General features: G+C 43.3%; 2 protein-coding genes and 2 pseudogenes across 4 annotated transcripts in view; 2 read left to right on the top strand and 2 right to left on the bottom strand.

The window, feature by feature from the left end:
• The window catches only part of LOC311122003 (slit homolog 1 protein-like), a gene marked incomplete at both ends in the record, with an annotated part of 76767 nt that extends 74599 nt beyond the window's left edge, over positions 1 to 2168 (bottom strand). Inside the window, one exon of the mRNA XM_084196434.1 lies at positions 1933 to 2168. Coding sequence (XP_084052560.1) covers positions 1933 to 2168 — 236 coding nt within the window. The remainder of the gene's footprint in view (positions 1 to 1932) is intronic.
• Positions 2169 to 4751: 2583 nt separating this feature from the next.
• Positions 4752 to 18916, bottom strand: LOC311122002 (rho GTPase-activating protein 19-like; the record flags this gene model as incomplete). The annotated part of the gene is made up of 12 exons (XM_084196433.1): positions 4752 to 7817; positions 8097 to 8195; positions 8320 to 8433; positions 8784 to 8903; positions 9062 to 9280; positions 9851 to 9916; positions 10386 to 10472; positions 14276 to 14502; positions 14728 to 14937; positions 17070 to 17150; positions 17403 to 17689; positions 18873 to 18916. The coding sequence occupies 12 exons, from the start codon at positions 18914 to 18916 to the stop codon at positions 7761 to 7763; spliced, it is 1611 nt and encodes a 536-aa protein (XP_084052559.1). The 3' UTR covers positions 4752 to 7760.
• Positions 18917 to 44005: 25089 nt separating this feature from the next.
• On the top strand, positions 44006 to 107901 carry LOC311122009 (sialoadhesin-like; annotated as a pseudogene). Its single transcript has 25 exons — positions 44006 to 44060; positions 44653 to 44997; positions 45126 to 45341; positions 45502 to 45822; positions 50856 to 51086; positions 76837 to 77118; positions 78791 to 79054; positions 79209 to 79472; positions 79664 to 79754; positions 79852 to 79915; positions 80002 to 80227; positions 80513 to 80591; positions 90222 to 90420; positions 90653 to 90916; positions 91050 to 91238; positions 91726 to 91789; positions 91886 to 92038; positions 103892 to 104133; positions 104246 to 104379; positions 104824 to 104983; positions 105078 to 105332; positions 105502 to 105727; positions 106173 to 106227; positions 106312 to 106547; positions 107645 to 107901. The product of its transcript is annotated as a sialoadhesin-like (transcript).
• A 7492-nt stretch (positions 107902 to 115393) lies between these two features.
• On the top strand, positions 115394 to 139813 carry LOC311122008 (sialoadhesin-like; annotated as a pseudogene). Its single transcript has 15 exons — positions 115394 to 115448; positions 115731 to 116075; positions 128410 to 128631; positions 128767 to 129090; positions 130064 to 130323; positions 130376 to 130598; positions 130831 to 131094; positions 131228 to 131491; positions 131858 to 131948; positions 132059 to 132113; positions 132197 to 132423; positions 133480 to 133596; positions 137927 to 138115; positions 139414 to 139477; positions 139574 to 139813. The product of its transcript is annotated as a sialoadhesin-like (transcript).
• Positions 139814 to 144179: the final 4366 nt, after the last annotated feature.

The following is a 144179-nucleotide window of genomic DNA, read 5'->3' as shown; positions in this document are numbered from 1 at the left end:
ACCCGCCGTGATTGGGAGTCCTATAGGGCGGCGCATAATTGGCCCAGCGTCGTCCGGGTTTGGCCGTCATTGTAAATAAGAATGTGTTCTTAACTGACTTGCCTTGTTAAATAAAGGTTTTTAAAAAATAGTCCAACCTCCTCTGACTGTAGTGTAGTGAGTCAGGTCTTCATGCATGGCTTGACGAGGACAGGCGGAAGTGGTTTTGAAAACAGTTGTATCGGACACAGGTCTAGCTACTGTATCACTGAAAAACACATCAGTGTTTCTTGATCCTAGCACTACACATCTGATTCCACTAATCAACTCATCATCAAACCTTTGATTAGTGGAATCAGGTGTGTAGTGCTGCTAGGGGGAACACTAAAACGTGACCCCCACGATTAAGAAACTCTGGAATACATAGTCATCATACTATGACATCATCATTGTTGTGATTCCTCTACAGAGAGAGGAACATGGCACTGTGTCTAGAATACCCAGTCAGAGGCTTCACTGACACACTGATACACACGCTGCCCCCTGGGTCCATTAATAATTCACACACATGCACTCTAGACCTGAGACAGACAGTACATGATGTTAACCCTCCCCGAGACCCCAATCCTCACACACACAGAGGAGTTTTTTTTTATTTAGTTTAGTTTATTAATTCGACCATTTAAAAAAACAAGCACACATAAAATTTGAAAAAGCCATACATGCACATGAGTAAAATCATAGAGGATAACACACAATAAAGTATGGGACTTATTTCCATTGTGAGTGAGTGAGTGAGTGAGTGAGTGAGTGAGTGAGTGAGTGAGTGAGTGAGTGAGTGAGTGAGTGGGTGAGTGAGTGAGTGAGTGAGTGAGAGAGAGAGAGAGAATGACAGAGAGAGAGAGAGAGAATGACAGAGAGAGAGAGAATGAGAGAGAGAGAGAGAATGACAGAGAGAGAGAGAGAATGAGAGAGAGAGAATGAGAGAGAGAATGAGAGAGAGACAGAGAGAGAGAGAGAGAGAATGAGAGAGAGAGAATGAGAGAGAGAGAGAGAGAGAGAGAGAGAGAGAGAGAGAGAGAGAGAGAGAGAGAGAGAGAGAGAGAGAGAGAGAGAGAGAGAGAGAGAGAGAGAGAATGACAGAGAGAGAGACGTCTGGGGGTCCGTGAGGAGAGGTTTGAGAACCCCTGCACTAGGGGTTGACTGACTGCACTGTACACAGGGTGTCTCTAGCTGGATATTACTGGTGTTGTAGACTATAGTAGAGAGAGTCTCTAGCTGGATATTACTGGTGTTGTAGACTATAGTAGAGAGAGTCTCTAGCTGGATATTACTGGTGTTGTAGACTATAGTAGAGAGAGTCTCTAGCTGGATATTACTGGTGTTGTAGACTATAGTAGAGAGAGTCTCTAGCTGGATATTACTGGTGTTGTAGACTATAGTAGAGAGAGTCTCTAGCTGGATATTACTGGTGTTGTAGACTATAGTAGAGAGAGTCTCTAGCTGGATATTACTGGTGTTGTAGACTATAGTAGAGAGAGTCTCTAGCTGGATATTACTGGTGTTGTAGACTATAGTAGAGAGAGTCTCTAGCTAGCTAAATAACACATTTGCATCCCAAATGGCACCCTAACCCTATCATAGTGCATCATTTCTGATCAGAACCCTATTGGCCCTGGTTAAAAGTAGTGCACTAAATAGGGAATAGGGTGTCATTTAGGATGCAAACTATATCAGGGACAAGGGGCACTGGTATTGTTACAACCCTGGGCTGAGTGTGTGTGTTTTTGAAGGTAACCAGACTGGCATACACCATGGTGAGATGGTATCCCACACAGGAACACAGACACACACACATACACACAGGCAATAAGTCACGCTCACAGTTCATTACACACACCACGGCACTCTCATGAACAGAGGAACACACACACACATCCTGTCAGTACTCACAGTCTCTCTGTGCTCCTGGGGATATTCTTGGGGATGTTCCGGACCCCCAAGCCGTGGCAGTCCACCGTGGCCCCCACACAGGTACACAGTGATGGGCACGCCTCCACCCTGCCAGCCCCCAGCATGGCCCCCCACAGCAGCAGCCACAGCCCAGCCCGGGCCACCCCAACGTGGTCTAGCACAGCTCCACAGCCCCCTGACCCGGCTCCAGCCATGGTTCTCCTTGGCATGTCCATCCTCTCCTCCAGCCCCAAAGCTCCAGCAACCAGAGACAAGGCTCCTCTTCCTCTTCCTCAACCCCACTCAGGGCTCCAGAGACCTGGGTTACTGCGGCTAGCACGATCCTCTGACCACAGAAACCAAGTGGAGGGGAGAAAATGGTCCAAATGTCCCTAATAAAAAGGGAAGATCAGAAAAGCAGCTTGTAGAAAGAGAGGTGTAGTAGTGCAGTCAGTCCTCAGATAAACTGTCACTGATACTTGATCCCAGCCTGGCTTTAAAACCAGACGTCCTCTTCCTTATCTGGTTTTAGTCCTCTGTCCAAAAGGCTTTCTTTCTCTCTCCCTCTTCTTGGTTCTGCTCTCTCTCTCTCTCTCTTCTCTGCTGTACAGTACTCCTCTTCCCCTCAGCTTTCATTGACTCATCGTGCTGTCTGCCTGTAGAAGAGGGAACAGTGAACGACTAAAAAAAAGAAAAAAAGGACTCTCTCTCTCAGCAATCATCCATCAAAAGGTTCTACAAATAATAGCTGAGACTCCTCCCACACAACACCCCCCCCCCCCCCCCCCAAGCCACACAAACACACACACACCTCCCAGAACCCTGTGTGAACTCACATCCATTCTCTCTCTCCTGGCAGCAGCAGTAGTAGTGAGAGGCACTTCCAGTGACAGTAGCCCCTCTCCCTCCCTGTGCTGCCCGCATTTGGTCTCATCCCCTGGGGGGGACCACAGCCTGAGGCTGCATGGGCCTGGATGCAGAGGGGGGGAATACCCTGCTCTCTCTCTCTCCATTTCCTCTCTGTCTTTTTCTCTACCATGGAATTGTGGCGTAGATAAACGATTCATGTAGTTAACTGTATTCATATTTGTATTACTGTATTTAGTTCATGTATTGCAGGATTGGAAATTGGTAGGCTTCTTTTGACTGGCACCAATGGATGCTGCATGCTGGACAAAGAGCCTACTTTGAATTCATAATATTGATCATGAGTCTTTGAAAATCAAATGAGGGGACAGGTTTTTAATCTAGTGTCTGTATAATTACCAGATACCAAACCCTCCATGATTCAATATTAAATCTATGCCTTGGGTTCTATTCTGTTAGTTTTCCCCCCCTCCATTTCCTACCAGGGTCTGTAGTCAGTTTGATTCCACAAGGGTATTCTCCTCTCACAAGCATAAACAAACACATACAACTTTATCGAATACAAACTGGGAACAGGGAGAACGCGCCACAGCGGCTCTATTGTGCATGATGAATAGAATGAGTCACTGCACATAAGCCGACAACAAAGAGAGAACCTCGATGTTGACATGCGCGGGAAGGACCCCCGGTTGAGCTCCTAATACAAATAGGTTTCTGAGCGCGCGGGGACGCCGGTGGGTCGCTTTTCATATCATCAGAGGCGCGTCTGAATTGATCGCGCGCTGGAAGGGGAGCAGATGCGACGCTAAGGGGCGCAAGGTAGAGCGCGCAGAGATAGAACCTAGCGCACATCAAGGCTATCTTACTGCGTTTCCGCTTAGCTCGGCAGAGTTAACGCTGAATCGAAGAGACAGGTTGGAATTAAAAACAAACCGCTCAGTGTCTACAATGAACAATTACAAAAACGCCAATATCAATGTCACCGCGCGGTAGTCAAATACGTGTTGGGGCGTCTGCGGAGAAATGTAATTATTAAATTATTAATCAGGAATATGAATATCACATCCAATGTTTCCATTATAAACCTTAATGAGATAATTACATAAAGGGATGTGGTTCCCTGGAATATCTATTGCTTCTCTGATATTAACATAACCCAATCAAGAATAGGATAGGCCTATACTACAAATGACTATCTAGTTTAAGTACAAGATGTACATACTATAGGCTACAGCCGCTATACATTAATATTTCAATTTTATGTGGACTCTTGACATCTTTAACAGCTGGGCAGGTCAAATCATAATTCACGTTTATACAATAACGCCCTATTTAAGAGTAAAGAGTAGCCAAATGTGCCTGTACCTCTGCTGAGTCAGATGTAGGTTAAACTATTCGATTTAAAGTGCATACATAATACACTCAATATGTATGCAGTGATCTATAGCAGGGTTTCCCAAACTCGGTCCTGCCCCCCGGTGCACGTTTTGGTCAATGCCCTAGCACTACACAGCGGATTCAAATAATCAAAGCTTGATGAGCTGGTTATTTGAAAATCAGCTGTGTAGCGCTAGGGCAAAAACCAAAACATGCACGGGGGCTCCTGATCTATATCAGGGGACAACTTAGTTGAGGGGAGTGTGTGAGTCAATGACTAAGGACGCCACCTAGTGGATGTTTAAGAAAAGTGAAGCAGTGTATGCAACCTCATTTTATGTTCTGCAGCCAGACTTTCCACATGTACACACATTGTTTTAATCCATAGCACCAGTAGTAAATCAATGCATATATTTCATAGAATTACAAGAACATATCGTTTTACACATCAACACAAACCAAACCGGTATAGGTAGGTAGGTCACTATTACCTTGCATTACAGCCACTGGTAACAGACTTGTATGAACAGAGGAAGATGCATGGAAGTAAACGTAGGCAGAAATGTTCTATGAAAGTATACTATATGTTTATTTTAGTAGACATTAATGCAACTCCATGTCCGTCTCAAATTGCACCCAATATAGAGCACTACTTCTGGCCATAGCACAGAGCTCTGCTCAACAGTAGTACACTAACAGGGTGCCATTTGGAACACAAGCCCATGCTTATTCACAGATAGATAAACAGGACAGAATGAAACTGAACAAAAATAAACTGAACAACGAGTAGTACTGTACAGGTGATGTGTAAATGTTAAAGACCATGGCCAACACTGGCTGACAGAACCAAAGATTCAACGTAGCAGATACACACGTAACACAAAAAGAATAAGCTCACATAAAAATAAAACTAGTAGTACTGTACAGGTGGTGTGTAAACATTTAAAGACCATGCCCAACATTGGCTGACAGCACACACGTAACACAAAAATGTGACATTTTTTAAAGATAATGCCCACATGTTGTATCGCATAATATATAACTGACACACATCCTAAAAGGTGATTGCACATTAGCAAAACTGTTTCCAGCAAGACTCCGTGTGTATCAACCACTAATGGCCAGATGACCCTTCAGCAATTCATAACGACACTTTAAAAAATATATGTGTTGGGCATTGATTGGCTGAAAACCTTCAGGTAACAGAGAGAAAAGACCGGAAACGTAGCCAAAAGTCAACAAAAAAGCTGTGGAATAAAATGTAAAATAGGTACATGACCAGAATAGATCAAATAAAAAAACAGAGATCTTGATAACCTCAGCAGCAAGCTTCTTGTGCAAGCCTTTCATTTAATGTATAAAAAACCCCCACACCCATCTCTTTAAAACTTACCACAAACATTTCCCATTAACACTTCCTCTAAAACAACCCCATCACAACCAACGTCATGTCATGTCCATTAGGGTACACAACAAATCAACTTTTCAAAACGTTTTGCAACAGAAATCGAAAAATAAGGGTTTCTTATTGGACAAAGTCCAGATAGTCCCTCCCAGTTTCAATCCATCTTGTTCTGTTTGGTGCCTAATGAACATGACCCACATCAAATGTCCCAATTCACGCTCAATGAAGATGACTTGTTTGAGACCGGGAAACACTGAAGATACTGTAAGAGAATCCTCTACGGACACTGTCACTACAAATTTCCCTCTCCAACCAAGCAAAAACCATCTCCAACTTCCAGAAAACCTTTCAACAACATTACCGTCCCAAACAATATCCACCCAAAACCCATGACTTCCAGTTAAAAAAAGTAATAAATGATAATCACATCATTGTACTGTCAAACCTCGAAGGCCAAACCAGGCAGGTGAAATATCACATTGTACACATTGAGGAGTTCAATCAGTTAATTCACAAATCTCAGACAATAGAAATAAATAGTCGTCCCAAAATGAAGTCCTACTTACCTCTCTCCCAAACACTGATACCATTACAGAAGGTTGTTTTGTTCCTCAGCTCATCAACATCATCCAATATGTATTGACCTGAATTTGTATGATATAGATTCAAGAAAACCCAGAGCCAGTGTTTCGCTCTCTAATGCACTACTATAAAGTGTAGTGCACTACTTTTGGCCAACAGTGCACTATATAGGGAACGGGGGTGTCATTTGAGCTCACAGCCAGTATCGCTAAACCCACTGGCCTTTAGAGCTGTGGGGTATTCCAGAAGGCAGGGTTAATATACATCAGCCAGCTAACTTTCATTAACAGCCTTTGCCTCATATCGCTTGATTTTCTGGATGATTAAATAAGCTACATTTGTATAATGGTTGTTGTTGTTGAGTCATTTAAAACTATTTCAAGCAATTTGTGCCAGTTCGCTGGCTAACTCATTGATCCAGATTTTTTGGAACAGGCCCCAGATGAATGTGACTGGTGCTAATCTGCATTTTGTAGGGGGATATAATCATCCCATCAGTGTGCTGTGTGTGTAGGGCAACCATTGGGACTTTTAATATTAGTAAAATTAGATGCCACATTTTCAGATCGGTAGTACAAACATCAGATTCAGAATAAAAAAAAAAAAACACAAACACAAGATACATATAAACATATAGTACAATGTAGGCTCAGCTAGCTAGCGGTCAACGGTAAAAGTATCCATGTAGGCTCAGCTAGCTAGCTAGTGGTAAACTGTAAAAGTATCTATGTAGGCTCAGGTAGTGGTCAACGGTAAAAGTATCTATGTAGGCTCAGCTAGCTAGCGGTCAATGGTAAAAGTATCTATGTAGGCTCCGTAGCTAGCGGTCAACAGTAAAAGTATCCATGTAGGCTCAGCTAGCTAGCTAACGGTAAACTGTAAAAGTATCCATGTAGGCTCAGCTAGCTGTAAACTGTAAAAGTATCCATGTAGGCTCAGCTAGCTGTAAACTGTAAAAGTATCTATGTAGGCTCAGCTAGCTAGTGGTCAATGGTAAAAGTATCTATGTAGGCTCAGCTAGCTAGTGGTCAATGGTAAAAGTATCTATGTAGGCTCAGCTAGCTAGCGGTCAATGGTAGAAGTATCTATGTAGGCTCAGCTAGCTAGCGGTCAATGGTAGAAGTATCTATGTAGGCTCAGCTAGCTAGCGGTCAATGGTAAAAGTATCTAACAAAACTGTTTCAAGTTATGAGTGGCACTCAGACCCCAACCAGACCAAAGAAAGCTCCCTTCTGTCCCTGCCTCCACACTGAACACTGAGTTGTACTTTCCTGGGTTGCGTCCCAATAATCCCTCCTTTATCTCTCCTCCTGAAGTGTGCATTCGTTCACTACTCCCCACAAATGTAAAAGTCTTGGATTGTGTAGGCATGGGCTAGAAGGAGTTTCCATATAGATATACCAGTCATTTCCTTTCAAACCCATTGAGGGAAGTGAACAAGTGCACACTTCAGGAGAAAGGAGAGATTATTGGGATGCAACCCATGTCTTGCTGGAGACCAATGTTGTTGTATTTGTCACAGCTTTAGAAAGTTAAAATATAGTTTAGTTTAAAAAACAACAAAAAAAACAAGTCCAGTGTTGCTAGTACCAATCCTTTACATCGAGGTTTCTAGGGAGGGAGAGAAACACATTCTGGAGATGGATGGAGAGTCCTGGAGGGAGGGAGGGAGTGGGAGAGAAAGCAAGAGAGAAAGAAAAAAAGAGAGAGAGAAAGAAGATGAATGAGACACAGGACAAAACATTAGACACACAATATATCATAGTGTAAAGTTAACAAAGCTCACAAGATGTGGAAATGTGGCTGTACTGTAATGTTGAATGATTACATTGAAGTGTATCAGAAAAGATATAAAACATATACAAAAACATGTGTATGTAAATGTATATATAGAAGTCGGAATTGCCATGTTATTAATCCAAAAGCAACATACCTTTGATACTTTGAGTACCCTCTCTCTATTGAGGGCCATGCTATCAGAGGCCTTGACCCCCACTGGAGTATTATTATTCACTGTCACCGGACTGTTCACCTGGAGACACACACACACACACACACACACTTCATGAACATCCAGAAGAAACAAGGAAGCTGTGGACAAACAGGAAGTGTGTTTATTTGTGTGTGAGGTCTCCTTGTGTGTCAATGTCGCTCACCGACTGCAGGACGACGTTCTCCTTTCCCTGACGTCCCGTCGCCGCAGCAACCATCTCCGGGGAGATGTGTCTGCCCCTCCTCTCCAACGCCAGTTGGTCCCCCTTATGTCTCCTCTGTTTTCATTGGTTCATTTGATCAGGAGGGTAGGACAGTTGACAGAACAGTTAGTTAACCTTCACTTTACCAGGAAATGTTTTTTTGATAACGTTATAGAGTAGAACCTTTTAACTAGAAAACTTAGAAATGCCCCGTTTTCACTTGTATGGTGCTGGGCATAATGAATACGAGGTTGAAAAGTGGAGGAATTGCCCTTACAAGGTCGTCATATACAATACACAGAACAGTTATGATGTAGCAGATAGTGACCACCACATACTAAGTTCACATTGGATACAAAGTACTACATTTACAATTGTAATTCAAATACACATAAACACAATGACGCACGCACACACACACACACCTTGATGAATCCACCGAAGGAGCGGGAGCGGGGGTGTTTCTTGCTCTGGGCCGGGGGGGTCTGATAGTTGTTGATGGGTGTCCCTGGGGGGGCCGGGCCGGGGGTGGTCTGTTTGGCAAGCTGCAGGAGGAGGAGGATGAAAAGGAGGAGGAGGAGGAGACAGGATATTGGGCTTTAGCCAGTCCTTCGAATCTACATCAAATTAGAAATCTGCCTTGTATAGAAAAGGAGACGAGGAACAGAAAGAGAGTATTAAGAAGCAGTCTGGCTGTCAGTACCTGTAGTAGGAGTTTCTTCTTCTTGGCAGAGTTGGGCATGTTGTCATAGACGTGTCTGAACAGCTCCTTCAGGGACTCCTCTGTGTGGTGCTGCTGGCCCTGGGACGAGGAGGGGTATTGGGAGGGGGACAGGTACTGAGACGGGTCAGCCCAACACCTCTTCAGGGGCAGGGGAACAGGGGCAGGGGAACCAGTCACAGGTAACAGGTCTATATCATCCTAACGGAGGTGGGTGGGAGGGAGAGGAGTGGGAAAGGGGTTATTGGTTTCCATCACAACATGAGTATATGGATACATCCCAAACGGCACCCTATTCCCCATAGTGCACTAGTTTTGATGAGAGCCCTATGGGCCCTGGTCTAAAGTAGTGCACTATAAAGGGAATAGGGTGCCATTTAGGACAGATCCTATTTCCGTTTAGAGGGAGATTAGGTTGATCTACACCTAGACCCAAAACTACAGCTAGACACTTCTAATAGGCACTGGTAGATCTGAAAGGACTGGGGAACTGTAAGCAGTTTGGGCCATAGCTCCACCTAACATCCTGGTAAACTGGGTTGCTTACACCTATACGGGGCCTGTATTCACAAAGCGTCTCAGAGGAGTGCTGATCTAGGATCAGTTTGGCCTTGTAGATTATAACGAATGGAAAAGGGGGGACCTGATCCTAGATCAGCACTCCTGCTCTGAGACACTATGAATACAGGCCCCGGTTTGATCTAATATGGTCCTTTGTTTGTGCAACATCTTTTAATGGTATAGTTGATGTAAACAAGTCCTACTACTAACCTTGGTCTGCAGGCTCTTAGATCCTGTGAAGAGCATTCTGGCATGCTCTCTCATGTACACAGGAGCCTGAGCAGACACACACACACACACAGGATATCATATTATTACATTATTGTAGCCCATGTTCCCCAGATCTTATTCAATAACACTGACAACTGGGCCGGTTTCACAGACACAGTTGAAGCCAGTAGTATGAGGTATTCTCAATGGAGTGTTTTAGTCCAGTGTGGTATACTACAAAGCAGGACCAATGAGTTAGCCAGCTAACTTTGATAAGCAACCAGAAATAACTATAGATTTCCTGCTTCATAAAAAAGAAAATGCTACACTTAGATCGGTCTTTGTTTGTTGAATCAATTAGACCATGCACATTTCAAGATTATCTTTCTAAAAAACAAAAAGTTATCAGAATATTTAGGCAAGTTAGTTGGCTAACTTTGTAGAATGCTTTGTAGAATACCCCTCTGGACTAGGCTTATTCTGGGTTGGGGAAACTGGCCAAAAGAGTATTATGTGTGAAGTTAGTCTCTCTGACCCTGAATAGTTTCTGGGAGTGTTTGATGAGGAAGGCCATGCCGTAGTTTAGCTTCTTCAGATTTTCCTGGAGGTCACTGGCCACCATCTGTATCAAAAAGAAAATTAATTAATTAATATATACAGTGGGGGGAAAAAAGTATTTAGTCAGCCACATATTGTGCAAGTTCTCCCACTTAAAAAGATGAGAGATGCCTGTAATTTTCATCATAGGTACACGTCAACTATGACAGACAAATTGAGGGAAAAAAATCCAGAAAATCACATTGTAGGATTTTTAATGAATTTATTTGCAAATGATGGTGGAAAATAAGTATTTGGTCACCTACAAACAAGCAAGATTTCTGGCTCTCACAGACCTGTAACTTCTTCTTTAAGAGGCTCCTCTGTCCTCCACTCGTTACCTGTATTAATGGCACCTGTTTGAACTTGTTATCAGTATAAAAGACACCTGTCCACAACCTCAAACAGTCACACTCCAAACTCCACTATGGCCAAGACCAAAGAGCTGTCAAAGGACACCAGAAACAAAATTGTAGACCTGCACCAGGCTGGGAAGACTGAATCTGCAATAGGTAAGCAGCTTGGTTTGAATAAATCAACTGTGGGAGCAATTATTAGGAAATGGAAGACATACAAAACCACTGATAATCTCCCTCGATATGGGACTCCACGCAAGATCTCACCCCGTGGGGTCAAAATGATCACAAGAACGGTGAGCAAGAATCCCAGAACCACACGGGGGGACCTAGTGAATGACCTGCAGAGAGCTGGGACCAAAGTAACAAAGCCTACCATCAGTAACACACTACGCCGCCAGGGACTCAAATCATGCAGTGCAAGATGTGTCCCCCTGCTTAAGCCAGTACATGTCCAGGCCCGTCTGAAGTTTGCTAGAGTGCATTTGGATGATCCAGAAGAGGATTGGGAGAATGTCATATGGTCAGATGAAACCAAAATATAACTTTTTGGTAAAAACTCAACTCGTCGTGTTTGGAGGACAAAGAATGCTGAGTTGCATCCAAAGAACACCATACCTACTGTGAAGCATGGGGGTGGAAACATCATGCTTTGGGGCTGTTTTTCTGCAAAGGGACCAGGACGACTGATCCGTGTAAAGGAAAGAATGAATGTGGCCATGCATCATGAGATTTTGAGTGAAAACCTCCTTCCATCAGCAAGGGCATTGAAGATGAAACGTGGCTGGGTCTTTCAGCATGACAATGATCCCAAACACACCGCCCGGGCAACGAAGGAGTGGCTTCGTAAGAAGCATTTCAAGGTCCTAGCCAGTCTCCAGATCTCAACCCCATAGAAAATCTTTGGAGGGAGTTGAAAGTCCGTGTTGCCCAGCGACAGCCCCAAAACATCACTGCTCTAGAGGAGATCTGCATGGAGGAATGGGCCAAAATACCAGCAACAGTGTGTGAAAACCTTGTGAAGACTTACAGAAAACGTTTGACCTGTGTCATTGCCAACAAAGGGTATATAATAAAGTATTGAGAAACGTTTGTTATTGACCAAATACTTATTTTCCACCATGATTTGCAAATAAATTCATAAAAAATCCTACAATGTGATTTTCTGGAATTTTTTTCTCATTTTGTCTGTCATAGTTGACATGTACCTATGATGAAAATTACAGGCCTCTCATCTTTTTAAGTGGGAGAACTTGCACAATTGGTGGCTGACTAAATACTTTTTTCCCCCACTGTATATATATATATTTTTTTAGGTACTGATTAGGTGACATGAACCAAATCTTATTTAATGAGGAAAAGTATAAAAACCACTGCTGTGGTCATCACTATCCTCTTGCAATAGGACCAGCTGGATGGAAAAACAGTGCTAATAGTACCTCAAAAGTAATATTAATCAAAAAATAACTATTGACCATGCCAAAAGAGTTGAAAAGGAAAGTTTTGAGTGAGGAAAAGAAGGGTTCAATTCTGTCTTTACTGGCAGAGGGATACAGTGAGCGTCAGGTTGCTTCCATCCTTAAAATTTCAAAGACGCCGGTTCATAAGAACAAGGTCAAGCAGCAGACATTGGAGACAACAAAGCTACAGACCGGCAGAGGGCGAAAACTACTCTCTACTGACCAGGATGACCGCCAACTCATTTGAATGTCACTCAACAACCGTAGGATGACATCAAGTGACCTACAAAAAGAATGGCAAACGGCAGCTGGGGTGAAGTGCACGGCGAGGACGGTTCGAAACAGGCTCCTAGGGGCAGGGCTGAAGTCGTGCAAAGCTAGAAAAAAGCCCTTCATCAATGAGAAGCAAAGAAGAGTCAGGCTGAGGTTTGCAAAAGACCATAAGGATTGGACCGTAGAGGACTGGAGTAAGGTCATCTTCTCTGATGAGTCCAATTTTCAGCTTTGCCCAACACCTGGTCGTCTAATGGTTAGACGGAGACCTGGAGAGGCCTACAAGCCACAGTGTCTCGCACGCATTGTGATATTATTTGGTGGAGGATCGGTGATGATCTGGGGGTGCTTCAGCAAGGCTGGAATCGGGCAGATTTGTCTTTGTGAAGGACGCATGAATCAAGCCACGTACAAGGTTGTCCTGGAAGAAAACGTGCTTCCTTTTGCTCTGACATTGTTCCCCAACTCTGAGGATTGGTTTTTCCAGCAGGACAATGCGCCATGCCACACAGCCAGGTCAATCAAGGTGTGGATGGAGGACCACCAGATCAAGACCCTGTCATGGCCAGACCAATCTCCAGACCTGAACCCCATTGAAAACTTCTGGAATGTGATCAAGAGGAAGATGGATGGTCACAAGCCATCAAACAAAGCCGAGCTGCTTGAATTTTTGCGCCAGGAGTGGCATAAAGTCACCCAACATCAATGTGAAAGACTGGTGGAGAGCATGCCAAGACGCATGAAAGCTGTGATTGAAAATCAGGGTTATTCCACCAAATATTGATTTCTGAACTCTTCCTAAGTTAAAACATTATTATTGCTTTGTTTAAATAACTTATTTTCTTTGCATTATTCGAGGTATGACAACACTACATCTTTTTTTGTTATTTTGACCAGTTGTCATTTCCTGCAAATAAATGCTCTAAATGACAATATTTTTATTTGGAATTTGGGAGAAATGTTGTCAGTAGTTTATAGAATAAAACTAAAATGTTATTTTTACCCAGACATAGCTATAAATAGTCAAAAGTTTGGACACACCTACTCGTTACTACATGATTCCATATGTGTTATTTCATAGATTTGATGTCTTCACTATTATTCTATAATGTTGAAAACAGTAAAAATAAAGAAAAACCCTTGTATGAGTAGGATTTTGACTGGTACTGTATATATTCACATCAATTACCGTAGCTGAATGACCTCAATCAATCAGAGGCAGCAGGTGGCCTAGTGGTTAGAGCGTTGGGCCAGTCACAGAAAGGTCGCTAGTTCAAATCCCTGAACCGACAAGGTGAAAAATCTGTTGATGTGTCTTGATAAAGGCACTTAACCCTAATTGCTACAGGGTCGCTGTTGATAACGGCAGACCGTGACCCCACTCTCTCAGGGGGAGTTGGGATATGCCCCAAAAAATATCTAATTCATACATGCGTATAATAACACTACATGTGTCAAATATAAGCACCCACCTAATTATTATGGTTTATATTCACATCTAAATTGAATGCAGAGATAATAAGTTGCAGGAACGAGTTTGGGAAACCCTGATCTACATGATAAATAATCACAGCACAGTCCAGTTTCAGGTGTTTTTCCTAGTCACTATGCTTCTACCTCTGCACTGCTTTCTCTTTGAGGTTTTACGCTGGCTATCTGTAAAGCACTTTGCGTCAACTTCTGATTTAAAATGGGCTTCATAAAATACATCTGATTTGAATTTGAGTTACAGTACATACATTTCTGGGCCATACGACGTGGGGGGCGAACATGAGAGCGAGGTTGAAGGCGGACATTTTGTTCTTGTCCTGCTGCTTGGCGGTGTGGTAGAGCAGGTCCAGGATCAGTTTGAGGAGGCTGCGGTTGGCCTGGGGCAGCAGCAGGAAGAGGAGCTGGAAGGCTTCAATCTGACGCTCCTTATCAGGTACTGACGTCTTGTTGCCCTTCTCATCAAACAGAGTCATGTCTGGGGGAATGGAGGGGGGAGAGGAGAGAAGGGGGAGAGAAGAAGAGAGGGAGAACACACACAACACACTTCAATATGGGTCTCATGGGGTACAGGTATATTAAAAACTGTGAACATCAATGACACTGATTATTGAGCGCCAGGGTGAGATGTTTTTGAGGTGAGGTTTGTGAACAAAAAAAGTGCTACAGGAGAGAGAGTGGGGAGGTGCTCAGACAGGGGGACCTGCTATTTTGAGGTGAACGTTGAAGTGTTGGTGCGTGAGGAGGGGTTCAGGTAGCTCTCCCAGGAAGGTCTTGAGGACGGTGGCCACGTCGTTGGGGTGGAAACCCCCTGCCTCCAGGTCGATGTCTGCCCCACTGTTCAGCTGTTCCTTCAGGGCCTGCTGCCGTACACTGTTACCCGGCACCCTGAACAGACCCTCCACCTGCAGGTCTGATCATCAATCAATCAATTCATTAATAATCAATCAACCACCTAGCACCCTGAACAGGCCCTTACCGTGCAGGTCTAATAATCAATCAGTCAATAAAACAAATATGTAGTGAATCAATCAGCAGTGTTTCCCCTACACTCATTTAGCAGCGGCGGGTCACCACTGATAAATCATTCCCGGCACTAAAACATTTTCAGTGTAAACTTAAACCACTAAAACCAGTTATAAATGATGTATACAAAATATAATTCATAATATAAAAAAAAAAATGTATATATATAAATATAGGAAATCAGTCACTTGAAATAAATAAATTAGGCCCTAATCTATGGATTTCACATAACTGAGAATACAGATATGCATCTGTTGGTCACAGGCAGGTAGCTTAGTGGTTAAGAGCGTTGTGCCAGTAACCGAAAGGTCACTGGTTCTAATCCCGAGCTGACTAGGTGAAAAATCTGTCTATGTGCCCATGAGCAAGGCACTTAACCCTAATTGCTCTGGATAAGAGCGTCTGCTAAATGACTAAAATGTAAATGTAGATACCTTAAAAAAAGGTAGGGGTGTGAATCAGAAATCCAGTCAGTATCTGGTGTGACCACCATTTCCCTCATGCAGCGTGACACATCTCCTTCGCATAGAGTTGATCAGGCTGTTGATTGTGGCCTGTGGAACGTTGTCCCACTCCTCTTCAATGGCTGTGCGAAGTTGCTGGATATTGGTGGGAACTGGAACACGCCGTCAATCCAGAGCATGCCAAACATGCTCAATGGGTGACATGTCTGGTGAGTATGCAGGCCATGGAAGAACTGGGACATTTTCAGTTTCCAGGAATTGTGTACAAATCCTTGCGACATCGGGCACATCATTATCATGCTGAAACTTGACGTTGGATGCAGTTTATGGTAGAGCTGGCAACAGCTCTGGTGGACATTACTGAAGTCAGCATGCCAATTGCATGCTCCCTCAAAACTTGAGGCATTGTGTTTTGTGACAAAACTGCACATTTTAGAGTGGACTTTTACTGTCCCCAACACAAGGTGCACCTGTGTAATGATCTTGCTGTTTAATTAGCTTCTTGATATGCCACCCCTGTCAGGTGGATGGATTATCTTGGCAAAGGATAAATGCTCACTAACAGGGATGTGAACAAATTTATGCACAACATTTGAGAGAAATAAGCTTTTTGTGCGTATGGAACATTTCTGGGATCTTTTATTTTAGCTCATGAAACATGGGACCAACAGTTTACATGTTGCGTTTATATTTTTGTTCAGTGTAGAAAAGATAATGGAGCTATATTTTTTTTTAAATAAAATCATCTTTGAGAACTAACAATCAAAATAAAAACTAGACAGTCAGTGAGAATCTAAAACTCAAAAAAATGTCATGGCACCAACGATTTTGTTCTAATGTTTGGGTCACTCAGATAGCATAATAACACGGCATAAGCCATGGCAAAATGTGTAGAATTGCAGGAAACTAGCTTTAAAGGTAGCCTTAGCGAAATGACATTGCCACGAGCAGCACCGCAGATATTGAGACGAGCGAGATGCAAGACTTCACTCTCGCATGGTCACACAGTATAAGCGCATGTACACCCTGCGCATGTTTAGCCTGGGCACAAAAACAGTGGACAAGTTGAGCCTCTTGCTTCAACGCTCTTAGTTGTTGCGGATATTGACCCACTATGTTGTTTACTTTCTGCATCTACATCATATCGCAGAGTCTAGCTTTAAACTAACATTTTCTTTCCGCCCCATGGGAAAATGTGTAGAATTGCAGGAAATTAGCTTCAAACGAGCAACATTTTGTCTCTGTGGCCGAGATGGCCTTTAAAATTTTGGGTCGGAGATTGGCCACGCCCACTACCCACCCCACCCCCCCACACACACTAACTTTGCCACCGCTGCTGAAAGAAATCCTAGGGGAAACACTACACCTCAGGTCCATATGGAGTTGTGGGATTATTTAAGATACTCTTCAAAGAGATAGGGTTTCAGATGTTTTCAGATGCTTCAAGGGGAAGCTGGTTCTACTATTGGGGTGCCAGGACAAAGAAGAGAGAATTTGAGAATTACATCCAGGGATCATGATTCAGATGGGAACTGTAACAACATGATCAACTCACTCTTGCTGAGGTATTCGATGAGCTGGTAAATCTGGGCGATGCCTCCCTCTGTCAGAGGAGTCCCGAACACCACTTCCTTATCTGTGACGATGACAACGGCCAAAGGACGAGAATCTGAGTGCTGTACATTTATATTATTATTCAACATTATAGCAACCCAGGGCCACGTTCAGTAGCCAAACATTGTCAAATGTTGCAGATAAAAATTCCATGAGTAAAGCCACCGTGATTCCTTCTTCTACATGTCAGACAGGCATGTTTGTTCTACATAGTGTATCAACATTGCATCCTGCTGAACACACCCTTGGTTGATCCTCATGACCGTTCTCTCACCTTTACGTTTGAGGAAGTTGAAGGAGCGGAAGAATCCCCCTCCGGCCCCCATGGGGGTCTTGGGCCCTCCCTCGTCCCCCAACAGCAGAGAGAACTCAGCACCGGGAAGGTCGATGAGGCGGGTGATGTTGCTAAGCACTAGTTCTTGAAACACCTCAGGTCTCTCGTGACGTAGCTTCTCCACAAAGAAGTCTGGGTTGAAGATGATTGGCGGGCGGCCCCCAACCCCACCGCCGCCCCATGCGCCCCCCGCATTCTGGCTGATCACCACGTTACACACCGTACCCCTGGTGGAACACACACAGATGCTGAAGATCTAGGAAAATCTTTAAACAACCGCTATATCTTTACACTGACTTTCTTGCACGTACACACACACCAAATCTCTCTCTCCCTCTTACACACGTATGATGATGGTGTAGTGGGTGGCTAGCCCAATAATGGACTAAAGAAGCTAACATTACTATAGTCCAAGGACCTTACATGTTTTGTTTAGAGGCGAATTGGCTCTGGCCAAAACAGCCAAATACTCCATCTAAACGTGAATCGGTTCTCAATTGCGGTACGGTTCTAGAAACATAAAGCCCTCCACTTTCATATCATATCACCATAATTTCACAAATGCAAAAAAATACACTTACTGTACACTGTTTTAACAGTTGCAGCCAAGCAGTCTTCTGTTTACGCAAGTGTTCGGAGACACAGATAGCACATATGGCCGTGTGGTAACTGTAACCCTATTAAGGTGTGTAGTAATCTAACCTTTTTTAAATTTATTTTTTTATTATTTTAAAATGAAAGCTAAGTTCTTTATGTTTCCAAAACGTTAAGTGTTGATGAAAGGGTTAGTGGTTGGACAGACAGGAGAAAACCAACTTGTAGGCATGCTAGGGTTTTACTTTGGGTCCATTGCTCTGAAGATCAGTGAGTTGAAGACACCTCTTTCACACAAGTACACACTCACTGGCAATTCAGAACTACTTGACTTGGCATAATGGTGGAGAGTTCGTTTTGCATGGCCTGGTGCCCCAGGTGAGTGGTGATTTCACTTCAGGACCAATGGAATAGTCTAAAATCAGCGCACCCCACTCATCCGGGGCACCGGGCAATTCAAAACGAAAACCAATGACAGCTAACAGTCTATTGTTGCTACTACTTGTTAACTAGCTAGCTATGGAGTCTTGCTCCAATTCAGCGACAGCGCAGGAATAAATGCTCTGCACCCACTCCGTTCAGAGTAGCTGTGTGATGCAGTCAGAAATGGTATTTTGTCACAACACTTGATTGTCAGAGCTAGCTAACTAGCTAGCTAGCTAAATTAGCTTTCACTGTCGCTGAAAAACAACATGCATGTCAGACAAGCTATCAAGCCAAATTCAAATGCCAGTACCATGACAACTCCACAGTATCTTTACGTGCGTGTATGGTTTATTCTGTATACATATTGTACATGTTTAAATGTTATTTTACCTTCTGTTTTGTGTATTTTCATTTGTCTCTTTATCCGCTGCCATCTTCCGTTTGAATCCTCCGCTGGTATCCCTGACTCCGCCCACTCCATCTCTGATTGGTCGGTTATAAAACACGGGCGGGGTGAGCAGTAAATATTTGCATGTTTCGTTCTCTGATTGGATTGTTTGAATTCACTTTAGTAGTGTCAATCAAGGAAAAACAATAACATTGAGAACGGTTACACGCACACACAATAATGCGATTATTGTGGATAATCTGATTTATATAATAGTTTGATTAAAAACGTTTACATGCTTTGCACGAAGAACGATTTCCCTAATAATCCTGTTTACATGGACACATCTGAAATCAGGCTACTATAGCACTCTGATAAATGCAGAAAATCGATACTCAAAATAAACGTTCTACCACAGCGACCATGTTATTTTTGGTAAACAGATTTGATTCTGAGTTCGGACATGTAAAATGTGTATGTTAAAACTATTTCTAAGATGCATACATTCAGTTGTACCGAACTCTCTTCACTCGAGCTAAATAGGGAGGAGGCTCGCTCGGCTGGTGCTAGCACATGCACAGATCAAATACACAGCTGGAACGCCGATTAAGGTGTTTACATGTCCTAATAATTCGAAAGGTTGCTCAGAAAACCAGGTGTTTTTAATTTAACCAGGTATGCTTACTTCGATTTTGACCTTACACCGATTAAGATAAGCAGAGTAAGGTGTTTACATGACTATTGCAACTGCCATAATTAGTTTAATATTGAATTATTACTGTGCATGTAAACGTAATCATTGATTAAACACTTGTAGTATACGTCAATCGTAGGTGTTACCATTAATTAAAGAGTCTGCTCATACTGAACGTCGATCATAAGGTTTATTCAGATCACAAGCTTCAGCATGAGTAACAGGTGACATGACACCCGGAGAGACGCCTCAGAATGGCTGCTTGCTCTAACCTCTCCGTCATCTTCCCCCCTATTTATAAACAATGATGCCCCCTCTTCTGGCCAATCACCAGTCTCCCCTGTCTACATCCCACCTCCTGTCTGTGATATGTGGTATTACACCTAAAACATTGCCTTCTGATACTAACCTAAACAACATTCCTTGTTCCTCCAAAATAGTCATAATCTCAATACACGACATATTCCCCCCTTCGAGACGAACTAAACGTCTCGAAACCAAACAGAATAGGATTATGACTAGTAACCATTTATCTCATTGAGTATCTTTAACATTAAACCAAACCCATTCTCCTCTTGAGTGTAAATACCTTTCTATGAAATACCTGTTTATGAAGTGTGAATACATTACTATGACATATGAAGAATTGTTTATACAATATGAACACATTACTATGAATTATGAAGAATTGTTTATACAATATGAACACATTACTATGAATTATGAATAAATCTCTATGGAGTGTGAGAGCGAAAAACTGTCCAGCAGCCATCCATCCATATCAATCAAGACAGTAAAATTCTCTCACCGTCCCTCTGCCCCAGGCAACCACCGTCGGTACTCCAGATAACCTCATAACTCATGTAAATGCATTTGAAACTATGATGTAATTAAATACCCATGTAAACAAAATCCTATCCATAAATATCCACTCTCAGGCTGGTCAACCCATAGGACCTGAAAGGGAATCTCTCCCTGCTTAAACCTTCTGTCCCTAACCCCATCGAAATAAACAAAAGCATCTACGATCCTCATCTGCATTCAATAACATCAAACATAATTCTACTAAAATCAATACCTAAGAATATGACACAATTATGTATTACACATGTCTATATTTCATTGCAGACACTGGAATGTAGTCCACTACACTTCATCTCCCTGTAATGTCCTCTTCCAATGGACTTGTTGATGATGGAATCAGCCACACCCTCCTTGTTTCATCTCCTCCAGTCATATTGTCTTTGTTTGAGTATTCCAATCTCCACATGTTCTCCCACATGCTTCTGGAATGACAAGAAAATAAACGACCAAACAGTATCCTTTGCAAAACAACCACTTTCAAATTAAACCTCCATTTCACCTAAGAATTTAAAAAATGATACATAAATGATGCATGAATCACATTATCCATTCCCCCCTTTGATTCATAAATCATACTAAAAATTATACTAATATTGAAAAAACAATTTGAAAAATCATCAAATAATCCAAAATGATATTTATCCCTCAGTTCCACTTGTCCATCTTCATCCAGATCAGGAACAGTCCACACCGGCATCTAAGTGTTGTCTCCAGGCACCACTTCTCCAACCTATCTCAATCTCATAACTTTCTCAAAAGTCAGTACAAACATCACACAGTGTTATCAAAGCTTAAACTAGAATCTGACCCATCACTGCCCCTACTGGCCTAATTGATCTTGCAACCAAATCCTTTCAAATGCATCCCTTATAATGCATCTATAACCCCAGTGATATTATCTGAACTATCTGGACTCCCAGTAATACACTAATATTTATCAATATTATCTTCCCAAATGTTACACCATACCATGAATGAAGTCCCCCCTTCTCCCTTAGACTTATTCTTCAATGATAGACTTGAAGTCTATGACATGTCGCCATGTGTCTGCTAAATGACTAAAATGTAAATGTAATGTCACCCTTTTAACCCTAGATTTAGCTGTGTCCAATGCTATCCCTCTTATAATGGTAAAACCTCATATGGAAGCTTCAACGTTGACCTGTAACAACATCCTATCCCCCCTAGGGTAAGAATATACTCTATCATAATTTCCCCTTATCCTCTAAAATTCCCATAGTCACATTGTCAGTCAAAAGCTAATCTTTTAACCATCAAAGTCCTGCTCTTCTTACTACCTGATATATAAAAAGTAACCTATTATTTGTCATTACTACCCTTAAGGTCATGCTTATCCAAAGTTATCATCTAACATCCCAATCTGATCTTTCCATAAACATACCCCTTACCTCATATGTTTTATTAGAACAAACACAACTTTTAGCCCTCAATATTTCACCTGAATACTTCAGGTTTCCACTGTTACCTGACTTTACTTTCCATCTAACAATTCCCAATAGGATAATTCATTTACCCAAGAACACTTAAACCCTACTGTTCTGACAACGACATTATTTTATCTGTCAATGACTGTTGCCAACTCCACAGTCATGACAAAGCTCAAAACTGACCCACACCTGACAGAGGCTGCGCAACCGTCTAACAGGTTCGGGATGGAATTCTCAACAGACATGGACCCTCAAGATTCCTCACTGATTCTTACAGAATGAGTTAATCTATCTCTAATTTCCACAACAGAGGAACGAGCAGCACTGATCAGATGCCCCCCCCCTCCGTCATCAAAATCAAAAGACCCCATACTGCAGCTTCCATGATGAATCTCTATTCTCCATTTCAGATTAATCTATATTGTTTCTATCTGCTCTATTTTAATCCTATTCGTAATAACCTAAACCCCTGAGTCTCTCTTGCTGCCTCCTTTAATTTCAGAAAAGTTGTTGTCATCCTTCCTACATTTGCTATTACCATCGTATCATTAATCCCTTCCAAAGTTACCATTAACGTTGTTGATTTAGTTGATGAATTAAAACCCTTAATTCCCTCTAGTGGGAAACTACCAACATCCTATTCGATTATTCCCTGTTGGAGTGACTACTGTAATAAACTTATCCTTAACTCCCTCTGTGACTGTGGAAACTTCTACAGACTTCAAATCTTCCATTATAAGCGTTACTTTATGAATTACATAGCCCTTTAACCCATAATTCCTAACCGGAACAAATTCTAATGCTTCCCCTAAATAAGTACACATATATTCTCCCTGACCTTTCTCTGTAAAATTACGCAACATCAGTGAACAGTCACTCCTAACCCTCTTCTAAACTATACCTCCTTTTACTCCTGGTCCTGATAACAATACTTATTCTCCATAATTATCTCTCCACATGAGAGAAACATCCCCAGCCTAAACCCTAATAAGGGTTTTCCCCTCAAATTGGTGCTGTATTGGTTCCCTTATAATCAAATGCGATATATTTATGACTTTAATACCTATCAATGTTGAAAGAGTTAAATTGCTTCTCCCTGTTGTTCTAATAAACTGAAGTGTTAATGTCCTTATTTACTCCTAGTTTTCCCATAAGACTTTGAACTCCTTCCTTGTACTTCCATCCATCCCCACTAGTGTCACTTTTTCCCCCTTTCAGTTCTACCTCTAAACTTTAAACCTCCTGATTATAACAAAATACACCTATAATGACCTTGATCTCCCTACTGGAAACTGTAAATATAGATACTCAATCACCCTCAAATCATTCAGCAACACATACTTTCTCAATGCATCTGCTCCTAACCGATTTAAACTCCTACCATATCTTCCCACTAAACTTTAAAATGTCCTTCCTCACTGTTCTCTCTCTGTCTTACTACTAACTTTGAAACTTAGCCTACTGTCTCAGAGTCCCTTCAACCTAGCCTACCCCTAACTTATTTTAATCTAATCTTTTCTCTCATAACCTTTAAAACCTTTTCCCCTGATCTATTGACAAAATCTCTTACCACCAAATTTTAGAATATGTGATTGGGAAAGTTCCCCACCTGCTTCTGACTCATTACACACAGACTTGGCAAAACCGACTAAACACCTTTTAGCCCAACCTCAAATCTCTTAGTGTAAGAATGTAACCCAAAATAACAGTCACCCCTATTAAGTTTTTTCCCAGACAGATTGTCTAACAGGCAATCTAATACATTATCATCCTTCCTATGATATTTATCTTTTAAGCAAATGATTCCCCAAAAACCCTACTTCTTAAAATAGTCTACCAGACAGTCAGTCGTCTATTGTGCCTCTGATTGAATACTTCAATTTACACCATGCATCTCTTCCCACAATGTCATTGTTATATTGTCTCTTTTAATTCCTATTTGACTTCTATAGCAGAGCTCAATTGATTCCCTAAGAGTATTTAAACTGTTTTACTACCTCAAATCCCTATCCTAACCTAATTAGTTTATTTTACAGAGTGATATGTTTAACCTCTTTAGACTGAACCCAGATAAGTTTTCCCCTATTCACTATCACTTCTAATGGTCGGTTGTTTTTACTTCAATTGTTGGATATCTTTGTTCTTCTCTAATCGATGCTCTCAGCAATGCACCCCTTCCGGATATTCTCGGCACTCTAGAATATTTAGTGTTCACCTGAAGCACAGGTGATCTTCACTTGCTCGTTGATCTTCCTCTGTTTCTTCTTCTCCAATTCTGTGTCTGTCCAGAAACTGACAGTCGATATGGAACATCTGGTCCCCCCTTGGCGGGTACAATTGCCTTTGATATTGTTCAGTTAAAGCTGTAACAGTGATTGTTGATTTGATTCACTCTGATTCTTCATAACCAACACTTCTTTTCGTCTTCTCCACCACCAGTTATAAGTTGTATTTGATAGAGTTTTCTTCGTCCGGTTCTTCTCGTTGTGGACCTATCAGTATTCTTCAAAAGGTTATCTTCTAAGTTCTGTTCTTGAAATATCATCTTCCATCATCTTCTTACTTTTCTTCATCAGAACTCGAATATCTTGTCTCCTTCTGCGTTCAACTTTCATCAGAGATCAAGTCTCCAGTATCCTTCTTTCCTCTCTTGCCACTTCCTTCTGATCACAGAGTCATCTCCCATGCATGACCTCTCATCATCATCATTCCGTCTTCTGGATTCATCTTCATCGTTGTTTCTGCTCGTATTCGTCTTCATCTCTGATGCCATAATCACCCTGCTGGATGATGTCTTTCTGCTGAATCCATATGTGAGAAAGGTGTACTAACTTCTGCCATTAGTCTCTCCTAACACTACTCTAACCCTACTTTGATTACTTTGATTAAAAAATGACTATTTTAATCAATTTTCCCCTATACCAAGCCCTTTATATTCCTTTATTGTGAACTATCCTATTTTAGACTATTTAAGTTATATAGGCTTCCCCCTGTAATTCTTAATATAACCTAACAACTCCAAATAAATCCAAATAAGTCAATTAAAAATCCTGAATAATTAAAACCAATTTTTATTCCTATATCCTATGTCACCACCTTATCCATTAGTGTTGAGTATATTACCACAGCCCATCAACTGCCAGTAAATGCAAGTTAGTCATCTTCAGACTAAAATACCCCTAAACAAAGCCTTTAACCCCTTGCTCTATAACCCCTAATTATCATAAATTTAAAGAATAATGTCAGTACCTGATTTCCAATCGAACTGCAATCCAGCCCAGTGATGCACATAGCCTCCAAAATGTAACTTTTATTGAAATAGAATTTGCCAAGCCCCTTGTAAAATCGTCATAACATCACATATCCTGTTAGGGAAAGATTTTGTAACCATAATCAGTACCAAAACCTTTTTGACTTGATCCTCTACCACGTGACGTGATCACTTCCTGTATCTCCTCGCTCCTCTCGCTTAGCGTTCCTCTCATATGACAGAAGAACAAAGACACAACATAACATTTTAGTCGTTAATGCAGTCACTGAGTATTTCCAACCATTCAATATTCGTTTGTTCTACATGATTCACTGTAAGACTTTAACTCAGGACTAATTATAGATCGCCCAAAAACCTTTTGCTTTCAATCCGTCATTTAATTATTTAATTCAATCTATTATAATCCGTTATCCTATATTTAATTTATAAATTCAATAGGCTACAAAACAAGTTTCATCTTTAACCAATCTTCGTGTTAAACTCTCCCTGTGCCTATTTGTTCCGTCGTCTGTGTTCCTCTCCCTGCAGTTTAACCAATGTGTTGTTTTGCAGAATCCCACGCATGCGCAAATATCATTTTAACATTAAACGCATCCCCATACATTTACTAACGCCACCATTTTGTTTCGTCGACCGCATGTCGTAGATTTAGTGCCGTAAACCAAAACGTGTCCTAATCTCGTGTCATAAACTCCCCTTTCTATAGTGTAGTGTCGCAAAATTAAACGCATGCGCATACCCATTCCTCAATACAATTTCACCGTGGAAGGAAGATTCTCTACTCTCTCTCCCCAAACATAATAACAGTCCAGCTGTAATTCCCCATTTCCCCCTTATAATCAAACAACATTTAACAGCGCTCACAAAACATACAACCTGACTTACAGACAGTGACAAATTTAAGAGACTTTAATCCATCGCAATGGAATCTCTAAGGATATCCGTTAGCATGTAGCACGCAACACAATTAGCCTGTAGCCTTAGCCTTTAGCTTAGCCTAAGGTACACCATAGCATGATTCACACTTTAGCCTTACAAAGATTAGCCTGAGCAACGATGTACCACGTGGCCTGAAACAATCCAGCCTTAGCTTCAGCCTCTAGCCAACTGCGGCCCACTAGCCATACCAATGAACACCCCGCACCGCGGCCCAATCATTTTCCATGATTATCAATAATATCTCCTTCTAACTTTTTGTTGCCTTGAAAGATGAATCTCATATCAAGCGGTTATCCCCAAACCAATTTCCCGTCGGCCAGAGGCGGAGTATAACATAAATACACCAATTCACTTCATAATTCCCGCTTAAGAAATCAACCTGACCCAATACTAACTAGGTCTGGATTTGTAGCCCATTCATAAAGAATCGCCTCCTCGAGGTCTTTTCCAGATTCACGGTGCTCTAATTATGCATACGTATTCCAACATTATTCTCTACCAATCCATTTGTACAATCCATTGTTGTAAACAGCGTTTACACATCAACCAAATTTAGAATATTTTCGTTCAGACTCCCAGTTAACAGCAACACCATACCTCAATAACGACCCAAGTACTTTTAACTGTGCACCGTCAAAGCCCTCTCCCCAATCAACGAAATGACTAGTGTCCAAAGTTTGTGAATAATCTCACCTTTAGCCGGCTTGAACAGTAGTCAACTCGCGAATCCAGGAAAGGGACCAATAACGATGCAATCAATATCTCAGCGGAGCCTCCATTTGTAGTATACGTCAATCGTAGGTGTTACCATTAATTAAAGAGTCTGCTCATACTGAACGTCGATCATAAGGTTTATTCAGATCACAAGCTTCAGCATGAGTAACAGGTGACATGACACCCGGAGAGACGCCTCAGAATGGCTGCTTGCTCTAACCTCTCCGTCATCTTCCCCCCTATTTATAAACAATGATGCCCCCTCTTCTGGCCAATCACCAGTCTCCCCTGTCTACATCCCACCTCCTGTCTGTGATATGTGGTATTACACCTAAAACATTGCCTTCTGATACTAACCTAAACAACATTCCTTGTTCCTCCAAAATAGTCATAATCTCAATACACGACACACTTTTGGAGGAAATGTGAATCCCCCGCCTGGTTCCCTGGTCAAAATGTTGGCTTCGCCGCTTCCTCTCTGCGCCTGGCTTTTTCTTCTTCGTGTGGTTTTCCAGCAGACTAGACACATTGTTGCGTATTGCTGTCTTTCACAGTTCGGAAAGTGCATTGCACATTTATTCACAAAAAAAGGGAAATGGGGACAAAAGGAAATTGCACCACCATCTAACCCTATATATACCACTATCCCCAACACATCCCACCACTACTTTGGACCTAACAGATCATACACATTCTGGGATTTCCTATCCATCTTTGTGGTACAATTAATGACCACAGCAATAAACGCCAAGAAGCCAACCTTACTAAAGCGCAAACTGTTCGGGTCGCTCTGTACTGGCCTACTACTCACAGGGATCCTCTCAGGCTCCCTCACCCTTTGCCCACCATCCTCTACTTTCCTCACAGCCTCAGTATATGACACTTTCTGCACTGCTCTCACCCTGGAAACTTCCATCTGTCTCACTCACAATGGACATTTATGATCCCCACCATGGCCACCCCTACAATTGAAACTCTTTTCCACCAAAACTACAGTCCTTTGTCCCATGCCCTCCTGCACACTTATCACAAGTTAAAATCTCTGTCCTACATACTGCTGCAACATGATCATAAACTTGGCACCTGAAACACCGAAGTGGGTTTGGAACAAAAGATCTCACGGGATAACTTATATACCCTAGCATGACTTTATCCGGCAAACACTCTGCATCAAAACTCAGAGGTAGAATTCCATTCATTCCTATGGAAAACTGTTTCTTCTTGGTAGTACCAATATGGCCGACTGATGACTTCAAATCCTCTCATTACCCAATACATAGAATTAGCAATCCAGGGTTTATATACATCATTGGTTTATAGACATCATTGGCCCTATGCCTTTTTGACTGTCTCAATTCTCCACCCTTCCCGAAGTATCTACTTGCACACTTTCTCATATGGATTTAACAAAGATGGAATCTGCAGCCAATGTTCACACCGATTCCATTCGTTTAAATCTACGACGGGAAGTGTGCGCACTTGGAAAAGGGTGGAGAATCGGTACAAAGATGGAATCTGCAGCCAATGTTCACACCGATTCCATACTTTTAAATCCATGACAAGAAGTGTGCACTTGGGAAAGGGAGGAGAATGGGGATATCCCAGGCACCTTACTGACAGTTTGTTATGTTGTTATTGATCTGTTATGTATTGAGTAACTTTTTGCCCAGCTACAAGCGGTTAATGGGGGGCATTGGTTTTGTGGGTAATAGTGGAGACTGTTCTGAAGTGATCGTACCGACATGTAAATGTAATGTTGATCTGAAGCTCTTAGTATAAACCCATAAACGTTCATCGGTCTTTAGCTGTCCTTCCTACTAATTGAGAGATGTTATACTAATTAGTATGAAGGACAGCTGAAGACTGGTTTTTACTAAAAACTTCAGATGATCCAAATGGATGAAGACATGATTGGGACATAATGAGAGGGACTGGAGGCTGCAGTAATGTTGAGATGCCAATAGGGGGAGCTCTAGTCTAGAACACTGGAACCTTCAGTGGCACTTTGACGCAGCTGATGAGTAGTGATGGGAATGGGTCACATTTAGCTTCTTGTAAAACATGTAGGCCCACTCTTCAAATAAAGAAACGCAACTGTGCTGACTTTTGCCCATTTTCAATTTAGAGACAGTAACATCCTTTTTGTGACATGCTGTTCACACATGCTAACACCCTGACTAGGCTAGGCTACTTTTAAAATGTGTCACCTACAGAACTCACACTTAGGCTACGCCTACTTCTACTAACACTTACAGTAGACTACTTCTTGTTTCCACGCACTGTACAAGACCTCTCCCCTTCACTTCACTATAATATAATAATATATGCCATTAATTGACTTACAGTCATGCGTGCATATATTTTACATATGGGTGGCCCCAGCAGGAAATGAACCCATGCGCCATGCTCTACCAACTGAGTCACACACTATTCAAACTTAGAGTAGGAGTGCTGATCTAGGGTCAGTTTAGCCTTTTAAACTATGATGAATAAGAGGGGGGACCTTGTAAATATTTTTTTAAAGTTACATTTTTAAAGTAATTTCTAAAATATTCTTTAAGTTACAGCAACTCAGAATCTAATTACAAAACTTTGCTTTGCATATTTGAAGTAGGCAGCCTCGAGGTCCAGTTATATTTTATATAACTATATTTTGTTATATGTTATCTTTCTGAAACAATCATCAGACTTGAGACAATATATAAAAGGTAACAACAATGAAGTTATTTTATTCTATAACTTATAACGGTACAGTAAGATTATATATGTATATGTTTGCTAGATTTCTTTATATACATATATTGGTTTTACGGTACAATTTTGCCTCAATGTCCTGATGTAAGTAATTGATTCAAAGTTTCTTATTGTCACGACTTCCGCCGAGGCTGCCCCCCCTCCTGGTTCGGGCAGGCTTCGGCGTTCGTCGTCACCGGAGTACTAGCTACTACTGATCCCATTCTCATCACTCCACTTGTAATGTCTTGTCAATCACACACACATGGTGCTCATTCCCCTAATTAGTATGTGTATAAGTGTTCCCTCTGTTCACCTTGTCTTTGTGAGTGATTGTTTTGTTGTGAGAGCGTGTAGCTCGGTTGAGCTACATTTCACTGTGTTATTGCCAAGGTGGAGGTTTTCCCTTGTACAGTTTCGTTTGACGCTTGGGGCGTTGGATTTATGCAAACGGATTCAACTCTGGACTTCGGTATTTTACCTCCTGCGCCTGACTCCTTCTTTCACACCTCTCCACAGAATCACTCACCTGATCTGATATGGAGTCAGCAGGAGAAGACCGCATGCCTGGAGTTGTGGCAAGGGTCCAGGAGCATTCCTCGATGTTGGCCAGCTTGGGTGAAGCGATGGTTCGGGTTCTTCAGGTGGTGGAACGCCTGGAGAGGAGAGGATCCGATCTATCGAGACCAGCTGGTCAACCGGATCCAGCCACCTACACCCCAGCCCCTGGAGGGTTCCAGATATCCCGGCCACCGGCGTTTGACGGGACTGCAGCGCGATGTAAGGGATTCCTACTCCAACTGGAGTTGTATTTCTCCAGCATCAGGCTGGAGCCCCGGGAGCAGGAGAAGGGATCCGTCCTCGTTTCCTGCCTTTGTGGGAGAGCCCTGGAGTGGGCCAACGCGGTATGGAACGAGGGAGGTACCACGTTGGAGAACTACGGGGAGTTTGCTCGCCTCTTTCGGGCCGTTTTTGATCACCCGCCTGAGGGTCGAGAGGCGGGTGAATTACTGGTTCATCTAAGGCAGGGGACGAGGACCGCTCAGGACTACGCGCTGGAGTTCCGGACGCTGGCAGCGGGGCCCGGGTGGAACGAGCGGGCCCTGATAGACCATTTCCGGTGCCACCTAAGGGAGGACATCCGACGGGAGCTAGCCTGCCGGGATGCCATGCTATCGTTCTCCCAACTGGTGGACATGGCCATCCGGCTGGACAATCTGCTAGCAGCCAGAGGACGTCCTGGTAGGGGTCTGCCAGTTCCCACTCCGGACGACTCTGACCCGAGCAGATGGAGATGGGGGGAGTCGCCGGTCGAGAGAGCGCAGGAGGATAGCGACAGTGCCACTCTGGTGGCACGAAGGGACAATCCACCTCACGTCGCAGTCAACGTTCTTTTGGGTCTGGAGGCGGTAGGCAGGGTACTCACGCATCACCCCAGGTAACGAACACCCAAACGTGTTCAGAGCCCTTTGCGGCACACTGTACTTTATCTATCTCCTTTCCAGATCACTTGGTAGGTTCCCAGTGTAAGGCGCTAGTCGATTCAGGCGCAGCTGTGAATTTTATGGACAGGGCATTTGCACACCGTCAAGGCATTTCATTGGTTCCCCTAACCATTCCACTCCCCATCAGAGCACTAGATAGTCGACCATTAGGGTCCGGGTTGGTTAAGGAAGTTACTGTACCAGTCACCATGATTACGCAGGAGACACATGTTGAGCAGATCACCTTTATGATTATTGAGTCTCCTGCTTACCCTGTAGTCTTGGGTATCCCGTGGTTAGCCCTTCACAACCCCAATTTCTCATGTCCGCAGAGGGTTCTTATGGGGTGGTCGCGTGAGTGTCCGGGTAGGTGTCTAGGTGTTTCCGTTGGTGCAACCACGGTGGAAAGTCCAGACGGTACCCGCACCGTGCACATTCCCCCCGAATACCATGATCTGGCGCTCGCGTTTCCAAGATGCAAGTGACTAAATAACCACCTCATTGGGAGGGGGATTGCGCGATAAACCTTCGGGTAGACGCTGTACCTCCCAGGAGTTGTTTCGGCCGAGGCTGCTCCTCCTCCTTGCTCGGGCAGGCTTCGGCGTTCGTCGTCCCCGGAGTACTAGCTGCCACCGTTGAATGTTATCGATGTTTGTTTGGTTTTGTCTTCCTTGTACACCTGTTTCCTTTTTGTGTTAATTATGTTCCCTATAAGTGTCTCGTTTTGTTTGTAGTGAGTTGTGTGTAAATGTTCCGCCTGTCCGTAGGTGCTGGTATTTCGCTCTTTAGTGTTTAGAGTTCTGACGCACTTTTGCGTATTTTGTGCATTTTGGAGTATTTTGCGCACTGTTGCGTAATCGCTCGCCTCCTTGTTTTGTTGAGGCCCTTTTCTTTGTATTGTCGTGTCTTCCAGTAAAGTCTGTTGGAAGTAGCTTCTGTGTCCTGCGCCTGACTCCTACACCACATCCACATCAGCCATTGACTGATTTACACACCACTTATGGAGTTAGCAGGAGCAGCAGCAGCACCCGAGTCGCTGGAGGATCGCGTCCGTGGTCAAGACGACAGGATCCTTCAACTCGGATCCGCCCTGCAGGACGTGATCAACACTCTGCACCGATGGGAGACCAGAGGAGTGCCCACACCTCCTCCTACCTTACCACCACCATCGGTCAGTCCTCCCATCCCAGCTCCGGAATCCAGTGGGATTCGGCTCTCGCTCCCGAGGGCGTATGACGGTGCCACAGCCTGGTGTCAGGGGTTCCTTCTGCAGGTGGAACTATACCTGGCCACCATACACCCTCGGGATACGAGCGTTTCCGCCCTCATCTCCTGTCTCTCCGGCAAGGCGTTGGAGTGGGCCAACGCCGAATGGAGGGGAATAGACGCCGCCACCATCACCTATGCGGAGTTCTCCCGCCGCTTCAGGGCAGTGTTCGACCATCCACCTGAGGGGAAAGCGGCGGGGGAGCGTCTATTCCACCTCCGACAGGGGAAGAGGAGCGCACAGGAGTTCGCCCTGGAATTCCGGACTCTAGCGGCGGATGCGGGGTGGAATGAGGGCCCTCATCGACCACTATCGATGTAGTCTACAAGAGGACGTTCGTCGAGAGCTGGCCTGCAGGGATACCAACCTATCGTTCGACCAGTTGGTGGACATGTCCATCCGTCTCGACACCCTGCTGGCCACCCGCGGACGTCCCGAGTGGGGGCCGTCCATTCCATCCTCCAGCACCTCCGAGCCGAGCCCTATGGAGCTCGGGGGTGCTGGCGCTAGAGAGAGGAGGAGAGGGAGCCCGAGGGGGGCCGTCCCCTGCACCAACTGTGGCCGTGGAGGGCACACTGTGGCTAGGTGCTGGGGAGGGTCTCCAGGGGGAAGGGATAACAGGCCACGCACTGGGGAGTCCTTCCAGGTGAGTAGGCGCCCCACTTACCCAGAGCTCTCTGTTGTGCACTTATGTATACCTGTAAGATTTCCTCAGGTAGCACCTCATTCCCAGCATAAGGCGCTAGTAGATTCAGGCGCAGCTGGGAATTTTGTTGATCGGAATTTTTGTGTAAGGTTAGGGATCCCCCTCCTTCCTGTTGATGCTCCCTTCCCTGTCCATGCACTAGATAGCCGCCCGTTGGGATCTGGGTTGATTAGAGAGGTCACAGCGCCACTTAGGATGAGTACGCAGGGGGGTCATGAGGAAACGATTCAGTTATATCTGATCGACTCTCCTGCGTATCCTGTGGTGCTGGGGCTTCCCTGGTTGATTACCCATAATCCCTCTATTTCGTGGCAACAGAGGGCTCTCAAGGAGTGGTCTGCCCAGTGTGTAGGGCGATGTCTAGGTGTTTCCGTGGGGGCGACCTCGGTGGAGAGTCCGAACCAGGTGCCCGCAATGCACATTCCCCCTGAGTATGAGGATGTAGCACTCGTGTTTAGCAAGACGAGGGAGACGCGGTTGCCTCCTCATAGACAGGGGGATTGTGCGATAGACCTCCAGGCAGGAGCAGCGCTTCCGCGGAGCCATGTGTATCCTTTGTCTCAAGAGGAGAAGGTGGTTATGGAGACTTACATAGCCGAGTCTCTGAGACAGGGATACATCCGGCCCTCCACTTCCCCTGCGTCCTCGAGTTTCTTTTTTGTGGAGAAGAAGGATGGAGGGTTGCGCCCGTGTATTGATTACCGTAGTCTCAATCAGATTACTGTGAAATACAGTTATCCACTCCCTCTGATTGCGACTATGACGGAATCATTGCACGGAGCGCGTTTCTTCACAAAACGGGATCTCAGGAGCGCCTACAACTTGGTGCGCATTAGGGAGGGAGATGAATGGAAGACAGCATTTAGTACCACCTCGGGTCATTACGAGTATCTAGTCATGCCATACGGGTTAATGAATGCTCCTTCAGTCTTCCAATCCTTTGTGGACGAGATCTTCCGGGACATGCATGGGCAAGGTGTGGTCGTGTACATTGACGACATTCTAGTGTACTCTTCTACCCAAGCCGAGCATGTAGCCCAGGTGCGCCGAGTGTTGGGGAGGCTGTTGGAGCACGACTTGTATGTCAAGGCAGAGAAATGTCTGTTTTTCCAGGAGTCTGTCTCCTTTTTGGGTTATCGGTTGTCCGCGTCAGGTGTGAGGATGGAGGTTGACCGTGTGTCAGCCGTGCGTAATTGGCAAACCCCAACCACGGTTAAAGAGGTGCAGCAGTTCTTGGGTTTTGCCAATTACTACCGGAGGTTTATCCAGGGTTTTGGACAGGTGGCAGCTCCCATAACGTCCCTGCTGAAGGGTGGTCCGGTGCGTTTGCAGTGGTCAGCTGAGGCGGACAGGGCATTTGGGAGACTGAAGGACCTGTTTACTTCGGCTCCGGTGCTGGCGCATCCGGACCCCTCTTTACCATTCCAGGTAGAGGTGGACGCGTCAGAGGCCGGTGTAGGGGCCGTATTGTCGCGACGGTCCGGCACGCCACCTAAACTCCGCCCCTGTGCTTTTTATTCCAAGAAGCTCAGCCCAGCGGAGCGAAATTATGACGTAGGGGACAGGGAGCTGTTAGCCGTGGTACAGGCCCTAAAGGTGTGGATGCATTGGCTTGAGGGGGCTCAACACCCTTTTCTCATTTTGACTGACCACCGTAACCTGGAGTACATCCGGGCAGCTAGGAGATTGAACCCTCGTCAGGCTCGGTGGAACATGTTTCTAACCCGGTTCGTATTTAAAATAACGTACATCCCTGGGTCCCAGAATGGTAAGGCAGACGCCCTGTCCCGGCGGTATGACACAGAGGAGAGGTCCATTGAGCCCACTCCCATACTGCCGGAGTCTTGTCTGGTGGCACCGGTAGTGTGGGAGGTCGATGCGGAGATCGCGCGGGCGTTGCGTACCGACCCTAGTCCCCCAGAGTGTCCTGTGGGTCGGGCGTACTTTCCGCTCGAGGTTCGGGATCGGCTGATTTATTGGGCTCATACGTCCCCCTCCTCTGGACATCCAGGTATTGGCCGGACGGTGCACTGCCTTAGCACTAAGTACTGGTGGCCAACGTTAGCCAGGGATGTGAGGGTTTATGTCTCCTCCTGCTCGGTGTGCGCCCAGTGTAAGGCGCCTAGACACCTGCCCAGGGGGAAGTTACAACCCCTGCCCGTTCCACAACGACCCTGGTCTCACCTCTCGGTGGATTTCGTTACAGACCTTCCCCCCTCTCAGGGGAATACCACTATACTGGTCGTTGTGGATCGGTTCTCTAAGGCCTGTCGTCTCCTTCCAATGCCGGGTCTCCCTACTGCCCTACAGACCGCTGAGGCACTGTTCACCCACGTCTTTCGACACTACGGGGTGCCCGAGGATATCGTGTCTGATCGAGGTCCCCAGTTCACCTCCAGAGTCTGGAGGGCGTTCATGGAGCGCTTGGGGGTCTCGGTGAGCCTTACCTCGGGGTACCACCCAGAGAGCAATGGGCAGGTAGAAAGAGTGAACCAGGATGTGGGTAGGTTTCTGAGATCTTATTGCCAGGGCCGGCCGGAGGAGTGGGCGAGGTATATCCCTTGGGCAGAGATGGCACAGAACTCTCTCCGCCACTCCTCCACCAACCTAACCCCTTTCCAATGTGTGTTAGGGTATCAGCCGGTTCTGGCACCTTGGCATCAGAGCCAGATCGAGGCTCCTGCGGTGGATGAGTGGGTGCGGCGCTCGGAAGAGACGTGGAACGCTGCACACGTCCATCTGCAGCGGGCCATCCGTCGACAAAAGGCGAGCGCCGATCTCCACCGCAGTGAGGGTCCGGTGTACGCACCTGGAGATCGAGTCTGGCTCTCGACTCGAAACCTGCCCCTCCGCCTGCCCTGCCGGAAGCTGGGTCGGCGGTTTGTGGGGCCATTTAAAGTCTTGAGGAGATTGAACGAGGTGTGTTACAGGTTACAACTGCCTATTGATTATCACATTAACCCCTCGTTCCATGTGTCTCTTCTCAGGCCGGTGGTAGCTGGTCCACTCCAGGACTGTGAGATAAGAGAGACTCCTCCGCCCCCATTGGACATCGAGGGGGCTCCGGCGTACACAGTTCGGTCAATCTTGGAATCGAGACGCCGGATGGGGGGTCTCCAATATCTCGTGGAGTGGGAGGGGTACGGCCCGGAGGAACGGTGCTGGGTGCCGAGGAGGGACATCTTAGACCCGTCTCTCCTGACTGAGTTCCACCGTGGTCATCCCACGCGCCCTGCTCTGCGTCGTCCTGGTCGTCCCCGAGGCCGGGGTCGGCGCACGGCTGGAGCCGCGCGTCAAGGGGGGGGTACTGTCACGGTTTCGGCCGAGGCTGCTCCTCCTCCTTGCTCGGGCAGGCTTCGGCGTTCGTCGTCCCCGGAGTACTAGCTGCCACCGTTGAATGTTATCGATGTTTGTTTGGTTTTGTCTTCCTTGTACACCTGTTTCCTTTTTGTGTTAATTATGTTCCCTATAAGTGTCTCGTTTTGTTTGTAGTGAGTTGTGTGTAAATGTTCCGCCTGTCCGTAGGTGCTGGTATTTCGCTCTATAGTGTTTAGAGTTCTGACGCACTTTTGCGTATTTTGTGCATTTTGGAGTATTTTGCGCACTGTTGCGTAATCGCTCGCCTCCTTGTTTTGTTGAGGCCCTTTTCTTTGTATTGTCGTGTCTTCCAGTAAAGTCTACACCACATCCACATCAGCCATTGACAGGAGTCATGTGTATCCCTGTCGCAGGCTGAAACGGAGGCTATAGAAATATACGTCACCGAGTCCCTGCGCTAGGGGTATATACGTCCCTCCATTTCACCTGCCTCCTCGAGTTTCTTCTTTATGAAGAAGAAAGATGGCGGTTTACGCCCGTGCATTGATTATCGACCACTGAATAATGTGATGGTACGATTTAGTTATCCTCTTCCCCTCATTCCTTCAGTGATTGAGTCAATGTATGGGGCCCGTTTTTTCACCAAATTAGACCTCAGGAGTGCCTACAACCTGGTGCGTATTCGGGAAGGGGATGAGTGGAAAACACCACGATCCTGGTCATTGTGGACCGCTTTTCAAAGTCCTGCCGCCTCCTTCCTCTGCCCGGTCTCCCCACGGCCCTACAAACTGCGGAGGCTCTGTTTACTCACGTCTTCCGGCACTACGGGGTACCAGAGAATATAGTGTCCGACCGAGGTCCCCAGTTCATGTCTAGAGTCTGGAAGGCGTTCATGGAACGTCTGGGGGTCTCGGTCAGCCTGACCTCTGGTTTTCACCCCGAGAGCAATGGGCAGGTGGAAAGGGTGAATCAAGATGTGGGTAGGTTCCTGCGGACCTCCTGTCAGGATCGGCCGGGGGAGTGGTCGGTTTTCCTGCCAGGACCGGCTGGGGGAGTGGTCGGTTTTCCTGCCATGGGCTGAATATGCTCAGAACTCTCTCCGCCACTCCTCCACTAACCTAACACCCTTCCAATGTGGTTTGGGGTACCAACCAGTCCTGGCACTGTGGCACCAGAGCCAGACCGAGGCTCCCGCAGTGGATGACGGGTTTCGGCACGCTGAGGAGATTTGGGACGCTGCCCACGTTCGCCTCCAGCGCGCCGTGCGTCGTCAGAAGGCCAACGCTGACCGCCACCGCAGGGAGGCCCCGGTGTTCGTACCGGGGGATCGGGTCTGGCTCTCGACCCGGAATCTGCCCCGCCGCCTGCCCTGCCTGAAGCTGAGCCCGTGGTTTGTGGGGCTGTTTAAAGTCCTGAGGAGAATAAACGAGGTGACATATAGGTTGTTACTCCCCCCTGAATACCGTATTAACCCCTCGTTTCATGTGTCTCTCCTCAGGCTGGTGGTAGCTGGTCCGCTCCAGGAGTCTGAGGTACGGGAGGTTCCTCCACCTCCTCTGGACATTGAGGGGGCCCCGGCGTGGGGGGCCTTCAGTATCTCGTGGAGTGGGAGGGGTACGGTCCGGAGGAACGGTGCTGAGTCCCAAGGCGGGACATCCTCGATCCCTCCCTCTTGAGGGATTTCCACCGTCGCCATCCGACTCGCCCTGCTCCGCGCCCTCCTGGCCGTCCCCGTAATTGTCTGCATCACTTCCAATCCCCCATGTTTATATATATATATATATATATATATATATATATATATATATATACTCCCCTTTATTACTTTTCAACCCCGCCATCCTTTCCCTACTTGGAGTAAACTAGTGAACAACAATGCCCAGGCCTCTACTTCCAGCCTATACTTACTATCTACACCTTATGAACACAGTCAATTTTACAATAATTCTATTTTATTTGTTTTTGCTCCTGAACTACTACTCTCAACCTCTCCGATCATTTTCATGATGTCCATCCGGTTTGCTTCTATATGCCATATCTTTATAACTGTGCTCTTTCCCAAAAGCTCCCAACATACAACCTATATACTTATTGTGGACACAGTATGCTTACATTATTAGTTATCTTGTTATTAGTCCCATCCTTCAACTCCATTCAATACCTCCCATCTATCTCTTAACACCATCCATATAGGATTTCTATTTGCCATATATATTTCAACCGTACTGTGATGTTTTACAAAAGTTCTGAACCTTTCTATTCTCATTTGCTTCTACAGATTGTGAATTAAAAATAAACATTTTTGCTAAAAGTATTATTATATTATTGATCGATTGACTATGACTTTTCAGATCACCCAGTAATTCTATCTGCAAGGTTAGCTCCAGGTAAATATTGCAATCCTTTAGCCATTCCTGGACCTGTGTCCAAAAACAAGCTACAAATGGACAGAACCAAAACAAATGATCTAATGATTCTGTCTCTTCACAGCAAAATCTGCAGAGCTGGGAAGATTGTATCCCCCATATAAATAACATTCTATTGGTAGCAATAATTTTATATAATAATTTAAATTGAAAGATTCTAATTTTTGAATCCAGTGTTTTGCGTGTCAGTTCATAAACACTATGCCATGGGATCGGTACGTCAATCTCTTCCCAACTATTTTGCAATCTATATGGGACGGCTGTCAATCCTTTGGTTCTTAAATGAAACTGATATACTTTTTTATTTATCACAGTTTTCCTTAACCAATTATGTTCTTTAATGAAAGGCCGACAGAGAAGTTCCTTACTTTCTCCCCCTTCCACTTTCCTCTTCCACTTTTGCGGTAAGGCTGCAATTATTTGGTTGTAATTTTGGGTAGAGCAGACATTTCCATATGTTTTTGTTAGCTGCATATGCGACAACTCCACCAGTCCTACCGATGATATCATTTACGAAGATTATACCTTTTTTAAACATTCTGTCAAAAAATAACGTTTTTTTGTCAATTAGTATATTTGAATTTAACCACATTATTTGTTCTGTCGTTTCTGGAAGATTAAATTGAAATTGCAACCAACTTTCTGTGGCTTGTTTTAGAAATAGTGATATTTGGGAGATGATTTCCTTTCAAATAACTGAAAATGAGTGGTCTTACAACTGATCGTACTTATCTACAAACACCTAGTGCAGGGCAGGTACTGTATAAACAACATTAGTTATCACACCAAATATCCCCCAGAGAATATGCACAAACTTACATGCCAATTGACCCACACAACACTTAGGTTGGGAAACAGCATGTGAACAGTCCACCAGCACAACACTTTCTTCTCCTTGCAATTGCATCATAGAGATAGATAGAGGACTCATCTTTGTATCTGTGCCATTATAGAGTCTGTGACAGCATGGGCAGCATCATTGAGGCAATCTCCATTTTGAAGTAGTCCATTTTATTTTTCACGATTGGCAGATCAATCAATCAATCAAATGTTATTTATAAAGCTCTTTTTAAATCAGCAGATGTCACAAAGTGCTATACAGAAACCCAGCCTAAAACCCCAAACAGCAAGCAATGCAGATGTAGAAGCACGGTGGCTAGGAAAAACTCCCTAGAAAGGCAGAAACCTAGGATGAAACCTAGAGAGGAATCAGGCTCTGAGGGGAGGCCAGTCCCCTTCTGGCTGTGCTGGGTGGAGATTATAACACTACATGGCCATTAAGGTCAGATTTTTCTCCAAGATGTTCAAACGTTCATAGATGACCAGCAGCGTCAAATGATAATCACAGAGGTTGTAGAGGTTGCAACCGGTCAGTACATCAGGAGTAAATGTCACTTTGCTTTTCATAGCCGGGCATTTAGAAGTTGAAATAGCATGTGCGGTAGAGAGAGAAGTTGAAAACAGCAGGTCTGGAACAAGGTAGCACGTAAGGTGAACAGGTCAGGGTTCCATAGCCGTGGGCAGAAGAGTGGAAACTGGAGCAGCAGCACGACCAGGTGGACTGGAGACAGCAAGGAGTTATCAGGCCAGGTAGTCCTGAGGCATGGTCCTAGGGCTCAGGTCCTCCGGGATGGGAGGGAGAGAGAGAGAATTAGAGGGAGCATACTTAAATTCACACAGGACACTGGATAAGACAGGAGAATAACACCAGATATAACAGACTGACTCTTCACCCCCGGCACATAGACTATTGCAGCATAGAAACAGTGCCTTGCAAAAGTATTCATCCCCCTTGGCGTTTTTCCTATTTTGTTGCATTACAACCTATAATTTAAATTGATTTTTATTTGGATTTCATGTAATGGACAAATTGTTGAAGTGAAATGAAAAAAATAACTTGTTTAAAAAAAATTCTAGAAAATATATAACGGAAAAGTGGTGCGTATATATGTATTCACCCCCTTTGCTATGAAGCTCCTAAATAAGATCTGGTGCAACCAATTACCTTCAGAAGTCACATAAGTAGTTAAATAAAGTCCACCTGTGTGCAATCTAAGTGTCACATGATCTGTCACATGATCTCAGTATATATACACCTGTTCTGAAAGGCCCCAGAGTCTGCAACACCACTAAGCAAGGGGCACCACCAAGCAAGCGGCACCATGAAGACCAAGGAGCTCTCCAAACAGGTCAGGGACAAAGTTGTGGAGAAGTACAGATCAGGGTTGGGTTATAAAAAAATATCTGAAAGTTTGAACATCCCACGGAGCACCATTAAATCCATTATAAAAAAATTGAAAGAATATGGCACCACAACAAACCTGCCAAGAGAGGGCCACCCACCAAAACCCACGGACCAGGCAAGGAGGGCATTAATCAGAGAGGCAACAAAGAGACCAAAGATAACCCTCAAGGAGCTGCAAAGCTCCATAGTGGAGATTGGAGTATCTGTCCATAGGACCACTTTAAGCCGTACACTCCACAGAGCTGGGCTTTACGGAAGAGTGGCCAGAAAAAAGCCATCGCTTAAAGAAAAAAATAAGCAAACACGTTTGGTGTTTGCCAAAAGGCATGTGGGAGACTCACCAAACATATGGAAGAAGGTACTCTGGTCAGATGAGACTAAAATTGAGCTTTTTGGCCATCAAGGAAAACGCTATGTCTGGCGCAAACCCAACACCTCTCATCACCCCGAGAACACCATCCCCACAGTGAAGCATGGTGGTGGCAGCATCATGCTGGCCCCGTGTAGCTCAGTTGGTAGAGCATGGCGATTGCAATGCCAGGGTTGTGGGTTCGTTTCCCACGGGGGGCCAGTATGAAAATGTATGCACTCACTAACTGTAAGTCGCTCTGGATAAGAGCGTCTGCTAAATGACTAAAATGTGAATGTTTTTCATCGGCAGGGACTGGGAAACTGGTCAGAATTGAAGGAATGATGGATGGCGCTAAATACAGGGAAATTCTTGAGGGAAACCTTTTTCAGTCTTCCAGAGATTTGAGACTGGGACGGAGGTTCACCTTCCAGCAGGACAATAACCCTAAGCATACTGCTAAAGCTACACTCGAGTGGTAAAAGGGGAAACATTTAAATGTCTTGGAATGGCCTAGTCAAAGCCCAGACCTCAATCCAATTGAGAATCTGTGGTATGACTTAAAGATTGCTGTACACCAGCGGAACCCATCCAACTTGAAGGAGCTGGAGCAGTTTTGCCTTGAAGAATGGGAAAAAATCCCAGTGGGTAGATGTGCCAAGTACCCCAAGAGACTTGCAGCTGTAATTGCTGCAAAAGGTGGCTCTACAAAGTATTGACTTTGGGGGAGTAAATAGTTATGCACGCTCAAGTTTTCTGTTTTTTTTGTCTTATTTCTTGTTTGTTTCACAATAACAAATATTTTGCATCTTCAAAGTGGTAGGCATGTTGTGTAAATCAAATTATACAAACCCCCCAAAAATCAATTTTAATTCAGGTTGTAAGGCAACAAAATAGGGAAAATGCCAAGGGGGGTGAATACTTTCGCAAGCCACTGTACTGGAGGCTGAGACAGGGGGTGGGGGGGGGGGGTCGGGAGACACTGTGACCCCATCCGACGATACCCCCGGACAGGGCCAACCAAGCAGGCTATAACCCCACCCACTTTGCCAAAGCACAGCCCTCACACCACCAGAGGGATATCAACAGACCACCAACCTACTACCCTGAGACAAGGCTGAGTATAGCGCACGAAGATCTCCTCCACTGTACGAGCCCAAGGGGGCGACAAACCCCCTCTCCCTCCCTTCTGATTACCCGGTTGGTCATGACTCCAACTGGCTCACCAGGAGGGATCAGCCAATAAGGTTGGAAGTCCCACCCTGTTGAATACATTCAAATGGTGCTGCCCATGCTAATACAGAATTTTGGTCTAAGGCACTGCATCTCAGTGCTTGAGGCGTCACTACAGACCCCTTGGTTCGATTCCAGGCTGTATCACAACCGGACGTGATTGCCAGTCCCATAGGGCGGCGCACAATTGGCCCAGCGTCGTCTGGGTTTGGCCGCTGTAGGCCGTCATTGTAAATACGAATTTGTTCTTAACTGACTTGCCTAGTTAAATAAAGGTAAAATAAAAATGTAAACATGCACTAACTTGAGGTGTCGGGGGCAGAGCCCTGGAGTGAGTCCAAGAGCCCTGATTGGTTGGCATGGGCGGGTGATTGACAGGTCTGAATGCCAATCAGATTGAAAGGGCCAGCCTTTTTTTACACATGATACAGGGTATAAAGGCAACTAAAATCGAGTACATGGGGAGATATATCTCTGCAGATGATCTGTCTATCTGGTCAAAATCCCTGATACAGGTCCACACCTCTGGTGGTATGGATAACTTATTATGTCTCCAGAGAAACTTAAATTATAATAAAGGTCCTATCTATGAAATTACTATAGGTGGAATTAGGTGTTTTTGCCTGGTGTCAACCTGACCCCAAAGGACTTGAATTTTTAAAGTCCATATTGATACACAAACACTAAACAATGATTTAGATTTATTAAGAACAAGTTTATTGACAAAGACATGACAAATTGAATAAACCACATTTGGGCTATGATCAAAAATATGCCTCTGGGGTCATAAGGACCCCAGTCGGTAGTATGAGGGTTAAGAAATCATGTACATCCCAGTCAACACGTTATTTTGGATCTGTATTTAAAGATAAGACTACATTGAAAATGGGCTGCATTTTGCCTCTTACATTTTTGGGGGGCACAAATTAAGAAATGCAACTAGCTATGTGGTCATATTTTATATTTAGATACACTACATCCTTTTTCTGACATGCTGTTGATTCATGTTGTTGTCTTAAATCCCTGACTAGGTTACTTTCAAAATGTGCCAATCAACCACAGAACTCACACTTCTTGTTTCTATGCACTGCTACACCAGTAAGTTGACTCACTGTACAAGACCTCTCCCCTTCACTCTGTAAGTACGCTATATTATATAGTTTTTACGTTATTATTATTATTGGTATTATTACATCAGGGCCAGTATTCATTAAGTGTCTCAGTGTAGGAGTGCTGATGTAGGATCAGGTCTCCCTGGTCCATAGTGGATCAGGTCTCCCTGGTCCATAGTAATGATCTAAAAGCTAAACTGATCCTAGATCAGCACTCCTAGTCTACGCTGAGACACTTTGTGCTTTTTTTAATGTATCAGGTGTAGTTATTCACCAGCTATAGAGTGAGTTGTTGTTTATGTTTCTAAGACTGCAGGGTGGGAGATGCAACAATGGCCTTGAGAACAGCAGGAAGTGTATTGGTGGTCTTTCTCTGGTCTGTAACAGGTATGGCCTCATTCATTACTGTTTTAGTAATGTTATCTTAATGTTATTCTGGTGTGTTCAATGGCATCATCTGTTTGGCGCTTCAGCTTTTCTGAAACAATTATCTTTCACACCTCACTGAGTGATGCTTATGTATCGTTTCCATTCACACTCAACTCAGCAACCACAGTACGGCAACAAAGTGTGGACAAACCCTCCTGTCAGTGTAAGCCGATAGACCTTTGCTTCATGTAATATCATCCCGAGTGGCGCAGTTGTCTAAGGCACTGCATCGCAGTGCTAGCTGTGCCACTAGAGATCCTGGTTCGTATCCAGGCTCTGTCGTAGCCGGCCGTGACCGGGAGACCCATGGGGCGGCGCACAATTGGCCCAGCGTCGTCCAGGGTAGGGGAGGGAATGGCCGGCAGGGATGTAGCTCAGTTGGTAGAGCATGGCGTTTGCAATGCCAGGGTTGTGGGTTCGTTTCCCACGGGGGGCCAGAATGAAAAAAAAAAATAATAATAATAATATCATGTATGCACTCACTAACTGTAAGTCGCTCTGGATAAGAGCGTCTGCTAAATGACTTAAAATATGTGACTGTGTGTTTCAGTTGTACTGGGTCAGGATGGCTGGAGTGTGACTTACACCCCTCAGAGTATCTGTGCCTTGAAGGGGTCAACAGTGGAACTGTCCTGCTCTTACACATATCCCAGTGGTACAGTCACAACAACCTTCTGGTTCACTAAAAATGATGCTGAGGGGAATCCTGTTAGTCTGAGTGATGACCCAGAATACAAAGATCGTGTGACGTACCATAGAGATAACAAGAATGACTGCACTCTGAGAATCACAGACCTGAGAGAGAGTGACGCAGCTACGTACAAGTTCAGATTTATAACAGATCAGACCGGAGGGAGATATACTGGCAGTCCTGGAGTCACTCTGTCTGTCACAGGTACAGTGATATTATTCTGTCAATTTAGTTCTGGAAATTGTAGTATTTTGTCTTTAAAAAATGAATGTAATGTGACTAGAAAATATGTCAGATGACTAATGGTTGTAATGTGCTGTGATCTACTCCAGATCTGCAGGTGAAGGTGACTCCTTATTCATTTGTATCAGCATGGAAGACACTGACTTGCACCACCTGTATTCTGACTGGTAACCCCACCTACATCTGGTACAAGAACGGACAGATAGTAACTGACAACACTTCCCCCTATTCAGTCTACCCTGATGCTGCAGACAGCTACTCCTGTGCTGTAAAAGGCCATGAGGATCTCCACTCTCCTGCAGTGTGTGAGTGTGGACTTACCTCAGTATTTAGTATAACTTTTCAAGTATAACTATTCTGTCTGCTAAACAGCCCTCACAGTTATCTAACATAACTGTAACACAGGATTACTGCAGCTCATAATTGTATTGTGTACATCATGCCCTCATTGTCATTATGTTTCAGGTGTTCAGGATCAGAGCTGTAACAGAGTGACTTACACCGACAAGAGAATCTGTGCCTTGAAGGGGTCATCAGTGGACATATCCTGTACTTATTTCAGTTATCATCCGATCAAAACAACATTCTGGTTTAGAAGTGATAAGTCGGCCCCTGAGGACCTAGCCAGAGACCCAGAGTATGCAGGCCGGGCCCTGGAGAGCCTTCCCTCCACCCTGAGAATCACAGATCTGAGAGAGAGCGACTCAGCTGAGTATAAATTCAGATTCAACACACAGATCTCAGGATGGGGGTACAGCTTCCCTGGAACAAGTCTGTCTGTCACAGGTAATACTACACTTACAGAACATTATAATATACAAGTAATACTACACTTACAGAACATTATGATATACTGGTAATACTACACTTACAGAACATTATGATATACTGGTAGTGCTACACTTACAGAACATTATGATATACTGGTAATACTACACTTACAGAACATTATGATATACTGGTAATACTACACTTACAGAACATTGTGATATACTGGTAATAATACACTTACAGAACACTATGATAAGCTGGTAATACTACACTTACATAAAATTATGATATACTGGTAATACTACACTTACAGAACATCATGATATACTGGTAATACTACACTTACAGAACATTATGATATACTGGTAATACTACACTTACAGAACACTATGATAAACTGGTAATACTACACTTACAGAACATTATGATATACTGGTAATACTACACTTACAGAACACTATGATAAACTGGTAATACTACACTTACAGAACATTATGATATACTGGTAATACTACACTTATAGAACATTATTATATACAGGTAATACTACAGTTACAGAACAGTATGTTATACTGGTAATACTACACTTACAGAACATTATGATATACAGGTAATACTACACTTACAGAACATTATTATATACAGGTAATACTACACTTACATAACATTATGATATACTGGTAATACTACACTTACAGAACACTATGATAAACTGGTAATACTACACTTACATAACATTATGATATACTGGTAACACTACACTTACAGAACATTATGATATACTGGTAATACTACACTTACAGAACACTATGATAAACTGGTAATACTACACTTACAGAACATTATGATATTCTGGTAATACTACACTTACAGAACACTATGATATACTGGTAATACTACACTTACAGAACATTATTATATACAGGTAATTTACATTTACATTTACGTCATTTAGCAGACGCTCTTATCCAGAGCTACTTACAAATTGGTGCATTCGCATTATGATAGCCAGTGGGACAACCAATTTACACATTTTTTAGAAATATATTTTTCTAATTTGTTAATTTTTAGAGCATATTTTTAATTTTCATTTGTTGTATACAGTGGGGAGAACAATAATTTGATACACTGCCGATTTTGCAGGTTTTCCTACTTACAAAGCATGTAGAGGTCTGTAATTTTTATCAAAGGTACACTTCGACTGTGAGAGACGGAATCTAAAACAAAAATCCAGAAAATCACATTGCATGATTTTTAAGTAATAATTAGCATTTTATTGCATGACATAAGTATTTGATACATCAGAAAAGCAGAACTTAATATTTGGTACAGAAACCTTTGTTTGCAATTACAGAGATCATACGTTTCCTGTAGGTCTTGACCAGGTTTGCACACACTGCAGCAGGGATTTTGGCCCACTCCTCCATACAGACCTTCTCCAGATCCTTCAGGTTTTGGGGCTGTCGCTGGGCAATACAGACTTTCAGCTCCATCCAAAGATTTTCTATTGGGTTCAGGTCTGGAGACTGGCTAGGCCACTCCAGGACCTTGAGATGCTTCTTACAGAGCCACTCCTTTGTTGCCCTGGCTGTGTGTTTTGGGTCGTTGTCATGCTGGAAGACCCAGCCACGACCCATCTTCAATGCTCTTACTGAGGGAAGGAGGTTGTTGGCCAAGATCTCGTGATACATGGCCCCATCCATCCTCCCCTCAATACGGTGCAGTCGTCCTGTCCCCTTTGCAGAAAAGCATCCCCAAAGAATGATGTTTCCACCTCCATGCTTCACAGTTGGGATGGTGTTCTTGGGGTTGTACTCATCCTTCTTCTTCCTCCAAACACCGCGAGTGGAGTTTAGACCAAAAAGCTCTATTTTTGTCTCATCAGACCACATGACCTTCTCCCATTCCTCCTCTGGATCATCCAGATGGTCATTGGCAAACTTCAGACAGGCCTGGACATGCGCTGGCTTGAGCAGGGGGACCTTGCGTGCGCTGCAGGATTTTAATCCATGACGGCATAGTGTGTTACTAATGGTTTTCTTTGAGACTGTGGTCCCAGCTCTCTTCAGGTCATTGACCAGGTCCTGCCGTGTAGTTCTGGGCTGATCCCTCACCTTCCTCATGATCATTGATGCTCCACGTGGTGAGATCTTGCATGGATCCCCAGACCGAGGGTGATTGACCGTCATCTTGAACTTCTTCCATTTTCTAATAATTGCGCCAACAGTTGTTGCCTTCTCACCAAGCTGCTTGCCTATTGTCCTGTAGCCCATCCCAGCCTTGTGCAGGTCTACAATTTTATCCCTGATGTCCTTACACAGCTCTCTGGTCTTGGCCATTGTGGAGAGGTTGGAGTCTGTTTGATTGAGTGTGTGGACATGTGTCTTTTATACAGGTAACGAGTTCAAACAGGTGCAGTTAATACAGGTAATGAGTGGAGAACAGGAGGGCTAATTAAAGAAAAACTAACAGGTCTTTGAGAGCCGGAATTCTTACTGGTTGGTAGGTGATCAAATACGTATGTCATGCAATAAAATGCAAATTAATTGCTTAAAAATCATACAATGTGTTTTTCTGGATTTTTGTTTTAGATTCCGTCTCTCACAGTTGAAGTGTACCTATGATAAAAATCACAGACCTCTACATGCTTTGTAAGTAGGAAAACCTGCAAAATCGGCAGTGTATCAAATACTTGTTCTCCCCACTATATATATATATATATATATATATATATATATATATATATATATATATATATAACATTTTTTTGTTGTTGTTTATTTTTATTTATTTTTTGTCGGGGTGGGGTAGGGGGGTGGGGTAGAAGGATTACTTTTATACTATCACAGGTATTCCTTAAAGAGGTAGGGTTTCAAGTGTCTCCGGAAGGAGGTCAGTGACTCCGCTGTCCTGGCATAGCGAGGGAGCTTGTTCCACCATTGGGGTGCCAGAGCAGCGAACAGTTTTGACTTGGCTGAGCGGAAACTGTGCTTCCGCAGAGGTAGGGGGACCAGCAGGCCAGAGGTGGAAGAACGCAATGCCCTCGTTTGGGTGTAGGGACTGATCAGAGCCTGAAGGTAAGGAGGTGCCGTTCCCCTCACAGCTCCGTAGGGAAGCACCATGGTCTTGTAGCAGATGCGAGCTTCAACTGGAAGCCAGTGGAGTGTGCGGAGGAGAGGGGTGATGTGAGAGAACTTGGGAAGGTTGAACACCAGACCTGCTGCAGCGTTCTGGATGAGTTGTAGGGTTTTAATGGCACAGGCAGGGAGCCCAGCCAACAGCGAGTTGCAGTAATCCAGACGGGAGATGACAGGTGCCTGGATTAGGACCTGTGCCGCTTCCTGTGTAAGGTAGGGTCGTACTCTCCGAATGTTGTAGAGCATGAACCTACAAGATCGGGTCACCGCTTTGATGTTAGCGGAGAATGACAGGGTGTTGTCCAGGGTCACGCCAAGGTTCTTTGCACTCTGGGAGGAGGACACAACGGAGTTGTCAACCGTGATGGCGAGATCATGGAGCGGGCAGTCCTTCCCCGGGAGGAAGAGCAGCTCCGTCTTGTCGAGGTTCAGCTTGAGGTGGTGATCCGACATCCACACTGATATGTCTGCCAGACATGCAGAGATGCAATTCGCCACCTGGTTATCAGAAGGGGGAAAGGAGAAGATTAATTGTGTGTCGTCTGCGTAGCAATGATAGGAGAGACCATGTGAGGATATGACAGAGCCAAGTGACTTGGTGTATAGAGAGAATAGGAGAGAGCCTAGAACTGAGCCCTGGGGGACACCAGTGGTGAGAGCACGTGGTGCGGAGACAGATTCTCGCCACGCCACCTGATAGGAGCGACCTGTCAGGTAGGACGCAATCCAAGAGTGAGCCGCGCCGGAGATGCCCAACTCGGAGAGGGTGGAGAGGAGGATCTGATGGTTCACAGTATCAAAGGCAGCAGATAGGTCTAGAAGGATGAGAGCAGAGGAGAGAGAGTTAGCTTTAGCAGTGCGGAGAGCCTCCGTGACACAGAGAAGAGCAGTCTCAGTTGAATGACCAGTCTTGAAACCTGACTGGTTTTGATCAAGAAGGTCATTCTGAGAGAGATAGCAGGAGAGTTGGCTATAGACGGCACGCTCAAGAGTTTTGGAGAGAAAAGAAAGAAGAGATACTGGTCTGTAGTTGTTGACACCGGAGGGATCGAGTGTAGGTTTTTTGAGGAGGGGTGCAACTCTCGCTTTCTTGAAGATGGAAGGGACATAGCCAGCGGACAAGGATGAGTTGATGAGCGAGGTGAGGTCTCCGGAAATGGTCTGGAGAAGAGAGGAGGGGATAGGGTCAAGCGGGCAGGTTGTTGGGCGGCCGGCCGTCACAAGTCGCAAGATTTAATCTGGAGAGAGAGGGGAGAAAGAAGTCAAAGCATAGGGTAGGGCAGTGTGAGCAGGACCAGCGGTGTAATCCTACACTTACAGAACATTATGATATACTGGTAATACTACACTTACAGAACATTATACTATACCTGTAATACTACTCCTGAGTGGCGCAGTGGTCTAAGGCACTGCATTGCAGTGCTAACTGTGCTACTAGAGATCCTGGTTCGAATCCAGGCTCTGTCGCAGCCGGCCGCGACCGGGAGACTCATGGGCGGCGCACAATTGGCCCAGCGTCGTCCAGGGTAGGGGAGGGAATGGCCGGCAGGGATGTAGCTCAGTTGATAGAGCATGGCGTTTGCAACGCCAGGGTTGTGGGTTCGATTCCCACGGGGGACCAGTATAAAAAAATATGTATTCACTAACTGTAAGTCGCTCTGGATAAGAGCGTCTGCTAAATGACTAAAATGTAAATGTACTACACTTACAGAACATTATACAATACTGGTAATACTACACTTACAGAACATTATGATATACAGGTAATACTACACTTATAGAACATTATGATATACTGGTAATACTACACTTACAGAACATTATGATATACTGGTAATCCTTTATCTCTAGTAGTAGTAGGTGGAAATGATGAGGGTTGTACTTTTACGTTTTTATTCTCTCTTCATTCAGACCTGCAGGTGAAGGTGACTCCTGACACAGTATCAGAAGGACATAGTGTGACACTGACCTGTAGCACCACCTGTACTCTGACTGACAACCCCAACCCCACCTACATCTGGTACAAGAACGGACAACTTCTACATGAGCCCACATCTCGGCAATACTCTGTCAATAATTCTTATTCAGACAGTTACTCCTGTGCTGTAAAAGACCATGAGGATCTCTACTCTCCTGCAGTGTGTGAGTATGAATGCAATTAGTTCACTACTTAACAAGTATCAGTCATTTAAGGTCAATGAGAAGGGACAAATGACATAGAAATGACAATGTCATACACTCTTAGAAATTAAGGATACAGTATTTTTCCCTGGGGTACAAAAATATCAAAATGCCTATAATGTACCTTCAGAGGTACACATAATGATCTCACATGGTACTGTTCGGTACCTTTTAGGGTACATGTGCGGATAAAGAGTTTAATGATACATATTTGTACCCAATATTTAAAATATAAAGGTACAATTATCGGTAACACTTTCCTTTATATAAAAAAAATATTGACCATGTTAAATTATCATTGTAATTGCACACACATTGATGTCAGACATGCACCTACCTCAATACTCTTTTGCTGATGACTGGGATGAATGCAGGAGCAGATTTCAGGAGCAGGACAAGACACCCTCTTTTTAACAGATGACTGATATAAGGGCCTGTATGTGATAGGCCTATCTGGCTTATATGATTATGATGGTCATAATGCTTCATGACAGTGTTGCAAAGTGTATTTTCTTGGTCCAAGTAAAGTGACACAGGATGATCATAATGCTTCCTGACAGTGTCATAAAGTGTATTTATTTAAAATATGATGAACAAAACATGACTGTAAATAATTAATTACAACAACAAAGGATTTAAGAAACAAATGAAAAGAAATATCTTGGCAGGGAAAAAAATACTTGAATAAATGTCACTGTAGGTGTCATAACCAGCCATAAAGTAACACAATATATGTCACAAAAGGTGTCAATATATGGGTTATGACAAGTTATGTCAGCTGTTATGACATATTATGACATGGTTATGACTGTGTCATAACGTGTGATGACACTGGGTGTCAAGTAAAGTGTTACCCAATCATCACACTCTCACTCTCAAATAAAGGTCTACATTGTGAAGGTACATTTCTGTTTCCCAGGGTAAAAACATATTTTTTGTACCCTCAATCAATACCGTTAAAAACCACCATAAAGTACAATTATGAATCTTTGCCACCTAAAAGGAGCTAAAGGTTTGTTACTGGGGTGGTACTCCAGAAATCCCGGTTGGAAGATTCCTGAAACGGCAGAGAATAAGCAGGGAATCCTACAAACAGTATTTATTGAAAATCTGGAAATTTGGGGAAAGTTACTAAATATTTTCAAGCCTACTTGCAGGCCTGATGTGGCCTGTAAACCACACACTTCAGGCCATTGTATTAGGGTAAAATTAGGCCTCAAAATAAGGCCTTATGAGATATGTAATCTATTGTCATAAAGAGTTTGATTTTAATGAATAAACACGCCTAAGAACTCAGGACTGAAAATGTATGAATTCAACAACCATGTCTCTGTCATTAACAAATACAGTCATGGGTGGTAACTCTACAATTCATTCAAAAACTGGATAATTATATTGGAGGCGTGGCTTAGCGGGGGCGTGGTGTTCAAATAGTTATTTTTTGCCACCCGTGAGTGGAAGTGTTGTACTAGTTTAAGTGGTAGAGGTACATTTTTGCCACATACAAGGAACAAATGGCTTTGTAAGGCTTATGTACCTGTGGAGAAAAGTACAGTTCTGAACCTATAACTAGTGATTGTGAAACAAAGCTTCCTGAAGCATTGAGGTTTTCCAGCCCATTGTGTCAAAAATAGGTTCAGTACTTGAGGCTTTGATGAACACAGGGCACACTAGTGGCACCTGCTGGTCCAAAGTAATAAGAGCAGCTAAATTATTATTGTTGATGTCCCACATCCTGTAGAGCAGGATTCTTCAATTCCGGTCCTGGAGGGCCGAAACACTTCTGTTTTTTATTTCTACCTGGTTAATTGCACTCACCTGGTGTCCCAGGTCTGAATTAGCCCCTGATTAGAAGGAGAGGATGAAAAACAGAGGTGTTTCGGCCCTCCAGGACCGGAATTGAAGAACCCTGCTGTAGAGTGTGTGCAGTGTAGCCTTTATGTCTTCTAACAAACCAATACCAAACTAACCAGCTGGTTGTTCAATGAAACGAAGCTTCGGACGTCATTGATCACGTGCTTCTGATAAAGTGATACATGCTATTATTACGCATGCCTCTGAACTATGGTATCAAACATAACATCACTACCTATAACTAAAAGTACAAAGGAGGACCTTACAGGGAACCACCCCAGTGACAAGCGGTTGTACCCTTTTAGGAACAAATCTAAACCTTTATTTCTGAGTGTGTAGATATATGTCTATATTTTGTATTTATTTTATATGAACCTTTCCAATACATCTAAAACACTTAGTCCCATTATCGTTTCAGGAATTAATCAGCTACATTTTGATTCAGGTGTTCGGGGTGAGAGCTGTATGAATGTGACTTACACCCATCAAAGTATCTGTGCTTTGAAAGGGTCAACAGTGGACATATCATGCTTTTACACATATCCCAGTTGGCATAACATCACAGAAGTATCCTGGTTCAGCAAATGGGAGACTGGAGTAACTAAGGATCTGAGCCAGGACCCAGAGTATGCAGATCGTGTGACGTACCATCGGCAAACAGACAAGGACTCCACTCTAAAAATCACAGACCTGAGAGAGAGCGACTCAACTGAGTACAAGTTCAGATTTAAAACAGTTAATGCAGAATGGGGATATACCTTCTCTGGAACAACTCTTTCTGTCACAGGTAATACTGCACTTTGTGTGTACTGTATTTTCTATACTCTTAGGAAAAAAGGTCCTATCTAGAACCTAAAAACATTATTTGACTGTCCCCATAGGAGAACCCTTTGAAGAACCGTTTCTGTTTCCAGGTAGAACCCTTTTGGTTCCAGGTAGAACTGTTTTGGGATCCATGTAGAACCCTTTCCACATAGGGTTCTACATGGAACTCAAAAGGGTTCTACCTGAAACCGAAAAGGGTTCTACCTGGAACCAAAATAGGGTTATCCTATGGGGACAGTCAAATAATCATTGTATGTATACATTAACTGATTTAGGTTGTATTTACCTGGCCTGATAACAGGAGAAAATAAGACATTTATTCTTTATTCACAATCTTTCAGGTCTGCAGGTGAAGGTGACTCCTGCCACAGTGACAGAGGGACAGAGGGTGACACTGACCTGTAGCACCACCTGTACTCTGACTGATAACCCCAACCCCACCTACATCTGGTACAAGAACGGACATGTAACCAACCAATCTAACAGTCTGTTCCTAAACCCAGTCAGCAGTGAGGATGCAGGCAGATACTCCTGTGCTGTAGAAGGCCATGAGGATCTCCCCTCTCCTGAAGAGACTCTCACTGTCACATGTGAGGATTTTTATTGTATTCTTTACTAAATTACATCATCACTTAGGTCCTTACTGCATGTGCTTATGTTACGCCCCTGAAAAAGGGGAGAAATAATCACGAAAGTGACGCAGTTGTTTCCTCACTGAAAACTTTAGTATAATGAGCTTTTACAAAAATACCACATTTTACAGAACAACAGATCTACAGGAACCAGAGTTTTGTAGGGTACAAAGCTTATTCAAGTCACAACAGCATAAACTGTAATTCACTAAAACATATACAAATGTTTCAATATAACTGTCAAACACAAAGTAGCTTTAGCTCAGTAACCCATAACTACATTTATCAACCATGTCAACAAAGTATTCGAAACACATTATACAAATAACCCCAAATATATTATTAACAGCGCACATGTTCATTCACAATTAGCATAAAATGGCAGCTACTCTCAATACGAAGCTATTTTCGCTGCAACCAAGCAGATTTCACTCACACACGCACCTAATAACTCTCTTCAACTTAACTCTAACTTACTCAAGATGTTACTAACACATACCTTAAACTCTCTTGACATGTTAGCAAGTTATTACATTCAAATTAACTCATTTTATATCAATAACGTACCTGAAAAAGGGGAGAAATAATCACGAGAGTGACGCAGTTGTTTCCTCACTGAAAACTTTAGTATAATGAGGAAAAAAGACTGCGATTTCCCCAGAAAGTTGGGTGGAGACCAGAGCAATCGATCTCAGACTCATAGATTAAGAGCATTTAGTAGATCACAGATTAACACTTTTACCCTTAAATTAGGCACCACAAAATAAAGTAGTCAATATAACGTTTACACATTCCTCTTACAATATTTACCCTTTTACACATGACGGATTTTAACACATTTATGAATTTTATCAATCTCTATGAACTAGTACTGGATGCATGATCTTTTTAACCTTAGATATTTTAAGATCCTTACATACCATGAACTTACTAATACTTTAGTGTATAACAGGCTACGAATATGTCCTTTAACCTGTCACACTCTCCCCGACAAAATAAATGTTGTCCCAACATTACCAACAGTGTCTTCTTAAACAGTCTATAAGCACTGGACGTAGAAATCCTCTTCTGTAAGATAGTCCTTGAGCAGAGGTCAAAGTTCACAGTTCAAATAGAACCAAGAAGTTATATTCACAGTCCATATCTGTTGACCAGCTGTATAAACAGTCCATAAGCAGTCTTTTCTCATGCTATTGTCAACAGTCCATCAGTTTTAATGATCTATATGCATAGTCTGCTAATTGTCTCGTGAAAGTCTGTGAAATCAGTCAGTAGTCCATGGTCAAACATGTCAACTCTGTCTGTGGCCTCAAGTTTGCTGAAGTCCATACATGTAGGGTGGCTGAAGGTAATATCGCTGTAGTGATGGCAGCCATGGAACCAGTCCTGGTGCAGGGTAGACAGGGAACAACTGTGGCTGTGGCTGGATACTGTAGCAGGAAGGGATACCAAGCTGACCATAGGTGGTACGTCTTGGAGGGTGTCTCTCTCTTTGTGGCAGCTGGTAAGCTGGTTCCTCAGGTTCAGCAGCAGCAGTTAATGAAGGAAAGGCACTTAGTGGACGATCATCAGGCACATTTTCAGCAGGCAAGTTCATCTCCTCAGCAGGCAGTTCTTTAACTGTTGTTTTCTCCTCCAGCTGATTTTCAACAAGAGGCTGTGCTGGTAGCGTATCAGGAACTGGCACCGCAACTGTCTGTTTCACTGGTGGGGGCCTGTTTTCCGACTCTCTCGCTGGTTCAGCATACCTCTCAGGTACTGTAGGAGATGTGGGGACCTGTAGCGGCTCATGATGAAGGTCATATTCATCCCCGCTGTCTTCATCAGAATCTAGAGGCTGTGATCCAGGCTGATGTCTCTTTTTCTTACTTTTGTCATCTTTAGTCATTTCTGGTTGTCTCTCAAAAGGTAAGTGGTCACAGGACATTAGCAGATTTCTGTGCAGGACCCGGGAGCGTCCCCTACCCTTTTCTGGTCTCAACTCATAAATCGGCAGGTCTGAACCCATTTGTCTCACTACTGTGTGAATTTGATCTTCCCAATAGTTACGGAGTTTGCCTGGTCCTCCTCTTGGTGTCAGGTTTTTAATCAGAACTCGCTCGCCAGGCTGTAGCACTGAACTCCTAACTTTAGTGTCATAGTACTTCTTACTTCTTTCAGCAGCTTTCTGAGCATTTTCATTTGCAATGGCGTATGCTTCTTCCATTCCTCGTTTCCAGTTCTCCACGTAGTCTCGCTGGTTACTGGAACCTGCCTCTGTGCACAATCCAAAGAACATATCAACTGGAAGCCTGGGTGATCTCCCAAACAGAAGATAAAATGGTGAATAGCCAGTCACTTCGCAACGGGTGCAGTTATAGGCATAAACCAGTTTGTTTAGAGACTCCTTCCAGTTTGACTTTTGTGTCTCAGTTAGTGTCTTTAGCATTTGCAACAATGTTCTGTTCATTCGTTCCACTTGACCGTTCCCCATCGGGTGGTAGGGTGTTGTTCTGGACCCCGCCATGCCACTGAGTTTCTTTAACTGATGGAACAACTGATTTTCGAATTCTCCCCCTTGGTCATGGTGGATGCGGGAGGGGAACCCAAACTTCAGGGCAAAGTCATTGAAGATGAGATTTGCAGCAGTTTTTCCTGACTTTGGTGTGGTGGCGTAGGCTTGAGTGAAACGTGTAAAATGATCAACAATCACAAGGATGTACTCATATCCCCCTTTGCATCTGTCGAGATGGAGGAAATCTATACATACCAGTTCAAATGGCTGTGTTGTCACAATGTTTGTCAGAGGAGCTCTTGTTTCATGGCCTGGCTTTTTCTGCTTGACACAGCTACAAGTTTTAGTCACATAGTGCTCGATGTCAGATTGCATATAAGGCCAGAAGATGCAGGTCACGTACTAGTGATACAGTGCGGTCAATACCTTGGTGTCCCATGTTATTGTGCAACTCTTCCATCACTTTACCTTTGTACTGCTCTGGTAGAACTAACTGCTTGCGGGCTGTAGTGATTCTGTAAAGAATACCATCACTGTCGATTGTCAATTTGTCCCATTCTCTGAATAGGCATTTTGTCTTTGGACTGAATTCCTTTTGCTCTTTAACTGGCGGTTTGGAACCAGACAGCTTGAAATCGAGCACAGGACGGATGACCGGATCAGACTCTTGTGCCTCTCTTATCCCCTCTTTTGGGATCGAGCTGATTGTTGCTGTAGTTGTCTCACCTTCAGCTGATACTGACATAGATGCAGTTGAAATTGACCAAGGCACAAAAGGCTCTTTCTGTACCTCTACTGCTTGTATCGTGGCGGCAATGGTGTCTGGTGGAAGCTCCTCAGAACATTCTCTCATCAGTGACTCTACATCCAGTGGCATCCTCAACAAAGCATCTGCATCACTGTTCTCTCTGCCTGGCCTGTACTTTATTGTAAAGTGGAAATCAGCCAATTCTGCAACCCACCTGGAAGTGGTTGCGTTCAGTTTTGCAGTAGACAGAATGTAGCTGAGCGGGTTGTTATCACTGTATACAGTGAAGGTCGGAGCATAGTACAAATAATCATGGAACTTACAGCCTGTCAACTATGCCTCTGCCTATCCCTGTTCTCTCCTCTCTGCACAGGCTACACAAACGCCCCACACCGCGTGGCTGCTGCCTCTCTAACCTGGTGGTGCCTGCACGCACCCCACACCTGGAGTTCCAGGTCTCAGGCAGCCTCTGGAACTGCCGTTCTGCTGCCAACAAAGCTGACTTCATCCCAGCCTATGCTAATCTCCAGTCCCTCGACTTCCTGGCGCAGACGGAAACATGGATTACCACTGAAAACACTGCTACTCCTACTGCTCTCTCCTCGTCTGACCATGTGTTCTCGCATACCCCGAGAGCATCTGGTCAGAGGGGTGGTGGCACAGGAATCCTCATCTCTCCCAAGTGGACATTCTAAATTTTTCCCCTAACCCATCTGTCTATCTCCTCATTTGAATTCCATGCTGTCACAGTCACTAGCCCATTTAAGCTTAATATCCTTGTCATCTATCGCCCTCCAGGTTCCCTTGGAGAGTTCATCAATGAGCTTGACGCCTTGATAAGTTCCTTTCCTGAGGATGGCTCACCCCTCACAGTTTTGGGGGATTTCAACCTCCCTATGTCCACATTTGACTCATTTCTCTCTGCCTCCTTCTTTCCACTTCTCTCCTCTTTTGACCTCACCCTCTCACCGTCCCCCCCTACTCACAAGGCAGGCAATACGCTTGACCTCATCTTTACTAGATGCTGCTCTTCTACTAATCTCACTGCAACTCCCCTCCATGTCTCCGACCACTACTTTGTTTCCTTTTCTCTCTCGCTCTCCTCCCACACTACTCACTCTGCCCCTACACAGATGGTGATGCGCCGCCGCAACCTTCGCTCTCTCTCTCCCACTACTCTCTCCTCTTCCATCCTATCATCTCTTCCCTCTGCTCAATCCTTCTCCCTCCAATCTCCTGATTCTGCCTCCTCAACCCTCCTCTCCTCCCTTTCTGCATCCTTTGACTCTCTGTGTCCCCTATCCTCCCGGCCGGCTCGGTCCTCCCCTCCAGCTCCGTGGCTTGACGACTCATTGCGAGCTCACAGAACAGAGCTCCGGGCAGCGGAGCGGAAATGGAAGAAAACTAAACTCCCTGCCGACCTGGCATCTTTTCACTCCCTCCTCTCTACATTTTCTTCATCTGTTTCTGCTGCTAAGGCCACTTTCTACCACTCTAAATTCCAAGCATCTGCCGCTAACCCTAGGAAGCTCTTTGCCACATTTTCCTCCCTCCTGAATCCTCCCCCCCCCGCCCCCCCCTCCTCTCTCTCTGTGGATGACTTCGTCAACCACTTTGAAAAGAAGGTTGACGACATTCGATCCTCGTTTGTTAAGTCTAATGACACTGCTGGTCCTACTCACACTGCCCTACCCTATGCTTTGACTTCTTTCTCCCCTCTCTCTCCAGATAAAATCCTGCGACTTGTGACTGCAGGCCGCCCAACAACCTGCCCGCTTGACCCCATCCCCTCCTCTCTTCTCCAGACCATCTCCGGTGACCTTCTCCCCTACCTCACCTCGCTGATCAACTCATCCTTGACCGCTGGCAATGTCCCTTCCGTCTTCAAGAGAGCGAGAGTTGCTCCCCTTCTCAAGAAACCAACACTCGATCCCACTGATGTCAACAACTACAGACCAGTATCCCTTCTTTCTTTTCTTTCCAAAACTATTGAGCGTGCCGTCTTTAGCCAACTCTCTTGCTATCTCTCTCAGAATGACCTTCTTGATCCAAACCAGTCAGGTTTCAGGACTGGTCATTCAACTGAGACTGCTCTTCTCTGTGTCACGGAGGCTCTCCGCACTGCTAAAGCTAACTCTCTCTCCTCTGCTCTTGTCCTTCTAGACCTGTCTGCTGCCTTTGATACTGTGAACCATCAGATCCTCCTCTCCACCCTCTCCGAGCTGGGCATCTCCGGCGCGGCTCACTCCTGGATTGCGTCCTACCTGACCGGTCGCTCCTACCAAGTGGCGTGGCGAGAAGCTGTCTCCGCACCACGTGCTCTCAACACTGGTGTCCCCCAGGGCTCAGTTCTAGGCCCTCTCCTTTTCTCCCTATACACCAAGTCACTTGGCTCTGTCATATCCTCACATGGCCTCTCCTATCATTGCTACGCTGACGATACACAACTAATCTTCTCCTTTCCCCCTTCTGATAACCAGGTGGCGAATCGCATCTCTGCATGTCTGGCAGACATATCAGTATGGATGACGGATCACCACCTCAAGCTGAACCCTGGCAAGACGGAGCTGCTCTTCCTCCCGGGGAAGGACTGCCCGTTCCATGATCTCGCCATCACGGTTGACAACTCCGCTGTGTCCTCCTCCCAGAGTGCGAAGAGCCTAGGCGTGACCCTGGACAACACCCTGTCGTTCTCCGCCAACATCAAGGCGGTGACCCGCTCCTGCAGGTTCATGCTCTACAACATTCGGAGAGTACGACCCTGCCTTACACAGGAAGCGGCACAGGTCCTAATCCAGGCACTTGTCATCTCCCGTCTGGACTACTGCAACTCGCTGTTGGCTGGCCTCCCTGCCTGTGCCATTAAACCCCTACAACTCATCCAGAATGCTGCAGCCCGTCTGGTGTTCAACCTTCCCAAGTTCTCTCACGTCACCCCCCTCCTCCGCACACTCCACTGGCTTCCAGTTGAAGCTCGCATCCGCTACAAGACCATGGTGCTTGCCTATGGAGCAGTGAGGGGAACGGCACCTCTGTACCTTCGGGCTCTGATCAGTCCCTACACCCAAACGAGGGCATTGCGTTCATCCACCTCTGGCCTGCTGGCTCCCCTTCCTTTGCGGAAGCATAGTTCCCGCTCAGCCCAGTCAAAACTGTTCGCTGCTCTGGCACCCCAATGGTGGAACAAACTCCCTCACGACGCCAGGACAGCGGAGTCACTCACCACCTTCCGGAGACATTTGAAACTCCACCTCTTTAAGGAATACCTGGGATAGGATAAAGTAATCCTTCTACCCCCCCCCCCCCAAAAAAAAATTGTAAAGTGGTTATCCCACTGGCTATAGGGTGAACGCACCAATTGGTGAGTCGCTCTGGATAAGAGCGTCTGCTAAATGACGTAAATGTGCCCTTGAGCAAGGCACTTAACCCTAATTGCTCCTGTAAGTCGCTCTGGATAAGAGCGTCTGCTAAATGACTAAAATGTAAAATGTAATGTAAATCAGTGATTGCCCATTTTAGAGCTAGAAATTCTAGCTTGCCAGAGTGGTAGTGATAGTTCTTCTCAGCTGCTGTTAAGGTTCGAGAGCCATAAGCAATGACCCTAAGCTTCCCATCTTGCTCTTGATAAAGAACTGCTCCCAAGCCTTGGTGTGACGCATCAGTGTGTACAACAAATGGCTGAGTGAAGTCAGGGAAACCTAAGACTGGTGGGTGAAGCAGACACTCAATCAGCTGTTCAAGTGCCTGTTGATGCTGGTCAGTCCACAGGATTGGCTTGTTTGAGGGCACCACATGACTTACTTTCTTTGTTTTTGCTTTCCGTGGGTGGTCAGGTAATTTCTCTGAATCTGCTTTCAGGAGGTCATACAGACAGCTGGCCCTCCTAGAAAAGTATTTGATGTACTGTCTGTAGTAAGTGAGTAAACCAAGCATTTTTCTGAGCTGGCCCACAGTCTGTGGTCTGATCTCTTTCAATGCTCTTACTGCTTCAAAATCGGCTGGGTCAACTTTGCTGCCGTCTGCAGACACTATTCTGCCCAAATAACGGACCTGGGGTTTAAAGAGATCACACTTACTTGGCTTGAGTTTGATGCCATACTCTCTGAGACGCTGCAAAACCTTTTGCACATCATTCACATGGCTGTCGAAAGTTTTACTGAAAACTAGCGTGTCGTCCAGATAAGGAATGCAGATGTTGTCCCGGAGCCCTTCCAAACATTCCTCCATACAACGCTGAAAAGCTGCAGGAGCGTTCATGAGGCCGAATGGCATACGTATCCACTCATAGAGTCCCCATGGGGTCACAAATGCTGTCAGTGATCTGCTTTCTTCAGAGATGAACCCTTGGTGATATGCTTTTCCCTGATCTAAAAGGGAGAACCATGAATTACCACCTAAACTGTCCATGATGTCCTGGACCCGAGGGATGGGCTGGCGGTCGGGATGTGTTTTTCTGTTCAGGTCTCTGTAATCTATACACAACCGGAGGGTCCCGTCCTTCTTCCTAACGCAAACGACAGGTGAAGAATATGAAGAGTTTGACTTCCTAACCCAACCCTGGGCTATGAGGTCATGAAGGTAACCCTTCATCTCCTGATACAGTGGCCTGGGCACTGACATGTATGTGCGCTTGACTGGTTCAGAGTCCTTTAGAGAAATAGTCATTTTCAATCGTTCAATGCAGCCAATGTCATTGTCTGATCTGGAGAAGGAGTGACACTCTTCTCTAAGCATTTTCCTAACAACCTCTCTCTGTTCTTCGGTTAGGTGACTTAAACCTACTGGTGGATCCCACTGTTCAGTAGCAGTACATGGGGTTTGAACACTGGTGTGATTCACTGTGGCTGGGGTGACAGCTTTTTCAAAGACTTGGGCAGGTAACACAGTCATAATGGTTTGTACTGTACCGATTATGGTGCGTCCTAGCAGGGCAATGTCGTGGTCAGTGGGGTTAGAGACATCAAGCATGATAACTGGAAAAACACCTTTCCTAACTCTGACTAGTGTGTCAAAGAACTCAAGTTCATCTGGCCACTGCGGGTTCAGGTCTGGCTGGAAAAGCATTGTCATGTCATCTTTGAAAGGCTGGGAAGCTACCCGGCACTCAATCTGAATGCTACTGTGTTTTGGTACAGCAACCTTCTCTTTCTTGGTTTTCACTGCGTATTCATCTGTCTGTTCTGCGCTAACAGCCTGTATAAAAGCCCTCACCTTATTTCTTTTGAGGCTTGGGAAAGCTTTTTTCACTGTACTGTACCGTTTAGTCTTTTCGGTCATTGTCAGGATGTGCTCAATAACATTGAAACCGATGATGGGATGAGATAGGTGACAGCCTTTCATTACCAGCACTGGGATGATCAGTTCCTTCGTTTAGTAAGTTTCAGAGGCTAGCCGAAAAGTTGTTTCACTCCATCCCAGGTACGGCATTTCAGTCCCATTTGCTGCCGTCAATCTTAGATCATCAGGTGAGTCCAGAATTTCTGAAACATCCCTCAGCCTTGCGTTTGGGAGAGATTCCGCTTTCCATCGTTCATCAATGACCGATACCTGAGAGCCTGTGTCCCATAGGGCTTGGAGGTGGTGGCGATTCAGGTGACACTCAACAAGGCACTGTCTACCGACTAGCGAGGTGACCTTATGGGGGTGGCAACCTTGAGCTAGGGATGGTAAAGAGTGGGCATTTTCTTCTGTACAGGAAAGCTTTTCACAGGTAGAGTCAATTTTCAGGTGAGTGCATTTTTCCTTATGTTTAGTCCAATGTTGGTTTTGACATCCTTTGGAACAGCACAGTGTCTCTTTACATGATGAACATTGTTTCAGGTTCTCAAATGAATCTTCTCTGGCACAATTTGCACATTTCTGGGACTTTTTGGTAGCTACGGTTAACACTTGTCCCTCAGCGGTAACCCTTCCCCGTTTAAAGGGGCCTCTTTGGATGGTCTGACTCCCCGGATTTTACATCCAGCTTGAAAAATGTTCTCCACTCCCACATCGGAAGCAGTGTGTGCAGCGTGCATCTGTTCTGGCCTGCTGGCAGACAAAACACCTCCTTGGAGCTTGAGCAGAGCGGTTGGTATACAGGTTAGGTGCATATTGATACTGCGCAGGGTCAGGTGCTTGGGGCTGACTGTAGTTGCTGTAATACTGCTGCTGGGAAACAGGTGGCTGGGGGTCCCTATCTGGCCTCCTAACTGGAAGTGGGGCATGGGCATAAGGCGATGACTGAAACATAGGCTGCTGTAATGTCTCCTTAATCTGAGCAATCTCTGCACTGAGACCTTTTAGGGAAGCTACACCTGTCTTAAGTTCAGCTAACTCTGTTAACAGTTCTGCAGGTATCTTAGCTTTGGCTTCCTTCACAGTACACTTTGCAGATGGCGTATCTTCTAACTGGACTACACTTACGGTTGTAGAAGGCTGTGGGGCATTAAAACGCTTTTCGTTTCGTCTTTCTATCTCATTAGCACAAGCAATGTTAAGCTTCTCTAGCAAAACCTCATCTGATGTTTCGCTATCAAGCAGGAGAGGCTGCATGTCTATCCTGATACTGTCACTCTGGAGACCTGTAAGGACTGTGTGTAAACACATGCGCTGGACTAGAGCAGGGTCATACTTAAACCCTGATTCTGACTCCTGGGAAGCAAATAGTACTTTCTGCCTCAAATCTAAGACGCGCATCAGGAAGCTTTGAGGGGTCTCCTTGCTATGCTGTGCTTCTGAAGCTAGCTGTTTGTAAAGCTCTGTTGCACTCTTCTCTTGGAAGTGGGAATGCAGGATGCATCTAAGTGTGGGAAGAGTTAGCTGGGGTTTACCTTCCAAGTAGCTGCGTAGCTGTGAGCCTGGAGAAATAGCCCTGATTACTGCGTCTACTATTTCTACCTCAGGATAGCCTCTGTTAAGTCCATTCTCAATCTGATGGGCAAGGCTGGAAAAAGTCAGTTTATCTTTCTGGCCAGGTTCACCTATCTGACCAGAAATGTTTAACTCTTTGCGCCAGTATGAGCCAGGCTGTGCACTGGGTGAGAGCTGCATGCTCCTCTGAAGATGGGCAGGGGAATCACTGGCTTTGTCTGCAGTACTCTGCTCATTTCCCACCCCTTGTTGTGGGGTTACAGTTCTCAGTCCCTCTATTATGTGATGTGTTCTGGCTGTTTCAATATCATGGTCAGTTTGCCCTGTCTTGCTATCTATGCCACTGATCATCTCTGTCATTTTGTCTTTAAGTAGCAATAATTCCGACATGCCGCCATCTTCTAACTCTGCAACTTCCTCTCTTTCAAGGAACATCATAATGTGAGTCATCAATGATATGCGGGATTTGTCTTGAATAACTCTTCTCTGTTCGCCTGATATGTCAAGGAAATCACATACGTCTAGTAACTTGTCTTTAGTCAGGGTGTGCAATTCTCCTACTACCTCTTCCTGTAGTTCTTCCAAGGCGGTTGTCATGTTGACAGGACAGGAGGAACCTTTACTGTGCAGGAGTTGACTCTGAATTAGATGGTCCTTACTGTCTCTGATGGTCTCTCAACGGCCTCAGGTGACACGTACTTAACCCCCAACTTCCAGCTCCCCTCGAACAGCAACATTTTCCTCACTGCAGCCTGCCTGGGTTGTTATGTAGGGATTTAGCTGGCTCAGAATTCAGCGACCAGGATGTGGAAGCCGGACATCTGAGCAGCAATCTCAGCGGTGCCTCCAAAATGTTACGCCCCTGAAAAAGGAGAGAAATATTCACGAAAGTGACGCAGTTGTTTCCTCACTGAAAACTTTAGTATAATGAGCTTTTACAAAAATACCACATTTTACAGAACAACAGATCTACAGGAACCAGAGTTTTGTAGGGTACAAAGCTTATTCAAGTCACAACAGCATAAACTGTAATTCACTAAAACATATACAAATGTTTCAATTAGGGGTGTAACGATTCGTTTTAACAACGATTCGATTTGTATCACGATTCGTGGTTGTCGATACGATTCAAGGACGATATTGGTTCATTTAGAACGATGCGATCCGAAACGATTCAGTGACTTGAAATCGATTCAGTAACCTTTTAGCCAAAAATTCAACCAGTGTGACTGAAATAAATACCTGGTAACCAGTTGCATTTTAATGGCTGGCAATAGTCTTGATATTTTTAACAGTGTTTCATGCCTCCATGCAGACCATCTGGTATTATGAAACTTACCCATACCTACGTTGACAGCAGCCCCGTCTGTGCATACAGCGACCAACTTTGTTGTCCAGTCATCCAAGCCTGTGTCCTGGAAAAGTCTCACAAGTCCGTCTGTTATGGCCTGTGCGGTTCGGTCAGCACCCAATTCAATCAGTCCAATAAAGTCCGAAGTAAACTCTCCGTTGCTGGACACAGACACAATGTAAACTATTTCCTGCTCAGTTTTTGTGATGTCCTCAGATCCATCAAAAAGCATTCAGTAAAGGAACATCCTCAGAATAGGAAGACATGGGACGTGCGTGTTTAGCTTAATGGAAAGAGAAAAATATTAAACAGAGCTTGCCGCTGTTCTTCATTCAGCTTGTCTCGGCGATTGGACATTTATTCTCGGCTAGCTTTTAGCAATGGCTTGCGCCACATTCGTGTGCTCCTTGCTCTTTTCATGTTTGTCAAATAAAGGATGGTTGAAATTCTTTGAGCCTTTATAAAATGCACCTGTTTTGTCTGCTAGATGTGGATTTGAGCGGCAAATCTTGCACCACATTTCAGTGTGCTCATCGTTAGCTTCAAGCCACTTTTCCGAAAAAAGTATTTTCTTCGGCTCTGGCTCCAGTTGGCGTTTCTTTGTAGGTGGCGAAACGCCAAAGAATCTGCTTAATGTCTGTTGCTTTTTGGACATCCCTGACAGTAGTTGACAAGCAACATGTCATGTGTAAGGTTAGCTGAGAAGATCGGTCAAGTACGCAAAGGCGCGTAGTAACACAAGTGTCATTACGCATTCCTGATTTTTGTCGCGCTTGCGTATCTGCGTACCAGTTATGTGCACCCCTGCATATAAAGTCTGACGTGCTTAAATCCAATGGGTTATTTCCTAGTATCGATAAAATCGATTTATTACATTTTAAAACGATGTTAGATCGATATATGTTGTCCAAAATGCCAACTCGCCGAGCACAGATCGATGTAGTTGGATCATATGAATATAAATCGATACATCGATGTAATAGATGGATCGTTACACCCCTAGTTTCAATATAACTGTCAAACACAAAGTAGCTTTAGCTCAGTAACCCATAACTACATTTATCAACCATGTCAACAAAGTATTCGAAACACATTATACAATTAACCCCAAATATATTATTAACAGCGCACATGTTCATTCACAATTAGCATAAAATGGCAGCTACTCTCAATACGAAGCTATTTTCGCTGCAACCAAGCAGATTTCACTCACACACGCACCTAATAACTCTCTTCAACTTAACTCTAACTTACTCAAGATGTTACTAACACATACCTTAAACTCTCTTGACATGTTAGCAAGTTATTACATTCAAATTAACTCGTTTTATATCAATAACGTACCTGAAAAAGGGGAGAAATAATCACGAGAGTGACGCAGTTGTTTCCTCACTGAAAACTTTAGTATAATGAGGAAAAAAGACCGCGATTTCCCCAGAAAGTTGGGTGGAGACCAGAGCAATCGATCTCAGACTCATAGATTAAGAGCATTTAGTTGTCACGATCGTTGGTTAGAGAGGACCAAGGCGCAGCGTGTTGAGCGAACATACTTTAATAGTAAAGTGCACACACGAATACAAAACAATAAACGATACGTAACGTCCTCAGACAATGACTGACAAGGAACAAAAACCCACAAACACAAGGTGAAAACAGACAGTATAAATATGGCTCCCAATCAGAGACAACGAGCCAACAGCTGACACTCGTTACCTCTGATTGGGAGTCACTCAACCAAACAAAGAAATACAACACATAGAACAACCCAACCAAACAGAACACCACGAAACGAACACACCCTGGCTCAACATACAAAGTCCCGGAGCCAGAGCGAGCCAGAGCGTGACAGTACCCCCCCCTAAAGGCGCGGACTGCGACCGCGCCTCAATAAGGCTAAACAAGGGAGGGCTGGGTGGGCATACCTCCTCGGCGGTGGTTCTGGCTCCGGCCCTGATCCCCACCTCCTCTCCAACCCCCCAAAGTACCCCTGGTCCTGTCTAGCCCCGCTGGTCGGAGCCGGACTGACGACACGCGCCCCTGGCTTGGTGCGTGTAGGAGGAACGAGCTGGACCAGGCTGACGACTCGCATCCCTGGTTTGGTGCGAGTAGCAGGAACGGGCTGGACCAGGCTGACGACGCGCACCACTGACCTGGTGCGGGGAGCAGGACTGAGCCGGACCGGGCTGACGACGCGCACCACTGACCTGGTGCGGGGAGCTTGGATGGGCCGGACTGGGCTGGCGACGCGCACCACAGACTTGGTGCGGAGAGCAGGAACGGGCCGGACAGGGCTGACGAAACGCACCATAGACTTGGTGCGGAGAGCAGGCACGGGCCGGACAGGGCTGGCGACGCGCACCACTGACCTGGTGCGGGGAGCTTGGATGGGCCGGACTGGGCTGGCGACGCGCACCACAGACCTGGTGCGGAGAGCAGGAACGGGCCGGACAGGGCTGACGAAACGCACCATAGACTTGGTGCGGAGAGCAGGCACGGGCCTGACAGGGCTGGCGACGCGCACCACAGACTTGGCGCGGAGAGCAGGAACGGGCCGGACAGGGCTGACGACGCACACCACTGGCTTGGTGCGGGGAGCTTGGATGGGCCGGACTGTACTGGGGACACACACCACTGGCCCTACACCGGGATCTGGAACGGGCCGGACCGGACTGGCAACACACGCCAGTACCTCTCGCCGTGCCTCTACTTCCTCCATCCCCTCTTCGACCAGTGGCCCCCGTAACCCGGCGGCCTCCTCCGGCAACCCACTGGACCGCTCTATCGCGGCCTCCTGCTGGTCCGACGTCGTGAGCCCCCCCCTAAAAATTTTCTGGGGTTCTCTCCTCTTCGTGGACCAGGCCTCCATCGTTCTCGCCAGACTCTCACCCCACTGCTCCAAAGTCCAACCTCTCTCCTCTTCTCTTGGCTTGGCCCAGTCGAGACTCCTACTCAACTGCTCCCAAGTCCATCCTCTCTCTTCTTCACGCTGCTTGATCTGGTTAAGGTGGGTTTTTCTGTCACGATCGTTGGTTAGAGAGGACCAAGGCGCAGCGTGTTGAGCGAACATACTTTAATAGTAAAGTGCACACACGAATACAAAACAATAAACGATACGTAACGTCCTCAGACAATGACTGACAAGGAACAAAAACCCACAAACACAAGGTGAAAACAGACAGTATAAATATGGCTCCCAATCAGAGACAACGAGCCAACAGCTGACACTCGTTACCTCTGATTGGGAGTCACTCAACCAAACAAAGAAATACAACACATAGAACAACCCAACCAAACAGAACACCACGAAACGAACACACCCTGGCTCAACAAAGTCCCGGAGCCAGAGCGTGACATTAGTAGATCACAGATTAACACTTTTACCCTTAAATTAGGCACCACAAAATAAAGTAGTCAATATAACGTTTACACATTCCTCTCACAATATTTACCCTTTTACACTTGACGGATTTTAACACATTTATGAATTTTATCAATCTCTATGAACTAGTACTGGATGCATGATCTTTTTAACCTTAGATATTTTAAGATCCTTACATACCATGAACTTACTAATACTTTAGTGTATAACAGGCTATGAATATGTCCTTTAACCTGTCACACTTACACTCTTTCTGTCATTCAGATGGCCCAAGGAACACACTGGCATCAATCCATCTCTCTGATGAAATAGTGGAGGGCAGTTCAGTGACTCTGACCTGCAGCAGTGATGCCAACCCACCTGTGGACAAATACACCTGGTACAAGAAGATTGGAGGCCGCTATCAGTCTTTCTCCTATGGGAACACAGAACTACAGCAAGTCTTCAGTCACATCCAGTCATCTGACACTGGAGAGTACTACTGCGAGGCTCGGAATGAGATGGGGACAGACAGGTCTGAGTCTATCGACATCGATGTGAAATGTGAGTAAAGTACAGCTCAGTGTTGGAATGTTGGAGTCAGTTTAAATGTAATTAAATCCATAATTTGAACTGCATTAGTCTTAAAGCATAGCCCAAATCGGTTCCTTTTAATGTTTTGTGTAAGTTAATAATATTTTGGATAGTTCTTTGACTGAACTCATGTTTCTTTTATACCAGATGGCCCAAAGAACACCTCAGTGTCAGTCAGTCCCTCTGGTGAAATAGTGGAGGGCAGTTCAGTGACTCTGACCTGCAGCAGTGATGCCAACCCACAAGTGCAGAGTTATGCCTGGTACAAGATTGGAAGTGTCTATCAGAGTATTTTCTATGGGAACACAGAATCACAGCAGGTTTTCAGCCAAATCAAGTCATCTGACACTGGAGAGTACTACTGTTGGGTCTCGAATGGAATTAGTACAGGCAGGTCTCCATCTTTACACATCGATGTGAAATGTGAGTAAAACATGAGTAGCTCAGTGTTTGAATGTTGGAGTAACAGAGAGATTAGCCTCGGGTAAGACGAAGGGGGGAGGGGTTGGTCTGTCTCGCCTGAGTTAGAATACCCCAAGTTGCAGACCATGCCATTTACCAAGAGAGTTTTCATCTACATTTTTCGTAGCTGTCTATTTACCAGCACAAACCGATGCTGGCACTAAGACCTCACTCAACAAGCTGTAAAGGGCCATAAGCAAACAAGAAAAGGTGGCGTTCTCGTGGCTGGTGATGTCCAACGAGAGGCAACAAAACTCTAGATTACGTTTACTTCACATAGAAATGCATACAAGCTCTCCCTCGCCTTTCTTTTTGCAAATCTGACCATAACTCTATACTCAATACTCCTTATTCCTGCTTACAAGCAAAAACTCAAACAGGAAGTTCCAATGAGGCGCTCAATACGGAAGTGGTCTGAAGAAGCGGATGCTAAGCTACAGGACTGTTTCGCTACCGCAGACAGGAATATGTTCCGGCATTCATCCGATAACATTTATGAGTTTACCACATTAGACACCGGCTTCATTAATAAGTGTATTGGCGACGTCTCCCCCACAGTGACCGTACGTACATATCCCTACCATAAGCCATTGATTACAAGCAACATCCGTACTGAGCTAAAGGCTAGAGCTACCACTTTCAAGGAGTGGGACACTAATCCGGATGCTTCTAAGAAATCCCGCTACGACCTCCGATGAACCATCAAACGCTCATCGGATGTGGCAGGGTTTGAAAACTATCACGCATTACAAAGGGAAACCCAGGCGCGAGCTGCCTAGTGACGTGAACCTACCAGTCGAGCTAAATGCCTTCTATGCTCGCTTCGAGGCAAGCAATAATGAACCATACTGTCACGCCCTGGCTCTGGGACTCTGTTATGTTGAGCCAGGGTGTGTTGTTTCTATGTGTTTTGTGTTCTAGGTTTATTATCTAGCTCTTGTGTTTCTGTGTTGGCCGGGGTGGTTCTCAATCAGAGGCAACGAGTATCAGCTGTTGCTTGTTGTCTCTGATTGGGAACCATACTTAGGTAGCCTGTTTGCCACAGTGTTTTGTGGGATCTTGTTCCGTGTATGGTTAGTGTCTGTTACCAAGGACGTCACGGATCGCTTCGTTGTTTTGTGCGTGTGGTACTCTAATAAAATAAGTATGTTCGCAAATCACGCTGCGCATTGGTCCACTGTGTTCGACGATCGTGACAGAAGATCCCACCATAACTGGACCAAGCAGCGTGTCCAGGAGTCAACGCCAGAGGTGAATCTAATGGATGTCCACCTCGACTGGGTCAAGCAGCGTGTCCAGGAGCCAATGCCAGAGAGGACTCTAATGGATATCAACCTCGACTGGGTCAAGCCGCGTGAGGAGGAGAGAGGTTGGACTTGGGAGCAGAGGATGGAGAGTCTGGCGAGAGCCATGGAGGCCATATCCACGGGGGAGAGACAAACCCCAAAACATTTTAGGGGGGGGCTCACACCGTGGACGACGGGGCTGCTGGAGGCAGATAAGGGGTGAGTTAGTGGACGAGGATGAGAAGGCCACCGGGTTACGGGAGCCATTGGCAAGTAGAGGGAAGGAAAATGTAGAGGCACGGCGAGAGGTACTGAGGTGTGTTGCCAGTCCGGTCCGGCCCGTTCCTGATCCCCGGGTAAGGCCAGTGGTGTGTGTTCCCAGTGCGGTCCGGCCTGTTCCTGTCCCTCGCACCAAGCCTATGGTGCGCGTCGCCAGCCCGGCCCAGCCTGTTCCTGCTCCCCGCACCAAGCCAATGGTGCGCGTCGCCAGCCCGGCCTGTTCCTGCTCCCCGCACCAAGCCAATGGTGCGCGTCGCCAGCCCGGCCCGGCCTGTTCCTGCTCCCCGCACCAAGCCATTGGTGCGCGTCGCCAGCCCGGCCTGTTCCTGCTCCCCGCACCAAGCCAATGGTGCGCGTCGCCAGCCCGACCCGGCTTGTTCCTGCTCCCCGCACCAAGCCTGTGGTGCGCATCGTCAGCCCGGTCCGGCCCGTTCCTGCTCCCCGCACCAAGCCAGGGGTGCGCGTCGTCAGCCTGGTCCGGCCCATTCCTGCTCCCCGCACCAAGCCTGTGGTGCGCTTCGTCAGCCCGTTTCGGCCCGTCCCTGCTCCCCGCACCAAGCCTGTGGTGCGCGTCGTCAGCCCGGTCCGGCTCGTTCCTGCTCCCCGCACCAAGCCTGTGGTTCGCGTCGTCAGTCCGGTCCGGCTCGTTCCTGCTCCCCGCACCAAGCCTGTGGTGCGCGTCGTCAGTCCGGCACAGCCCGTGCCTGGGTCACCGGTGCCTGGTCAGGTACCGGTCAGCTGCTCCACATCGGAGCCTAAGCAATCCGCTCCACCGATGTCCAGTCCAGCTCCAGCCAGCGGGGCCAGACCGGACCAGGGGCGCTACGGAGGGTGGTGGTCAAGCCCGGAGCCGGAACCGCCTCCGAGGAGGAATGCCCACCCGGCCCTTCCCTGTTCGGTTTATGTTTGGCGCGGTCGCAGTCCGCGCCTTTGGGGGGGGGGGTACTGTCACGCCCTGGCTCTGGGACTCTGTTGTGTTGAGCCAGGGTGTGTTGTTTCTATGTGTTTTGTGTTCTAGGTTTATTATCTAGCTCTTGTGTTTCTGTGTTGGCCGGGGTGGTTCTCAATCAGAGGCAACGAGTATCAGCTGTTGCTTGTTGTCTCTGATTGGGAACCATACTTAGGCAGCCTGTTTGCCACAGTGTTTTGTGGGATCTTGTTCCGTGTATGGTTAGTGTCTGTTACCAAGGACGTCACGGATCGTTTCGTTGTTTTGTTCGTGTGGTACTCTAATAAAATAAGTATGTTCGCAAATCACGCTGCGCATTGGTCCACTGTGTTCGACGATCGTGACACATACATGAGAGCATCAGCTGTTCCGGATGACTGTGTGATCTCGCTCTCCATATGTCACGTTCGTTTAAGGACGGGTCAGACCAAGGCACAGCGTGATATGCGTACATGTTTATTAACTATTCAACACAACGACAAAACAACAAAGGAAACGAAACGTGAAGTCCTAAGGTAGACACACAACTAACCTTACCAGGAACAAGATCCCACAACTAGACAGTGCCAATAGGCTGCCTAAGTATGGTCCCCAATCAGAGACAACGAGCGACAGCTGCCTCTGATTGGGAACCACACCGGCCAACATAGATCCACACATACTAGATCGACAACATAGAATAAACACAACAAAGAATATACACACCCTAAATAAACATATACGAGTCCCCTGAGTCAGGGCGTGACACCGTAGCTGATGTGAGTAAGACTTTTAAACAGCTTAACATTCACAAAGCCGCCGGGCTGGATGACCGTGGGGCTCAGAGCATGAGCTGACCAGCTGGCAAGTGTCTTCACTGACATTTTCCACCTCTCCCTGAACTAGTCTGCAATGCCTACTTGTTTCATGCAGACCACCATAGTCCCTGTGCCCAATAACCTCAAGATAACCTGTTTAAATTATTATTGCCCTGTAGCACTCACATCTGTAGCCATGAAATGCTTTGAAAGGCTGGTCATGGCTCACATCAAAACCATCATCCCAGACACACTGGAACCACTCCGATTCTCATACCACTCCAACAGATCCAAAGCTGACACAATCTCTATTGCACTCCACATTGCCCTCTCCCACATGGACAAGAGGAACAGCTATGTTAGAATGCTGTTTATTTACTACAGCTCAGCGTTCAACACGCGGCAGGTAGCTTAGGCAGGTAGCTTAGTGGGTAAGAGCGCTGTGCCAGTAACCGAAAGGTCGCTGGTTCTAATCCCCGAGCCGACTAGGTGAAAAATCTTTCGATGTGCCCTTGAGCAAGGCACTTAACCCTAATTGCTCCTGTAAGTCGCTCTGGATAAGAGCGTCTGCTAAATTACTGTAAATGTAAACACCATAGTGCCCTCAAAGCTCATCACTAAACTCAGGACCCTGGGACTGAACACCTCACTCTGCAACTGGATTGTGGACTTCCTGACGGGCGAGGGGAGGCAACAACACATCCGCCATCCGCCTCAACACCGGGGCCCCTCAGGGGTGAGTGCTTAGCCCCTACTGTACTCCCTGTTCACCCACGACTGCGTGGCTGCGCATGACTCCAACACTATCATTAGGTTTACTGACGACAAAACAGTGGTAGGCCTGATCACCGATGACGATGAGACAGCCTATTGGGAGTGTGGTGCCAGGACAACATCCTCTCCCTCAACGTGACCGCGGCAAATGAGCTGAACGTGGACTACAGGAAACGGAGGGCAGAGCACACCCCCTTCCACATCAACAGGGCTGTAGTTGAGCGGGTCAAGAGCTTCAGATTTCTAGCTGTCCACATCATTCTAAGTAATTAACATGGTCAAAAAACACCAACACAGTCTTGAAGATGGCACGACAACTGAAAAGCAACAGTTTAGGGAATGCCCTTTCCTGTTTCAGCATGACAGCATGACAATGGCCCCCGTGCAAGCGAGGTCCATACAGAAATGGTTTGTGGAGATCGGTGTGGAAGAACTTGACTGGCTTGCACAGAGCCCTGACTTCAACCCCATCAAACACCTTTGGGATGAATTGGAACGCCGACTGCGAGCCAGGCCTAATCGCCCAACATCAGTGCCCAACTTCACTAATGCTCTTGTGGCTGAATGGAAGCAAATCCCTGCAGCAATGTTCCAACATCTAGTCTTCCCAGAAGTGTGGAGGCCTAAAGAATATGAAGTGGAGATGGTTCAGTAAACTCCGCTTGCATAATGAGAAGCCTGAACCTTACCTGAAGCTTACAACCCCTAGCTAATACCTAGCTTTTAGCTCAACGGGCTAACAACAGTCTTGAGACGTACAGACAACGAGTGTTCAGCATCTGGTTGGTCACATAAAGCATCTTTCTAAATGTGTTTCTTTTAATGTTTTGAGTAGTTAATGTTTTGAATTATATATTTTTTATGACAAAGCTCTGACCTGTCAATGTCATGTTGATTTTGAATCTTCTGATAACTGATGCAAGGTATTGATTGCACTATTGTCACATGATAACCCCCTCAACACATGATCCCTTACCAGATGCCCCCAAAAGCACCTCAGTGTCAGCCAGTCTCTCTGGTGAAATAGTGGAGGGCAGCTCAGTGATTCTGACCTGCAGCAGTGATGCCAACCCACCTGTGGATAAATACACCTGGTACATGACGAACGTAACCTCACCAAAAGCTTCAGGACAGAGTTACAGCATCACCAACATCAGCTCTGAGGACAGAGGAGAATACTACTGTGAGGCTGAGAATAAATATGGACATCTTAACTCTTCCCCTGTGTTTGTGGATGTTCAGTGTAAGCACATCTTTAACTTTTTCCTCATACTTGTCAACTGCTAAAATTAAGATCAATCAAGAAACATTTTACTATACAACATTCACATCTCTGAATATGTATTTTCACAATGTGAATGTAATTATTTCAAACTGACCTGTAAAACCCACTGGTTTACTTTATTCACTAAATCTAATGTCTTCAGAAAGCCAAGATAATATATACTATAATACTATAACCAATATGTAAATGTCTTTATAAATGTCCTTAATCAGATGGCCCAAAGAACACCTCAGTGTCAGTCAGTCCCTCTGGTGAAATAGTGGAGGGCAGTTCAGTGACTCTGACCTGCAGCAGTGATGCCAACCCACCTGTGAAGCGTTATAGATGTTACAAGAAGACTGGCTATCAATCTATCTTCTATGGGAACACAGGACCACAGCACGTCTTCAATCAAATCAAATCATCTGACACTGGAGAGTACTACTGTGAGGCCTGGAATGGGATTAAGATGGGGAGGTCTGAGTCTATGAACATCGATGTGAAATGTGAGTAAAATACAGTTCAGTGTTGAAATGTTGGAATCAGTTTAATGAAATCAATTATTTGAACTGCATTAATCCTAAACGATATCATAGCCCAAATCTCTATATTTGAATGTTTTGGGTACGTGAATAATCTTTTGGATAGTTCTCTGACTTAACTAATGTTTATTTTGTACCAGATGGCCCAAAGAACACCTCAGTGTCAGTCAGTCCCTCTGGTGAAATAGTGGAGGGCAGTTCAGTGACTCTGACCTGCAGCAGTGATGCCAACCCACCTGTGAACAAATACACCTGGTACAAGAAGAACATAACCTCACCAAAAGCTTCAGGACAGAGTTACAATATCACTAACATCAGCTCTGAGGACAGTGGAGAATACTACTGTGAGGCTGATAATAAATATGGACATCTTAACTCTTCCCCTGTGTTTGTGGACGTTCAGTGTAAGCACATCTTTCACTTTTTCCTCATACTTGTCAACTGCTAAAATTAAGATCAATCAAGAAACATTTTACTATACAACATCCACATCTCTGAACATGTATTTTCACAATGTGAATGTAATTATTTCAAACTGACCTGTAAAATCTACTGGTTTACTTTATTCGCTAAATCTAATGTCTTCAGAAAGTGAAGATAATATATACTATAACCAAGATGTTTATGTCTTTATAATGGTCCTTTATCAGATGGCCCAAAGAACACCTCAGTGTCAGTCAGTCCCTCTGGTGAAATAGTGGAGGGCAGTTCAGTGACTCTGACCTGCAGCAGTGATGCCAACCCACCTGTCCAGAGTTTTACCTGGTGGTACAGGAAGAATGGAGACCCCTATCAGAGTATCTCCAATCAGAACACAGGACTACATAATGTCTTCAATCAAATCAAGTCATCTGACACTGGAGAGTACTACTGTGAGGTCCAGAATGAGATGGGGACAGACAGGTCTACGACCATCAACATGGATGTGAAGTGTGAGTAAAGTACAGCTCAGTGTTGGAATGTTGGAATCAGTTTAATGAAATCCATAATTTGAACTGCATTAATCCTAAACCATATCATAGCCCATATCTCTTTATTTTACTGTTTTGTGTAAGTGAATAATCTTTTGGATAGTTCTCTGACTTAACTAATGTTTATTTTACACCAGATGGCCCAAATAACACCTCAGTGTCAGTCAGTCCCTCTGGTGAAACAGTGGAGGGCAGTTCAGTGACTCTGACCTGCAGCAGTGATGCCAACCCAGCTGTGAAACGTTATACCTGGTACAAGAAGAATGGAGGTCACTATCAGTTCTCCTATGTGAACACAGGACCACAGCAGGTCTTCAATCAAATCAAATCATCTGACACTGGAGAGTACTACTGTGAGGCCTGGAATGGGATTAAGATGGGGAGATCTGAATCAATCAACATTAATGTGAAATGTGAGTAAGGTACAGATCAGTGTTGGAATATTGGAGAAACTAACATCTAAAATGTATCAACCATTTGAACCGCATTGGTCCTAAAGCATAGCCTAAGGCAAATGTTAGGCCTAGATCCAATCGACAGCCGACACTCACATAGCTGATGTTTTGGCAGTGTTGGAGCTGTAACTGTGTTGTAGCTGTCAAATTGGTGAGCAGCTGCTCTTGATCATTAACACCAAGCATACCCATCCCACTCACATTAAAAGTTCAGAACGAGAAAGTGAAGGCAATATAGAAATAATGACGCTCAAATTGAAAATTATTAAATAAAATAAAAGATTTCTATCAGCCTAATGGAGGTGTAGATTACATCTCACATTCCAGTGTTCTAACTTGTAAACAAGACTGCATGGGATTTATCTTAATGCGACTCTGTGCAGCCAATGGCAATTTCCTCTTCAGGTATAGTGCCGGGATTTACTAGTGGATTTGACAGCTCTAATAGCTCCCGAGTAGCGCAGTGGTCTAAGGCACTGCATCTCAGTGCTTGAGGCGTCACTACAGACCCCCTGGTTCGATTCCAGGCTGTATCACAACCGGCCGTGATTGGGAGTCCCATAGGGCGGTGCACAATTGGCCCAGCGTCGTCCGGGTTTGGCCGGTGTAGGCCGTCATTGTAAATAAGAATTTGTTCTTAACTGACTTGCCTAGTTAAAAAAAGGTAAAATAAAATAAATAAATGCAGTTCCACCTGCGACGCCCTCCAACACAACCGCTATGTGGGAGTCGGCTATTGCAGATCTCATAGAATCTAGCCCTTAATGTCTTACAAATATTCCTTTACTAGATGGCCCAAAGAACACCTCAGTGTCAGTCAGTCCCTCTGGTGAAATAGTGGAGGGCAGTTCAGTGACTCTGACCTGTAGCAGTGATGCCAACCCACAAGTGCAGATTTACATCTGGTACAAGAGGATTGGAGCTGAAACCTCAATGAGACATTCTGGATGGAGTTACAGCATCACTAACATCAGCTCTGAGGACAGAGGAGAATACTACTGTGTGGCAGTGAATGAAGTTGGATGCGAAAGATCAAAGCTTGTTCCTGTTACGGTTTTGTGTAAGTATTGAATATCCTCTCCATTTTGTACTCTTAGGTTGTGTGACATATATATTTTATAAACTCAAAATGAAAGTTTTGTGACATTACCACTTTGGGACATTCATCTTTCTATCAGGTAAACCAAAGAACACCTCAGTGTCAGTCAGTCCCTCTGGTGAAATAGTGGAGGGCAGTTCAGTGACTCTGACCTGCAGCAGTGATGCCAACCCACCTGTGGACAAATACACCTGGTACAAGAAGAACGGACCGTCACTGAAAGGATCTGAAAACACCTTCCTCATCACCTCCATCAGCTCTGAGGACAGAGGCGAATACTACTGTGAGGCTGAGAATGAATATGGAGGGCTCAACTCTTCTTCTTTGTCTGTGGACATTCATTGTAAGTGCACCTTACCATCTCCTCTTTTGATGAGAGAATCACACATATTTATATTTCACTCATACAATCATAAATCCAAGTTCCATTATGCTTCTTATCTAAAACACTGTTTTAAAACACTGTATTGTTACATATTGAACATATTGTCCACCAGACGGCCCAAAGAACACCTCAGTATCAGTCAGTCCCTCTGGTGAAATAGTGGAGGGCAGTTCAGTGACTCTGACCTGCAGCAGTGATGCCAACCCACCTGTGGACAAATACAGCTGGTACAAGAACAATGTAACCTCACCAATATTATCAGGACAGAATTACAACATCACCAGCATCAGCTCTGAGGACAGAGGACATTACCTTTGTGTGGCCCGGAATAAAATAGCATCTGAGAACTCTACAGCTCTGATGATCATTGTAGCAGGTAAAAGTTAATCTTTAATACTCAAAATACACAATTACATGTTTTAAGCTAATCTAAATCATAACACTTTGGCTTATTACACTTTAGTTTGTAATTGTGTGTGGGTTTATAAGATTCCCAAGTCTTTAATATTATATTCATTTTCAGTTTATAACATACCATGTACTCATATCATCCATATTTTATTTTAGGGAAACAAACATCAGTTAGGACTGCAGCTGTAGGAATCATAGTGGTTGTTCTGGTTCTCATCCTCTGTCTCTCTGGCTTCATGTGGTTCAGGTGAGTGAAAAATTAGCTTTTTCAGATTATTTCACTATAACACTAATTTGTTACTAACTTCATTCATTAATAATTAATTAATTAATGTGCAAAACAGGACGAAGGCCTCAAAATCCACCTCTGACACAAGGGAAACAAGAGACACAGCAGATAATGTACAGGTGAGTCTGTTAGAATCAGAAGATGACTGTGTATTCTTTGTGGAACATTTCCACTCCTCAAGTTGTCTGTACTCTCTCAACATCAGGGAGACTCTAGTCCCCTGTATGACAACGTCTTAGGTATGGCCATGCAGCAGAGACAGCAGCCACTGTCAAGCCAGGATGATGTTCACTACGCCAGCGTCCACATCTCTCACTCCAAAAACCAGGAAGTCCCTCTGTACTCCACCGTCCAACTGCCTCAACCCCAGAAACAGGACGGGATGTCCAGTACGCTGCTGTGAAATTCAACCCCCTCAGTGCTGCTACCTGGTGAGCATATTCTGCATTATGTCATTCATATGCTGCTGCTTATTGAAGGAGATGTAATCAATAAGCAAAACAATTGAACCCTAGTGACCACTAGTGATGTCATTTCCTTAAACTACCAACCCAACAATGAACATCTCTAATGAGGGAGTGATGTGATGATGGTTTTGAGGAACTGTTCTCACTTTATACCCTATAGGCCCTGGTCAAAGTTAGTGAACTATAAAAGGTATAAGGTGCCATCATTTGGGACGCGGATTTGTTTCATTTCTGTTTCTCTCTACTCAGACCCACGGCGGCACAAGCAGCTGAGGAGGACTCCTCTGTTCTCTACAGTACAGTCAACAAACCCAGAACCAAGAAGATCTGAACACAAGAAACCCAGAACCAAGAAGACCTGAACACAAGAAACCCAGAACCAAGAAGACCTGAACACAACAAACCCAGAACCAAGAAGACCTGAACACAAGAAACCCAGAACCAAGAAGACCTGAACACAAGAAACCTAGAACCAAGAAGACCTGAACACAACAAACCCAGAACCAAGAAGACCTGAACACAAGAAACCCAGTACCAAGAAGACCTGAACACAACAAACCCAGAACCAAGAAGACCTGAACACAACAAACCCAGAACCAAGAAGACCTGAACACAAGAAACCCAGAACCAAGAAGACCTGAACACAACAAACCCAGAAGCAAGAAGACCTGAACACAACAAGTTTGACAAAAACCTTGTATATCTGGACCCAGAACCAAGAAGAACCACTATTCAAACTAAGTGACTTAAGGCCTGAGGGGATGTGGAATTTTGGCCATTATAAACAGGTGGTTCGATCCCTGAATGCTGATTGGCTGAAAGGTGTGGTATATCAGACCGGGTACCATGGGTATGACAGAAAATTACTATTTACTGTTCTATTTATGTTGGTGACCAGTTTATAGTAGCAATAAGGCACCTCAGGGGTTTGTAGTATATGGCCAATATACTGTACCATGGCTAAGGGCTGTTCTTGACACAAAGCGAATATGCCGTGGTATACTGGCCATATACTATAAACCCTGAGGTGCCTTATTGCTATTATAAACTGGTCACCAACATAAATAGAACAGTAAACAAGTATTTTTACGTCACACCCGTGGTATATTGTCTGATATACAGGACACACGGCTGAAATGCAGTTTCAGCCAATCAGCATCCAGGAACCAAACTAACCAGTTTATAATAGTATATAATAATATATGCCATCTACAGACACTTTTATCCAAATTCACTCAGTCATTACAGTCATGTGTGAATACTTTTTTTCATATGGGTAGTCCCAGCAGGAATCAAACCCATGAGCCATGCTGTACAAACTGAGCCACACAGGACTACTCTATTCACACTTAGAGTAGGAGTTCTGATCTAGGGTCAGTTGTCACTTTTAAACAATGATGAATAAGAAAGGGACCTTACATATTAGTTTTAGTTGAATATTTGTTTTGTAAAATTGTTAATATTTCTGATTACAATATATTTTTCAAAAAATGTTGTATTTCTGAAGCAGGCAACCTCGAGGTCCAGTTATATTTTATATAACTACAGTATTTTTGTATGTTATCTGTCTGAAACAATCATCAAATGTGTGAGACTATATATGAAGGCTAACAACAATAGTTATTGTGTTTATATTATATTGTATTACTTCATATGCTACTATTAGATGATACACATAGTAGAAGTTTGCTTGATTTTCACAATAAAAAAAATTAAATATTTTTAACAAAGTTATGGCACAATTTTGCCTCAATGTCCAGAAAAGAGTTCTGCTTGATGCAACGTTTCTTATCGCTTTCATCAAATGTTTTTTTTTTGTAAGCTAGTGTGTGAAGTGTGACATAAAAAAAACAAAAAAACTTGTAAGATTAAACTTAATTGTCATTGTTTTTATCTTGTTATAACAGTATCTTCAGTGGAGAGAAAATGGAAAGCTTTCAAAATCACACCTCTTGTACTGTACAGTACACACAGTAACTACAAATAATACATTTCCATTGGTTTGTAGAGCTATAGTGGTTTATTCACCTTCATCATCATCATCATCATCATCATGTCTGTACAAAATATACACAGACACTTTCAGAAGGAGCAATGTCCAGCACCTAGACACACAACCAGTTACATTAAATAGTATTCATTGTCATTTTTAAAACACACATCATGCAGACACAACATGACATAACATGAATGTTTGGAGTGTTGAAGGTAGTTCCATTAGCGAGGGCATTCCACTCCGGAACACAGAAAGATGGAACATTCCGGAATGTTCGATGATTGATAATAATACATCTCACAGTTAACAAGTTCAGACCAAACAGTGATATTATTGCTTGATTTAAAGCCTTTTGTCCTTAGAAGAATAACAGTCCACCATTTTGTCCAACTAGCAGTTAAAGAATAGATTACATCATTGTATAGTGAGAATATGATGTCATATAGAATGAGTGCTATGGTCTCTAACGTGGTGTGTCTCTTGACCTCCTAACTAGTACCGCACAGCAAGCGGTACCGGAGTGCCAAGTCTAGGTCCAAAAGGCTTCTTAACAGCTTCTACCCCCAAGCCATAAACTCCTGAACAGCTAATCATGGCTACCCAGACTATTTGCATTGCCCCCCCACCCCACCCCAACCTCCTCTTTTACGCTGCTGCTTCTCTGTTTATTATTTATGCATAGTCACTTTAACTCTACCCACATGTACATATTACCTCAATTACCTCGACTAACCGGTTTCCCCACACATTGACGCTGTACCGGTACACGCTGTATATAGCCTCCCTACTGATATATTATTTTACTGCTGCTCTTTAATTATTGGCTATTTTCAATTTTTACTTATTTTTTACTTAACACTTTTTTTATTATTATTATAATTTTTTCTTAAAAACTGCATTGTTGGTTAAGGGCTTGTAAGTAAGCATTTCACTGTAAGGTACACCTGTTGTATGTGGCAAATACAATTTGATTTGATTTGATTTGGTGTCTGACCTTCCCAGGTCGGTATCTCTCTTTGGGGACATAGAGGGGCTAGGGGTGGATGGGAGAGTGGAGATCCCATGGAGAGATACCTTTTATCCTCCTGAGAGCCCCACTGAGTTTGGATAGAGCTAGGGGTGGGGGCAGTGGGGGTCAATATGGGCGTCCCTTCCCACATTCACATGATGTGTCACTAAATGATGTTGTCGAACAGATGCATGGACTGCATGATGTTCTCATCCTGGACGGGATGCAGGAAGGGACAAAAAGCACAATGGGTAAGAAGCAGTTGGAGAGAAGGTTTAAACAGTAGAATAGCAGAAGCAAGTTCTTAAAGTAATTGTCCAGAAAATCTCACTATTAAAAGTTAATATTCTGTTAACTCATACCAAAATAATGTTGTTGACTTGTCCTATACTCATATTTGTGGCCAAAGAATAAATTGGAGAAAAAAAAAACTTAAAAAACCACACCTCAGGAATATGATGTCATATTCCTGAGGAGGATGAGCTGGCCAATCAGCGGTCTACAGTACATTGCATGAATATTTTTTTATGACCAGTATACGCCCACAGCATTCTGTTGTTGGGGTACGCCCACACCATTCTAACACAGAAAAGCTGCTTTTTAACATACTTAATTATAATTTGTTGGAAGGAAAACTATTTAACTCATATTGTAAGAAATTATATGTCATATTTCATATACATCTGGAAACACTGGACAGTTACTTTAAAGGTTTAAAGGTATAGTCTAACTTTTAGGGTGCGTCCCAAATGGCACCCTATTCCCTACAAAGTGCACTGATTTGGCACCCTATTCCCTATATAGCTCACTACTTTAGCGTTTTTTAATTGTGAGAGACAGTCGTCGCGCCTATTCCTTAGAAATTATTTAGAAATCTGATCACAGATCTGTGGTTAGTTGTTACCAAGAAGAAGTTGTCAACGTGCTCTTTGGGGGGGGGGGGGGCGTCGTTCTGCATACAGGGGTACGTACACGTTCCCATCTTATCATGGAGCTCATGATATCAGTCATCTCCTGGAATGCACACACACACACGTGCACACACACACACACATGCGCACAGGCTCACACCACACACACACACACACACACACACACACACACACACACACACACACACACACACACACACACACACACACACACACACACACACACACACACACACACACACACACTGTGTTATAAAGGCCATTACAAACCAAGATTGATCTGCCAACAAGCCAATTGCTGCTGTGTGTCCTCTAATTACCTTGCTAGTGCCCGCCTACTGGGCGGAGCTAATCTGATAAAGAGGGAAATGGGAGCAGAGCTAACAACAAAGAAGTTGTTACTATGGTTACTGTGTGTGTAAAATAATGTAAGTAGCCCCAGTTGAGTGTTGATAGTAAAGTCTGTTTGCAGGAATTGATGTTTGTATGTGCCTTTGCTGATCATTTGTTAGCATGACCTGGCTAGCATGCTAAATGTTTGTAGCCCACCACTAATGATAATGCTGAGGCTCCATGGGGGCTATTCAGTCTGATGCCATTACCTTGAGATGGTGAGATGGTAATCAGTCTGATTACCATCTCACCTTTCAGTCCTTGCTGGTGTGATTGTATGCTACAGTGGCAGTGCCTTTCCAACATGGTGGTCATTTTCCAGGCCTGGTGCTTTATCCTAGACTTCTAGCATACTGCTAATGCTAGCTTCAGGCCCTAACTGGGCCTGCTTACCATTTAGCCATCAATGTTCATTGATATGTGATTCAGGCACTGCAATATTATGCATGTTTAGCTTTATAATGTTCAACTGAGAACATAATTTATTGTATTTATCTTAACTTGTGATGCAGTAGTGTGTGAATATGTATAGGCCTAATTGCCTTGTATAGCATTTGTGTGTGTATAACTTTAAATGGTTAATTCTATTTCCATGTATCTCTTTCTCCTCCTAGAAACCCTGTTGTATAAGTACTCAAAGTGAACCAGAGTGCCTTGTTGTGGTGACAATAAAAACCCTTTGCCTTGTCATCCTTTGCCGGACATCCCTGTGTTTAAAATTTTTATTTATTTATTTATTTCACCTTTATTTAACCAGGTAAACCAGTTGAGAACAAGTTCTCATTTACAACTGCGACCTGGCCAAGATAAAGCAAAGCAGTGCGATAAAAACAACAACACAGAGTTACATATGGGGTAAAACAAAACAAAGTCAAAAATATAACAGAAATACATATATATACAGTGTGTGCAAATGTAACAAGTTATGGAGGTAAGGCAATAAATAGGCTATAGTGCAAAATAATTACAATTAGTATTAACACTGGAATGATAGATGTGCAAGAGATGATGTGCAAATGGAGATACTGGGGTACAAATGAGCAAAATAAATAGCAATATAGGGATGAGGTAGTTGGGCGGGCTAATTTCAGATGGGCTGTGTACAGGTGCAGTGATCGGTAAGGTGCTCTGACAACTGATGCTTAAAGTTAGTGAGGGAGATAAGTGTCTCCAGCTTCAGAGATTTTTGCAATTTGTTCCAGTCATTGGCAGCAGAGAACTGGAAGGAATTGCGGCCAAAGGAGGTGTTGGCTTTGGGGATGACCAGTGAGATATACCTGCTGGAGCGCAGACTACGGGTGGGTGTTGCTATGGTGACCAATGAGCTAAGATAAGGCGGGGATTTGCCTAGCAGTGATTTATAGATGGCCTGGAGCCAGTGGGTTTGGCGACGAATATGTAGTGAGGACCAGCCAACAAGAGCGTACAGGTCACAGTGGTGGGTATTATATGGGGCTTTGGAGACAAAATGGATGGCACTGTGATAGACTACATCCAATTTGCTGAGTAGAGTGTTGGAGGCTATTTTGTAAATGACATCGCCGAAGTCAAGGATCGGTAGGATAGTCAGTTTTACGAGGGCATGTTTGGCAGCATGAGTGAAGGAGGCTTTGTTGCGAAATAGGAAACCGATTCTAGATTTAACTTTGGATTGGAGATTCTTAATGTGAGTCTGGAAGGAGAGTTTACAGTCTAACCAGACACCTAGATATTTGTAGTTGTCCACATACTCTAGGTCAGACCCGTCGAGAGTAGTGATTCTAGTCGGGTGCAAGCAGCATTCGGTTGAAGAGCATGCATTTAGTTTTACTAGTGTTTAAGAGCAGTTGGAGGCTACTGAAGGAGTGGTGTATGGCATTGAAGCTCGTTTGGAGGTTTGTTAACACAGTGTCCAATGAAGGGCCAGATGTATACAAAATGGTGTCGTCTGCGTAGAGGTGGATCTGAGAGTCACCAGCAGCAAGAGCGACGTCATTGATATACACAGAGAAAAGAGTCGGCCCAAGAATTGAACCCTGTGGCACCCCCATAGAGACTGCCATAGGTCCAGACAACAGGCCCTCCGATTTGACACATTGAACTCTATCTGAGAAGTAGTTGGTGAACCAGGCGAGGCAGTCATTTGAGAAACCAAGGCTATTTAGTCTGCCAATAAGAATGCGGTGGTTGACAGAGTTGAAAGCCTTGGCCAGGTCAATGAAAATGGCTGCACAGTACTGTCTATTATCGATCGCGGTTATAATATCGTTTAGGACCTTGAGCGTGGCTGAAGTGCACCCATGACCAGCTCGGAAACCGGATTGCATAGCGGAGAAGGTACGGTGGGATTCGAAATGGTTGGTGATCTGTTTGTTGACTTGGCTTTCAAAAACTTTTGAAGGGCAGGATGGATATGGGTCTGTAACAGTTTGGATCTAGAGTGTCACCCCCTTTGAAGAGGGGGATGACCGCGGCAGCTTTCATATCTCTGGGGATCTCAGACGTTACGAAAGAGAGGTTGAACAGGCTAGTAATAGGGGTTGCGACAATTTCGGCGGCTAGTTTTAGAAAGAAAGGGTCCAGATTGTCTAGCCCAGAAGATTTGTAGGGGTCCAGATTTTGCAGCTCTTTCAGAACATCAGCTGTCTGGATTTGTGTGAAGGAGAAGCGGGGGGGGGGCATGGGCAAGTTGCAGCGGAGGGTGCAGAGCTGGTGGCCAGGGTAGTGGTAGCCAGGTGGAAAGCATGGCCAGCCGTAGCAAAATGCTTGTTGAAATTCTCGATTATTGTAGATTTATCGGTGGTGATAGTGTTTCCTAGCCTCAGTGCAGTGGGCAGCTGGGAGGAAGTGCTCTTATTTTCCATGGACTTTACAGTGTCCCAAAACTTTTTGGAGTTAGTGCTACAGGAAGCAAATTTCTGTTTGAAAAAGTTAGCCTTTGCTTTCCTAACTGCTTGTGTATATTGGTTCCTAACTTCCCTGAAAAGTTGCATATCGCGGGGGCTATTTGATGCTAATGCAGTACGCCACAGGATGTTTTTGTGCTGGTCAAGGGCAGTCAAGTCTGAGGAGAACCAGGGGCTATATCTGTTCTTAGTTCTGTATTTTTTGAATGGGGCATGTTTATTTAAGATTGAGAGGAAATTACTTTTAAAGAACAACCAGGCATCCTCTACTGACGGAATGAGATCTATATCCATCCAGGATACCTGGGCCAGGTCAATTAGGAAGGCCTGCTCGCTGAAGTGTTTTTGGGAGCGTTTGACAGTGATGAGGGGTGGTCGTTTGACCGCGGACCCGTTACTGACGCAGGCAATAAGGCAGTGATCGCTGAGATCCTGGTTGAAGACAGCGGAGGTGTATTTAGAGGGTAAGTTAGTCAGGATGATATCTATGAGGGTACCCATGTTTACGGATTTAGGGTTGTACCTGGTAGGTTCGTTGATAATTTGTGTGAGATTGAGGGCATCTAGTTTAGATTGTAGGATGGCCGGGGTGTTAAGCATATCCCAGTTTAGGTCACCAAGCAGTACGAACTCTGAGGATAGATGGGGGGCAATTAATTCACATATGGTGTCCAGGGCACAGCTGGGGGCTGAGGGGGGTCTGTAGCAAGCGGCAACAGTGAGATATTTATTTCTGGAAAGGTGGATTTTTAGAAGTAGAAACTCAAACTGTTTGGGCACAGACCTGGATAGTATGATAGAGCTCTGCAGGCTATCTCTACAGAAGATTGCAACTCCACCCCCTTTGGCAGTTCTATCTAGACGGAAAATGTTATAGTTGGGGATGGAAATTTCAGAATTTTTGGTGGCCTTCCTAAGCCAGGATTCAGACACTGCTAGAACATCAGGGTTGGCGGAGTGTGCTAACGCAGTGAATAACTCAAACTTAGGAAGGAGGCTTCTGATATTTACGTGCAGAAAACCAAGACTTTTACGGTTACAGAAGTCAACAAATGATAGCTCCTGGGGAGTAGGAGTGATACTGGGGGCTGCAGGGCCTGGGTTAGCCTCTACATCACCAGAGGAACAGAGGAGGACTAGAATAAGGATACGACTAAAGGCTTTAAGAACTGGTCTTCTAGTGCGTTGGGTACATAGAATAAAGGGGGCAGTTCTCTGGGCGTTGTAGAAAAGATTCAGGGCATTATGTACAGAAAAGGATATGGAAGGATATGAGTACAGTTCAGGTAACCCTAAGCGTTGGGTAACAATGAAAGAGATAGCGTCACTGGAGGCACCGATTGAGCCGGTCTCGGTGTGTATGGGGGGTGGAACAAAGGAACTATCTGAGGCAGTTTGAGAGGGACTAGGGGTTCTACAGTGAAATTGTATAATAAGAACTAACCCAAACAGCAATAGGCAAGGCATAATTGACATGGGAGAGAGGCATAAAGCAGTCACAGGTGTTATTAGAGAGAGCTAAGACAACAACTGGAAATAGCGATAACGTTTGGGCTAAGGCTAAACAGAATAAACAGGACAGGGTACCGTGTAAAGGAACAGTCCAGCAGGCATCAGCTGTGCAGCTGAGTGATCATAAGGTCCAGTCATAAGGTCCTTCACACATTCCTGAGTCAGTACTTAGTGTTTAGTAGAGGTCATCCAGACCCTTGCAGTTTTTTACATGGACAAACAGCTAGCTGGAGCTAGTCTGAGCGGTTAGCTGGATATGCAGAGACCCACTACGTACTTAATGCTGATTGGTTTAGGTTCTGCCCACTATAGTGCTGTCTGGTCAGAACATGGTGTTGAGGCCCGTCACTCTACTCTTGATGGTCACCACCACCACACATGCAGACACAGCTGTTTCCATTTGAAGATGTTTTATATTATTGTGTGGTTATATTCGCTGGACTCACACTTCTGTAAGGAACTGCATGTCAAAAGTCTGTCAGCAACACAACACTTTTTCTCAAGACTGCAGATGCCGCACACTAACTAAAGGTGAGGGGAGGCGATGTCCTGCAGCGCAGTCCAAGTGCCCTGATTGGTTGGATGAACAGCAGTGTGAAGGGTGATTGACAGGGCTGCAGGCCAATCAGGTTGAGAGGGAACGCACACGCACACTGTCATACCATGTCCATAGGGCTCTTGTAAAAAGGTAGTGCACTATATAAGGATTAGGGTGTCATTTGGGACGTAGTCCGTGTAACAGAATGACAGTTGCATGTTGTACTACTACAGACGTGTGCTTCAATGTGACTTTATCAAGTAGTAGACAGTGTTGTGTTTCACCATTCTATCTAATGTATTTCCAGTTTGTTATGTTGTTATTAGCCCAACATTATAGAGGACATTATTATTAAGATGGTGCAGTAATGTTGAGATGCCAGTAGGGGGAGCTCTAGTCTAGAACACTAGAACCGTCAGTAGTACTTTGATACAGCTGATGAGAGCGTAAATTGAATGGGTTTGTAGAATAGAATGAAAATTGAATCAAAAGGTGTAGACCTTACCGTGAAATGCTTACTTACAAGCACGTGGAACTGGCCAAATGTCTGTGGCATACCACCCTGTATCCCACTGCTGGCTTGTCTCTGAAGCTAAGCAGAGTTGACCTTGGTCAGTTCCTGGATGGGAGACCAGATGTAGCTGGAAGTGGTGTTGGAGGGCCAGTAGGAGGCTCTCTTTCCTCTGGTCAGTGACTCTGACTTGCAGCAGTGATGCCAACCCACCTGTGCAGAGTTACACCTGGTACAAGAATGGAGGAGGCTATCAGAGTATGACAGGACCACAGCATGTCTTCAATCAAATCCAGTCATCTGACACTGGAGAGTACTACTGTGAGGCCCAGAATGAGATGGGAAAAGACAGGTCTACAACCATCAACATGGATGTGAAGTGTGAGTAAAGAACAGCTTAGTGTTTGAATGGTAAGGTAGCAAAACAAAAGTAATGAAATGAACTAGTCCTAAAGCATACCATCTGCAAATGTGTATTTGTTAACGTTTTGTGTAAATTAGAGTTTTAGATAGTTCTCTGACTTAACAGATCATTCTTTTTTTTCATTTGTAAATATACTACTGTCATAAATATACTACTGTCCTAACCCTCTGACAAATTCTCCTTTACCAGATGGCCCAAAAAGCACCACAATGTCAGTCAGTCCCTCTGGTGAAATAGTGGAGGGCAGTTCAGTGACTCTGACCTGCAGCAGTGATGCCAACCCACCTGTGGAAAAATACACCTGGTACAAGAAAAATGGAGCTTCACTGACAGGGTCTGAAAATACATACAATTTCACAACCATCAGCTCTGAGGACAGTGGAGAATACTACTGTGAGGCTGAGAATAAATGTGAACGTCTCAACTCTTCTTCTGTGTCTGTGGACGTTCAGTGTTAGTACACCTAACCTCATCTTTTGATCAGAGGATCACATTTAAATTAATATTTAAATCACAAGTCCAAGTTTCATGATGCTACTCATGTAAAAAACTATTTAAAACACTGTTGTTACATATTGTTCACCAGATGGCCCAAATAACACCTCAGTGTCAGTCAGTCCCTCTGGTGAAATAGTGGAGGGCAGTTCAGTGACTCTGACCTGCAGCAGTGATGCCAACCCACCTGTGGATAAATACACCTGGTACATGAAGAACGTAACCTCACCAAAAGCATCAGGACAGAGTTACAGCATCACCAACATCAGCTCTGAGGACAGTGGAGAATACTACTGTGAGGCTGAGAATAAATATGGACATCTAGTAACTCTACAGCTCTGATGATCATTGTAGCAGGTCAAGTTTCATCTTCAATACTTCAATACAAAACTACATGTTTCAAGTTAATCTGAATCAATATACTTTGGATTATTACTCCTTAGTTTATAACTATACATTGGGTTATAATATCCCTTAACAAGTATTGCATTAATGTCCTGGATTTACATTTATTTTTAGTTTATTATATCATACCATGTACTCATATTATCCATATTTTATTTTAGGAAAACAAACATCAGTTATGACTGCAGCTGTAGGAATCATAGTTGTTGTTCTGGTTCTCATCCTCTGTCTCTCTGGACTCATGTGGTTCAGGTGAGTGAAAATTCATATTTTGATGTTGTTTATTTTTTAAATGTAGCACTCTGATTTGTTGTTAACTTAATTAATTAATTAATTAATTAATTAATTAATGTGCAAAACAGGAAGAAGGCCTCCAAATCCACCTCTGACACAAGAGACAGAAGAGACACAGCAGACAATGGACAGGTGAGTCTGTTGGAATCAGAAGATGACTCTGATGTCTGTGTATTGCTTTGTGGAACATTTCTACTCCTCATGTTGTCTGTCCTCTCTCTCCATCAGGGAGACTCTTCACTACACCAGCGTCCACTTCTCTCGCTCCAAAAACCAGGAAGTGCCTCTGTACTCCACCGTCCAGCTGCCTCAACCACAGAAACAGGACGAAGATGTCCAATACACTGCTGTGAAATTCAACCACCCCAGTTCTCCCACCCAGTGAGCATACTCTGCCATTACAGCAACATAGAGCCAAGACTAGAACATTGGAAACACACAGCATTAAGGGATACGTTTGTTTGTTTACAACCAAATCTGGATGTCCAGGGGGTTGGAAAGTTGAATCTCATTTACTGCATTTCTATACAATAAAAAAAAAGTTTAAATGCTATTTAGAAAACAGCAAAACAAGCAAAAATTACCCCAGCCGTTATCACCTTGGCTGCTGTAGGTTCATTCACCTCAGTCCATCTACAAACACATAGCCTATTAGCTATACAGTTGTAATGTTATACCCCTGAAAGGGAGGAAATATGGAAGATGATTCACACTGACACGCAGCTTCAGCAACAAAACAAAAACGTGTGACATTTGTATAACTGTATTGTTCGCATGTTGATAGCATTTTAATGTATGCCTATAGGGAAGATAGGCCATGTGGAGATATTCATATTGAAACATATATTTTTTTATGTTCCTAAATTGTTTGATCAGATTAGTACAGATTTTATCAGGGGACCCCACATTGGGCCCCGACCCCAAGTTTGGGAACCACTGTAAAAACCTCTCTCTCTGCTTGCTTCCTCTCTCTCTTTCTGTCTCCTCTACTTCCACCTGCATGCATTGTAACCTGACTCAGCCTCTCCACTGAGCGCCACATCACTGTCTGTCTCAGTAGCCTACTCTCTCTGAAGGACTTAGTAGTGTATGGTTTGCTCCTGCTGAGGTAGGCTCCGTTTAACGTTAGCTTCTTACTTCATCCTTCTAGACCTGACTGACTGTAGACAAGGCAGGAGTCGCGGGACGGTTTTAAAAATGGCCTTTTGTCCGGCATCTCGCAAACACACTGTCAGCAGAGCAACCTGCGGCCTGGGGTAGTTCGTTTCACGTCGCCCTCGGCAAGTGCCACGAGAAGGGGAATTAGCGGTTTGAGAGAGTGGTGAATGTGCTGCTAAAATCAGGGAGGCAGATCCGGGGGACGCAGGAGAACATAACGAACAAACCACTGTTCATGATTCCATTAGTTCACAAAGAGGCAGGCACGATTAGTCAGATCAAGAAAATAAGCGTTCTGAGCTTTGACCAACGCTGGGAGCAATATTTAGATGTTGATCCGTAATTCATTTTCTTTACTGTGTACAGTATTTGTATTAGGCTATTATTATTATTTTCAAATTGGAAAAACATTAACGACCTCGGTGTCCTCAATGTAATAACGGCCATGTGCTCATTGGAGGAGTAGACAATGATGATGTCATCAATAACGCATATTCTGCATTAAGGTCATTCATGCCTCAACACCAGCAACAGGACGAGGAAGTGCAATAAACTGCTGTGAAATGTAACCGCTCCACTGCTGCCATATTCTGCATATTCTGCAATAAGGTCATTCATATGCTGCTGCTTATTGTAGGAGATGTCATCAATAGGCAAAACAGTTGACCCCTAGTGACCACTTGTGATGTCATTTCCTTAAACTACGAACCCAACAATGGACATCTCAAGAACATTACTATGACATGTCTATAATGAGGGAGTGATGTGATGATGGTTTTGAGGATCTGTTATGTCTGAGTTCCAAATGACACCCTATTCCCTATTTAGTGCACTACTTTTAACCTGAGCCCATAGGCCCTGGTCAAAGGTAGTGCACTATAAAGGGTATAAGGTGCCACCATTTGGAATTGTTTAATTTCAGTTTCTCTCTCTTCAGACCCGCAGCACAAGCAGCTGAGGAGGACCCCTCTGTTCTCTACAGTACAGTCAACAAACCCAGAACCAAGAAGACCTGAACACAACAAACCCAGAACCAGGAAGACCTGAACACAACAAACCCAGAACCAAGAAGACCTGAACACAACAAACCCAGAACCAAGAAGACCTGAACACAAGAAACCCAGAACCAAGAAGACCTGAACACAACAAACCCAGAACCAAGAAGACCTGAACACAAGAAACCCAGAACCAAGAAGACCTGAACACAACAAACCCAGAACCAATAAGACCTGAACACAACAAACACAGAACCAGGAAGACCTGAACACAACAAACCCAGAACCAATAAGTCCTGAACACAACAAACCCAGAACCAAGAAGACCTGAACACAACAAACCCAGAACCAAGAAGACCTGAACACAACAAACCCAGAACCAGGAAGACCTGAACACAACAAACCCAGAACCAAGAAGACCTGAACACAACAAACCCAGAACCAAGAAGACCTGAACACAACAAACCCAGAACCAAGAAGACCTGATCACAACAAACCCAGAACCAAGAAGACCTGAACACAACAAACACAGAACCAAGAAGACCTGATCACAATAAACCCAGAACCAAGAAGACCTGAACACAACAAGTTTCACAAAAACCTTGTAGTGTACAGTGCATTCGGAAAGTATTCAGACCCATTGACTTTTTCCACATTTTTGTTAAGTTACAGCCTTATTCTAAAATGTATTAAATAAAAACAATTCCTCATCAATCTACACACAATACCCCATAATGACAAAGTGAAAACAGGTTTTCAGTCATTTTTGCAAATGTATTAAAAATAAAAACAGAAATACCTTATTTACATAAGTATTCAGACCCTTTGCTATGAGACTAGAAATGGAGCTCAGGTGCATCCTGTTTCCATTGATCGTACTTGAGATGTTTCTACAACGTGATTGGAGTCCAAAACTAGGCCTCACAACTCTATTCTCCTGCTATCATATTGCTATCAGATCCAGAATGTTTTCCATAGCTTTAACTTTTGAGTAAATGTGGAGTTGAATTCTCTTTCCTTGTAATGATAATTATGTATGTTGATGATAAATAGGATAGATTATGCTTCTGCTCTTTTTCTATGGGGTTTTGATGTTTCCAGAATGTTTAATTACCTAATGTACTTTTCTCAGTGACTGATATTGATAACATTGATAACAACTTTTTAATATGTAAACTCTTGGACCAAGTTTAACTTGATGTGTTAAAATGATTTACTTGGTATTGCTACAAGACATTATTGAGCAATGCAATTGATGAAAATGAATATTAATACCATAATCACGCATGTTTTATTGTGAAATTATTAATTATTAACCTACCTTAGATGAAGTGTGATTCAGTGTAATGTATGCATCATGTTGTAAATAAGCTCAAAGTTTAAGACAATACATACTAATGTTTGTTCTTTTAAATATTGGAGGTTATCCTGTCATTCTATATCGTCTGTTAACTTGAAAAACTGAATAAAAAATAAACAAAATTTAAACATGTATTCCACAATACTGTAGACAGTTATTATAATATTGAATGAGATCATTGGTTGTCAAGCATGTAAATGTGGCCGCGTTCGACATTGCAGCCGACTTTAAAGGTGAATCTAGACTGACTGATCTACAAATAATATGAAGTAGTTATTTATCATGCAAGGTGATTTGTAGATCAGTCAGTCAGTCAGAAATTACCCATGACACGTCACAGTTTCGATGCTCTTGACCACAGCCTGTGTGAATGAGGAAGCAAGCCATCTCTGAATCAGCGTCTTGGTCCCTGACATAGAGTTGGATAGAGGGCACAGCTTTGCATCGTTTTATGATTGCTTCACAATTGAGGGATATCTCCATTTTAAAGTAGTACATTTCTTCTTCTTCTACTTCCATGAGTTTAATGCTAGTCAATGAACAAACTGAAAGGATGCATACAACGTTATGTCCATGCTTAACCAGTCATCGTAGCTAGTGTGTCTTTTATCCAACTCTGTGGTCTCTCACTACTTCAATGTTGAATCAATCACAGACCTTAAACCTCACAGTCAGTGTCTGTTTCCTTAGACTGCCAGAAAGTTCATCACAAGACCTCTCTCCCCTTCACTCTGTAAGTATGCTTGACAATATCTTAAAATATGTATATTTTATTATTATATGTCTGTAGCCATAAACCATATTCCTCTGTTATGGGCATGGTGATGCTATTGGAAATTATGTTGTGTTGTTTTGCTGTTATGTACAGTATACTCTGTAGATGTATTGTTGCATATGAATCTGATTGGGAGAAATACTGTACATGTGGTTTCATGTATAAGACTGTTGCATGTTATTGTGAGGGCTCTGAGAGTAGTAGATTATAGTGGAGACTTTTGCATGTTATTGTGAGGGCTCTGAGAGTAGTAGATTATAGTGGAGACTTTTGCATGTTATTGTGAGGGCTCTGAGAGTAGTAGATTATAGTGGAGACTTTTGCATGTTATTGTGAGGGCTCGGAGAGTAGTAGATTATAGTGGAGACTTTTGCATGTTATTGTGAGGGCTCTGAGAGTAGTAGATTATAGTGGAGACTTTTGCATGTTATTGTGAGGGCTCTGAGAGTAGTAGATTATAGTGGAGACTTTTACATGTTTTTGTGAGGGCTCTGAGAGTAGTAGATTATAGTGGAGACTTTTTATTGAACATTTGATTGTGAGATACAGTGGGGAAAAAAAGTATTTAGTCAGCCACCAATTGTGCAAGTTCTCCCACTTAAAAAGATGAGAGAGGCCTGTAATTTTCATCATAGGTACATGTCAACTATGACAGACAAATTGAGAAAAAAAAATCCAGAAAATCACATTGTAGGATTTTTAATGAATTTATTTGCAAATTATGGTGGAAAATAAGTATTTGGTCACCTACAAACAAGCAAGATTTCTGGCTCTCACAGACCTGTAACTTCTTCTTTAAGAGGCTCCTCTGTCCTCCACTCGTTACCTGTATTAATGGCACCTGTTTGAACTTGTTATCAGTATAAAAGACACCTGTCCACAACCTCAAACAGTCACACTCCAAACTCCACTATGGCCAAGACCAAAGAGCTGTCAAAGGACACCAGAAACAAAATTGTAGACCTGCACCAGGCTGGGAAGACTGAATCTGCAATAGGTAAGCAGCTTGGTTTGAAGAAATCAACTGTGGGAGCAATTATTAGGAAATGGAAGACCTACAAGACCACTGATAATCTCCCTCGATCTGGGGCTCCACGCAAGATCTCACCCCGTGGGGTCAAAATGATTACAAGAACGGTGAGCAAAAATCCCAGAACCACACGGGGGGACCTAGTGAATGACCTGCAGAGAGCTGGGACCAAAGTAACAAAGCCTACCATCAGTAACACACTACGCCGCCAGGGACTCAATCCTGCAGTGCCAGACGTGTCCCCCTGCTTAAGCCAGTACATGTCCAGGACCGTCTGAAGTTTGCTAGAATGCATTTGGATGATCCAGAAGAGGATTGGGAGAATGTCATATGTCATATGGTCAGATGAAACCAAAATAGAACTTGTCGTGTTTGGAGGACAAAGAATGCTGAGTTGCATCCAAAGAACACCATACCTACTGTGAAGAATGGGGGTGGAAACATAATGCTTTGGGGCTGTTTTTCTGCAAAGGGACCAGGACGACTGATCCGTGTTAAGGAAAGAATGAATGGGGCCATGTATCATGTGATTTTGAGTGAAAACCTCCTTCCATCAGCAAGGGCATTGAAGATGAAACGTGGCTGGGTCTTTCAGCATGACAATGATCCCAAACACACCGCCCGGGCAACGAAGGAGTGGCTTCGTAAGAAGCATTTCAAGGTCTGGAGTGGCCTAGCCAGTCTCCAGATCTCAACCCCATAGAAAATCTTTGGAGGGAGTTGAAAGTCCGTGTTGCCCAGCAACAGCCCCAAAACATCACTGCTCTAGAGGAGATCTGCATGGAGGAATTGGCCAAAATACCAGCAACAGTGTGTGAAAACCTTGTGAAGACTTACAGAAAACGTTTGACCTGTGTCATTGCCAACAAAAGGTATATAACAAAGTATTGAGAAACTTTTGTTATTGACCAAATACTTATTTTCCACCATAATTTGCAAATAAATTCATAAAAAATCCTACAATGTGATTTTCTGGATTTTTTTTCCTAATTTTGTCTGTCATAGTTGACGTGTACCTATGATGAAAATTACAGGCCTCTCTCATCTTTTTAAGTGGGAGAACTTGCACAATTGGTGGCTGACTAAATACTTTTTTTCCCCACTGTATATACTGTACATGTTTAACAGCTTCGTAAGAACTTTAGGGGCAGAATTAACCTGAAACACAGTGATGGTGGGTTGTGGTTAGGAGTAGTATTAGCATGAGATACAGTGATGGTGGGTTGTGTTTAGGAGTAGTATTAACATGAGACACAGTGATGGTGGGTTGTGTTTAGGAGTAGTATTAACATGAGACACAGTGATGGTAGGTTGGAATGCTGACTAACGGATCCTTTTCCAACAATGCAGACTTTATATGAAATAAATAGAAATAGTGACACAAGGAATAAATACACAGTGAATAATAATTAACAATAATTAGTAAAAATAACATGTTTATATACCAGTCCCGAGTTGATGTGCAGGGGTACAAGGTAATTGAGGTAGATATGTATGTACATATAAGAGAAAGGGGGATGCCTAGTCAGTTGCACAACTGAATACATTCAACTGAAATGTGTCTTCCACATTTAACCCAACCACTCTGAATCAGAGCAGTGTGGGGGGCTGCTTTAATCGACGCCATCGGTGCCGGTGATCAGTTCTTGTTGGGGGTTAACTGCCTTGTTCAAGGGCAGAACTGCAGATTTTTCCATCTTGCCGGTTCGGGGATTCCAACCAGCAACCTTTACTGGCCAAACACTCTTAACCCCTAGGCTACCTGCCGCCCCATAGGTAGGAGCAAAGTGACTCGGCATCAGGATAGATAATAGACTAAGATGTAGCAGCAGCTTATGTGGAGCAGTAACAGCAGCATGTGTGGTGAGAGTGAAAGTGTGTGTGTGTGTGTGTTTGTGTGTGCGCGCGTGTGTGTGTGTGAGAGAGTGTGTTTGTGTGTGTGGTGTCAGTATGCATGTGTGCTCATGTTATGTGTGTGTTAGCATATGTGTGACTGTATCACACAGTCGTCCGGAGCATCTGGTGCTCTCATAAATGGTTCAGTGTTGCTTGCATCGAAGCGAACATAGAAGGCATTTACTGTAGCTCGTCGTGTAGGATTGTGTCACTGGGCAGCTTCGTGGCTGGATTTCCCTTTGGAATCCATGATAGTTTGCAAGCCCTGCCACATCCTTCGATCTTCAGAGCCAGCGTAGTTGGATTCGACCGTAGTCCTGAATTGACGCTGTGCCGGTTTGATTGCTCATCGGAGGTCATAGGGAGATTTCTTATAAGCGTCAGGATTAGTGTCCTGCTACTTGAAAGCGGAAGCTTTCAAGCCCTCTAGCCTTTAGCTCTGTGTGGATGTTGCCTGTAATCCATTGCTTCTGGTTGGGGTATGTACGTACGTCACTGTGCGGACAATGTTGGTGATGCACTTATTAATGAAGCCGGTGACTGATCTGGTAAACTCAATGTTATCGGCTGAATCCCGGAACATATTCCAGTCTGTGCTAGCGAAACAGTCCTGTAGCTTAGCATCCACTTGATCGGACCACTTCCGTATTTAGCGTGTCACTGGTAGATGGAGGCCACTGTGTTCTTGGGGACTTTCAATGCTGCAGCCATTTTTTGGTACCCTTCCCCAGATCTCAACACAATCCTGTCTCAGATCTCTACGAACAATTCCTTAGACCTCATGGCTTGGATTTTGCTCTGACATGCACTGACAACTGTGGGAACTTATATAGACAGGTGTGCCTTTCCAAATCATGTCCAATCAATTGAATTTGCCACACATGGACTCCAATCAAGTTCTAGAAACATCTCAAGGATGATAAATGGAAACAGGATGCACCTGAGCTCAATTTCGAGTCTCATAGCAAAGGGTCTGAATACTTATTTAAATAAGGTATTTCTGTTTTTTATGTCTAATAGATTTGCTATAATGTTGGAAAACCTGTTTTAGTTTAGTCATTATGGGGTATTGTGTGTAGATTGATGAGGAAATCAATTAATTTAATCCCTTTTAGAATAAGGCTGTAACGTAACAAAATGTGGAAATACTTTCCGAATGCACTGTATATTGAAAACACTTTACATTAGACTATACAGTATATGGACAGCAGCAGTCAATACAGCAGGCTATGGTGATGATGATACTGATGCCTCTGCTAGCTAATGCTACTACCAGGACTGTACACAAGGGTCAACAGTGTAACATAATATGATAGTGGCATGTTGTACTACTACAGACATCAGGGTTTTTTTGGTGCATAAATGTGACTTTGTCAATTAGTAGCCAGTTTTGTGTTTCACCATTCGATCTGATTAATTTCCAGTTTGTTATGTTGTTATTAGCCCAACATTATTGAGGACATTGTTATTAGGAGGCTGCAGTACTGTTGAGATGCAGTAGGGGGAGCTCTAGTGAAGAACACTGGAACCTTCAGTAGCACTTTGATACAGCTAATGAGGAGTGTAAATGGATTGAGTTCGTAGAATAGAATAAATAACATCATGGAACATTGACCTGTTCCATGTAGAACTCAGATGGGAAGGCAACACATTCTAAGATATTATAAACATTCCAAATAGAATAGTCAACATATTGTTAACATAGTTCTGTATTTAAATAAAAGTGGAAATGGGGGACATTTTTTATCCATTTTAGAAATGTAGGGCCCACTCTAATACAGTAACCTCCCTTTCCTGACATGCTGTTCTGGTCCTCATGCATGTTAATGACTTAAAGAGGAAGGAGAGGACAGTTCTGTATCAGCTACTTCTGTACTGACTACTTTAAGTATTTGTCAACCACGAAACGGACACTTACTGTCAGTCTCCACACTATCAGTAAATTGACTCACTGTACAAGACCTCTCCCCTTCACTTCAATCTGTAAGTACTCTTGATGATATCTTGAAATATTGTTTTGGGTTATTGGTTTTTAGTCATTAATCATATACTTGAGGGTAGAAGTGTCTCAGTGTAGGAGTGTTGATCTACATAGGGATGAGATTATTAACCAGGGTAAAAATACATGCAAACAAACATTTGAATCCCTGCTCAGTGTGTGTGAATGACACAGTGGATTTAGCTGAGGGCCCTTTAGGGCCAGACTGATAGGGAGTAGGGTTGACATCTATACTGTGTAGGATGTGTTTTAACTTTTCTACATCCATAACAACCAGCTCTCTAGACTTTGATACAGACTCCATGGTCCTTATGTGCCTTCTCTACAGATGACCTGTGTGTGTGTGTGTGAGTCTTTGGGCTGCTGAACAGCTTTACGAACCGTAGAGGATTGAACATTTATCCTCCTATATTTGAACAAAACAGCTTCAGAACAATCAATGTAGAAATATGTGTTTACAGTACTACATATCTGTTCAATAAGTGATTGTTGATGTTGATGATGTCTTTATTGTATACATTAGGAAATTGTTTTTGCATCATACATAATCTCATCTTAAATAGACAGACGTAGACAGACATGCAGCAAGTCACACACATTATATACATTGTACAATAGACTTACATACAGACATTATTCACATAGACAAATCACATGTTGCGACTTACTGAATCATTTTACTTTTTGTTTTGTTTTGAGCTGTGTTTTGGTTGTTACATCAGTGCCAGTATTCATTAAGTGTCTCAGTGTAGGAGTGCTGATGTAGGATCAGGTCTCCCTGGTCCATATAATAATCTAAAAAGTTAAATTGATCCTATATCAGCACTCCTGGTATACTCAGAGACACTTTGTGAATACTTCAATGTATCAGGAGTAGTTATTCACCAGCTATAGAGTGAGTTGTTGTTTATGTTTCTAAGACTGCAGGGTGGGAGATGCAACAATGGCCTTGAGAACAGCAGGAAGTGTGTTGGTGGTCTTTCTCTGGTCTATGGCAGGTATGGTCTAATTCTTATATTTTCGTTGCTCTGTTTAACAATCTACAGACATTTCTAAAAGGATAAGAATCATAATGTTATTCTGGTGTGTTCTGTTAGGTGTCTCCACTTCACATTAAATAGTTATCTTTCACACCGCAGTGAGTGATGGTTAGGTCCATTCACACTTCAGCACATCAGCAGCAGTAGCAGAATTAGAATGTTGTCAACCATCAGCAGGGTTGGGCTCAATTCCATTTCAATTCAGGAAGTAGACTGAAATTCAAATTCCAATTATTTTCAATGCTTTCAATTAGGAACATTTGGAAGAATTGGAATTGGAATTTGGTTTAGTTTCTGAATTGACTGGAATTTAAACGGGATTGACCCCAACACTGCTTTTTACTTCCATGATGTATACTGAAATTAATACTAGAATTACACTATATATACAAAAGTATGTGGACACCCTTTCAAATTAGTGAATTCGGCTATTTCAGCCACACAAGTTGCTGACAGGTGTATGAAATCGAGCAAACAGCCATTTAATCTACATAGACAAACATTGGCAGTAAAATGGCCTTACTGATGAAGAGCTCAGTGACTTTCAACGTGGCTCCATCATAGGATGCCACCTTTCTAACAAGTCAGTTTGTCAAATTTCTGCCCTGCTAGAGCTGCCCCGGTCGACTGCAAGTTCTGTTATTGTGAAGTGGAAACATCTAGGAGCAATAACGTCTCAGCCTCGAACTGGTAGGCCACACAAGCTCACAGAGAACGGGACCGCTGAGGGCTGAAGTCATCTGTCCTCGGTTGCAACACTCACTACAGTTCCAAACTACCTCTAGAAACAATGTCAGCACAATAACTCTACATCGGGAGCTTCATGAAATGTGTTTCCATTGCTGAGCAGCCACACACAAGCCTAAGATCACATTGGGCAATGCCAAACGTCGGCTGGGGTGGTGTAAAGCTCGCCGCCATTGGACAGTGGAAACTAGTTCTCTGGAGTGATGAATCACACTTCACCATCTGGCAGTCCGACGGACAAATCTGGGTTTGGCGGATGCCAGGAGAACGCTACCTACCCCATTTCGTAGTTCCAACTGTAAAGTTCGGTGGAGGAGGAATAATGGTCTGGGGCAGTTTTTCATGGTTCGGGCTAGGCCCCTTAGTTCTGGTGAAGGGAACTCTTAACGCTACAGCATACAATGACATTCTAGACGATTCTTTTTAATTAATATGCCATTTAGCAGACGATTTTATCCAAAGCGACTTACAGTCATGCGTGCATACATTTTTTTTGTGTATGGGTGGTCCCGGGGATCGAACCCACTACCTTGGCGTTACAAGCGCCGTGCTCTACCAGCTGAGCTACAGAGGATTCTGAGCTTCCAACTTTGTGGCAACACAGGCCCTTTCTTGTCTCAGGATGACAATGCCCACGTGTACAAAGCGAGGTCCATACAGAAATGGTTTGTCGAGATCGGTTTGGAAGAACTTGACTGGCCTGCATAGATCCCTGACCTCAACCCCATTGAATACCTTTGGGATGAAATGGAACGCCGACTGCGAGCCAGGCCTAATTGCCCAATATCAGCGCCCGACCTCACTAATGCTCTTGTGGCTGAATAGAAGCAAATCCCCGCAGCAATGTTCCAACATCTAGTGGAAAGCCTTCCCAGAAGAGTGGAAGCTGTTGTAGAAGCAAATGGGGGACCAACTCCATATTAATGCCCATGATTTTGGAATGAGATGTCAGACAAGCAGGTCTCCACATACTTTTGGCCGTGTAGTGTGTATAAGGGAATGTACATTTGTGTAGATGGGTTATACAGTATCCTGCACATTTTTACATGCATTTGGATGTAATATTGTCATGTCTGTTTGTTCATGTACTTGACACCACAAATGAAGTTCTCTTATGGTTGAGTCCTGTGACATGGCACTGTGTTTCAGGTGTTCTAGGGCAAAATACTATGTGGAGTGTCTGTGCCTTAAAGGGGTCATCAGTGGACCTGCGCTGTCCTGTAACAAATTCCAGTTGGACCCGATTCACAGAGAAAATCTGGTTTAACAAACGGTTGAATGGTAAGCCTTATGATCTGAGATGGGACCCTAAGAATGAAGGTCGTGTGGAGTACCATGGAACTACAGAGAAGGACTGCATCCTGAGAATAACAGACCTGAGAGAGAGTGACAACGCAACATATCACTTCAGATATAAAACAATCCTGTACTCAGGATGGAAAGATGGCTCACATGGATTCACTCTCAGTCTCACAGGTATTGCATAAATAGTATAGTACAACAAGTTATTTATGACATGTTCTATGAGAACAGTGAAATGGTGGTAACTGACAGACACTGGTGTTGTTTTCATACCCTCTCCCTTTAGATCTGAAGCTAAAGGTGGAGAAGACATGGATATATTCCAAGACACTGACCTGTAGCACCACCTGTCCTCTGACTGGCAACCCCACTTACATCTGGTACAAGAACGGACAACATCTAGATGAGAGCACCTACAAGGTAAAATACTCAGTCTCCAGTTACTATGAAGACAGCTACTCCTGTGCTGTAAAAGGCCATGAGGATCTCCGCTCTCCTGCAGTCTGTGACTGGAAATACAAAAAAGTGTGGATTCAAACACAGTGTTTAACTCTACCAATACCAACAGCTAAAATGGTTATGATTTATACTGAAACTACTTGAAATTAACACTTTCCTTCTTTACTTTGCACCCAAAGAAACAAAACATGAAACGTTAAAACTATTAACAGATAGTCTCTTTATTTTTCAGGTGATCGTGATAAGAACTGCTGGAGTGTGACTTACACCAACAGAAGAATCTGTGTCTTAAAGAACTCCACAGTGGACATATCCTGCTCTTACACTCATCCCAGTAGTTATATAGAAGAAGGTTCATTCTGGTTTACACAAAAAGACCCTCTAGATCTTAGTTCATACTCAAAGTATGCATGTCGTGTGGAGTACAATAGGAACACAGAGAATCACCACACCATGATAATCACAGACCTGACAGAGAATGACTCGGCTGAATACAAATTCAGATTACTAACAACAGATGAGGGGAGATTTTCTGGAATTCCTGGGGTGATCTTGACTGTCACAGGTAATACTCCACATACAGTTACTACTGTAATAGGACAAGTCTAATCACATCACACGCCTGTCTGGAGTCAAATATGACTTATGTTTCCTCTTAGATATCCTGTTGGAGATGGATAATACTTCTGTGTCAGAGGGGAAGAGAGTCACACTGAGATGTAGAACCAAATGTCCTGTCGGTCTCAACCCCACCTACATCTGGTACAAGAACGGACAACGGCTGACCAACCCAATCACCAGTTATAACAGCCTGATCCTAGACCCAGTCTGCAGTGAGGATGCAGGGAACTACTCCTGTGCTCTAGAAGGCTTTGAGAGAATCCGCTCTCCAGAAGAGCCTCTCACTGTCAGATGTGAGTACATGGGGTGTTGATATATCTACAGTAAAAGTCATTGATATCATCTCTCTAATACATGGTACTATATGTCAGTGTAATATACTAATCTATAGTAATTTACATCATCTCCATGTGCATTACATGTTATATGAGTTCCTTTTTTATCCATCATCTTCAACACCAGATGGCCCAAAGAGCACCTCAGTGTCAGTCAGTCCCTCTGGTGAAATAGTGGAGGGCAGTTCAGTGACTCTGACCTGCAGCAGTGATGCCAACCCACCTGTGGACAAATACACCTGGTATTTTAAAAATAAGACTTTTCAAAATGGATTTAGACAGATCTACAACATAAATAACTTCAAGTCTAAGGACAATGGACATTACCACTGTGAGGCCTGGAATGGAAGAGGGTCTAGGAACTCTACAGCTCTGATGATAATTTTACCAGGTGAAGTTTCATCTTCAATATTTCAATACAAAATTACATTTCAAGCTAATATTAATAATTATACTTTGGCTTATCATACTTTGTTTTATAATTAAATATACGTTGAGATGAGATCACTTAACAAATATTGAATTATTTTCCTGTACTAAGTTTATTTTCAGTTTATAACATGCCAGTTCTCGTATCATCTATATTTTAATTTAGGGAAACAAACATCAGTTATGACTGCAGCTGTAGGAATCATAGTGGTTGTTCTGGTTCTCATCCTCTGTCTCTCTGGTTTCATTGGTTCAGGTGAGTGATCTTTTAAATATTATTTAACTCTTAACACTTTTTTATTAACTTAATTTGTTAATTGATTCATTCATTCATTCAATAATAAATAAATAAATAAATGTGCAAACCAGGAAGAAGGCCTCCAAATCCACCTCTGACACAAGAGACACATCAGAGAATGTACAGGTGAGTCTGTTAGAATCAGCTTATTTTTTATTGCTTTGTGGAACACTTCCACTCCTCATGTTGTCTGTCCTCTCTCTCCATCAGGGAGACTCTAGTCCAGTATATGACAACATCTCAAGCATGGCCATGACCCCTACTGCAACACAGACAGCGGCCACCGTAGACAAGGATGACGTTAACTACGCCAGCGTCCACTTCTCTCGCTCCAAAAACCAGGAAGTGCCTCTGTACTCCACCGTCCAACTGCCTCAACCCCAGAAACAGGACGAGGATGTCCAGTACGCTGCTGTGAAATTCAACCGCCCCAGTACTGCCACACCGTGAGCAAATTCGGCCATTAAAATAACATGGAGCCAATACTAGAACATTGTGAATACACCGCATTAAAGGATACGTTTGCTTTTTTACAACCAAATTTCTATTTTGTATGTAAATGACATGTTATAGAAGAGTCCACACCTTTTCTTTGCGATTTCACTTGTTGTTTAGAAACTTAACCCAACCAGCAATTAACTTCCTCATCCTTGTTGTGCAGTACAGAGGCTCTGAAAAAACATCAACAAATGCTCTAAAAACACCCAAATACGTCCTTTTAGAAACTGAAATGCTCTCAGTAAAGTGATGCAGGTCTTTAGATGTTGCAGTTGTACACATTAAATTGTGTCATTCCAAACTTTATCCGCAAGATTATATTCCATTTAGTGTGACTGACGCTGTTTCCCCTGTCCAACTGTTCCATTCTCCGTGTAGCCTGCTGCTAGAATGGACCAGAGGCATCGTTCGAGTCGCAACAACATGGAACATAACGTTGCGGATGAAGTTCAGAATTACACAATTTCATACGTACAAACTCTAAAGACGTGCATCACTACAGACTACTTTTTCGTTTCTAAAAGGATGTTTTGGGTGTTTTTGGAGCCCACTTACTGCACACGAGGATGAATAAGTGAATCGCTGGTTGGGGATAGTTTCACAAAAACAAGAGAAATCGCAAAAATAATAATCTGGACCCTTCTATAACATACTAATTACATATATATTTTTTTGGGATTTGGTTGTTAACAAGCTATATTCTAGTTTCAGCTCATTCATATGCTGCTGTTTATCGGACGAGAGGACCATAATGTCATTACTAAGCATAAAAGTTGTCCCCTAGTGGCCACTAGTGATGGCATTTCCTTAAACTACGAACCCAACAATGGACATCTCAAGACAATTACTATGTCTATAATGAGAGAGTGGTGGTTTTGAGGATCTGTTCTATCTATGTGTTCCAAATGGAACCCTATTCCCTATTTAGTGCACTACTTTTGACTAGAGACATAAAGGCCTTGTTCAAAGTAATGCACTATAAAGAGGATAAGATGGGGGGTTTTGGGACACATTTTCTGTTTAATTTCTGTTTCTCTCTCCACAGACCAGCAGCAGCACAAGCAGCTGAGGAGGACTCCTCTGAGATCTACAGTAGAGTCAACTACCCAGAACCAAGAAGACCTGAAAACAAGTCTGACAAAACCCCTGTATATCTGGACCTGTATAGTCCAACTAAGTGATATAATAATATATAATAATATATGCCATTTATTCAAAGTTAGTTGGAGTGCTGATCTAGGGTCAGTTGTGCATTTTGAACAATGATGAATAAGAGGGGGAACCTTGTAAATAATGTTTGTGTTAAATATATTCCATTCCATTTTTTAAGTAACATAGAACAAATATATAAGTTACAGCAAACCCAGAATCTGAACACAAAGACTTTGACAATACCTTTGCTTTGTATTTCTGAAGTAGCCTCGATGTCCAGTTAGATTTTATATGAAGGCTAAGAACATAATTGTTTTAAAATGTCTTCTTGATGTTTGCTCTCAGGAACAATACATTTATTCTATTCTATTCTATTACGTTATACAGTACTGTAAGATGATACATAATATATGTTTGCTTGATATTTTCATATACATTTTTTATTGCTTTTATGACAAAGTTATAAAGTAATATTTTGCCTCAGTGTCCTGATGCAACAACTTGATGCAACGTTTCTTATCGCTTTTATAAAAATACAAAATATTGGAAACTATTAAGTGTGGATTGTGTTTAATCAACTTTTAAGAATAAACTTAATTGTCATTGTTTTTACCTTGTTATAACAGTATCACACCTCTTGTACTGTACAGTACACACATTAACTACAAATAATACATTTACATTGGTTTGTATAGCAATAGTGGTTTATTCACCTTCATCATCATCATCAACATCATGTCTGTATAAAATATACACAGACACTTTCAGAAGGAGCAATGTCCAGCACCTAGACACACAACCAGTTACATTAAATATTATGTATTGTCATTTTTAAAACTCACATCATGCAGACACAATATGACATAACATGAATGTTTGGAGTGTTTAAGGTAGTTCCATTAGCGAGGGCATTCCACTCTGGAACACAGAAAGATGGAACATTCCGGAATGTTCGATGATTGATAATAATACATCTCACAGTTAACAAGTTCAGACCAAACAGTGAGATTATTGCTTGACTTAAAGCCTTTTGTCCTTAGAAGAATAACAGTCCACCATTTTGTCCAACTAGCAGTTAGAGAATAGATTACATCATTGTATAGTGAGAATATGATGTCATATAGAATGAGTGCTATGGTCTCTAACGTGGTGTGTCTCTTGACCTCCTAACAAGTACCGCACAGCAAGCGGTACCGGAGTGCCAAGTCTAGGTCCAAAAGGCTTCTAACAGCTTCTACCCCCAAGCCATAAACTCCTGAACAGCTAATCATGGCTACCCGGACTATTTGCATTGCCCCCCCACCCCACCCCAACCCCCTCTTTTACGCTGCTGCTACTCTGTTTATTATTTATGCATAGTCACTTTAACTCTACCCACATGTACATATTAACTCAATTACCTCGACTAACCGGTTTCCCCACACATTGACGCTGTACCGGTACACCCTGTATATAGCCTCCCTACTGATATTTTATTTTACTGCTGCTCTTTAATTATTGGCTATTTTCAATTTTACTTATTTTTTACTTAACACTTTTTTTATTATTATTATAATTTTTTCTTAAAAACTTCATTGTTGGTTAAGGGCTTGTAAGTAAGCATTTCACTGTAAGGTATACCTGTTGTATGTGGCAAATACAATTTGATTTGATTTGATTTGGTGTCTGACCTTCCCAGGTCGGTATCTCTCTTTGGGGACAGAGAGGGGCTAGGGGTGGATGGGAGAGTGGAGATCCCATGGAGAGATACCTTTTATCCCCCTGAGAGCCCCACTGAGTTTGGATAGAGCTAGGGGTGGGGGCAGTGGGGGTCAATATGGGCATCCCTTCCCACATTCACATGATGTGTCACTAAATGATGTTGTCGAACAGATGCATGGACTGCATGATGTTCTCATCCTGGACGGGATGCAGGAAGGGACAAAAAGCACAATGGGTAAGAAGCAGTTGGAGAGAAGGTTTAAACAGTAGAATAGCAGAAGCAGGTTCACTATTAAAAGTTCATATTCTGTTAACTCATACCAAAATAATGTTGTTGACTTGTCCTATACTCATATTTGTGGCCAAAGAATAAATTGGAGAAAAAAAAACAACTTTAAAAACCCCACCTCAGGAATATGATGTCATACTCCTGAGGAGGATGAGCTGGCCAATCAGCGGTCTACAGTACATTGCATGAATATTTTTTTATGACCAGTATACGCCCACAGCATTCTGTTGTTGGGGTACGCCCACCCCATTCCAACACAGAAAAGCTGCTTTTTAACATACTTAATTATAATTTGTTGGAAGGAAAACTATTTAACTCATATTGTAAGAAAGTATACGTCATATTTCATATACATCTGGAAACACTGGACAGTTACTTTAAAGGTTTAAAGGTGTAGTCTGACTTTTAGTGTGCGTCCCAAATGGCACCCTATTCCCTACAAAGTGCACTAATTTGGCACCCTATTCCCTATATAGCTCACTACTTTAGCGTTTTTTAATTGTGAGAGACAGTCATCGCGCCTATTCCTTAGAAATTATTTAGAAATCTGATCATAGATCTGTGGTTAGTTGTTACCAAGAAGAAGTTGTCAACGTGCTCTTTGGGGGGGGGGGGGGGGGGCGTCGTTCTGCATACAGGGGTACGTACACGTTCCCATCTTATCATGGAGCTCATGATATCAGTCATCTCCTGGAATGCACACACACACACGTGCACACACACACACACATGCGCGCAGGCTCACACCACACACTGTGTTATAAAGGCCATTACAAACCAAGATTGACCTGCCAACAAGCCAATTGCTGCTGTGTGTCCTCTAATTACCTTGCTAGTGTCCGCCTACTGGGCGGAGCTAATCTGATAAAGAGGGAAATGGGAGCAGAGCTAACAACAAAGAAGTTGTTACTATGGTTACTGTGTGTGTAAAATAATGTAAGTAGCCCTAGTTGAGTGTTGATAGTAAAGTCTGTTTGCAGGAATTGATGTTTGTATGTGCCTTTGCTGATCATTTGTTAGCATGACCTGGCTAGCATGCTGAATGTTTGTAGCCCACCACTAATGATAATGCTGAGGCTCCAGGGGGGCTATTCAGTCTGATGCCATTATCTCACCTTTCAGTCTTTACTGGTGTGATTGTATGCTACAGTGGCAGTGCCTTTCCAACATGGTGGTCATTTTCCAGGCCTGGTGCTTTATCCTAGACTTCTAGCATACTTGACATGGCTAATGCTAGCTTCAGGCCCTGCCTGGGCCTGCTTACCATTTAGCCATCAATGTTCATTGATATGTGATTCAGGCACTGCAATATTATGCATGTTTAGCTTTATAATGTTCAACTGAGAACATAATTTATTGCATTTATCTTAACTTGTGATGCAGTAGTGTGTGAATATGTATAGGCAGGGGCGGTGTGTTCAATAGGGCGATATGGGCGACGCACTGCCAAACGGGAAAAGGAAGGGATTTTTTTTCTAATCAATTATATCACGGCAACAGTAGTTATCAGTGTTGTAATCTAGACATCTGATCTGCCACAGTGCCACTAAATGTCCAATCAGGCTAAAGTCGTGCTTCAAATGCCCCCCCCCCCCCCCCCCTTTTGGGGCGATTTCAGTCAGGTTGAAAATCGCCCAGAAGTCTCTCATAGACTCCCATGTAAAATCTATTTTTTTCAAATATCAGAGCTTTCAATACAATCTCTATGGGTTTCTGAGGGCTTGCACTTACGCGCTTTCGTCATACGTAACATAACCATGAACGTAACTAAGAAAAGAGCGGGTAGCAGCGTGAATCAATTCACTACTACTATCAAAATGGCTAGGCTTCAGTGCAACTCGATTGTGTCTTTGAAAGAAGTTCGTTTTGTCGGCGAACAAATGAAGATAAATTGGCAACGAAACAATTAGGACCTCCCAGACCAAATGTAATAATTCAACAGGTTTCTACTAAAGGGGGGAAGTCCTACACCCGAGGATTTTCCAAAAATTGGTACGAACGAAAAACCTGGCTAGCAGCCTGCGATGTAGCTAATGCAGTCTTCTGCTACCCCCTGCTTACTCTTTCACCCTGAAGGCGGCACGGCAGACAGCACCGCTTGGACAGCGACTGGTGTGTAACGGACATGCACCATCTTTCAGGAAAGATTAAGAAACATGAGCTGTCAAAGACCCACATGGATAGCTGTTTGAGATTGTCTGCTTTGGGGAGAGTGAACATTCCCACTCAACTGGATGAGGGATACAGGCTAGCTGTCCGCCGCCACAACGATGAGGTTAGTGTTGATAATCACAAGTTTACTGGAGAACTGAAACTGACAAGGCTGACAAGATAGGACCCTTTTGTCCATTGTTATTTAATAGGAACAGAACTTATAACCAGCTCCTGACCTAAATAGATCTTAGCACAACATTTTACTCAACATATCATATTCCATATTCACTATAACAAATATATTTACTACGACATTAGCAAGAACCGCCACATCCTCAGCCGGCTAATCCAGTGTGTGAAGTTTTGCGGAGTGTTTGAGTTAGCTTTGCGAGGCAAAGATGAAACTGAGGGCTCCACCAACCCTGGTAAGCCAACACTTTTGAGATCAGTCAATAAATGCTTCTGGTATTGACTTATATGCTGCCCCTGTCTTCATGTTGTTGCTGGACATATCTTTTTTAAAATGTGTGTAGGTCACCTAAATCATCAGAAAAATTGCCCCCCCTGAGAATTTTTTCAGGAGCCGCCACTGTGTATAGGCCTAATTGCCTTGTATAGCATTTGTGTGTGTATAACTTTAAATGGTTAATTCTATTTCCATGTATCTCTTTCTCCTCCTAGAAACCCTGTTGTATAAGTACCCAAAGTGAACCAGAGTGTCTTGTTGTGGTGACAATAAAAACCCTTTACCTGTCATCCTTTGCCGGACATCCCTGTGTTCCTTCACACATTCCTGAGTCAGTCCTTAGTGTTTAGTAGAGGTCATCCAGACCCTTGTAGTTTTTTACATGGACAAACAGCTAGCTGGAGCTCGTCTGAGCGGTTAGCTGGATATGCAGAGACCCACTACGGACTTAATGCTGATTGGTTTAGGTTCTGCCCACTATAGTGCTGTCTGGTCAGAACATGGTGTTGAGGCCCGTCACTCTACTCTTGATGGTCACCACCACCACACATGCAGACACAGCTGTTTCCATTTGAAGATGTTTTATATTATTGTGTGGTTATATTCGCTGGACTCACACTTCTGTAAGGAACTGCATGTCAAAAGTCTGTCAGCAACACAACACTTTTTCTCAAGACTGCAGATGCCGCACACTAATTAAAGGTGATTGGTTGTGTTGCTGCAGCGCAGTCCAAGTGCCCTGATTGGTTGGATGAACAGCAGTGTTAAGGGTGATTGACAGGGCTGCAGGCCAATCAGGTTGAGAGCACACGCACACTGTCATACCATGTCCATAGGGCTCTTGTAAAAAGGTAGTGCACTATATAAGGATTAGGGTGTCATTTGGGACGTAGTCCATGTAACAGAATGACAGTGGCATGTTGTACTACTACAGACATGTGCTTGAATGTGACTTTATCAAGTAGTAGCCAGTGTTGTGTTTCACCATTCTACCTGATTCATGTCCAGTTTGTTATGTTGTTATTAGACCAACATTATAGAGGACTTTATTATTAGGAGGCTGCAGTAATGTTGAGATGCCAGTAGGGGGAGCTCTAGTCTACAACACTAGAACCGTCAGTAGCACTTTGATACAGCTGATGAGAGCGTAAATTGAATGGGTTTGTAGAATAGAATGAAAATCGAATCAAAAGGTGTAGACCTTACCGTGAAATGCTTACTTACAAGCACGTGGAACCGGCCAAATGTCTGTGGCATACCACCCTGCATCCCACTGCTGGCTTGTCTCTGAAGCTAAGCAGAGTTGACCTTGGTCAGTTCCTGGATGGGAGACCAGATGTAGCTGGAAGTGGTGTTGGAGGGCCAGTAGGAGGCACTCTTTCCTCTGGTCTAAAAAAAAGTATATCCCAGGGCAATGATTGGGGACATTGCCCTGTGTAGGGTGCAGTCTTTAGGATGGGATGTTAAATGGGTGTTCTGACTCTCTGTGGTCACTAAAGATCCCATGGCACTTATTGTAAGATTAGGGGTGTTAACCCCGGTGTCCTAGCTAAAATTCCCAATCTGGCTCTCATGCCACCTAATCATCCCCAGCTTTTAATTGGCTCATGCCCCCTCCTCTCCCCTTTTAAGTATTCACCAGGTTGTTGCTTTAAATGAGAATGTGTTCTGAGTCAACTTACCTGGTAAAATAAGGTTTAGATCAATTATAATAAAATATATACATAGAACTTTGACCTGTTCCATGTAGAACTCAGAAGGGCAAGGCAACACATTCTAAGATACTATAAACATTCCAAATAGTAGGCTATAGTAAACATATTGTTTACATGATTTGATTTGGATTTAATAGGATCCCCATTAGCCGACACCAATGGTGACAGCTAGTCTTACTGGGGTCCAACACATAACATGATTCTGTATGTAGTCAATGGAATACATTGGAAATGGTCAACATCTTGCCCATTTAAAAAATGTAAGCCCACTCAAATGAAGAAAGGCAACTAGATATGCAGTCTGTTGTACATTTTCTATTTAAATACAGTAACACCCCTTTCTGACTTGCTGTTCTGCACATCATGCATATTAATGTCTTAAAGAGGAAGGAAATGACAGTTCTGCATCAGCTACTTGTGTTCTGACTACTTTAAATATGTGTCAACCACAGAACTGACACTTACTGTCAGACTCCACACTACCAGTAAGTTGACTCACTGTACAATACCTCTCCCCTTCAGTCTGTAAGTACTCTTGATATCTTGAAATATAGTTTTTTGTTTTTAGCCATAAGTCATGTACTCAAGGGTCTCAGACTTGGAATGCTGATCTAGGATCAGGTCCTCCTGGTCCATATAAGTATGATCTAAACGGATCCTACTCTTAGACACTTTGTGAATAAGGACACTATCATATAATTATGATATAAAAGGTACGTGTGTGTGTGACTTGCTGTTTAGCCTCACAGCTTGGGGATAGGAGATATCATTGAACCTGGTGGTCAGTCTTTAGGCTGCTGTACAGCTTGATGGACCGTAGAGGATTGAACATTTATCCTCCTATATTTGGGGTTCTGAGAATAAAACTGCTTCAGAACAATCAATGTAGAAATATGTGTTTACAGTTCTGTTTAATAAGCAATTGTTAATAATATACTTAGTCAGTTGCACAACTGAATGTATTAAACTGAAATGTGTCTTCCGCATTTAACCCACCTTGCCAGCTCAGGATTTGAACCAGCAATGTTTCAATTACTGGCCCAACAGTCTTAACCGCTAGGCTACCTGCCGCTACCACTAACACATGCCATATCACTAAACTATTATGACGGATGTTATTTACACACCATCCACTCAAGGCTATGATGATGTGAGTTGTTATATCCGCGTCCCAAATGACACCATATTCCCTACAGAGTGCACTACCTTTGACTAGAGCCCTACCTGCTGCCCCTGATGGTATGTATGTAGTTATTCACCAGTTATAGAGTGAGTTGTTGTTTATGTTTCTAAGACTGCAGGGTGGGAGATGCAACAATGGCCTTGAGAACAGCAGGAAGTGTGTTGGTGGTCTTTCTCTGGTCTGTAGCAGGTATGGTCTCATTCTTATCTTTTAGTTGCTCTGTTTAACAATCTACAGACATTTCTAAAATGATAAGAATCATAATGTTATTCTGGTATGTTCTGTTAGGCGTCTCCACTTCACTTTAAATAGTTATCTTTTACACCTCACTGAGCAATGCTTATCTGTGGTTTCCATTCACACTCAACTCAGCAACTATAGCAACAAAGTATGGAAAAACCCCACTGTTAGTGTGAGCCAATAGACCATGTCCTAATGCTGATACCATTGTATTGTGTGACTGTGTTATAGTGGTACTGGGTCAGAATGGCTGGAGTGTGACTTACACCCCTCAGAGTATCTGTACCTTGAAGGGGTCAACAGTGGAGCTGTCCTGCTCTTACACATATCCCAGTGGTACAGTCACAACAACCTTCTGGTTCACTAAAAATAATGCTGAGGGGAATCCTGTGAGTCTGAGTGATGACCCAGACTATAAAGGTCGTGTGACGTACCGTAGTGATAAGAAGAATGTCCACACCCTGACAATCACAGACCTGAGAGAGAGTGACTCCACTACGTACAAGTTCAGATTTATAACAGATCAGACCGGAGGGAGATATACTGGTGATCCTGGAGTCACTCTGTCTGTCACAGGTACAGTTACATGCTTTATACTGCTAGTCTGTTTAATTAATATCTACTGTACATTTAGGTCTAGAAATTAGATTTGTATATATTACATATATTTAAGAATTAAATGTGTTTGAGAATGTCTTGAATCATGTGATTAAACTAGAGAACAGGTGATCCAGGGTTTTAATGTCGTAATCTACTCCAGCTCTGCAGGTGAAGGTGACTCCATCAAGACGGCAAAAGTTGGTGACACTGACCTGTAGCAACACCTGTCCTCTCACTGACAACCCCAAACCCACCTACATCTGGTACAAGAATGGACACAAAGTAAAGGAGGACTCTTCCAGCTCGTACTCAGTCTCCTTTATTGATACAGACAGTTACTCCTGTTCTGTAAAAGGCCATGAGGATCTCCACTCTCCTGCAGTGTGTGAGTGTGGACTTACCTCAGTATTTAGTATAACTTTTCAAGTATAACTATTCTGTCTGCTAAACAGCCCTCACCGTTATCTAACCAAACTGCAACACAGGATTACTGCAGCTCATAACTGTATTGTGTAAATCATGCCCTCTTGTCATTGTGTTTCAGGTGTTCAGGGTCAGAGCTGCAACAGAGTGACTTACACCAAGAGGAGAATTTGTGCATTGAAGGGGTCAACAGTGGACATATCCTGTACTCAGTGGCGGCTCCTGAAAAAATTCTCAGGAGGGGCAATTTTTCTGATGATTTAGGTGACCTACACACATTTAAAAAAAGATATGTCCAGCAACAACATGAAGACAGGGGCAGCATATAAGTCAATACCAGAAGCATTTATTGACTGATCTCAAAAGTGTTGGCTTACCAGGGTTGGTGGAGCCCTCAGTTTCATCTTTGCCTCGCAAAGCTAACTCAAACACTCCGCAAAACTTCACACACTGGATTAGCCGGCTGAGGATGTGGCGGTTCTTGCTAATGTCGTAGTAAATATATTTGTTATAGTGAATATGGAATATGATATGTTGAGTAAAATGTTGTGCTAAGATCTATTTAGGTCAGGAGCTGGTTATAAGTTCTGTTCCTATCCAATAACAATGGACAAAAGGGTCCTATCTTGTCAGCCTTGTCAGCAGGTGGCCAAGGACAACACCCACGCCATAGGCCTCTCAGTTCTTCCAACTCACGAGTTCTTGCTCTGAGGACACACACACACACAAACACACACACACACATCATCACTGTTAAACACACACACACACACACATCATCACTGTTAAACACACACACACACACACACAAAAATCCCCTCTCTTAGGCTGAACATTTGAAGACAGAGAACCCGACTCAGAGCCAATGCAACAGTGACAGTAGCCTGGAGGTGACCTCGCCCAACTCATCAGGACCAATCAGAAGATCAGAACTACTAGATTGAACCTACTTCATTTATTGCATAAAATGTCTGCACACAATGTTTCGGGGCTCTCTTCAGATAATAATAATAATAATAATAATAATATGCCATTTAGCAGACGCTTTTATCCAAAGCGACTTACAGTCACGCGTGCATACATTTTTGTGTATGGGTGGTCCCGGGGATCGAACCCACTACCTTGGCGTTACAAGCACCATGCTCTACCAGCTGAGCTACAGAAAGTGGATACTCATGGATGCGCATTGCAATTGTAAAATGTCAACACAATTGGAGACACCACGTCATTTTTGGAGACATGTTATTGACAGTAAACTATTGTAGATGCGACTGCTAACTAAATAAAACATTTTAGCTGGCTAGCTAATCATCTTAGCTAAATGTGGGGCAAACAATTCAGTTATTTACCGTTAATTTGAGGGATTGGGGTGAAAGAAATCGAGTTACATAGTGATACTTTACGATATACTGTATTGACAATATCGCAATATTTTAGCGCTAGTTGGCTGTACCTGCACCAAAACACCATTATTGTTCCTTCATAGCTTGTTCTCAATCTTTTCACATTGGGAGCCAATTAGTTTTCAGCACTTTTATTTCCATGACTGATCAAAACTCGTTTTCATGGCTTTCTGATCCCTCTGCAACAGACATATGGTGCGCAATAAAATCACAGTATCGAATCGCAATACGTATAGAATCATGAGACTCGCAATGCTGATGCATATATCTTATCGTGAGGTTCCTGGCAATTCCCAGCCCAAGTTCATTTGCCACAACAAATCTCTTCGCTAGCAAACGCGATGTCTTCTCCAAAACGACAATGTGTCTCCAGCAATGTTTACTTTTTTGACGTTCTATGGCATCTCCACTTTCCAAGCATATATGACCACATGTAATATTTTGGTAAGTGATGCTAATAGTGAACTATGTAGGGCCAGGATGTTAAATATATGTAGCTGCAGCAATTTCTCTTATCTGATATGGTAAGTAATGGGGCTTAATTTATAGCTCCCTAAGAGTTTGACGAACGGGTCCGTGAACGCGATTCCAGATATATTTACCTCTGAATAAACTGCCTTTATTACACCATATCCACATCCAGTAAACTTGTGATTATCAACACTAACCTCATCGTTGTGGCGGCGGACAGCTAGCCTGTATCCCTCGTCATCCAGTTGAGTGAGTGGCAATGTCTTTTTTCGTTCGTACCAATTTTTGGAAAATCCTCGGGTGTAGGACTTTCCGCCTTTAGTAGAAACCTGTTGAATTATTAAATTTGGTCTGGGAGGTCCAATTTATCTTAATTTGTTCGCCGACAAAAAGGAACTTCTTCCAAAGACACAATCGAGTTGGACTGAAGCCTAGCCATTTTGATAGTAGTAGTGAATTGATTGAGGCTGCTACCTGGTCTTTTCTTAGTTACGTTCATTCGTGGTTACGTTATGTATGACGAAAGCGCGTAAGTGCAAGCCCACAGACACCCATAGAGAATGTATTGAAAGCTTTGAAATGTGAAAAAAATAGATTTTACATGACAGGCTATGAGAGACTTCTGGGCGATTTTCAACCTGACTGAAATCGCCCAAAAAACGGGCGGGGCCATTTGAAGCACGACTTTAGCCTGATTTGACATTTAGTGGCTGGCAGATCAGACGTGAACACTGATAACTGCTGTTGCCGTGATATAATTTTTTATAAATTTATAATTTTTTTTATAATTTTTTTTTTTTTTTTTTTATATATAATTGATTAGAAAAAAAATCCCTTCCTTTTCCCGTTTGGCAGTGCGTCGCCCATATCGCCCTATTGAACAAGCCGTCCCTGCCTGTACTTATGTTGGTTATCATTCCACCACATCAACATTCTGGTTTAGAAGTGATAGGTTGATCCCTAAGGACCTAACCAGAGACCCAGAGTATTTAGGTCGAGCCTTGGAGAGAAGTCACACCACCCTGAGAATCTCAGATCTGAGAGAAGAGGACTCAGCTGAGTATCGCTTCACTTTTAAAAAATGGAACAACTTTGAATGGGGTCATAGTTTCCCTGGAACAACTCTGACTGTCACAGGTAATACTACAGTATTATGATATACCAGTAATACTACACTTACAGAACATTATGTTATACTGGTAATACTACACTTACAGAATATTATGATATACTGGTAATACTACACTTACAGAACATTATGATATACTGGTAATATTACACTTACAGAACATTATGATATACATGTAATACTACACTTACAGAACATTATGATATACTGGTAATATTACACTTACAGAACATTATGTTATACAGGTAATACTACCCTTACAGAACATTATGATATACTGGTAATATTACACTTACAGAACATTATTATATACAGGTAATACTACACTTACAGAACACTATGATATACTGGTAATACTACACTTACAGAACATTATGATATACAGGTAATACTATACTTACAGAACATTATGATATACTGGTAATACTACACTTACAGAACATTATGATATACTGGTAATCGGTACACTCCCGAGTGGCGCAGTGGTCTAAGGCACTGCAGCGCAGTGCTAGCTGTGCCACTAGAGATCCTGGTTCAAATCCAGGCTCTGTCGTAGCCGGCCGTGACCGGGATACCCATGGGGCGGCGCACAATTGGCCCAGCGTCGTCCAGGGTAGGGGAGGGAATGGCCGGCAGGGGTGTATCTCAGTTGGTAGAACATGGCGTTTGCAACGCCAGGGTTGTGGGTTAGTTTCTCACGGGGGGACCAGTATGAAAAATAAAAAATAATATATGTACTCACTAACTGTAAGTCGCTCTGGATAAGAGCGTCTGCTAAATGACGTAAATGTAAATGGTAATACTACACTTACAGAACATTATGATATACTGGTAATACTACACTTACAGAACATTATTATATACAGGTAATACTAAACTTACAGAACATTATGATATACAGGTGTTACGGATACAGGTATCCTGTGTTTTTGTGTGTTTCTCTCCTTCTGCCCTAATCACAGGTGTCCTGTATGTTCCTGATTGGTGGTCGTTGAGGTGTCTGCTGATTGGACCAATCAGTGAACATTCCTGTGCATTGCACCACCTGTTACTCGTTTTGTTCAATCACACATCCCATTGTATAAAAACCAGACTTGTGTTTGTTGTGAGAGAGAGAATATTTCCGTATGTGATTATGGACACGGTGGTGTCCTGTTTTTGGTTACTCACTAAGTTGCTGTTTACTATGATTGGTAATTCTGTTAGACCACTGTTTTGTATGTGAGTAATGGATACTGTGATATCCTGTGTTTAGAGTACTCATTGAGTTGCTGGTTACTCTGTTTGGTAACTATTGTGTGTTTCTGGGAAAAGGGGAGTTTGAGCTAGCTGCCCTTGGGCATACATTTCCCGTAGAAAGAACTGTCTATAAACACTAGTTAGACCTGAGCGGACCACCCACTGTATTTTTGTATGGTAGCAGTAGCCTAGCGGTTCTTGAGGCAGGCAAGATCAGCTTAGGGGTGTTTTACCTTATTGTTTCATTTCTTGGGTCCTGCTCAGCCCTTTTTCCCAAACCCTTACCGTGTGTTCAGAAATAAACCATTTGTGTTTGACGGTAGTTCATGGTTGTTGTGTCATATTTGTTCTCACTGTTCCATGCCACACTCCTAATTTGCATAATTTATGTTACGGGTCTCATGTCCATCCACCCTAGATGTTTAGAGCCACGGGGTTCGTAACATAAAGTGGGGGCTCGTCCGGGATCTATCCCATGCTACTCATGTAAATTAGTAAGTGTCTGGTTCAGTGTTGAGCTTGGCAGCTGTACTACCTGTTTTTTTTTGTGTTCAGTAGTCGACGGCTCGTGTTGCTAGTAGGATGGCTACTTTTGAGTTAGAGGCATTTTTGGAAAACCCTACGTGGGTTTTTTTTGAGAATTGCCGTAGAGTGGATCTACAGGCTTTGGCTGACCACTTTTCTTTACCCATACCGAGGGGTTTAGTGAAAGCAGAAGTTAGGGAAGTAGTGTTAGCGATATTATTGAACGAGCGAGTGCTTGAGTTACCGCCGCCTGAGTCTGCTGCTCCTGTAGGGGATGTGGTTGCTGTTCCTGTAAGCCCATCAGTGTCTGAGGACGAGGCTAAGGCTCCAGCCACATTGCCCCGTTATGACCCACTCTCCCCACTGACTGACAGTGATGCCAGGATCGATGTCCGCTCGACACGGCTCCAAATGGAGGCGGAAGAGCGGGCACAAATCAGGCAAGACAAGCTGGAGATGCGTAAAATGGAGTTAGAGGCAGAACAGGAGACGCGTAAGCTAGAGGCAGAACAGGAGACGCGTAAGCTAGAGGCAGAACTGGAGACGCGTAGGCTTGATCAAGAACTGGAGACGCGTAAGATGGAACTGGAGATGCGTAAAATGGAACTAGAGGCAGAAACAGCGAGGTTAGTCTCTGCTCATACTATGCCTGCTAGTGAGCCAGCCTCACCAGCTGTGTCGTCTGCTACTTTTGATATTAGTAGACAGATCACCTTGGTACCTGTGTTTAGGGAGTCAGAGGTTGATTCCTATTTCAGTGTGTTTGAACGTATAGCGGTAGCATTGAAATGGCCCGACGAGGTATGGTGCCTATTACTTCAGTGTAAACTAACAGGTAAAGCCCAAGAGGTTCTGGCAGCGCTACCTCTTGAAAACAGTTTGAATTATGAAGTGGTCAAAGCTACTGTTCTTCGTGCCTATGAGCTTGTTCCTGAGGCATATCGACAGAGATTTAGGTCTCATAAAAAGTATCCTACTCAGACTTATGTGGAGTTTGCTAGAGACAAAGGAAATCTGTTTGACAAATGGCACAGTGCTAGTAAGGTAACTGATTTTAACTCTCTACGGGAGTTAATCTTGTTAGAAGAGTTAAAAAATTGCTTACCGGAACGCATTGTAGTTTATCTGAACGAACAGAAAGTATCCTCACTGTCGGAAGCGTCTGTATTGGCAGACGAGTTTGTGTTGACGCATAAGAGCGTGTTTTCGGCTCGTACGGAGAGCAGGGCTGCGGAGTTGCTAACTTTTAGTCCTAGTCGACCAGCAGTACATCCAGCACGCCCAAAAGATGTGCGTCACTGTTTCTATTGTCATAAGGTGGGACATATGGTTAATGATTGCTTTCTGCTAAAACGCAAACCGGGGATGCCTCAGCACGCCAGGCCGCCAACGGGTGTTGGGCTGATTCGTACGGTTGTAAGGCCGGAATCAAGACAGAAGCCTCATAGTGAATGTGGTTTGAAAGTCCCTGTCCCAGATCACAGTTATGAACCGTTCATTTTTGAGGGGTTTGTTTCTATATCAGATGATGAAGCGTCTCAGCGTCCAGTTAGAATCCTCAGAGATACTGGTGCGGCGCAGTCGTTCATACTAGCTGATGTGTTGCCCTTGTCTAATAATACATATTGTGGTTCCAGTGTGTTAGTACAAGGAATTGAAATGGGTTTCGTCCCAGTGCCATTGCACTTTGTGAACGTACACTCTGAGTTAGTCAGTGGATTGTTCAGAGTTGGCGTACGTCCTATGTTGCCAGTAAAAGGTGTGACATTTATAATGGGCAACGATATTGCCGGAGGAAAGGTGATACCCGTATTGGAGGTATTGGATAAAAGTGACCAGTCTCTCTCCGAGGAGCTGGCACAGGGTTATCCAGATGTGTTCCCCGCTTGTGCTGTCACACGTGCTCAAGCACGACAAGTGGGTGAAGTGATAGATTTGTCGAACACGATTCTATTCAGAGAGTGTGACCCAGAGGATAGTTCGGGTGCTACCTCTGGTAAGCTGGTGCAGTCTGACCAACAGCCCAGAGAAAGGAAGAAGGATGTGGAACTTGTTGCTGAGGCCATACAGTTACCAGTTACTCGTGAGCAGCTGATCGCTAACCAACAGGTTGACATTAGCCTGGCTAAATGTTTTTCTAGTGTTGTCTCAGAGGAGGAGCTAAAGAAGAAAAACATGGCATACTTCATTGATGGTAATCTCCTCATGCGTAAATGGACATCCCATGTTGACGCTGGCGAAGATTGGAATGCTGTTTACCAAATAGTGATTCCTACAGCCTTTCGACAAAATGTTTTATCCCTCGCTCATGATCACCAGTGGTCCGGACATCTGGGAGTCACCAAGACTTATGATCGAGTTTTGCGACATTTCTTTTGGCCTGGCTTAAAACAAGATGTGGCTCAGTTCTGTCGGACTTGCCACACCTGTCAAGTAGTTGGGAAACCGAACCAGGTTATTTCCCCCGCGCCTCTTTGTCCCATACCGGCAATAGGTGAACCCTTCGAACATGTGATGGTTGATTGTGTTGGACCATTACCAAAAACAAAATCTGGTAACCAGTTTATGTTGACAATTATGTGTGTGGCCACCAGGTACCCAGAGGCCATTCCTCTGCGAAGGATTACTGCTCCGGTGGTGAGTAAAGTGTTGATCAAATTCTTCTCAACTTTTGGATTACCTAAGGTGATACAAACTGATCACGGTACGAATTTCCTTTCTAAACTTTTCAAACAAGTGTTAAAATCCTTGTCAGTTACACACCGTGTGTCAAGCGCATATCACCCAGAGTCTCAGGGTGCGCTTGAACGTTGGCATCAGACCCTGAAGTCTATGCTCCATAAATATTGCTTAGAATCTGAGAAAGATTGGGATGAGGGAGTTCCTCTAGTTTTGTTTGCTGTCCGTGAGACAGTACAGGAATCCCTGGGGTTCAGCCCAGCTGAACTGGTGTTTGGACACACCATGAGAGGACCTATGAAAGTCCTTAAGGATCAGTTTTTGTCACAAGAGTTGTGTGTGAAAGAAAATGTGTTGGACTACGTTAGTCGCTTTCGTGAGCGCCTACATGCTGCCTGTGCTCTAGCAAAGGAAGCGCTGTCTTCCTCACAGAAACGAATGAAACGACACTATGACACACAGGCTGTTTCTCGTTCACTGCAGCCAGGTGACCAAGTTCTTGTATTGTTGCCTGTGCCAGGAGCGTCATTGTCAGCACGTTTCTCTGGCCCTTATGTCATTGAAAAGAAACTAAGTGAAACTGACTACGTGATACAGACTCCTGATAGAAAACGCCAATCTCGTGTGTGCCACGTTAACATGTTGAAGACATACCACACCAGACCCGTCACTCAGGTAGACAGTCCAGAGAAACTGGCCGAGTCGGCTGTCTCTGTTGCTGCTACGGCTGTAGTGGGAGGTCATGTTAATGATGTGGACGGAGATGGTTTGGAGTTGCGCAATACTCAGCAGCAGTGTGCTAGATTGCCCAATTCAGAGATGCTGCTGTCTCTCCCATCAAGCCTGATTCATTTAACGGACAGACAGTCAGATGATATTGTGAGACTATTACACAGCTTTCCATGTCTTTTTAATGATGTTCCTACATGTACAAATGTGTTAGAACATGACATTAATGTTGGAAACGCTGCACCTATCAAGCAACATCCTTATCGTGTCAACGTCTCTAAAAGAAAGATAATGAGGGGTGAGGTCGGTTATTTGCTGGAGAATAACCTGGCTATGCCAAGTTCAAGTCCTTGGAGTTCTCCGTGCATTCTGGTTCCTAAACCTGATGGGACATCCAGATTATGTACGGACTATCGGAAGGTCAATGCTGTCACAGTGCCCGACTCGTTCCCGTTACCCAGACTGGATGACTGTATTGATACTGTTGGTGCTGCTACTTATGTAACCAAACTAGATCTTCTAAAAGGTTACTGGCAGGTGCCGTTAACCCCACGTGCCTCCGACATCTCTGCCTTTGTGACCCCAGATCACTTCCTACAATATGCTGTCATGGCATTTGGGATGCGGAACGCCCCAGCCACTTTCCAACGCCTGGTTAACACAGTATTGGCTGGAGTTCCTAATTGTAGTGCTTACCTTGATGATCTGGTAATTTATTCAACTGAGTGGTCTGATCATGTTAACACTCTAAGGGTAGTGTGTGAACGTCTAGCAACTGCTTCTCTAACCCTGAACTTAGCAAAGTGCGAGTTTGGGAAGGCCACTGTTACTTATCTTGGTAAACAGGTCGGCCATGGTCAGGTGCGCCCTGTAGATGCCAAGGTCTCAGCTATAAATGCATTTCCCGCACCTACCACCAGAAGAGAGCTACGCCGTTTTTTAGGGATGGTTGGCTACTACCGTAGCTTCTGTAAAAATTTCTCTGCGGTAGTTGCTCCATTAAAGGATTTGCTCAGTCCGGCGAGAAAATTTGTATGGTCTGAAGATTGTTGTACTGCTTTCAACACTGCTAAAGCACTCTTATGTAGTACTCCTGTTCTTGCTGCGCCAGATTTTGAACGACCGTTTAAACTGGAGGTAGATGCAAGTGCCAGAGGTGCTGGGGCTGTTCTACTGCAGCAAGACCAGAGTGGAGTGGACCATCCTGTCTGTTATTTTTCACGGAAATTTAACAAATGTCAGACAAACTATTCCACCATTGAACAAGAAGCTCTAGCTTTGTTGTTAGCTCTGCAGTACTTTGAAGTTTATGTTGGTTCCAGTGCATTACCAGTGATAGTTAATACTGACCATAACCCCTTAGTTTTTCTCCACCGGATGTACAACCAGAACCAACGCCTTATGCGTTGGGCACTTGTCGTGCAAAATTATAATTTGGAGATCCGCCACAAAAAGGGGTTAGATAATGTGATGGCAGATGCTTTGTCTCGTGTTTGATGATCTAGGTTTTTTTTGTTATCCCGGCAGGATGATTATTGAATTTTGGGTGTTGTAATAGTACGTGTGTCGCAAACCATTGTGGTTTGTTCTTTTAAGGGTGGGAGTGTTACGGATACAGGTATCCTGTGTTTTTGTGTGTTTCTCTCCTTCTGCCCTAATCACAGGTGTCCTGTATGTTCCTGATTGGTGGTCGTTGAGGTGTCTGCTGATTGGACCAATCAGTGAACATTCCTGTGCATTGCACCACCTGTTACTCGTTTTGTTCAATCACACATCCCATTGTATAAAAACCAGACTTGTGTTTGTTGTGAGAGAGAGAATATTTCCGTATGTGATTATGGACACGGTGGTGTCCTGTTTTTGGTTACTCACTAAGTTGCTGTTTACTATGATTGGTAATTCTGTTAGACCACTGTTTTGTATGTGAGTAATGGATACTGTGATGTCCTGTGTTTAGAGTACTCATTGAGTTGCTGGTTACTCTGTTTGGTAACTATTGTGTGTTTCTGGGAAAAGGGGAGTTTGAGCTAGCTGCCCTTGGGCATACATTTCCCGTAGAAAGAACTGTCTATAAACACTAGTTAGACCTGAGCGGACCACCCACTTATTTTTGTATGGTAGCAGTAGCCTAGCGGTTCTTGAGGCAGGCAAGATCAGCTTAGGGGTGTTTTACCTTATTGTTTCATTTCTTGGGTCCTGCTCAGCCCTTTTTCCCAAACCCTTACCGTGTGTTCAGAAATAAACCATTTGTGTTTGACGGTAGTTCATGGTTGTTGTGTCATATTTGTTCTCACTGTTCCATGCCACACTCCTAATTTGCATAATTTATGTTACGGGTCTCATGTCCATCCACCCTAGATGTTTAGAGCCACGGGGTTCGTAACAACAGGTAATACTACACTTACAGAACATTATGATATACTGGTAATATTACACTTACAGAACATTATGTTATACAGGTAATACTACCCTTACAGAACATTATGATATACTGGTAATATTACACTTACAGAACATTATTATATACAGGTAATACTACACTTACAGAACACTATGATATACTGGTAATACTACACTTACAGAACATTATGATATACAGGTAATACTATACTTACAGAACATTATGATATACTGGTAATACTACACTTACAGAACATTATGATATACTGGTAATCGGTACACTCCCGAGTGGCGCAGTGGTCTAAGGCACTGCAGCGCAGTGCTAGCTGTGCCACTAGAGATCCTGGTTCGAATCCAGGCTCTGTCGTAGCCGGCCGTGACCGGGAGACCCATGGGGCGGCGCACAATTGGCCCAGCGTCGTCCAGTGTAGGGGAGGGAATGGCCGGCAGGGGTGTATCTCAGTTGGTAGAACATGGCGTTTGCAACGCCAGGGTTGTGGGTTAGTTTCCCACGGGGGGACCAGTATGAAAAATAAAAAATAATATATGCACTCACTAACTGTAAGTCGCTCTGGATAAGAGCGTCTGCTAAATGACGTAAATGTAAATGGTAATACTACACTTACAGAACATTATGATATACTGGTAATACTACACTTACAGAACATTATTATATACAGGTAATACTAAACTTACAGAACATTATGATATACTGGTAACACTACACTTACAGAACATTATGATATACTGGTAAACCTTTATCTCTAGTAGTAGTTGGTGGAAATGATGAGGGTTGTACTTGTATGTTTTTATTCTCTCTTCATTCAGACCTGCAGGTGAAGGTGACTCCTGACACAGTATCAGAAGGACATAGTGTGACACTGACCTGTAGCACCACCTGTACTCTGACTGACAACCCCAACCCCACCTACATCTGGTACAAGAACGGACAACGTCTAGATGAGCCCACTTCCAAACAATACCCTAGTAAAATGGTGGTCTGGGATTCTTCTGTGAACAGTTACTCCTGTGCTGTTGAAGGCTATGAGGGTCTCCATTCTCCTGTAGTTTGTGAGTATGAATACAACTAGTATTCTACTTAGGAAGTATCAATCATTTAAGGTCAATGAGAAGGGTATTACTTTACCTATCAACATTCATCATTACATAGAAATGACAGACATTGTCATAGATGTATGTACTCTGACTGTCATAGGTAACACTGCATAGCACATTATACAGTTTTGAAGAGTCATGAAATTAATCATTAATTCTAAACAATGTACTCTGTTTTAATTCCCCTTTCATTTAGGTTTTCAGGTGAAGGTGACTCCTACTTGGTGGGCAACGTCAAAGACACTGACCTGTAGCTCCACCTGTATTCTGACTGGTAACCCCACCTACATCTGGTACAAGAACGGACAACATCTAGATGAGAGCCCCTACAAGGTCAAATACTCAGTCTCCAGTAACTATGAAGACAGCTACTCCTGTGCTGTAAAAGGCCATGAGGATCTCCACTCTCCTGCAGTGTGTGAGTGTTTATTTAATTAATATTACTGTATAACCTGTGTGTGGGTTGGTTTCACTGAGAGCTTGAGAACTTTGAGCATTTCCAGAAAGAACTGAGAATACAATCTAGTTGTCCTGTTATGTCACTGTGTTTCAGGTGTTCAGGGTCAGGACTGCAACAGAGTGACTTACACCAAGAGGAGAATTTGTGCCTTGAAGGGGTCAACAGTGGACATATCCTGTACTTATGTTGGTTGTCATTCCACCACATCAACATTCTGGTTTAGAAGTGATAGGTTGATCTCTAAGGACCTAACCAAAGACCCAGAGTATTTCGGTCGAGCCTTGGAGAGAGGTCACACCACCCTGATAATCTCAGATCTGAGAGAGGAGGACTCAGCTGAGTATCGCTTCATTTATAAAAACAAGTACAACTTTGAATGGGGTCATAGTTTCCCTGGAACAAAGCTGACTGTCACAGGTAAAACTACACTTACAGAACATTATGATATACTGGTAATACTACACTTACAGAACATTATGATATACAGGTAATACTACACTTACAGAACATTATGATATACTGGTAATACTACACTTACAGAACATTATGATATACTGGTAATACTACACTTACAGAACATTATGATATACTGGTAATACTACACTTACAGAACATTATGATATACTGGTAATACTATACTTACAGAACATTATGATATACTGGTAATACTATACTTACAGAACATTATGATATACTGGTAATACTACACCTACAGAACATTATGATATACTGGTAATACTATACTTACATAACATTATGATATACTGGTAATACTATACTTACAGAACATTATGATATACTGGTAATACTATTCTTACATAACATTATGATATACTGGTAATACTACACCTACAGAACATTATGATATACTGGTAATACTACACTTACATAACATTATGATATACTGGTAATACTATACTTACATAACATTATGATATACTGGTAATACTACATTTACAGAACATTATGATATACTGGTAATACTATACTTACATAACATTATGATATACTGGTAATACTATACTTACATAACATTATGATATACTGGTAATACTATACTTACATAACATTATGATATACTGGTAATACTATACTTACAGAACATTATTATATACTGGTAATACTACACTTACATAACATTATGATATACTGGTAATACTATATTTACATAACATTATGATATACTGGTAATACTATACTTACAGAACATTATGATATACTGGTAATACTACACCTACAGAACATTATGATATACTGGTAATACTATACTTACATAACATTATGATATACTGGTAATACTATACTTACATAACATTATGATATACTGGTAATACTACTCTACATGTATGAAACACAGAGATGTATGTGGTGTGTATACATATAATTTTAGGTCTGCAGGTGAAAGTGATTCCTGCTGCAGAGGGACAGAAGACACTGACCTGTAGCACCACCTGTACTCTGACTGACAACCCCAAACCCACCTACATCTGGTACAAGAATGGACACAAAGTAAAGGAGGACTCTTCCAGCTCGTACTCAGACTACTTTAGTGATGCAGACAGTTACTCCTGTACAATAAAAGACCATGAGGGTCTCACCTCTCCTGCAGTGTGTGAGTCCAGTACAATAATACAGTATTCTACTCAGCAAGTATCATGAACTCAGGCAAAAGAGACATGTCTTACTTTATCAATCATTACAGAGCAATTTATTTTATTTTTTGACTCTGACCTGCAGCAGTGATGCCAACCCACCTGTGCAGAGTTACACCTGGTACAAGAAGACTGGAGGTGGCTATCCGAGGATGACAGGACCACATCATGTCTTCAATCAAATCCAGTCATCTGACACTGGAGAGTACTATTGTGAGGCCCAGAATGAGATGGGGAAAGACAGGTCTACGACCATCAACATGGATGTGAAGTGTGAGTAAAGTACAGCTCAGTGTTTGAATGCTAAGGTAGCAAAACAATAGTAATGAAATGAACTAGTCCTAAAGCATACGATCTGCAAATCTATATTTGTTAACGTTTTGTGTAAATTAGAGTTTTAGATAGTTCTCTGACTTAACAGATAATTATTTTTTTTCATTTGTAAATATACTACTGTCATAAATATACTACTGTCCTAACCCTCTGACAAATTCTCCTTTACCAGATTGACCAAAAAGCACCTCAGTGTCAGTCAGTCCCTCTGGTGAAATAGTGGAGGGCAGTTCAGTGACTCTGACCTGCAGCAGTGACGCCAACCCACCTGTGGAAAAATACACCTGGTACAAGAAAAATGGAGCTTCACTGACAGGATCTGAAAAGACATACAATTTCACAGCCATCAGCTCTGAGGACAGTGGAGAATACTACTGTGAGGCTGAGAATAAATATGGACGTCTCAACTCTTCTTCTGTGTCTGTGGACGTTCAGTGTTAGTACACCTAACCTCATCTTTTGATCAGAGGATCACATTTAAATTAATATTTAAATCACAAGTCCAAGTTTCATGATGTTACTCATGTAAAAAACTATTTAAAACACTGTTGTTACATATTGTTCACCAGATGGCCCAAAGAACACCTCAGTGTCAGTCAGTCCCTCTGGTGAAATAGTGGAGGGCAGTTCAGTGACTCTGACCTGCAGCAGTGATGCCAACCCACCTGTGGACAAATACACCTGGTACTTTCAAAATAAGACTTTTCAAAATGGATTTGGACAGATCTACAACATAAGTAATTTCAAGTCTAAGGACAATGGACATTACCACTGTGAGGCCTGGAATGGAAGAGGGTCTAGGAACTCTACAGTTCTGATGATAACTTTACCAGGTGAATTTTCACCTTCAATATTTCAGTACAAAATTACATTTCAAGCTAATATTAATAATTATACTTTGGCTTATCATACTTTGTTTTATAATAATAATAAAAATATGCCATTTAGCAGACACTTTTATCCAAAGCGACTTACAGTCATGCGTGCATACATTATTTTTTTTTGTGTATGGGTGGTCCCGGGGATCGAACCCACTACCTTAGCGTTACAAGCGCTGTGCTCTACCAGCTGAGCTACATATATATAATTATATATACGTTGAGATGAGACCACTTAAGAAATATTGTATTATTGTCCTGTACTACGATTATTTTCAGTTTATAACATGCAGTACTCGTATCATCCATATTTTAATTTAGGGAAACAAACATCAGTTATGACCGCAGCTGTAGGAATCATAGTTGTTGTTCTGGTTCTCATCCTCTGTCTCTCTGGCTTCATGTGGTTCAGGTGAGTGATCTTTTAAAGATTATTTCACTCTAACACTTTTTTATGGACTCTTTGTTAATTGATTAATTCATTCATTCAATAATAAATTAATTCATTAATGTGCAAACCAGGAAGAAGGCCTCCAAATCCTCCTCTGACACAAGAGACACATCAGAGAATGTACAGGTGAGTCTGTTAGAAACAGATTATTTGTATTGCTTTGTGGAACATTTCTACTCCTCATGTTGTCTGTCCTCTCACCCCATCAGGGAGACTCTAGTCCAGTATATGACAACATCTCAAGCATGGCCATGACCCCTACTGCAACACAGACAGCAGCCAACGTAGACCAGGATGACGTTCACTACGCCAGTGTCCACTTCTCTCGCTTCAAAAACCAGGAAGTGCCTCTGTACTCCACCGTCCAACTGCCTCAACCCCAGAAACAGGACGAGGATGTCCAGTATGCTGCTGTGAAATTCAACCGCCCCACAACGTGAGCAAATTCGGCCATTAAAATAACATGGAGCCAATACTAGAACATTGTGAATACACCGCATTAAAGGAGAAGTTTACTTTTTTACAACCAAATTTCTATTTCTGATGTAAATGGTGTGTTATAGATTTCACTTGTTTTTGAGAAACTTCCTCATCCTTGTTGTGCAGTACAGAGGCTCTGAAAAAACATCAACAAATGCTCTAAAAACACCCAAATACGTCCTTTTAGAAACTGAAATGCTCTCAGTAAAGTGATGCAGGTCTTTAGATGTTGCAGTTGTACACATGAAATTGTGTCATTCCAAACTTTATCCGCAACATTATATTCCATTTTGTGTGACTGACGCTGTTTCCCCTGTCCAACTGTTGTATTCTCTGTGTAGCCTGCTATTAGAATGGACCAGAGGCATCGTTCGAGTCGCAACAACATGGAACATAACATTACGGATAATGTTCTGAATGACACAATTTCATGTGTACAAAATGTAAAGACGTGCATCACTACAGACTACTTAGAGCTTTCTCGTTTCTAAAAGGATGTTTTGGGTGTTTTTGGAGCCCACTTACTGCACACGAGGATGAGGAAGTGAATCGCTGGTTGGGGATAGTTTCACAAAAACAAGAGAAATCGCAAAAATAATAATCTGGACCCTTCTATAACATACTAATTACATATATATATATTTTTAATTTGGTTGTAAACAAGCTATATTCTCCTTTCAGCTCATTCCTATGCTGCTGCTTATTGGACGAGAGGACCATGATGTCATTAATAAGCATAAAAGTTGTCCCCTAGTGGCCACTAGTGATGGCATTTCCTTAAACTACGAACCCAACAATGGACATCTCAAGACAATTACTATGTCTATAATGAGAGAGTGGTGGTTTTGAGGATCTGTTCTATCTATGTTCCAAATGGAACCTTATTCCCTATTTAGTGCACTACTTTTGACTAGCGACATAAAGGTCTTGGTCAAAGTAATGCACTATAAAGAGGATAAGATGGGGGTTTTGGGACACAGATTCTGTTTCATTTCTGTTTCTCTCTCCTCAGACCCGCAGCAGCACAAGCAGCTGAGGAAGACTCCTCTGAGATCTACAGTAGAGTCAACTACCCAGAACCAAGAAGACCTGAACACAAGTCTGACAAAACCCCTGTATATCTGGACCTGTATAGTCCAAATAAGTGATATAATAATATAAAATAATATATGCCATTTAGAAACACTTTCATCCAAAGCAACTTATTATGCGTGGAGACATGTTTCATGCCGGTGGCCCCATTGGGAATTGAACCCATGGGCCATGCTCTACCAACTGAGCCCCACAGGACTGCTGTATTCAAACTTAGTTGGAGTGCTGATCTAGGGTCAGTTGTGCCTTTTAGACAATGATGATTAAGAGGGGGAACCTTGTAAATAATGTTTGTGTTAAATATTTTTCAATTCCATTTTTTAAGTAACATAGAACAAAGATATAAGTTACAGCAGACCCAGAATCTGAACACAAAACCGTTGTCAATACCTTTGCTTTGTATTTCTGAAGTAGCCTCGATGTCCAGTTAGATTTTATATGAAGGCTAAGAACATAATTGTTTTAACATTTCTTCTTGATGTTTGCTCTCAGGAACAATACATTTATTCTATTCTATTACGTTATACAGTACTGTAAGATGATACATAATATATGTTTGCTTGATATTTTCATATACATTTTTTATTGCTTTTATGACAAAGTTATAAAGTAATATTTTGCCTCAGTGTCCTGATGCAACAACTTGATGCAACGTTTCTTATCACTTTTATAAAAATACAAAATATTGGAAACTATTAAGTGTGGATTGTGTTTAATCAACTTTTAAGATTAAATGTAATTGTCATTGTTTTTACCTTGTTATAACAGTATCTTCAGTGGAGAGAAAATGGAAAGCTTTCAACATCACACCTCTTGTACTGTACAGTACACACAGTAACTACAAATAATACATTTACATTGGTTTGTATAGCAATAGTGGTTTATTCACCTTCATCATCATCATGTCCGTATAAAATATACACAGACACTTTCAGAAGGAGCAATGTCCAGCACCTAGACACACAACCAGTTACATTAAATATTATGTATTGTCATTTTTAAAACTCACATCATGCAGACACAATATGACATCATATGGATGTTTGGAGTGTTGAAGGTAGTTCTATCAAAGATGGAACATTCCGGAATGTTCGATGATTGATAATAATACATCTCACAGTTAACAAGTTCAGACCAAACAGTGAGATTATTGCTTGATTTAAAGCCTTTTGTCCTTAGAAGAATAACAGTCGACCATTTTGTCCAACTAGCAGTTAGAGAATAGATTACATCATTGTATAGTGAGAATATGATGTCATATAGAATGAGTGCTATGGTCTCTAACGTGGTGTGTCTCTTGACCTCCTAACTAGTACCGCACAGCAAGCGGTACCGGAGTGCCAAGTCTAGGTCCAAAAGGCTTCTTAACAGCTTCTACCCCCAAGCCATAAACTCCTGAACAGCTAATCATGGCTACCCAGACTATTTGCATTGCCCCCCCACCCCACCCCAACCGAGACAGAGAGGGGCTAGGGATGGATGGGAGAGTGGAGATCCCATGGAGAGATACCTTTTATCCCCCTGAGAGCCCCACTGAGTTTGGATAGAGCTAGGGGTGGGGGCAGTGGGGGTCAATATGGGCGTCCCTTCCCACATTCACATGATGTGTCACTAAATGATGTTGTCGAACAGATGCATGGACTGCATGATGTTCTCATCCTGGACGGGATGCAGGAAGGGACAAAAAGCACAATGGGTAAGAAGCAGTTGGAGAGAAGGTTTAAACAGTAGAATAGCAGAAGCAGGTTCTTAAAGTAATTGTCCAGAAAATCTCACTATTAAAAGTTCATATTCTGTTAACTCATACCAAAATAATGTTGTTGACTTGTCCTATACTCATATTTGTGGCCAAAGAATAAATTGGAGAAAAAAATAAATAAAAAAAACCCACCTCAGGAATATGATGTCGTTCTGCATACAGGGGTACGTACACGTTCCCATCTTATCATGGAGCTCATGATATCAGTCATCTCCTGGAATGCACACACACACACGTGCACACACACACACACACATGCGCGCAGGCTCACACCACACACACACACACACACACACACACACACACACACACACACACACACACACACACACACACACACACACACACACACACACTGTTATAAAGGCCTTTACAAACCAAGATTGACCTGCCAACAAGCCAATCGCTGCTGTGTGTCCTCTAATTACCTTGCTAGTGTCCGCCTACTGGGCGGAGCTAATCTGATAAAGAGGGAAATGGGAGCAGAGCTAACAACAAAGAAGTTGTTACTATGTGTGTAAAATAATGTAAGTAGCCCTAGTTGAGTGTTGATAGTAAAGTCTGTTTGCAGGAATTGATGTTTGTATGTGCCTTTGCTGATCATTTGTTAGCATGACCTGGCTAGCATGCTAAATGTTTGTAGCCCACCACTAATGATAATGCTGAGGCTCCATGAGGGCTATTCAGTCTGATGCCATTATCTCACCTTTCAGTCTTTACTGGTGTGATTGTATGCTACAGTGGCAGTGCCTTTCCAACATGGTGGTCATTTTCCAGGCCTGGTGCTTTATCCTAGACTTCTAGCATACTTGACATGGCTAATGCTAGCTTCAGGCCCTACCTGGGCCTGCTTACCATCTAGCCATCAATGTTCATTGATATGTGATTCAGGCACTGCAATATTATGCATGTTTAGCTTTATAATGTTCAACTGAGAACATAATTTATTGTATTTATCTTAACTTGTGATGCAGTAGTGTGTGAATATGTATAGGCCTAATTGCCTTGTATAGCATTTGTGTGTGTATAAGTTTAAATGCTTAATTCTATTTCCATGTATCTCTTTCCTCCTAGAAACCCTGTTGTATAAGTACTCAAAGTGAACCAGAGTGCCTTGTTGTGGTGACAATAAAAACCCTTTACCTGTCATCCTTTGCCGGACATCCCTGTGTTCCTTCACACATTCCTGAGTCAGGCCTTAGTGTTTAGTAGAGGTCATCCAGACCCTTGTAGTTTTATACATGGACAAACAGCTAGCTGGAGCTCGTCTGAGCGGTTAGCTGGATATGCAGAGACCCACTACGTACTTAATGCTGATTGGTTTAGGTTCTGCCCACTATAGTGCTGTCTGGTCAGAACATGGTGTTGAGGCCCATCACTCTACTCTTGATGGTCACCACCACCACACATGCAGACACAGCTGTTTCCATTTGAAGATGTTTTATATTATTGTGTGGTTATATTCGCTCGACTCACACTTCTGTAAGGAACTGCATGTCAAAAGTCTGTCAGCAACACAACACTTATTCTCAAGACTGCAGATGCCGCACACTAATTAAAGGTGATTGGTTGTGTTGCTGCAGCGCAGTCCAAGTGCCCTGATTGGTTGGATGAACAGCAGTGTGAAGGGTGATTGACAGGGCTGCAGGCCAATCAGGTCGAGAGGACACGCACACTGTCATACCATGTCCATAGGGCTCTTGTCAAAGGTAGTGCACTATATAGGGATTAGGGTGTCATTTGGGACGTAGTCAGTGTAATAGAGGCATGTTGTACTACTACAGACATGTGCTTAAATGTGACTTTGTCAAGTAGTATCCAGTGTTGTGTTTCACCATTCTGTCTGATGTATTGTCAGTTTGTTATTAGCCCAACATTATAGAGGACATTATTATTAGGTACCGGCACTGTACACAATATTAGGAGGCTGCAGTAATGTTGAGATGCCAGTAGGGGGAGCTCTAGTTTAGAACACTGGAACCTTCAGTAGCACTTTGATACAGACATTTACATTTTAGTCATTTAGCAGACGCTCTTATTCAGAGCGACTTACAGTTAGTGCATACATTATTTATTTAAAAAAATCATACCCCCCGTGGGAATCGAACCCACAACCCTGGCGTTGCAAACGCCATGCTCTACCAACTGAGTATATCCCTGCCGGCCATTCCCTCCCCTACCCTGGACAACGCTGGGCCAATTGTGCGCCGCCCCATGGGTCTCCCGGTCGCGGCCGGCTACGACAGAGCCTGGATTCGAACCAGGATCACTAGTGGCACAGCTAGCACTGCGATGCAGTGCCTTAGACCACTGCGCTACTCGGGAGGCCACCATACAGCTGATGAGAGTGTAAATTGAATGGGTTTGTAGAATAGAATGAAAATCGAATCAAAAGGTGTAGACCTTACCGTGAAATGCTTACTTACAAGCCCATGGAACTGGCCAAATGTCTGTGGCATACCACCCTGCATCCCACTGCTGGCTTGTCTCTGAAGCTAAGCAGAGTTGACCTTGGTCAGTTCCTGGATGGGAGACCAGATGTAGCTGGAAGTGGTGTTGGAGGGCCAGTAGGAGGCTCTCTTTCCTCTGGTCAGTGACTGACTTGCAGCAGTGATGCCAACCCACCTGTGCAGAGTTACACCTGGTACAAGAATGGAGGTGGCTATGAGAGTATGACAGGACCACAGCATGTCTTCAATCAAATCCAGTCATCAGACACTGGAGAGTACTACTGTGAGGTCCAGAATGAGATGGGGACAGACAGGTCTACGACCATCAACATGGATGTGAAGTGTGAGTAAAGTACAGCTTAGTGTTTGAATGCTAAGGTAGCAAAACAAAAGTAATGAAATGAACTAGTCCTAAAGCATACCATCTGCAAATGTGTATTTGTTAACGTTTTGTGTAAATTAGAGTTTTAGATAGTTCTCTGACTTAACAGATCATTCTTTTTTTTCATTTGTAAATATACTACTGTCAAAATATACTACTGTCCTAACCCTCTGACAAATTCTCATTTACCAGATGGCCCAAAAAGCACCATAATGTCAGTCAGTCCCTCTGGTGAAATAGTGGAGGGCAGTTCAGTGACTCTGACCTGCAGCAGTGATGCCAACCCACCTGTGGAAAAATACACCTGGTACAAGAAAAATGGAGCTTCACTGACAGGGTCTGAAAATACATACAATTTCACAACCATCAGCTCTGAGGACAGTGGAGAATACTACTGTGAGGCTGAGAATAAATATGGACGCCTCAACTCTTCTTCTGTGTCTGTGGACGTTCAGTGTTAGTACACATAACCTCATCTTTTGATCAGAGGATCACATTTAAATTAATATTTAAATCACAAGTCCAAGTTTCATGATGCTACTCATGTAAAAAACTATTTAAAACACTGTTGTTACATATTGTTCACCAGATGGCCCAAATAACACCTCAGTGTCAGTCAGTCCCTCTGGTGAAATAGTGGAGGGCAGTTCAGTGACTCTGACCTGCAGCAGTGATGCCAACCCACCTGTGGACAAATACACCTGGTACAAGAAGAACGTAACCTCACCAAAAGCATCAGGACAGAGTTACAGCATCACTAACATCAGCTATGAGGACAGTGGAGAATACTACTGTGAGGCTGAGAATACAATAGCATCTAATAACTCTACAGCTCTGATGATCATTGTAGCAGGTCAAGTTTCATCTTCAATACTTCAATACAAAACTACATGTTTCAAGTTAATCTGAATCAATATACTTTGGATTATTACTCCTTAGTTTATAACTATACATTGGGTTATAATATCCCTTAACAAGTATTGCATTAATGTCCTGGATTTACATTTATTTTTAGTTTATTATATCATACCATGTACTCATATTATCCATATTATATTTTAGGAAAACAAACATCAGTTATGACTGCAGCTGTAGGAAACATAGTTGTTGTTCTGGTTCTCATCCTCTGTCTCTCTGGACTCATGTGGTTTAGGTGAGTGAAAATTCATATTTTGATGTTGTTTATTTTTTAAATGTAGCACTCTGATTTGTTGTTAACTTCATAAATTAATTAATTAATTAATTAATTAATGTGCAAAACAGGAAGAAGGCCTCCAAATCCACCTCTGACACAAGAGACAGAAGAGACACAGCAGACAATGGACAGGTGAGTCTGTTGGAATCAGAAGATGACTCTGATGTCTGTGTATTGCTTTGTGGAACATTTCTACTCCTCATGTTGTCTGTCCTCTCTCTCCATCAGGGAGACTCTAGTCCAGTATATGACAACATCTCAAGCATGACCATGACCCCTACTGCAACACAGACAGCGGCCACCGTCGACCAGGATGACGTTCACTACGCCAGCGTCCACTTCTCTCGCTCCAAAAAACAGGAAGTACCTCTGTACTCCACCGTCCAGCTGCCTCAACCACAGAAACAGGACGAAGATGTCCAATACACTGCTGTGAAATTCAACCACCCCAATTCTCCCACCCAGTGAGAATACTCTGCCATTACAGCAACATAGAGCCAAGACTAGAACATTGGAAACACACAGCATTAAGGGATACGTTTGTTTGTTTACAACCAAATATGGATGTCCAGGGGGTTGGAAAGTTGAATCTCATTTACTGCATTTCTATACAATAAAAAAACTTTAAAATGCTATTTAGAAAACCATTATCACCTTGGCTGCTGTAGGTTCATTCACCTCAGTCCATCTACAAACACATAGCCTATTAGCTATACAGTTGTAATGTTATACCCCTGAAAGGGAGGAAATATGGGAGATGATTCACACTGACACGCAGCATCAGCAACAAAACAAAAACGTGTGACATTTGTATAACTGTATTGTTCGCATGTTGATAGCATTTTAATGTATGCCTATAGGGAAGATAGGCCAAGTGGAGATATTCATATTGAAACATATCTTTTTTTATGTTCCTAAATTGTTTGATCAGATTAGTACAGATTTTATCAGGGGACCCCAAATTGGGCCCCGACCCCAAGTTTGGGAACCACTGTAAAAACCTCTCTCCCTGCTTGCTTCCTCTCTCTCTCTGTCTCCTCTACTTCCACCTGCATGCATTGTAACCTGCCTCAGCCTCTCCACTGAGCACCACATCACTGTCTGTCTCAGTAGCCTACTCTCTCTGAAGGACTTAGTAGTGTATGGTTTGCTCCTGCTGAGGTAGGCTCCATTTAACGTTAGCTTCTTACTTCATCCTTCTAGCTGGCTAAGTAATACTAACCAGAGCCCTTCAACGTTACTGCAATAGAAGTCTCTGCCGCAGCTATCCCCCCGACCTGATTGACTGACATATCTATAAGCAACTATTTACCAGTTGTGCACTCATTCTCCGAGAGTGATTATTTTGTTTGGGGGATGTCTGTAGACAAGGCAGGAGTTGCGGGACGGTTTTAAAAATGGCCTTTTGTCCGGCATCTCGCAAACACACTGTCAGCAGAGCAACCTGCGGCCTGGGGTAGTTCGTTTCACGTCGCCCTCGGCAAGTACCACGAGGAGGGGAATTAGCCGTTTGAGAGAGTGGTGAATGTGCTGCTAAAATCAGGGAGGCAGATCCGGGGGACGCAGGAGAACATGACGAACAAACCACTGTTCATGATTCCATTAGTTCACAAAGAGGCAGGCACGATTGGTCAGATCAAGAAAATAAGCGTTCTGAGCTTTGACCAACGCTGGTAGCAATATTTAGATGTTGATCCGTAATTCATTTTCTTTACTGTGTACAGTATTTGTATTAGGCTATTATTAATATTTTCAAATTGGAAAAACATTAACGACCTCGGTGTCCTCAATGTAATAACGGCCATGTGCTCATTGGAGGAGTAGACAATGATGATGTCATCAATAACGCATATTCTGCATTAAGGTCATTCATGCCTCAACACCAGCAACAGGACGAGGAAGTGCAATAAACTGCTGTGAAATGTAACCTTTCCACTGCTGCCATATTCTGCATATCCTGCAATAAGGTCATTCATATGCTGCTGCTTATTGTAGGAGATGTCATCAATAGGCAAAACAGTTGACCCCTAGTGACCACTTGTGATGTCATCTCCTTAAACTACGAACCCAACAATGGACATCTCAAGACAATTACTATGACATGTCTATAATGAGGGAGTGATGTGATGATGGTTTTGAGGATCTGTTCTGTCTGAGTTCCAAATGACACCCTATTCCCTATTTAGTGCACTACTTTTAACCTGAGCCCATAGGCCCTGGTCAAAGGTAGTGCACTATAAAGGGTATAAGGTGCCACCATTTGGAATTGTTTAATTTCTGTTTCTCTCTCTTCAGACCCGCAGCACAAGCAGCTGAGGAGGACCCCTCTGAGATCTACAGTACAGTTAACAAACCCAGAACCAAGAAGACCTGAACACAACAAACCCAGAACCAAGAAGACCTGAACACAACAAACCCAGAACCAAGAAGACCTGAATACAAGAAACCCAGAACCAAGAAGACCTGATCACAACAAACCCAGAACCAAGAAGACCTGAACACAACAAACCCAGAACCAAGAAGACCTGATCACAACAAACCCAGAACCAAGAAGACCTGAACACAACAAACCCAGAACCAAGAAGACCTGAACACAACACGTTTCACAAAAACCTTGTAGTGTACAGTGCATTCGGAAAGTATTCAGACCCATTGACTTTTTCCACATTTTTGTTAAGTTACAGCCTTATTCTAAAATGTATTAAATAAAAACAATTCCTCATCAATCTACACACAATACCCCATAATGACAAAGTGAAAACAGGTTTTCAGTCATTTTTGCAAATGTATTAAAAATAAAAACAGAAATACCTTATTTACATAAATATTCAGACCCTTTGCTATGAGACTAGAAATGGAGCTCAGGTGCGTCCTGTTTCCATTGATCGTACTTGAGATGTTTCTACAACGTGATGGGAGTCCAAAACTAGGCCTCACACCTCTATTCTCCTGCTATCATATTGCTATCAGATCCAGAATGTTTTCCATAGCTTTGACTTTTGAGTCAGTTGTTCAGTTGAATTCTCTTTCCTTGTAATGATAATTATGTATGTTGATGATAAATAGGATAGATTATGCTTCTGCTCTTTTTCTATGGGGTTTTGACGTTTCCAGAATGTTTAATTACCTAATGTACTTTTCTCAGTGACTGATATTGATAACATTGATAACAACTTTTTAATATGTAAACTCTTGGACCAAGTTTAACTTGATGTGTTAAAATTATTTACTTTGTATTGCTACCAGACATTATTGAGCAATGCAATTGATGAAAAGGAATATTAATACCATAATCACGCATGTTTTATTGTGAAATTATTAATTATTAACCTACCTTAGATGAAGTGTGATTCAGTGTAATGTATGCATCATGTTGTAAATAAGCTCAAAGTTTAAGACAATACATACTAATGTTTGTTCTTTTAAATATTGGAGGTTATCCTGTCATTCTATATCGTCTGTTAACTTGAAAAACGGAATAAAAAATAAACAAAATGTAAACATGTATTCCACAATACTGTAGACAGTTATTATAATATTGAATGAGATCATTGGTTGTCAAGCATGTAAATGTGGCCGCGTTCGACATTGCAGCCGACTTTAAAGGTGAATCTAGACTGACTGATCTACAAATAATATGAGGTAGTTATTTGTCATGCAAGGTGATTTGTAGGTCAGTCAGTCAGTCAGAAATTACCCATGACACGTCACAGTTTCGATGCTCTTGACCACAGCCTGTGTGAATGAGGAAGCAAGCCATCTCTGAATCAGTGTCTTGGTCCCTGACATAGAGTTGGATAGAGGGCACAGCTTTGCATCGTTTTATGATTGCTTCGCAATTGAGGGATATCTCCATTTTAAAGTAGTACATTTCTTCTTCTTCAACTTCCATGAGTTTAATGACAGTCAATGAACAAACTGAAAGGATGCATACAATGTTATGCCCATGCTTAACCAGTCATCGTAGCTAGTGTGTCTTTTATCCAACTCTGTGGTCTCTCACTACTTCAATGTTGAATCAACCACAGACCTTAAACCTCACAGTCAGTGTCTGTTTCCTTAGACTGCTAGAAAGTTAATTACAAGACCTCTCTCCCCTTCACTCTGTAAGTATGCTTGACAATATCTTAACATATGTATATTTTATTATTTATCTGTAGCCATAAACCATATTCCTCTGTTATGGGAATGACGATGCTATTGGAAATTATTGTGTTGTGTTGTTTTGCTGTTATGTACAGTATACTCTGTATATGTATTGTTACATATGAATCTGATTGGGAGATAAACTGTAAAAGTGGTTTCATGAATAAGTATTTTGCATGTTATTGTGAGGGCTCTGAGAGTAGTAGATTATAGTGGAGACTTTTGCATGTTATTGTGAGGGCTCTGAGAGTAGTAGATTATAGTGGAGACTTTTTTAAACATTTGATTGTGATATATATATTGTTTATACAGTAATGTATATACTTGCTATTTTGAGGGGTCTGAGAAGAATAGATTATAGTGGGGACTTAAGAGGCTTAGAGGTAGTTTAAAACAGTGACCTTGGGTTGTGTTTAGGAGTGGTATTAACATGAGACACTGTGATGGTGGGATGTGTTTAGGAGTAGTATTAACATGAGACACAGTGATGGTGGGTTGTGTTTAGGAGTAGTATTAACATGAGACACAGTGATGGTGGGTTGTGTTTAGGAGTAGTATTAACATGAGACACAGTGATGGTGGGTTGTGTTTAGGAGTAGTATTAACATGAGACACAGTGATGGTGGGTTGTGTTTAGGAGTAGTATTAACATGAGACACAGTGATGGTGGGTTGTGTTTAGGAGTAGT

The sequence above is a fragment of the Coregonus lavaretus genome (assembly GCF_964263955.1).
Source record: "Coregonus lavaretus genome assembly, contig: HAP1_SCAFFOLD_419, whole genome shotgun sequence".
Lineage (NCBI taxonomy): Eukaryota > Metazoa > Chordata > Actinopteri > Salmoniformes > Salmonidae > Coregonus > Coregonus lavaretus.
The sequence above is the reverse complement of the archived record's forward strand: the minus strand, read 5'-3'. Positions and strand labels throughout refer to the sequence as shown.